General features: G+C 37.4%; 1 protein-coding gene across 6 annotated transcripts; it reads right to left on the bottom strand.

Moving 5' to 3' along the window:
* Nucleotides 1-1636: 1636 nt before the first annotated feature.
* Nucleotides 1637-116808, bottom strand: HERC2 (HECT and RLD domain containing E3 ubiquitin protein ligase 2). 6 transcript variants are annotated; one of them, XM_054813830.1, is made up of 93 exons: nt 116695-116808; nt 115734-115850; nt 105041-105155; nt 98374-98511; nt 87531-87750; nt 85804-85904; nt 84868-85024; nt 83946-84056; nt 83444-83615; nt 82669-82842; nt 81870-82058; nt 80299-80450; nt 79312-79469; nt 78752-78865; nt 77105-77356; nt 76001-76194; nt 74878-75078; nt 73978-74206; nt 73779-73903; nt 72307-72485; nt 71279-71463; nt 70758-70913; nt 70298-70483; nt 69011-69181; nt 68807-68910; nt 68542-68692; nt 67842-68056; nt 66813-66945; nt 66576-66703; nt 66268-66463; nt 65530-65666; nt 64855-65028; nt 64642-64778; nt 64407-64558; nt 63804-63995; nt 62778-62965; nt 62099-62291; nt 61314-61496; nt 60546-60730; nt 58723-58870; nt 58434-58630; nt 57958-58188; nt 57081-57216; nt 56225-56368; nt 54632-54774; nt 54147-54414; nt 53848-53990; nt 52324-52422; nt 52060-52228; nt 51841-51966; nt 50985-51093; nt 50702-50841; nt 48832-49022; nt 46912-47017; nt 46638-46729; nt 45874-46049; nt 45203-45314; nt 43334-43415; nt 43092-43235; nt 42429-42519; nt 40785-40962; nt 40218-40299; nt 39966-40137; nt 37867-38011; nt 36933-37158; nt 35869-36040; nt 35113-35299; nt 34210-34350; nt 33652-33843; nt 31603-31756; nt 30784-30891; nt 29516-29647; nt 28857-29015; nt 28647-28765; nt 28070-28195; nt 27021-27176; nt 26756-26871; nt 26446-26644; nt 25100-25314; nt 24173-24350; nt 22250-22411; nt 21026-21117; nt 20000-20139; nt 18756-18943; nt 17902-18099; nt 14883-14966; nt 8231-8372; nt 7219-7413; nt 7010-7122; nt 5918-6108; nt 4015-4120; nt 3251-3463; nt 1637-2640 (listed from the first exon to the last, which is right to left on the bottom strand). In XM_054813830.1, the coding sequence occupies exons 2-93, from the start codon at nt 115803-115805 to the stop codon at nt 2368-2370; spliced, it is 14520 nt and encodes a 4839-aa protein (XP_054669805.1). In that variant the 5' UTR covers nt 115806-115850; nt 116695-116808; the 3' UTR covers nt 1637-2367. The 6 variants fall into 6 exon arrangements, with proteins under 6 accessions (XP_054669805.1, XP_054669808.1, XP_054669806.1 ...); XM_054813833.1 differs by having other exon boundaries at nt 84883-85024; XM_054813831.1 differs by lacking the exon at nt 116695-116808 and adding an exon at nt 116354-116444.
* Between the last annotated feature and the right edge of the window lie 570 nt (nt 116809-117378).

Below are 117378 nucleotides of genomic sequence, written 5' to 3'. Positions count from 1 at the left end.
TCCTCATTTGCAAGGCTGAGTCCTTTTCCTTCTCAGACTAGGTATTTGGCTTTTAGATGCAATTAAGAGCAAATCCTGTTTTTTGATCACTTGAAACAATGGCTTTTCAAGAATGCCAACTGGCTACTCAGAAATGCTGTAAGTCAGGCCATAGATGACAAGCATTTCACACTGTAAAAGGGCGTCTTCTGTTAGGCTGGGAAAGCAAAGGAGAAGGCTTAAAAACCTTCTTTTATGCAGCTCACTAATCAGCAGCATAAACTGCTTCCTTACATAAAGGGTTTTGCTTTTCTTGGAAGAAAAACTCCGACATTCTTTTTCTTTCCTAAGCAAGTTACAAAACTTCTCCATGTTAAAATAGTTCATATGCTCCTGAAACTGGTTCTGAAATTCAAGAATGCCAATTGAACTCGGTCTCAGTGCTTGGGCTTGTGGCATTTGGGCATGACTCACCCATCACATCACCTGAAAAGCTGACTACAGAATCTATTTGATTGAGCTGGATGCCTACAAGGCTCCAGCGTAATCATGGCAAAGGGCAGCAGACGACCACATGAGCACTTCTGTACTAGATTCTCCACTCTGTACCTCGGGAGGAATTCAATTCAGCAGCGAAGATAAAAGAGGTTGATTAAGGTTTTGGGGGTTTGCATCTTTTTCTAAGACTCAGAAAAGACTCAGTGTTTTACATCAGCAGGCAGAGAAAATCTGGAGGCCAGGGCACAGGCCTGACTTCTGGAATCTCCAGCGAGACGGAGGATCAGACAGGAGCATTTCTTGCAAGAGATCTTCAGCACTGAATAGAGGCCTCTAAAGCCAACTAATTTCAAAACTCTGACATCTTAAAATAGTGGTGAAACTACCTATTTGTTGTTGAAATATCAAGTATGTCTCAGGAAACATTAATTCATGAACACAGTTAATATTTGAATTTACAGAAGTTGGAATAGAAGTCAAATGCACACTAGAAAAAAATCAACTCTGAACTGTAAAATGTTAAATATTCACATACGCCTATCCTAATCACTATTGAAGAGAGAGTATGAAATCACTTTCTACTGGATTTTAAAGCAAAATACTAGCATTTGGCACAACTAAATCTTATTTTCCTACTTTGAAAAACTAGTATGTACACTGTGTGGTAAACACTTAATACTTGCCCGAACACCACTTGACTTCAGTGAGTTATTCAACCAGGCTACCCTGGATGGACAGTGTTTCATAAAGCCTTGTAAAATGATCTCATTTTCTCAGAGACAATATGCCATATGAGTGTCATCATACTTTTCTACTCACACTCAGGTACCTGAAGACATCTGTCCCTTACACTTCCTCAAAAGCAATTTTTTTCCCAGGTGTCCAAGTGCAAATTTACCATTATTGCCAATAGCAGCATTAGGAACAGCTGCATAAACAAAGCATACCTAATCGCTACTATTAACCTGTTGTGTAGACTTGCTCTGAGTTTACTACAGCTCATGTTCTGTCCGTGGCAATGCACCTACTATATTGGCGGAGCAGCACCAGCAACATTTGGTCAACAGCTGTAAACCACAGAAGCATTTCTTAGGAGAGCTCTTGCAGCGTTCATCCCATGTAACCGCTGCGCTACCATTAAAAAGCACACACTACATCCTTCTGTGGCAGAACTTTTATTTGGAGGGAAATTATAACTTTTGCATTTACATGGCACAAAGTATATACAGTACACTTTCCATGATAAGAATCATGATGCTGTTCACAGAAAGTTATCAAATTTGAGATAAATAATGCATAAGCTAAAATATACAAAACCAGGGGTGGAAGTGAAACTATTGGCCATTTTTATTATCTATAGAAGAATTTCAAGGAATAATGTTAATTCAATGTTCAAAAATTTTTAACAAACTTCTAGTAAAGTTAATTGAAATATTTATAATACTATTCAGTTGTTGCACAGTATTTCCAATATACAATCAAGAAGATGCACAGAACACAACACTTAATATGAAAAAACCTATTGCACCCACAATTAAAAGGTTCTACTGCCTTTTGGATGCTGCACTACCATATTTATATAAACATTTACAACACTTCAGTAAACACAAAGGTTCTAAATGTAGTGCAGCATTATGGGGGGCCACTTTCAGCTCTTAAAATAAATGTTAAATGCCCATATACTGTGCCATTTATTCTAAGCTGATGGTTTAAGCTGTAACCCTTAATTCCTATGTGAGTAGCAAACACAATTTCCCCATGTTCAGAAGAAGATTCCCATCCCTCTGACTACATACTCTATATTCTGAGATCTAAACTGTCCTTGGCTTCACTGTCATTTTGGCATTTTGCCTCAGTGCTTGTAACAACTATCCCTTTTTTTTTTTCTTTTTAATGTCCTGTTAAGTAGTCCTGTGTAGAATCTGAAGCAAAAGAATCTGCATCTTCATTATCAGAATCATCGCTGCTGTCATCAGCCGCTGGCTCTCCTGTCAGCGCTATCCGGGCATAATCATCAGTGTCTATAGACTTGCAGAAGTGAATGGCGTACTTCAGTTTCTCCTCTAGTACCTGCTTACAGGAATACCTGGGCAGCTTCAGGAGAAAGAAGCAAGTGTACGACTCTGGAAGAAAGTGGTCTGGAGGATTGTATTTATCCAATACCTGTTGAAAACAAAAAGCATAGTAGTTTTGATTCACTGTCCAAACCACAAAAAATATCAAAATAATACTTGATTATCTTTTTAACAGCATGTTGGATTTGTGATCCTGATACTTAAGTTTCTTAAAAGAACAATGAAAAGACCAAATCCATTTTCCCTACACTAAGTAAATAAACAAACCCACACAGGTATGAGCTGCTTTGGTTACGACTATGTGGTTGGGAACAATCTAAAGACGATATATTACTTCGGTAAATACCAAAATATGATTTGAAGATTGTGGGGTGGTTTTTTTTTTTTTAATTTAGCTGAAATGATTACTGAGCTGAATGAAATGCTAAATAAATGCCAGCAAAAAGAGTTGATGATGACAGTGGAAAACTATCAGAGAAGCAAATGGCTGGGAAATGAAGTGAACATTCACTTGCCCGAGTCAAGACAGAAAAATATTTATACGCATTATAGGTCTCTGTTGCACTGTCGAGTCCACAATGTAATGTTGCACAAACAGTTTAATGAAATCAGCCTGTTCTCTTGTTATGTTATGCTACTACTTCTCCACTATCAGCTTTTTAAAATAACCCCCCTACACCCCATCCTGTACACCCTACCTGAATAACAAAGTCCCTCCCTCTGAAGTCTGCGATAGTCCTGGGCAGCCTTGTTCTGCCCCACACAAAGCGCAGGAAGAGAGATCGCTCTGTATTGGAGAAGGACTCCATCACTTCCCAGAACCACTGTATCAAGGAAGCAGTTGGTTCAATGCCTTTATAAGTTGCTACAGATTTCAGAAGGTGAAGTGGAATATCTGGGCTTCCACATACCTGAAAAATAAAATACAGTGATAGGCTACAAAAGTCTGATCAAATCAACTACAGGCAATTTGTTCCCTCCATTCCTTTAAAATATTTAATCGGCTTTTACGCTGACAAAATGAACATTCAAATATTTGAAGTGCTGTGCATATTCTCCTATAACAATAATACTAAATATACATCTTCCCATCAGGGAACAATAATGAACCTTCTTTCATATTCCTGAATCACATGAAGATTTAAACATTTTACTTGGGACTAGTATCTCCAATTTACCTACTAGGTCCCTGTTTTGAGATGGGTTTGGGGTGGGGGGGGGGGGGGTGTATTTGTTTCTTCCAGAAATAATTCATTACATTACTGCTCAGCTATATCAAAATAACCTTTTTAACACCAAGAGGGCAATATAACATTTTCTAGTCTTTCCTTAGTCAAAATGTTTGCAATCACAGAGCAATCATTGTAAATAGTATTTAATGCGGGTTTTGGATTAGTAAGATATAAGGGAAGAATCTCACTCCAAGTTAGTCTGACATAGATAGCAAAGCAGAAATTGATACCATAGTTTCCAGTTCATATCCTGTAAAGAGTGAAAGTAGAGGAACTGGAACAACACGGGCCATCCCCTCGCGAACTGCTGCAACTTGTTCGTCAAATTCATGAAGTCTGCAGAGACACATTTTCAGAGTTTCTGTGAATGCTGTTTCTAGCAATTATTTCTAGCAATTACTGTAATATCAAGGAAACCTTAACCATTCTCCTCAAGTCTGCAGCTATGTGCCATGGAACATTAATAAACATTTATCACACAAGATACTTGACTTATACCAGTTTCTACACCAATTCATACTGCACAGCACGCTCCCTATGGAAAGATACATCTCAATGTTTAGGATATTTTATTTCCAGTATCAATCCAATACCCCATTTGGAAACAACATGATCTTGGGAAAAGAACGACTGCGCTTTGAAACTCTGCCCTCAAACATTCCCAACCCTAGACAGACATTATGGTAAAAGAAAAATGGATCTGAACTAAAACATGATGTCTGAGGACAGCAGTTGTATTTCAAGACGGACACAGAGAAGTCTAACACTTTGCTGCTTCTGCTGCCACCCATGATTTGTGTTTTGCTTTTTTTTTTTCCTGCCAAATAACTTCTGAGATGTTTTACAGAGCTCTCCAGAGCAGACGTTCACATCATTAACAATTCCTGTCCTAAGGCTTATAATCACCAAAATAAACAAAGATATTGGGACAAACTTGGTCTTACGCATCCACTTTTTCACATGGATTCTATTCAGGTGCTAGTTTTTCTTTCAAGGGCTTCATATAATTAAAAGAATTGATACTTTATCTAAACATATAAATGTATCTCCCAAAGGACTTTCAACTGTAAAATGTTTTAGAATTGTTTGTGTCCTTTGAGGATAGCCAGAATCAGCAAGGGAACATAACCACTTCTTCAAAGGAATGTAACATTTCATACAGTTATATTATTTATCCATTCCAAAAGAAATTCCTCTCTACTGTCAAAAACAGGTTTAAGTATTGGTTCATAACCATATACAGGAAAAAAAGAAAGACAAAAAAAGACTGTAATTCAGTAGCTGATGGTAGACATTATAGCTATAAATTAATAAGCAAGTATATAGTGATGATACAGTTGGCTCAAGTAGTCTCTAAAACAGTTAACTATGGTAGAGAGAATAAAACAACCAGGAACCACTTTCTCGTCCAAATTATCCAAATTTCCATAGTTCAATAGGCACCAGGGCCACTGCTTCACATAACAAGATGCCCATGGTTGCTTCTTAGATGTACCTGTCTAGATTAGCTATCTAGGCATTTAAGTACCCAAAGGCCTGTCTTCTCAAATACTGAACAATTATTTCCCACTGATTTCACTGCAATGTTCAGCTTTTGGCACCTGTGGGTGAATTTACTTGTCTGCAAATAGCTGACAGAATTATTTTATGGTGTCCAGGGAATGAACATTTTGGTTTGTGTATTCCAACTTAGATAAGAATATAATAAGAATTCATCGGGGACTGCTTTTGACTGCAACTGTTGATATGAAAACCTGTGAGAGTAGCAGTACTAAATCTAAGCTCTCTTCACAAAGAACTTGATCATCAAGCCTAGTATTTCATTGTATAGGAAGAACTAGATGGATGGGGCATTTCTCCACCTGTAAAACTGGCTGTCAAAAGTGCTCTGTCAGGACAGCTATTAAAATCTAGAGCCATACCTGCTAGTTTATTTTGTGCCTTAAAAATTAAGTTTAATCTTTTCTCCTTGGAGAGATTAAAAGAAATCAGAAATTCAACACTGTAATCACATGAAAGTATTAAAATACTTACACATAAGAGGTTAAAGTAGTATATTGTCTAAAAGCTTTTACATTTTTTAAAAGAAAATGCTTATTCACATCAATAATTTTAATTACTTATTCAACAAACCTGTAGTTTATTGCCAGCCTCACATATTCAGCTCTATTATCCAGTGTAATATGGGTGTACTTGGAACTCAACTGAATATCTTGACCACTTGCATTAGGCACAGTGAATGGGAGGCTCATAGCTTCAAACTCTTCTGAAGTAGCTTCATTGTCTCGAATGTACATAAGCCCAGGAATAAAATCTTTATCAACCTTTTGAAAATAACAAGTCCGAGTTAAAGTCAGTTTACTAGCACTATACAACAGTATCTCTTGCACACCAAAAGCAGTGCACCATGTGTCCTCTACCAAAAGCATTATCAAATGTCTGACCATAATCCATCTGACTGAATTTCAAAGCCATAAAATGTCTTGTATTTTACAGAAAATTTCATTATGCTGGGATGTGGGAAGGTGCATGTGTTCCAGATTTCAGTTTTTTTGGGGAACGTTTGCCAAGAAACTGTATCATATAGGAAAATTGATTCAAAACTTAAAACCATAATCATTTCTACAAAGTCCAATGCTGGTCTTGGTACAAAAGGAATCCCCTTACTGACAAATAGATGACTCAATGCTTTTACAGTAACTGCACTTCTACATGACAGTATTTCATAAGGAACTCTTCTTTGTAACGAAGACCTAAATCTTACTCCACATTTACTGAGCTCAGTAAGCAGAAATTTAAAGTTTGTGATGTTCAGTATGTGGGCAGAAACTATTTTCAGTAGTAGTTTGAACTAATTTTCCTTTACTTCAAAACAGTGTAGGCGTGCGCACCCAATCAGTTACTGTATCTTAGAACAACAGTGAATAACAGCTACAGAAAGGTCTGCCGGAAAGTAGGATTTCAACCACAAACATTTGTCTAGTCAAACTCATGAGAACATTTGACAGCGCTGTAGAATTCAAATACCTTAACTACTTTTGAACTGACTTAAATTTACAGTTTTAACAGTGAGTACAAGTCATCCTTATATACTGGCTCAAAACGTAAAAGTCAAAACATGTGTATATAAAGAAACCAGGGAAGGCAATCACTGGAGATAAAAAATTATGCTAGAGTCTGCTTGTCTTCTGTAAGTTATATCCTATTCAGAAACTTCACACTTACCTCACTGAGATCAGCAATTGTTAGGTTCATTCCCGCAAGCTGTTTCCACACTGGCTCAGCCAGGTTGAGGCTCAGAGGGCTGCCAGTCCGGATAGCAATGCCCAAAAGTACACCTGAAAGTTTAAAGATAGTATTTTTAATTTTTTTTTTTTTTTTTAGATTCCCAATATTCTGATCATGTCATGCAAGTAGAATGTCTATGAAATTACCAAGAAAACGAAACATGTTCATATGCAAGAGTGACTTGGCAGCAGGATTTAACAGGAAACAATCTCTGTTCGCTCCCGATTCATCTCTTCCATTTGGTGTCACAATTAAGAGAGGGGTCAGCCCATTCTGAAGCTCCTCACACATTTCTGCTATTGACTCACTATAACCTCCACCACAATCATCCACAGATTCACCTTGGAGAAGAAAAAAGGCTCAAAATTAAACGTTCTCTCAAAAATAAATGAAATATTGAAACAAACTCCTTCCATAGAGATGATTAAGTAAACAAAAGTTTACTACAAGCTACACCGTCGTATCTGTTAATATAAAAACCCTTTATGTCTTGCTTTATATTTGAAAATGTCTAGTTAATAGTGCATCGTATTATTTAGAAGATTATACAACATATCACCATGTCAAAAATACTATTTTGCCAGTGTAATTAACATTTTTGTGTTGCACACTGATCAAAATAGAGGTAGAAAAAGAAAGTCAAGGCAATATGATTCCTAAGCGAAATTTTAAAGTAGATACATTTTATATACATATGTATTACGCAGTAGATATATTTTATACATTTTATATATAGCAGATAGAATGGCTTTTCAATCTAAACTATTTTTCATCAAAAAGCTCAAAGTGATACGTAAATTGTAAAAACCACCCTACCAGTAAAACCAGCCAGCCAGGATTATTTACCAGTTTCAACAGCTGAAAAACAGGTTTAGGTTTTGCAGAATGTTTGAAGGGTTACCCCCGGAATTTGAGGAGAATTACAGACACGTTTCCAATGGTCTTGCGGGTTTTTATAAAATAATTTAAAAAGGCTTTTTACTTCCTCTTTTTTAAGGACCTTCCTCTGCCTCCTCTTTTTTAAGGACCTTCCTCTGCCTACAAACATACACTGTTTTCCTATATCCTTTCCTTCCTTCAGGTCCTCCAAAAAGGTAAATCTGAGGAAAACTGTAAAGTTAAGTGCAACATAAGTGGGGGGGTGGAGAATCCTCTTACCAACAAACTTGACTTTCCAAACACGATGAGGAAGCAGAAGACTATCAGGGCTAAAGGAACTCATTTTAGCACACATCTGTCCAAACACTGACTTTGTACCATCGGGCCCAGCCAGTCCTCCTTTACTTCTAGAACGTTTTACCTATTGAGTAAGCACATTATAAAAGTCACTGTAAGAACATATTTCAGCTGACATCACTGTGCAGATCAGACCATAAGATTAATTGTCTATAAAATACTAATGTGTTAAGTGAAACATTTGCGTAAGTCTACAGTGTATCTTGTGTATATATATATATATATGACATATACAGAACAAGAACCAAATTTCAAATTACAGCATTTTTCAGTACCATCTAATAGCCATCCTTAGATATAGGTATCACAGACTCCTATTACATATCCCGATCCTCTCCAGGAGGATGAAAGCACTTAAAATCTCAGGCTATTAGGAGCCCCGAACTATTTCAGAATCACATGATGGCTGAGGTCAGAAGGCACCTCTGGAGGTCATCTGGTCCAACTTGCCTGCTCAAGCAGGGCCACCTAGAGCCAGCTGCCCAGGACCACATCCAGACAGTTTTCAAGTATCTACACTCCACAGCCTCCCTGGGCAGCCTGTGCCAGTGCTCAGTCACCCTCACAGATAGAAAGTGTTTCCTGGTGTTCAGAGCGAGTCTTCTGTGTTTCAGTTTGTGCCCACTGCCTCTGGTCCTGCCACTGGGCACCACTGAAAAGAGCCTGGCTCCTTCTTCTTTGCACTCTCCACTTCAGGTATGCAAAACTATGTATTAATGAGATGCCTCCTGAGCTTTCTCTTCTCCAGGCTAAACAGTCCAAGCTCTCTCAGCCCTTCCTCATAGGAGAGATGTTCCAGTGCCTTTATCATCTTCATGGCCCTTCACTGGACTCTATCCAGTATGTCCACGTCAACTGGACCTGGCCCTCCAGGTGGGGTCTCACAAGAGCAGAGTAGAGGGGCAGGATCACCTCCCTCGACCTGCTGGTCACACCTCTTTTGATGCAGCCCAGGACATGGTTGGCTTTCTGGGCTGCAAGCGCACACTGCTGGCTCATGTTGAGCTTCTCGTCAATCAATACCCCCAAGCCCTTCTCCTCAGGGCTGCTTTCAATCCATTCCTCGCCCAGCCTATAGTTGTGCTTGGGATTGCACTGACCCACGTGCAGGACCTTGCACTTGGCCTTATTGAACTTCATGCGGTTCGCACAGGCCCACCTCTCCAGCCTGTCAAGGTCCCTCTGGAGGGCATCCCTTCCCTCCAGCATGTCGACCACACCACACAGCTTGGTGTCGTCAGCAAACTTGCTGAGGGTGCACTCAATCCCACCGTCCATGTCGCCAACAAAGATGTTGAACAGTGCCCGTCCCAGTACCGACCCCTGAGGAACACCACTCATCACTGTTCTCCACTTGGACATTGAGCCGTTGACCACAACTCTTTGAGTGCGACCATCCAGCCAATTCCTTATCCACTGAGTGGTCCATCTGTCAAATCCATGTCTCTCCAATTTAGAGACAAGGATGTCGTGCGGGACAGTGTCAAATGCCTTGCACAAGTCCAGGTAGATGACATCAGTTGCCCTTCCCTTATCCACAGATGCTGTAATCCCATCATAGAAGGCCACCAAGTTTGTCAGGCACGATTTGCCCTTAGTGAAGCCGTAATTCATTAATGGTAATATTTAAATATGCTTCTATGATACTTACTAGGAGCCTCTACAAATGAGTAAGCACTACCAAAATACACACGCATATACACAGAGTAACGTGTTTCTTAGGCACCTACAGAAATATGTATTTTAAGATTTGATGAAGATCCATAAGAAATGGCATGCAAGGGAAATCCCACGTATTTTGCTGCAAGAGATGCACACAAAGTGTGTAAGAATACAAAAAGCATTTCACCAGTATAGAGGAGAAATAAATCAAAAGTAAACAGAAGGCTGGAGAAACCCAAGGTATCTTTTTCCCCCTTGGTGTTCTGCAATTTATGTTCTCAACCTGCCCTGACTGCAAAGGGACTCCTACATTGCATGTAGTTCACCAATACCCATGAGACTGTACATTCAGAAATAACCCAGACTCATCCCACTAATCTGTATTTGGTCCCACTCCAAGCTACAGTGCATCTCAAAATCCAGTTGTTCTGATGCTGCGTACTTCTGACGCTTTCGATAAAACATCCACCAGATTTGATTTGCCTTTTATTGAAAGGCTTACAGATTCAACCCCTCCTCATGTATAAGATGTTCTGTATCAACACAAGCTGGTTTCAATTCAATGGATTTCTAAGAAATTTGGATGCTCAAGAAGTTTTAAGTTGAGAAATCACTGAGTCTTCTCTGAAAGTATGAGCAGAAGTTCTACGAAAGCAGTATTTAATTCACTGTTTTTTCAAACGCCAAACCTAAAATATAAATTAATCAAGTGACAATAAAAAGGCAGGCAATCTTACCTGAACTGAATAGGATGGCATGCACATTTGCTATTATACATTTAATTTAGTATTTATTTACTAGCAACACAGAATTTTCTTTTAATCTTATCATTTAGATGCAGGAATGGTTACAATTTGACTTTTAACAAAGTGATGTAAGAACATCATGAAGGATTATTGGCATTTCTGCCAGCACCTTAATATATTGCTTGCTGACAAAGACAGATGCCCATATTAAAATTTATTAGGTTATTATCTCCTTTAGAGACATCATAAGTATCCTGTGAAATCTATTTTACTGAATAGGGTCAGATATAACATGCCTTATTAAACACAGGTTATGCAACATCTCGAGTTTTTACAATACAGTTCCAGCCTTCTTGCTGATGAGATGACTCTTCAGCATAAAACAAGTTAATATGCTAATTAGAGCCCAAGAAGGATTTTCATAAAACAGTCTGCCATCAGAAGATACCAGCTTGTGGAAAAACAACTTTTCCTGGACCAGAGAGAAATGCAGCAGCTCAAAAGCAGCATACAGTGAAGTGTGGAAGAATCAAGTTCAAGAACTTGCCTCAGTGAATAATCACTTATTGTGAGCAGAACCATTGCAACAAAGGGCGAGAGGCACTCAAGTCAATCTGCAATCTGGTTAAAGCATTTTGAAGTGATGAAGACAAAAATTTAAGTTCTTTCTCTGAACGTGAACAACGAAACTTTCATTTGTCTCAAGCAGCCTGAGAGTACCCACTGAAATACTGGCCATCATGTGGGACTCTCTCCGACCCACCAGAACTTGGGAAAAATATAGTACATAAAGCCATGCACTCAGAGACTAATATAAAAGTTTACAAAAAAGATGACAACTTATTAGTTGGAATACCTCTCAGAAAGAGAAACATGTACTGTTAACACAGAAGACAGATCTATGAAGAAAACACACACAATTCAACGATATGTCATGAAATCAATCTCCAGAAGAGGTAGAGAAGTATCAGTGTGATAATTAAAAGCACAGACACAGTCTCACCTGTACCTTGAGGTTTCAGTTATCTATGCTCAAACTGAAATCCTACAGAAAAAATACAGTATAAAAAGATGAGGAGTACAGAAAGACTATTCTACACAAGCAGGCAAAAAATGCTTAGTCTGATCAGTGTAGAAAAATGAAGTCTGTCATGAAATGAAAGTTCGTTAAAAGCGCATTTGATAAGGGAGAAGACAATAACCAGGAAGGAGGAATGTTATTTAAACTGAAGTATAACACTCGCAAAAGAACAAATAATTCATGCATTGATATGCCTACATTAAGATCAGATAATTTTTAATCATCATGCTAGTGAGATTTCTGTAACCTGCATTTAATAAGGAGCCCCAGTGAGGAGGAAGAAGCTACTCTTAAAGCAAGACTTTATATATCCATAAGTGTGACATTCCTCCCGCAACAGTAGAGAACATTGTCTACTTTCAGGAATGTCATATTGCAAAGGATCTCCTGGTTCATTTCTCCTTAATAAATGAATTTTTTTTCCCTTTTAAAAGGGGGAAATTTCTTTCAACTGCTGTGATAATCTCTTTTATCTAAAGGTAAGATATAATTTAACAGCATTATGAATGTGTCTGCCTATAGGTCATAACATACTGTCCATTTGTCACCACGTGAGCTACACTGGTACTCAAATACTAGGTAAATCTGATCTGCTCGTAAAAGGATTGTTGTCCCAAAAGTGTGATCGTTTACCCAGTGTGCATTACGCCAATATACACACAGAGCAGAGGTATTTTATCTATTTCATGTCTGCGCAGAGATGGGTGCTAGGCGGTAATTCCACAAAGCTAGCACACTACACACAGAATCTACCATATATTTATCTTGTTAGATGATTAGAAAAACCCGCCTAAATTTACACTAATTGGTTATTAATTACCACATCATCTACTATTGGTCAAGCATCTTTAAATGAGCAGACATGCTCCTTCAGGGTGTGGAGGGGTGTAACTTGCATAGCCCTTTAACTGGGTAGGTGGTGGCGAACCTGGCCCCCCCAGCCACCTTTCCCTTCCCCTGGTTACTGGCGATTCTTGCTGACTTCAGGCCCCTCCAGCAATCACCCAGCTCTCAGCGCCTTCTGGGGCAGGACGTTTCCTCTTTATCAGTTTTTCAGCTCTCCTTCAAGGATACTCTTTAGCAAAGCATGCTTTTTCTCAGTCTTTCAGCTCTTCTTCAAAGATATAGTCATCAGCAAAGCAAGTAGTGCATTTAACCCTAAATTAAACAGTGTCTAAGCACTAACCCAAACACATTTCTGTCCCTGTAAAGTGGAAAATTCTACTTTATGGGTATCAGGGTCAAGTAAGTAAACTTGAGCACTGTTTAGACAAGTTAGTTGCTATGTCCGGTTCTGGTACTTCCAAAGAAACCACTGAACAAGGTAAGCTGAGGAAATATTTTAAAAAATGTCAGTATCTGGAAAACAACTTTAAATTAAATACTCATCTGTTTAGTTTATATGAAGGAAGATGAAGTGAATTGATGGCACCATATAACATATAAACTATATGAAGAGTCTTCTGAAAGCAAAGGGATCTTAAAGGCTAGCTGCAGTTAAACTCAACTGCAAATACGATGAAAATTCTTAACATTGACAATTAGCTGTCTGAGTCTACGTAAACCAACTTTGAATCTTCAATATTATAAAGAATCTAACAGTTTAAGAATCCACATTTTCATTCTCTGCAAGAGCTAACTTGAGAAATTGTGACCTGTACTTGGTACTGTATAATCAGACCAGATTATGAACATGGTCTTTTTTAGCCTTCACTTGGCTTAATCTAGGACAGACTTGTAATTACAGCAACATTTCATTCCCCCCAGAAGCTATGAAGAAGGGAAGCACTGCAGCTACCAGTTCTTTTCTAGAGTTCAAGACAGATTAAAGAACTGGAATACCAGAAAAAGCCTACCTTAATTATAATTAACGGTACGAAGAGGACACTAGGAAATGAGCCCAAAACCTACTCGCTGGTTTCCTGCTTAAATGCTTGCACTGCTTTACAGAATCACAGATTCACAGATTGGTAGGGGTTGTAAGGGACCTCTGGAGATCATCTAGTCCAACACTCTGCTAGAGCAGGATCACCTACAGCAAGTTGCACAGGATCACATCCAGGTGGGTTTTGAGTATCTCCAGAGAAGGGGACTCCTCAACCTCTCTGGACAACCTTTTTCGGACTTTCTGAATTCACACACGCACAAAAAGTAATGAGAAAAATCTCTGCCAATCTCTTCAGCTTCCCAAATAATAAACTAAAATGACACATTTTAAATCACATAACACTACCACAAGAAATTTTAAGTGCCCACTGAAAATGGCAAAGAAGCAGAAACAGGATCCAGCCACAACAGGATGTACTTCTGTTCACTAAGAGAAAACTAATCAGCCAAAATTTTCACAATTTCTCCATTCTACACTTACAAAGAGTAGGTTTTCTTACTTTTTACAATATTAAAAAAAAGGAACTAAAGGAAAGACATGCATGAGGACTCTGTAAAACCAAGCTTCAGTCCATTTAAACGAAAACAATGTTTTACTATTCTACATTACAGAAATATCTATAGAAAAAAGACATAACTGGCCTAAGGCACAACATTACATTTTCTAACGTCAATGATAAGGAAAAAAGCCCTTTTGTATCAAAGAGTTCTGCAATCAATATGACCACATGTGATGACCAGCAAAGGACAAGAGTTTAGCAGCCTGATTTTTAATTATATCAAGGGCTTTTTTTTTTCCTTCATGTTCTCTGTTATGAAAGCAACAATTGAATTATTCATCTGACCATTTGAAAGGTAAGAAAGGCATCAGAATCACTACTCTCTTAAATTATCTAATGTAGTGAGGTTTGAAAAAGCAGTCCGTTGTCAAGCAGGACATACTTTGCTCATTACAGTCTAAATCATTCATTTAATATTCCAACAAGTGTCCCCTTCCTCCCAAAGAACTACAGTGTGGATGAAAACATACTGAGAAGAAAAATGAGCTGCATTCACTTCTTCTTTGTTTGATTCTCTGATAAAAATTCAACTCTTCAGAACTCAGATACCAAATAGCTGAAACAAAGGGACTTGACAAATGTATACCACCATGGGTTAAACATACAAATACTAAAATCAAAACTTCAGCTTAAGATACCTGTATTCTGTTGAGCTCTACAACTGGCCCATGCTGACGATCTCTCACCATAGTTGCTTGCACAACTTTTCTGAAAGCTGCCTCCTAAAATTGAAAATACAAAAAATTAAAACAGCGGCCAAACTGCAAATAAGAAAGCTGCACATATTTCACAGATAAACACACAATTAGATCAACTCAGGAAAAAAAAAAAAAAAAGACTGTTTAGCAGAATAGAGAAACTGATCCTGCAATACTTCAGCAATTTCAAGTACATCACAAAACACTAGAAAACGCATAACAACTCTGAGTCTTTCTTTAGAAGGAATGGAAACAAGCATCAAATACTTTTGAAATACTAGAAATAAACAAAAGCAACAGAAGAAAGCTATGAGATGTTAGTTAAGGATCATGTTATTTGTGCTAATACAATTCAAGACTGCAAGAGTCAGGATATGAAAAAGTAAAGAAGAAAGTCTCTCCTGTATCAGTTACAAGTCATGGCTTGAAAGGTTGCATTGCACCCACATTCAGTTATTACTAAGCAATCAACACGCCGCTGAGTGTAGGTATAAATTAGTTTATACCAGAATAATATATCTATATGGAGAACAATTAATGTCAGAGAAAAACAATCAAAAAAGCCAAAGATGAGATCATCTTGCTATGGAAGGCAAGAAATAAACAACAAATAAAAATTAAAAAATTAAACTTTTCAGGCAAGTTCAAGTATCTGATGTTGTCTCACTAAATACCTGGTTCAAATTTTACACTGTCAGCTTCAAGTAAACTTTAAAAAGATTTTAAAGTCTTTAGAATCTCTGAAGGTAAGCCTGACTTAAATGCCTAGATATGAATATGGCATCTTAACTTCTGGAGTCTGTTGAACGCTTGTAACATAAAATATGCCTGATATCACATTTTAGCTTATATATCCGAAGCATTTCTGTAACTGCTCTGCAGACTCTTAAAGTACATTATGTTGAACATGCCTCCTGCACACCCATTCCTATACTTAACATCATATACCTACAGACTCCCTATTACTAGCACTAACATATGAAAGTGTCATGAACAGAATAGCTAGGATTTCCCTTTTCTTTTTTCCAATTTAGCTTTTGATGGAAAATGTATGGTCTTCTCTTGGTCCGTGAAGCATGTATTCTGCTGGATTGCTCTACTACACAATTTTACTGGAATCTAGAGAAAGAGACCTTGAGACAATACATGCTAAGGAGGCTAGTTACAGGCCATATGTCTTATTTAAGGTCATAAAACAGTACTGCAGAGGGAAACTTAACTGCTTCTCTTTTCAAATATATCTCCCAGCAGATTTTGTCTGTTTATATAAGGTTATCATTATTTGTTAGACAAGTTACTATGACAGTGAGAAAATTCAGATCCAAAACTGATGATCATACTGAAGGCAACTCATGTTTTTAAAGGCTTTCCATATCTGAAGTTTTGAATAAGTGTTGTAGCCTTGAAGCATTATAATTATCTAGATTTTCTCACAACTGACTTTACTTACAACTATAAAAATCTACTTTCTTTACCAATTTGAGACTGAACTCCTAAGTGTTCTCTCTTCACTTTTAGCCCAGTCTAAAACAAGTTTGTACCTGCATAGAGCTTTGGATCAACTAGTATATCACCTGATCATCACAAGTGAAATACAAAAAGCAGACAATGACCATTTCATAGCAATCTTACATTTTTTTCCAGGATATCCTAGAAGAATTCAGCTATACTACAAAGTGAAGATTTACAGTATAAAGCTATTTTCAAGATCAACACACAAAAGCACTATGATGAAGAACTGAGGAAAGTATAACAACGATAACACATTCACAAAGAAAGAAGTTTGCATAATCAGAATGCAAATATTTGATATGCAACTTACAGAACTGTGTTGGGTTTGCATGGCAGGGTTTTGGTGGCGGGGGGGCTACAGGGGTGGCTTCTGTGAGAAGCTGCTAGAAGCTCCCCCTGTGTCTGACAGAGCCAATGCCAGCCGGCTCCAAGATGGACCTGCCGCTGGCCAAGGCCAAGCCAATCAGCGCCTCTGTGATAACATATTTAAGAAGTAGAAAAACACTTAGAGGGGGAGAGCTTTTGCAGTAGGAGAGAGGAGTGAGAAGATGTAAGAAACTCTGCAGACACCAAGGTCAGTGCAGATGGAGGGGGAGGAGGAGCTCCAGGCGCCGGAGCAGAGATCCCCCTGCAGCCCGTGGTGAAGGCCATGGTGAAGCAGGCTGTCCCCCTGCAGCCCATGGAGGAAGGATGAGGGGGTGTAGAGATTCCACCTGCAGCCCGTGGAGGACCCCACGCCGGAGCAGGTGGAGGCACCTGAAGGAGGCTGTGGCCCGTGGGAAGCCCACGCTGGAGCAAGTTCCAGGCCGGACCGGTGGACCCGTGAAGAGGGGAGCCCACGCCAGGGCAGGTTTGCTGGCAGGACTTGTGACCCTGTGGGGGACCCCACGCTGGAGCAGTTTGCTCCTGAAGGTCTGCACCCCGTGAGAGGGACTCCATGCTGGAGCAGGGGAATGATGAGAGGAGTCCTCCCCCTGAGGATGAAGAGGCGGCAGAAACACCGTGAGATGAACTGACCGTAACCCCCATTCCCCGTCCCCCTGTGCCGCTGAGGGGGGAGGAGGTTGAAGCCGGGAGTGAAGTTGAGCCCGGGAAGATGGGAGGGGTGGGGGGAGGTGTTTTAAGAGTTGATTTTATTTTCTCATTCCTCTACTCTGTTTTGCCTAGTAATAAATTAGATGAATTCCCTCTCTAAGTTTGGTCTGTTTTGCTCGTGACGATAATTAGTGAGTGATCTCTCCCTGTCCTTATCTCGACCTACAAGCATTTCGTTATGCCTTTTCTCCCCTGTTTAGTGAATAAGGGGAGTGAGAGAGTGGCTCTGGTGGGCACCTGGCCCCCAGCCAGGCTCAACCCACCACAAGAACAAATTGAGATATGCAGTGCTATTTTCTTCAGAAACAGTTTAAACAGTACATTTCACTTACATTTACAAATAAATAAATACCTTTCCCTGTGATATCAGTATTCCCCGTAATGTGTCAAATCCAACTGAGGGTCCTTGGCCAGTTTCATCAAGTCTTCCTTCAAGATCAAACATTGGAATGCAAGGACAGAAGAGTTCAGAAATGTGATGCAACAGCAGAAGCCTGTTTCTCAATGAAATGATGGGAATTTCCTGCAGATGATTGTACTCCATAGGAACCTATGATAAGGCAATGATATCCGAATGTAATTTACAATTACTATATATTTTATTAAACAGAACAACAATTTATAAGATTTGTAGGTAAATTTGTATTAGAAATTCACATATTTGCTTATTCGCACTGTCAAAACTTAATACACAAAGTTCAGTTAGTTTATAAAAATTACTAATAGTATCCATCTAAATTGAAACAAGTATTAGAAACATGACAGACTATTCTTGCTATTCCGTATTTTAAAATTCTCTTTATCCATAAAAGGACACATTTTACATCCTGTCATCACTACACCCAGGCATTATAGCTGAAAGACAGAATATTCAAAAAAAGAATCTTCAAGCAATGAAGAACACCCTTGGAAGGCATAAGATTTTCATAGCTGCAATACAGAATTAAAATTCCTGCCAATTTGCAAACTGAGTTACTGTTCTGCATTGGATTAACAACTGAACGAAGAGGCTTTCTTACCTCAGAAAACTGGAATCCTTCTCTGGAAATATGGAAGTAAAACAAAGTAACTGACTCAAACTCGAAGCCAAATCAAAGCACACTGAGCATATGCAGGTATTTAGAAAGGAAATACATCTACTGAAAGATCAGCAATAAGCATACTAAGTATGTTTAAAATCTGAATGCAATAAGCCAAAAACATTACCTGTGTAGGGAGCTTGCCAGCATTAGCAGGTTTACTGGTTGACCAAGCTAAAGTATGTGCTGAGCCACAGGCTACTCTGTTGATCTTTTTACCCTGAAGTGCGGCAACCAAGCGTGGTCTTTGGATGGCATTAGTTGTTCCATCTCCAAGCTGCCCTTCATCATTATCTCCCCATGTATACACTTCCCCTAAACCAATAAAAATAATTAATTGTTCTGAAGCTAAGATTTAAAAAAAAGACAAAAAGCTTCTAATTAGCATTTATACATCTTTTAACTGAATGAGGCCTTGGACTGTAATCAAGATTTATAGGACTGATGGCCATCCTGAAATCCACTCTCTAGTGCAGATAAATCTTGAATGACACGGTTAGGCCCATGGTCTATGTAGAGCAGCTAGTGTAAGATGAATCTATTTCCTCATAGTTTATATAATTTAAAAGTTCTGTTCCAGAACAGGAGGAAATGGTGGAGTGGAAGAATAACAACCACAACAACCAGAAACAGCCTGTATTTGATAGTTTCACAGCAAAAAGAGCTGATATTAAAAAAAAATTTAGAAAGGGCTTAACATTTTGTACAAGACAGAAGACCCTATAATAGGTTGTATTACTAGAGAGGACATTAAAGTGGGTGCTTACTTTTGCAAGATAATTGGAAAATACTTTTAAAATCAACCTTGTTTCTGAGCATTCATTTCCTGCAGCTATATCCTATTTCACTAGCACCTATAAAACACTCAGTTATTGTGCAGACTTGTTAATTAAATGTGAGAGTGAGTCTGCTGCAAAGAATATTCAGTATCTCAACCTGCTCTGTAAGAAGCAATATTGTTTGTGCAGTGCTTCATTTAGCAAGTTAAACACCTCAGCAGGCTCAGATGATCCTGGGGAAGAAAAAAAAAAAAAAAAAAAAAAGAGCCAAATCCATTCATTCTACTCCTTGACCTATCTGTAATTACTTTTAGATCTCTATATTTTTCTTTGACCATCAGCATTTATGAAACACAAACTCTATTTTTTTATTAATTAACAACCTTCGGGTGGTTCTATGTGATCATTTTAAACCAGACATGCTTGCTGCTCAAGAAATATGCAACATCTGCAAACACAAAACATGTCCGTGCACACAGAGGACCAGCATTTTTAGCAATGACAACCTACCAACAGCTGACTAAAAAATAAAGTTCCATTTTTTTTTTCAAACTCAGTACTGAGAAATAAGTAAATTATTTTATTTTTATACCATCTTCAGTGCAGCAAACACAGTGCAAAGACCCAGTAGCAATTGCAATGACTTTCTTTCCTTGCAGTCCCTGCACTTGTCGTGGTCTTCTAACATGGTCATCAGATCCATGGCCTAATCGATGGTAGTCTCCTTTACCCCTGCACAGACAAGGTAAAACATTTCAAAACCGTGTTTTAATTGTGGAAAAAATGGAACAACATACTGTGTCTGGTATGTAGCTTGTACATGTATTTATAAACAGTCCAATACCAAAATATTCAACATTAATCATCCCTAGCTCATATGACATGGATGCGATTCTGCTGATACAGTAAAAATTCTTAAACCTCCAATACGCTGTTCCTACTTATTCTGTGTAGGTCCTTATACCACTTTTGCAGGCGGTTGTTTGGTTTTTTCCTCTTAAAAGGATGAACTATTAGAAGCATTCATCTGCAAAACCCAGTACGTTTACTGACCTCAGAGACTGGAACTTTGTACAGTTTAAGGATATCTCTAATGCCATGCAAACAAAGGGGCAGAAGGATACTGGGAAGGTATTTTATTTACTCTTTTTAAACACTTAAGTCTAGTAGTTTAAACTACAAAATTTGGAATAGCGTAGGAAGAATAAAATTGACTAAAAATCAAATTGTCAGACTACAGCTACCACAAGCTAGACCCAAGTTTGATAATATATGAGAATGTTATTTATGCTATCATCTTCCACCCTGCATGACACTTCAGGCTTATACCTATACTGACCTCCTCGGAACTTCTGCACCTTGCAGTGGTTAATGCCTGGAATGACAACTACGTGCTTAGGTCTCCAAGACAAAATACTTTGATTTTTCCATTCAAATAGCACTATAAAATGTTCCCCAAAGTGGTAGATTTTATTACTAATCAAGACAGAGGAACTCAAAAAAGTTTTTGTTGTTGGCGGGGGAAGAAATCAAAACAGTGAAGGCAGTATAACATGAATACCTGTTGCAGACAACGTTTCATCTAACACTGTCAAAATAACTAATAAAAAATACTTACCATGTATATACTGCTCCAGATTTGGTAAGAGCCACAGAAAATTGTGATCCGCATTCTACTTTAACTACTCCAAGGCCTGTGAGGGAATCAATCTAGGAAAATAGTATCAAATGAAATCAAAGTTAATTAAGGAGGCTGCACTGTCTTAAGTAAAATATAATGTGCAAGTGTGTAAGTGTCTATCTGTGCATTTATAAATTAAAATGTGCATGTAGATCATTTAGCAGAATTCTACTCCTTTTACCTTTCTACCATTTACTACTTAAACATTACACCAACTTGGCAAACTGTTGAAGATAATCTCTAGTATGTTTTGTCAATGGTTACTCAACAACTGCTCTGCAGCAGAAGCAGTAAGGCTCTGTCTCCAAATACTCAACATTAATCATGCCTACTAGCTTGCCTGACATGGATGTGATTTTGCCAAAATAGTAAAAATATTTAAACCTCCAGTACACTCTTCCTGTTTACTTTGTATAGGTCCTTATGCCACGTTACCATCAATCCTATGGGGCTGATGATTGACAAAACATATACAAGCTATTTTCATGTTGTGTTACATCATGCAACAAAAAACTGTTATATGGGACAGGCTGGTAGACTTTGTTCATTTGGAAACAGAATGGGGACACCTGTATCCAGGTAATAAAGTGTGATTCTGGACTAAGAATCTAAAATCCACTGTGCATAGGTATATCCAGTGACACTCACATACATTTCTCAAACACAAACAACATTCACCTTCGTAACAAGTGCTGTAATTCAAATTAGATGGCTACATGGATTTCATTTGTAACATATGAAGAAATTCGAAGTCAACCATGCATTCACGTGAAAGGCTTAATATAAAGTAAGATTATTTTTTAATCAACTGATACCCCTTTCTGGGGTTATGACTTCAGTAGTATTATGGAAATTATTAACACAAGGAAATACGAAGATTTCTTGGCAAAAATCTAACATTTTGAGAGGAACCAAAATTAAAATGAGAAATATTGCTGGAACCAGCAGTGTTCTCCAAAGAATAAACCTTCAAGTGCAACTTTAACAGCACAAAATTTAAACACTCGTCATTGTAGCCTACAATGTTTGTTCTTAACAATGATCAGAAGAATCTGGATGTCCCAGGATGGGTGGAAGATTGCACATATTGACAAATCTGTCTTCAGCATTCTCCATCAAACTCAAAGTTTCTAAAACAATGAAAAAGTTATATTCAAATACCTTCATTGGTACTTTACAGCCATCACTGCCTCCTCTCCCAAGTTTTCCATAATCTCCATCACCCCAGGACCAGACTGTATCATCATCAGTCAGGCATAATGTCTGTGCATCTCCGCTGCCACAGGCTATGTCAATCACACGGTAGCCCTGGAGAGCTTCCACCTGTAAAGATATCACCCATTTTTGTTCACAATAAATGACTCAGTCATTTAGTTTCAGAAAAGATGGCAAATCCAACTTGGAGAGGTGCTTCACCAGAACTACAAGTTTGAAACACCATAGGAACAAGCAAATAAAGGCAAGTCAAAGGGCTCTGCTCTTTTCAAACAAGCAAAATGAAAATGAACTATGTCTTTTAAATATTGGATTATTCTTTTTAATCGCTGCATTAGTTAAATTTTTTTGACCTAAAAAGTCAGGGAAAACAATTCATACAAAATATGTAAGGTTATCAAAGATTATATTCCGTTTAAATAATTTCAGGCTCTCAGTGTGAATACTGGATACAGTAAAAGAAAATAATCTTATTTTCAAATACTCTTTTACTAGTTTACAATTTTCTAACATGGCATCATAAGCTGAATTTAATCAGCATCTTTCGAAGTGCTGCCATCTAGTGATGAAGTATGGGATTTGGACTCACAAAGTAAAAGGATGGTGACCCACATACACTGCATCCTCCCCATCCTCATCCCAACTTGAACTACATTACAGGTAGCACAATCCATCATTCAAAGCAGCATGGAACTTCACATACTTTGACTCATCTATAGATTATCTATTTTCATACTAACCATGAACATGGAGGGGGGAAGATATATAAACGTGTATAGGAAAGGTGGGTAGACCTTGGGTTTTTTGGGAGCAGGGGAATGAGAACATCGGGACACAGGTGATAAGGTCCCAAAGTGGACTAAGAACATATGATGCCTCATCCCACAAATTCAAGCACTGAAAAAAGGTAATGCTTGCGTGAATAGAAACATGCCCAGAGCTATGAATAAAAATGACAGACTAATATTCAGTTTGATTCAACTTATGTAATCTTATTCTGAAGTAATCTTATTCTTTGTTGTACTTTCAGCAAGAGAACACAGGTAGCAAAATGAACTCTCATTTCAAAGGCAGGGCAGTTTTCTTAATACCACTATTCTAACTTAAAGTTCTTACGGTCTAGTTCACAGAGGCACAACAGTCTGAATTACAACTCGCCAGGTAATCAGTATACTCATTCTTCCAACATTCAATACTGTCCAAGTTCTCAAATTTACCACTTAAGAATCAAATGCAAACAGCTATCATCTTGATCAATAATTACTTAACTAAAATTTCTCTAGCAAATTGCAATTAAGTACTTAATTACTTAGGTTAAATCCTTATTAACTTAGTATATACCTCAGTAACATGTCAGTATTTAATCACGAGAACTGAGAGTAAAGTATTATGTCAGGAAAAAAAGCAGTTTGCAAGTGACTAAGTGGCTATCACTGTAATCACTGGTATATTACAGCCAGTATATTACTGGAAGTAAACAATGAGGGGACCCAGTAAACAAGGAGCTCACTTGTTACTTTCAGTGCAAACTAGTCCTGTGAAGGGGTGGAATTTACTTACTGGGGGAGGTGGGGGGGTGGTATGTGGAATTTACTTACTGGAGAGCAGAGTGTTTGATTTGGGGTTTTCTTTAAGTCTTCTCTAAAACAAATTCTTTATAAGCCATTTAGCGACCTCTCACAAAGTTTTGCAGCTCCACTTTCACTTTATTCTTCCAGTCCATTCCTGTTTTCTAAAGCAACTGTTCATTTCTTACAAATACCTGCCATCATTTTGCCCTTTCAGTCTTTATATACAGAAATGCACAAAGTTATGAATCAGAAGGTAGGAACTGGACTAAGGTTGTATAGAACTTCAAGTGTTTCTTACCAGTTTAGGTTTTAGTTGGTCCTCACTATCTCCATGCCCAAGGCGTCCGTATCTCCCCTTTCCCCATGTAAAAAGGTCTCCTGCAGCTGTAATACATGCGCTGTGCGCTCCCCCAGCAGCAATGTCAACCACTTCTATACCTCTCAGAGATTCAATTACACGAGGACGATCACAAGGGCTGAAACGAAAATATTTGTCTTGACAAAACTTTTAGAATAGACCATTCACGTGCATCTATGTATAGCGAGAGGTTTTTAAATGAGTATGAAGACATCTAAAATAACTGAGTATTTGCTTTTGCTCCAGTTTCATATCCTAAAGATTTATGTTTAATTAGTCATTCAGAGGCCTATAAAAGCTGTAAGTGTTTTACCATACATTATACTACAGCATTACAGGTAAGCTGAAACTACAAAACCACTTCCATTAATATCTTGTCACAGCTAAGCATTCACCCTGGAAAATCAGTCCAAATTTAAGATATATTATCAAAATTTCTAGCATACAATTTACTGTTGCACCCCATGGACTTGAGCATTCCTCCTTCTTTTCTGGTCAGAATATTGTTATCTCTAACACAACAGAACTTCTCCTTTAATGTAGGCAGCAATGCATGTGGAGATCAGAAGCAGAATGGCAGTTTTGGTCCCTAAAGTGCCTTGAAGTTCCACATACCTACAATACAGATCCCAAAGGAAAGCCACTGGACTTCAGCATCCACAAATGTGTTATAACGCAGTATCTAACTACAGAAATCAGAGTAACTGTTTATCTGAAAAAGATTTTGTAGTTCTCCAATTTAAAAACGTGCATTCCCACATCACTACTTAACACCAACTTCTACATATAGGCAGTACTCATACAGCATTTCAAATACATAGCAACTATAAGTATCCATTCAAAATAACATTTCATAGCGTTACTTACCTACGGTTTCCATGACCAAGTTTACCATCTTCTGCTTCACCCCAAGAATAAACTTCGCCCTCAGAAGACAAGGCCAAACAGTGCTTTCCTCCTGAGTTCACCGCAACTTTTTTTATAAACACATGTTGAATGGATTCTAGTAAAGTTGGAGTAGAAACTGATTCTGTTCCTCCAATTCCAAGCCTACCACCTGCTCCATATCCAGTGGCATACAGCTTTAAAGAGAAGAACAAAATTTAATTTTGTTTGCCTCTTGAAGAGCATTCACTAGAGCTGTAGAGAAGAATTCTTAATGAATGTATACTAGAATACAGTTAAAGGAAAGCCTGAAAAAAGTTTCTTATATGCCTCTATACATTCTTCTGGAAAATAAGAAATATTTTGAAATATTTCACACAAAAAAATATGAAAAATATGGCTACATTTAAGTCAATATGAACTGTCACTGACAACGGATTTAATTTTAAATCCTAAGGCTGATTTTGTAAAAGTATGAAGAAACCATAGCTTTGTGTGATAACGTTACAAAAGCATCTATCATCTATAGGTCCCTTTCAAGCAGCACTATCATAATTTTCCTTCTTCTGTGAAACAGACATACCTAAACACAGTTGCTTCTTCCCCCATCCCATAAATACAGTTTTAAGTACTGCTTTTTGCTTTCATTTCGTCTATCTGAAAGTAATTTCTCTCAACAGAATCATGTCAAGCAATGTCATTAATCCATCCCTTATCCTTCTGTGAATGATTAACAAGGATGATACTGACTGCTGAGGACAGAATCACTGCAGTACCTCACTAGATGAATGTAACTGTTACACAAGGCTCTAGCTAAAATTAACACAAAGCTGCCATCTGTATCAAAATAAAGACTTTTTCAAACTTGTGAACTGATTTTTTTCCTCCTACACCTTACACTAAATCTCTGCATGGTACTCCTTTTCACTCAGGATTTAAGCATCTGCAAATTAGATCCCACAATATCTAACTTACAGGCATTTAGCCAACTGTGAACAATCTCAGATTCCAAGTACACCTCTCCCCTGTCAGAGAGACATAATCACCATCATGTTTTACTGTCTGTCCTGTTTTATGGGACTCTGGGCACATTACTTGTATTCAGCTTTGCTAAGATACATGTCTTGTTTCATGCACTTAATGCTATAGTACACCAAATTCCTAGATTGCACTGGCAGAGTTGGTATAGTTTGGTTTCTTTAAAAAAAAGAAAATCATCATCATAAATCATCTGTGCTACGCACATTATTTTTTTATTTAGCCAAACCCATTATGACTGACGATAAAGTTTTTCAAGGGACTCAAACAATCATTTGTTGTATCCTTACTTTCCCATCAGCAGTCACTGCAAACAGAGTCTGTTCACCACCAATTAACTGCACCGGTCTAAGGGTAGCAAGAGCTTCACATGGAGTTGGGACTTTGACTTTTGCCCCTTCGATCCCACCAAGCTGTCCTCTGTGATTATGACCCCAACCATAAATAGTTCCACTGCCTCCAGCTGAAAGTGTCCAATCATCGGGTCGTCTGCAGAAAATGCAGAAAACCACAAAATTTTAAAAGAGCTTTTAAAAAGTCACAAAAAAGTGCAGTTTATCATTGTACAACACAAGACCAATGACAGTTGAAAGAAATAACCTATTCATCCACTGGACAAGCTGCTCATCCTGTTCTCTCTTAAAGAGATCATGGCACTCATGAAGAACATCCATATTTTCATTATCTGCCATTAATTCTCGGATTTTCTTTGCCACCTGAAAAATATTTTGGATTAAAAAAACATTACTTAAACTATCAAGTTACTCCTATCACAGCTGGCATAAACCACTTCCAACTCCGTATATCTTTTTAAATTAAACACTTTCATATGTTCCATGAACCATTTAAAATATTCTTGCAGTACCTCATCAAGGAAAAGGCGAGGTAATGGTGTCCTTTTATCAAGAGCCACAGCAACCCTGGAGGCCGTACAGTATCTCCGGAACCAGGCCCATTTGTGTGTCTCTGCACAGCAAGGGAGAGTGTCCAACTCTAGATCACAAGCAAGAGCCACAAGTACCTGCAGACAATCAAAAACACTTTAGAAATGTATCAAAAATGTGTAATAAAAAGTAATATGCATCCTGATGTAGCTGAACAGGTCATAGACCAGTAAGGCCTGAACATAGTCTTAAAGACGTGTAAAGTGCAAGGGACATTAAAACCCATCTTCATTACCCTCACTAATGGGGTAGCATCAAGTGTACCTACATTCTCTCAAACGGTTATCTATCTAATTTCCTAATTCAGTCCAGAAATTTTCACAAGCCCTCTGTGAAAAACACTCCTAGATTAACTTTTCCACATCAAATACCGTGTGCTGAACTTTTTACCTTCCATTTCTAAATTAAGTTGCCTTCCTACAATTAAATCAATTTTCAATTGATTTTCAATGTGATTCAACTTCAAATAAATGTTACTGAAGTACTGATGTTACTTTTACATACTTCAAGAATTTCTTTTCCTTAAGGCTTGTAGTTTAACTTTTACTACATGGGAGGCTTTTTCAGCCTTTTATTCTTGTTTCTCTTCTCTAGACTTCCTCACCTTGTTTCCTTTTACTTCCAATAGCCTTCTTTTTAAGGCATTCTTATTTGTTCCAACTAGATGTAAATAAAACCTTCAGAGTATTTAAATAACTAAAAATATACACAACACTCCTATTAGGACAACTCAAAAATCACTTTTTAATAAGTGTAGTCTACTGTATTTTCAAGATGTTTTTCTGACCTACATACCTCTGCCTAGCTAGGTGCTCCTTACTCTTTATTTGTGTATTTGATTCTCCTTTTAGAAGCAGTATTCTGATTTTCTCAGAAAATGTTTCTGATATAGGACTAAGTGAGCTTACCACATTTCACAAAAAAATCCAGAACTATACTGATGAATTCTTTACTGATTGTACCCCATTACCTTAAAGAAAGGGCTGTGGAGCAATTGTTTGCCACCTCTCACAATGGGGTCTTCATAATCAAACTGTCGCTGCAAAGCTTCTGGAAGACCTTTAACCAAAGCAGCTAAAGCACTCCCTGTGAAACTCTAGAGAAACCACAGAACTAGAAAGTTAGTCTTACTGTATGTAGTACAAAAAGTACGTTATTTAGATGACCATGACCATAACTAGAAAGTTAGTCTTACTGTATGTAGTACAAAAAGTACGTTATTTAGATGACCATGACAAAACATTAATAACTTCCCGAACTACCGTTAGTTATGTGAACTATCATTTCCATCCATTTCCTATCACAAAAGTATTTCTATCACTTTTTGGCAATTCCAAAACCGCATGTATATAGTATTGGAATTAGCCATTTTTTTTCTTAAATGGAGTATCTTTACAGACTTGCAGACCCGTGCAAGAAGTCTGTTCATTTGCACATTTCCTCTGTTGCCATTAACAGCAAAAATGTTGTACGTCAGGGCTAGCATTTTAATGCTTCACATACATCTTAATGTGAAAAAAGTGAAGAGGCAAGCATCACTGCCTTACCAAAGCTCGTGTTTCTCCATCATTATCCCCCAAAATCCGGTTGATGTTAATAGACTGGCCAAACTCTGTTGTGAGCAGTTTCCGTAGTCTCTGCAAGGCCCACATTCTGTGGCCAGCAGCTAGCGAAATATAAGCACACAAAGAACATAATTACTTAAAACAATCATTTTAACTTCAAACAAATAGACTTAATTTTAAGACTAGACCTACCTAAGGCACTCAGTTGAGCACAAGCTGCAAGAGAAGCTGCCAATCGAGGAACTATACTCCTGTTGGAAGCAAAATTTAAGCGAAAATCCAACAAACACGTAACCAAATCCATTGAGGGACATGAAAGAATGCAACGATCTGAGAGAAGGTCTTTAGGGCCTGCAAGAAACAAAAAGCAAAAACAAACAACAAAAAAAAGCTGTGGAAGATTCGTCCTTGGACTGAAATAAGAACAGAACATAGGCAGAATTTAGCTGACCAAACACAGCAGTCTAGAGTGCTGGTCTGCATCTGAGTTGGTCCATTCCACCTCCCGTTGAAAGGACTGGAATAAAGAAGCACTTTCATGACATAATTCACCTAATTCCAAACCAAAAGAATTTCAGATGAACTGTGCCTTGAAAGTATTCTCTCCTCACTGATGAAGAGGCAACTAGAACGATTGCAAAATACTTTTATCTCTTCCCTATGTACACGTGCACCTCTCAGGACTTTGTTAAAAATGTTTCTTAAGTATAAATGAAAATATTTTCTTAGCACGAATGTAAATGAACTATTGAACTCTGGCATGTAAATATCGTGTACTAAATGCAACTGCAGAAAACAGACAAGTAAATCTACTCTCTGCCCTTCTGTAAACATCATACAAAATATCTTACCTGCAGCTGGCATGATAGGGTACACAGTGAATCGCCATCCCCATCCATTCACAGAGCCATCACTGATGAACTTCCACTTTAATTCATCTCCTGGAATTCGCAATTCACTAGACCAGTCTGACCACTCCCGACCTGTTACAGTAGGTAATAGGAACATATTCATCTACACTGTTGAGCCAATGCAAGCCACTCATCAATAGCAACTTCCCTCCATGGTTATATATTAGAAACATCACATAAATGCATTCAGGAAGAAAAAGTTATGTGAAGCACATGAACATAGCTATAAGAATGTTACACTAACAAAAAACTTAAAAGTCTTAAACAGTTCAATTACCACTGCTAGCAGATACCCTCACTACTTTTAATACAATTACGAGATCTTACTAAAATCTGCTGTCCTATTTTCAAATTACCTTTTCATATTACAAAAATACATAACAACTTATACATTAAATTAAGCTTTACAGCTTCTTCCAACCAGAAATCCAGTCAGAGATATCTCAGTAATGAAACACATGCACATCTGAAACACTTTGGGGAAAAATGGGTCAACAGTAAAAGCCCATGTCATGACTGCTCAGAAATGTTAAGCAGAGGCAGTAACTACCCAGACCTTTGCACACGATGTAATGTATGGGTAGGTTCAACGTAAAATTTGATGAGATTAAAAATATTCCTTTAAAATCTACTGCAAATTAATAGTGCTTAAAAATGAAATCAGAGGTAATAGGATAAAAGATGTGAAGATTTCATGTAGTGTCATGTACATAGGCCAGAGCAGAAAACAGAAAGAGAGAGCCTAGATATTCTTTTGGGCATTCGACAGCAGAAGAGCATTTGTCTTGACTGTATGAAAGCTCAAATTTCTCTAAGTATTACTTGAAAAAGAAAAAAGCTAACAAAAGAAGTATCTTTTTCCAATTGTGTTCCAATTTGTTAAAATAGACTTTGATTATACAGAAATTCACACATGTTGGCAGGGGTGCTAAGCACAGATTTTCCTTACACTCTAACTGCTCTTAGGAAGAGCACGACAACATGCTCTTCCGAGAGATTCTCTGTATTAAAAGATGCAAAATCACTGTTACATGTCTGTGTCTAGATCCTACATATTTCTTAGTTTAAAACAGATTATGAATTGACATAGTTCCTCTTTCTTTATTGGCATATCCTTCACAGTAAGTCAGTCACAAAGTGGTACATTTCATTCAGCATTGAACAGTAAATCACACAGGACATTTTTGAAAAGCACTAGTTCTCATAACCTGATCGGACGGAAACAATTCTGTTGACACCATCCATTATGGTGAGCGGATCATGACGCCGCTCTGTAGAACACTGGCGATCAAATTCTACCCTCAGTCCCTCAGCACCTAAACAGCAACAAAGAGTTTACACGTTTCTACAGAGCAATCGATACCACAAACAAATGCAGTATTTTAGAAATCCACAGAAAAAAAAATCACATACTGGTGTTTGGAAGCCACAGCGCTCACTAACAAAAACAACTTCCTTTCGTTTAATGACATTATTTGCCTGTAATTTCTTCTCTTTGAAAGGCTTACATCATAACAAGCTTATGTGAGTAGGGGCTAGCAGACAGGAGACTATCTTCAGAACATTCCAAACTGAAGTTGCAACAGACAAAAAATGTCTATTTACAGTTAAGTCAAATAGCTCTTTGTTGCCTGTACCTTTAGATAAGTACTAGATTACGTACTGAAGGAAGCACTAAATGAAAAGACAGCATTAAAACAAGAGTATTTCCCTAATGCTCAAGACTAGAAGATAGGTGTTCAATTACTGACCCTGAGAAAGACTCAGTCCTTCTCAGCTTCGTAACTGAACAGAAAACAGCAATGATATACAGCTGCAGTTACAGTGACCCCAAAAATGCATACTTCCCAGGATCAAGATGTTCATGCAGTATGTAAGTGTTTCAAGAAATACTTTATTATAGCAATAGGACACATAACATGGCTTTAAAAGTTCAATATACAGTTTTGCAAGCTAAGGAAAAATTTTATGCATGCAGGCTTGAAAATTAACTGAAATTTAGTAACATAACTTGAAGAATTCTATACCTGGTATTTTAACTGTGCCACTAGAAGATGTATCATCAGTATACGGATGGCTGCTTTCTACCACAACTGGTTGTGAAGAGAGGCGACCGCTTTGTGAATCAGTTGCCACATCTTCTAGTTCAGTGACACACAGCTCCAACAACATATCAGCAACCTAAGAAAAATATACACTTTATGAAAAGTAAGTTTGTTTAATCCAAGAAATCCAAGCCAACAACCATTCTTCCCAAATCTTAAATAAATAAATAAATCACTTGTTTTCTGAATTCTGATTCATAAGCCATCATATTCATTCAGAAAACACTCTTTTTTAGTGTTGTTAAAGCTAGAAAAACTCGTACAACTAAAAGCCAAACAATGTAAGTTTCCAGTAAGTAAGTGATAACACAAGTAATTGTTTTCCCCTACAGAAAAAAAACCCCTGTAAAATCTGAACTGTAAAGCATAGGCCAAGAGATTAATGAAAAGTGTAAATCTCCCACTGTACTCAGCGTTGGTGTGACCTCACCTTGAGTACTGCGTGCAGTTCTGGACCCCACCATTTAAGGAGGATGTTAAAGGTACTTGAATGCATCCCAAGGAGGACAACAGAGCTGGTGAAAGGGCTGGAAGGAATGTCCCCTGAGGAGCAGCTGAGGACTTTGGGCTTGTCTAGTTTGGAGAGAAGGAGGCTGAGGGTGACCTCACTGCTCCCTACAGCTTCCTGAGGAGGGGAAGTGCAGCGGGAGGTGCTGAGCTCTTCTCCCTGGGATCCAGGGACAGGACGTGTGGGAACGACTCAAAGCTGCACCAGGGGAGGTTCAGACTGGGCATTAGGAAGCATTTCTTCACCGAGAGGGTGGACAAACCCTGGCACAGGCTTCCTAGAGAGGTGGTCGATGCCCCAAGCCTGTCAGTGTTCAAGAGGCATTTGGACAATGCCCTTAATAACACACTGCAACTTTGGGTCAGCCCTGAGTGGTCAGGCAGTTGGACTAGATGATCATTGGAGGTCCCTTCCAACTGAAACAGTCTATTCTATTCTAAATATTTAACCAGCATGTAACGTTGCAAAACACTGTTTAGAAAATTCCAATAGTATTCATTTTTAAATAGCAGTTTCAAATAAATATTTTGACTATTGAGGTAAAAAATTATAAAATTCTCTCAATTCAATACACACTCCTTAGAAAGTCATTATTCATCCCTTTGGTTAGTGAAGCCAAGTTTAATAAAAGAATACAAAAATGAGCTTTGCATGTTCTGATGTTTCTTCGCTTCTGATGTTTCAAACCAGCCTTCAAGCAGTGCAAAGCCATAAATTAACTACATCATATGTGCATCTTAAAAGAATACATTGATACTCATTAGAAAAAAATATTTGAAGAGTAAAGCTACAAGAAACATGAAGCAACTTCAGTTCATTACTGTAAGCAGATATGCTATAAATAATTTATGACTTGCAACATTCTTTCATAAAGCTGTTGGTATCCAATATTACAGCATTTATTAATTCTGTTTGTCTGTTGTCCAAAAAAACCCCACACCAATCAGTACTTCAGAAATAATTAGTAACTTCAATGCATCAAATGTAAATCTTAAAAATTAAGAATTACTATATCATTAACAATACATTAACAGCATTTTTATCTAGCAATAATGACTGCATCAATTTGAGAAATAAACTTAGATGCAAAACAAAACCAACATGGATTTAACTAACATATCACAGATCTAGGAAACAGAGCTTGGTTTAACGTAGCTTCATTCCAATAAGCACAACCACTTGTCCAATACATAGATACAGTTCATTAATTTTCTATTTTAATGTCTGATTGCAGCATGGCAAAGCGAGGAAAAAGTCTATCACTGACATTTGTAGCATATGCATATATTCATGTACTATCGCCATTAAAATAATTAATGTTCACATGCATTTAAGTTTAACTCAAATTTTCATGTTTATTAAGTTTCTCAGGATGTTGAGCTGCACTTCAAGTACAAGAAAACATTCTAGTAAGCTACTAATAGAAAGGACATAATTAAAATGCAACAGAAACAAAACCTGACCTGTGGATAAGCTGTGCCCATACCAGACAGCACAGCCGAAAGAACATCTCTTCCCTTTTCACCCGCTCGGTTGGACACAGCAAGCTTTAGCAGGTCAACCATGACTCGCGTGTCATCTGGTACTAAGAGACTAGTAAACTCATCCAAGTACTGTGGTTCTGGGCCAGATACTTTACTTTGACTTTCTACGTCCTACAAAACAAATTGCAGAAATATTTAGACAGCAAAGATGAAAGAAGTGTTTCACTGAATCTGACCAAGCTGACTTGTCTAAAGAACTTTAAAAGTAGTTTAAAACACAATTAGTAAACTTGGGATTATATAACCCCCAAATTAACCTACTGTTAAACGCATTTCTGAAATGAAAAAAGCTTTCCTAAAACTAACCTCCTTCAACTTTGGACCATAAATAAATAAATAACCCCTCTATCTTGGATAGATTTTAAAAAATGCAGTGATGTATAGAATAACTTTAAAAGCACACACAAAAAAAAGTAAAACTGCTTGATAAAAGCATGGTAAAGACTTAAGTTTTAAGGAAGTTATTGACAATATTACTTCTTTGGTTTTTGTCATGGTTTCTGCAATGATACTGGCAGCTCCGGGATCATCTGTGACTGGAATGAAAGGACGGGAAGAGGCAGCAGCAGCTGAAGGAGTTACAGCAGACGGTGTCACAGCATCTTCTGAAGAAGCAACCTAGCCAAAACAAGTAATAACAAACAAAAGCTGCAACAAGATACTGTAAAACCTTTAAGTGTCTAATTATTTATTAGAAGGGCTTACATTCAAATACAGCAGCAATTTAAAAACAGCCATCAATTCAAACCCAACAGATTTGCTCCCTGTATTTTTAGCTTTTAAGCTCCCAGCACAGCAAACTAGCCAATACCCACCACAACAACAGCTGCTACAAAAACATACAATATAACATCAGTGCCTGCAGAAAAGTCTATAATGTAGAAGACAAGCCCTAAGAATACATGTCAAATAAATAGTTTGTTAAAGGAAAAGAACTCTTCAGTAGCAAGCCTTTTCTTTTTTCTGCTTCTGTTAGCAGCTGCGAATCAAGAGAGCAGAATTCCATTCAGGTCCTCCTGTCTACCTCAGTCGATAGAAGTTTACAATCACATTTCATTAAATAATTGTCAAATATTCCCTTAGTGTTATTTTTTTCTTTTTAAAGATCACTTCTGTAAAATGAATTTAATATCTGGTCAAATGGTTAATATTTTCATGTTAACTCTAAAATACTACTAGGAATCATCACAACTGCATTTAAATGACAGTGCATTCTCAAAGTTCACACTAACATTCTATTTTTTCCAAATCTGACATATGCAGAGTACCCACTCCTGCCATTAGAGAACTGTTTAATCTCTGCTATTATCAAATTAAATGGGACAATATTTTTCAGCTTAACTGTTAAATACTGTTGGAAAAATTAATTTGACACTTTACCTCCCCTCTCCTGTCCTGCCATGGGTTTGGGCTCAGCCTCTCCTCTATGTCTCCCACAAGCACGCATTCATCTCCATTTGCAGGGCTTCCTGCAGAAGTTACATCTGATGGGGGGGCTGGTGATGAAGAGGGACATTCTACTGGTGCAATCATACTTGCAGGCATCAATGCTCCAACAACTGCATCCCTGAAATCATTTAGGACAGATGAAACATAAACCTAATTATACTCCCCTGTTGAACTTAGAAAAAATGATATTAGCTTGTGTTAATAAAACAAGGGAATGTTTCCAAGCTCTGGAATTTAGAGAGTAGTTTATCGTTTCCACATTCTCCATTGGGCCTGATGCTTAAATACTGTGTTTTAAGGCAACAATTTTCCATGAGTTCCACTTCATAAATTTTAGCACAAATACTCTGTTCTCTACCAAAACCAAAGAGGGCACTTCTAAGTTTTATTGTTCTTTCCTCCCTGCCCCCCACTGCTCCCTCCACATCATCTATCATTATTTTCTTATATTCCTTTTACGTGATTTACTTGTGCATTCCTAAATAAACATTTTTTTCCCCAGGCACTGGGAGCTTCTGTAAAGAAAACATAACAGCATAAAGCTAACACCACCACCAGAAGAAAATTTAAATGAAGCTTAGGCCTATCCTGAGGAGTCCAAACTTGTGAAACAATTTATACCTGACTCAAGAGATGGTAAGCTATATCATCTTTTGCTCTGCAAGACAAGAATGCTTCCATGCCTACCTGGCATACATGATTTGTAATGCCATCAGTATATGGGATAACGCCTGCTGTTTGGCAACATTCCCATCAAGTGACAGGAGAATCTTAGCGAGAGAAGGGCGATTTGGCTTGGAACTGTTTGCCCCACTAATTTTGTTACTGGCAGCAGAAGAATCTGCATCTGAAGGAACACCTGGAGTGAGGAGGAAAAAAAAAAAAAAGAGAAGGCAAGCATTTCTTAATGGTGTACTACATAACTGGAACTGATTTATCTAATTTCTTGTTAAGTCAGAAAAATGGCTGTAAAATTAACTCTGCAGTAGATTCTTAAACAGCATTGCCTATGGTTACAACACTAAAGTCCATACAGAAGCTTTGCAGCAAGGGCTTTTGTGAAATAGTGTTCCACCTTGTTACTTACTCATGAAGATTAAGGTAATACAGATATAAATATTTTGTTGATCAGCCTCTAGACCAAGTTTTATTTACACAGAAATTTCTCAAATAGCAAGAATATTTATTAGGTACTCTTAAAAATACTAATCAAATATTCTATATATGTAGTTCTTGCTCTTTTTTAAACACATTGCCTTGTTCAGAAAAAGCTTAATTAGCAAATTGTTTGGTGCTTTTATATTCAACACAAAACATTGCTGTTTTGCCTCCCTAATTCTTAAGCCACCTACCTTAGAAACAAAAGGTAACAGTACCATCAAGAATTACAGAAAGAGGTAACATGGAAGAAGACCAATATTTCAGTGGCATCCATCTACCATTACCTTCATAAAGCTCTATCCCATATTAAAAACTACGTCTTTGGGCATTTGATAAAGCATGTTGCATTTTAATTTCCTGCAGAACAACAAAAGTTCAAACTAATGCTACTTCTGAACAAGTCCTTTACAATTTCCACTTTCAGGAAGAGTGTTTTGTTGGGGGATTTTGAGAGGTGTGTATGGTTTTTGTTGTTTTGTGGTGCTTTTTTAAAAAAACAGTTTTCTTTTTGCACTATCACCTATTAAACCACACACACAACTAATATTCCCAAGGCATAAAAAACCCAGTGTAAGGCAATAAATACCAACCAAGATAAGAAGCACCTAAAGGGTCCCTCGCTGTTTGGAAAAGTACTGGTTCATGAACAGATGGTGTAGCTACGTCCACTGTTGTCCACGCTACACTGTGGGAAGACCCACAAGCAACCCGGGTGATTTTCTGGCCTTCCAAGCCCTGGACAAGAGTGGGCTTTCTATTGACTGTAGTAGTTCCGTTGCCTTGTTGCCCATGGTCATTGTCACCCCAAGCGTAAACCTGCCAGTAAACATTTCCAAGTTACTTTGCTTTACTGGTTGCCTCATTTAATTATTTTCTTAAAAATTCCTACAAAGTAATATTAGTGTTTTGTACTATTAATCTAGAACACTTCAGAGAACCTATTACCATAACTTTTCCCCCCATTAAATAATGCAGGCATTATCATATATTAAAATAAAGGAGAAAAAAAAATCAAAGCAGCATTTTATCAGATGATTCATAAATTCTTACCAATTCATAACTCATCATTTGATTCATAAATTATTCAATGTTCACAGTGAACAGTAAGTTCGAAGAATTAGTGGCATAGTAATTACATTGGAGATCTGAATCAACACTATGATAATGATAATGCTGGATCACAGCAGAAAAATCTATCCAGAATACTATGACTGCTTCTGCATATGAAGAGTGAGAAGCAGTAAAATGATCATGCAGATAATACATAAACTAGGAAAATACTACAAAAGCTACTACAACAACATTTAAAATCCATAATAATAATAATAATAATACGAAAGCTAATATATTTTAAATTACAATCATGCTTATATTTATTCAAGAATTAAAAGCAAATAAATATAATTAGAAATATTTATTGCATTTAATCAGCATCGATGCTATTACACTCATCTTCCTCAACAGTTCAGTTTATTCCTTTCTGGATCAAGGAAAAAGGGGAAAGAAGGATGATGCACAACGTACCTGCCCAGTGTCTGTAACTGCTAGACAATGGAGTGCGCCTACAGCCACATGCACAATCTTTTTACCCCTCAGTCCTTCCACAACTTGTGGCTTTCGTACATGTACATCTGTGCCATGGCCTAGCCTGAAATAGTCGCCCTTACCCCTGCAACAGATAGCAAACGTAAAACTCAAGACCATTATATTGTTTACACATTCCTCTGTCAAGGCAGCTTCCTGAACCAAAATACTTCATTTATCACTGGGATTAAACACAAGCACCAACTAGCAAATTCTTCAAATCTGAATTACAAAGGCCTAAAAATGAGGGTAACTGCAGTTCTGTGACTCCCTAACTTTTCACCTCAGTATAGAACAGGTATCACTTATGACTATTTTTTCTACATAGTGCAACTATGACTACATTGAATTTCCTCTGTTGCAGACACCCTGCAATTATGAATACTACAAAATTGATGTGTTCTGACAGACTGGGACAGATTTATACTTCTGAGGATAAATCTAACAACAACAGACCCTTTGACAAGTATTCTCACATGAAAAAAATATAGGAACTAATATGTTTTCAGAGCTGAGTTTCTCCACACTGTTTCAATTCTCAATATAGGTCCTCAAGCCTCCATAATTTAAATTATTCCAAAACTGTTACACACAAACTGCACTAAAAATACACCATATGCAAAAGTAATGTAAACCCCTTAAAAGGCCTCTAAGAATGTCAGTAAAGAAGAAAAAACACGTGCGATTTCTTCCACTATGTTTTTAGTAACCATTCACTCAGTTCTGCTCACCACCACCACCACCATTTTTCTCAACAAAGTTTATGGTATGCTGGAGGCAGATGTTATATATATAACTTTAGGTAGGCAACAGTACTAACACAGAAGTTGGGAGCTTTCCTTCAAATCAGTACAAATTCAAGCAGATAAAAGTTTAGAAGCAACTCAGCCATCCTAAACTGCAGACATGCACAGCTGAAACAGACCCAAAAAAATCTCCTTGTAGTCCTGTAGTGTCATGAAATAGCTGTAGATTTTATGACTAGATGTAACAGTGTTAAGAGAAAGTGGGGAAAGGAAGGAATGAACAAGAATTTTGCAGAGTTCTTAGACTCCCAAATTCCCTTTCCTCTTACACCTTTCGTCACTACAAAAAAAGAATTTAAAAGAGGGAGGGAAATGAGAGAGACAGTGGCCACTCTGAGAAATGACATCTCTGCCAAAAGCTTTTCTATTACCAAAAATAGAAGTAACTTATAAAAATGGAAGTTTTGTGGATTTATCGTCATATCGTTCATCAATTGCTGACAAATAATAAAATAAAAATGACCATTTTAAGTCATCTCAGCTTTGATGTACATCAAACTGGTCAGTCTTATTTCACAAGGATGGGGTAAGATCTTGATCTGGTTAGAGGTCTGAAGTTGATCTGCCATACAGTAAGCTCTCAAATTTTACAGAAAGGTTTATAAATTCAAAAAAGCCAGGCTTGTATTCAAAACAAAGCAGAAGTGAGCAGACAAACAGATGAAAAATACAAACAGTTTCTGAATAACTCTCAGTGATCATCTCTCACCATTTCTTGCTTCGAGGCATCATTACTGACAGCTCGGTGGCCTTCTGAGCAGCAATGAGCTCTGCAGAGGCCTTGTGTTTCCAGGGAAGTTCTTTCCATCTCCTCTGAACTTTAGCTTACTTCCTCACTCTACTACATCCTTACTCTCTCAGTCTGCTTTAGCTGTACGCTACATACTCCAAACTATGATTCTCAGGTTCTCTTTTTCCCACTCCACTCCAGCGTCTTGAATTAACATTCCTTTACAGGCTCCATTGCTCCCAAGAGAGGGAATGACCTTCCCCTTCCTCCACTAGTTCAGTAAGACCCAGGCATCCTAACAGAGTACAATACGCAACTGAGCATGCTACAGGACACAGCGTTAGATTAACTGGAACAGATCACAGCTTGTCTTGAGGAGCTGCCAACTTAAAAGACAAAGCACACAGATAAGGCACAGATGGAGTTAAGACAGTCAAACAGCAATAAATACAACACGTACTTAGTAATTGCTTTGTTAATATTATCTGGCAAACGTAACATACCATGTCCATACAACTCCTGACTTGGTCAGTGCCAATGAGAACTGTGCACCACACTCAATCTGACAAACACCTTGGCCGTTCAGTCTTTCAATGTTCTGAGGAATGTTGCATCCTTCACTTCCTCCTCGGCCCAGTTTTCCAAAATCACCGTCACCCCAAGAAAACACCAAACCTAACAAACACCAAACTGCAGGTCAAACAATGATCACAGTATTCACGTGTTAGAAAGCTTCTGGAACAAGATATTCCTACCTTCATCTGTCAAAGCAAGAGTTTGAGCATCTCTGCTTCCACAAGCAACCTGAATGACTCTGTGGCCAAGGAGCACTTTAACCTACAAAAATAGAAAAGGTAAACAAGACGTTTCAGAGAAATTGTGTTTTAAAACCTTACAGACATTTTCAAGCTCTTATGACTTTGTTGATTGTGCCCAGCCTGAGCATCCCATTTAGCAAAGGGTTATCAAGCCTTGCTCACTCAGGATCCAACATCACTCAATGACAGTAGCAGCTTCCAGCTATGCATCAAAGTAGATGCAGGACATGAATGTTCAAAACAGCACTAGCCATTCTGCATCACTTCCCAAGAAAGAGACCAGATTTCTTTGGCCTTGCTGAAATAGCTTGCCTGTTATTAGAGGTATGTGTACCAAAACCTAATTTAAATCACTCCAAAATGATGTCTTTGTACTGTTTTAATGTGTTTTGGCTTTACTGTAGCTTTATTTTATCATTTATCAATTATCAATTGATATTTTATCATTTATCAACTAAGCAAACACATTTGCATTTCATCAGAAACAAGAAACATTTATTTTACCATCTTAGGCTTCAGCTGAGTGGTATTATCTCCATGTCCTAGCCTTCCATATTCTCCAAGACCCCACGTATACAGTTCACCACTGGAGGTAATGGCAGCACTATGGGAACTGCCACAAGCAATATCACGGATGCGTTTGGTTTTCAATGCTTCTATCAATCTGGGTTTATCACAGTTCCTAGAGAAAATGAGTACAAAATTAATTGTGTTAATTATGAAAGAGTTACACAATTTACTCCAACCTTCATAATAAAAAAAATTGTGTAATAACAGTAAACCAAAGATAAAATAAGATACAACATTATGATTCCAAGATGTACTCTTTAGTAGCACCATAAATCTAAAGTTTACACTATTTTACTGTACTTCAAAGTTTATTTAAAGAAATATTTTATGTATATGCTGCAAAACCTTGGTGTTTTGGCTTTGTCACCTAAGTGATGAATCAATTAAAAAGTGCCTAAAGTGAAAACTGATATCCTGTCATTGCCATAAGTTGAGCAATTTTTTAGGAGTAATTATTTCTCCACCCTGTGGAAACAAAGCCAGATAGTAAGATTAAGAGATGACACTCCCATCCCAACTTTGCTTTTATGAGAGAGAAATTAGAACAGGAATTTACTGTTCAGCTTCTATGACAGTACTGGAAACTTTTACTATTCCTACGGTTACAGTATTCTCTAAATTCAGGGAAGAGTTTCAAACTCAAGGTTTTCTAATATCAACCATGTAGCAGAGCCACTGTTAAGGTTTTATAAAATTATGCATGGCCTCTGGAAAATTTGCCCCCATGAAATGCCTCAGAGTTCCAAGTCTCACTTCTAATAAAACTACAGAAAACATAAGGCAGTTGAACAATAAGCAACAATACTGCTCTAATCTGGCCTTCCCTTCTCCTTGATCTGACACACATACCACTAAGAACATTTATTTGTTGTCATATATTAACCATCTGAGTTGGGCACTGTAATTTTTTAATGTATTCTGAGCAGGTCTTCAAAATGTATCAGAATGAAAAAGATTTCCCCATGGGCTATGTTTATCTTCTTTTTTTTTTTCTTTCAAAACATTGTTCTGTGGGGCATTAAAAAAAAAAATCCTGAGACAATTCAAATTTTCCTCAAAGCTGTCCTGTGGAGAATTACACTATGTACTACTGAAAAGTATAAGAAATTTATTTCTGGCTAAAAAGTTCATGAACAGAAGCCTAAAGAAAAGGACTACAAAATACTCTGCCAGGCTTACATTATGAACTGTTACAGCTCACAAATGTAAAACTGCCATGGTTTTAACACCTCAATGCACCTCTATAAACCTTACCTCATAAAAGTAACCAAAACCTCTATGTCCAAAAGTATGTCCACCAGTGACATTCAAAAACACTATTAAAGACTTCAGTCACTAAGTATGTTTCCCATTATTATATTAAATGAATGCCTTTTTAAATGACTGAAGACTGCTACAAATGCTGCACCATAAATTGATGTACACTGCTGTAAAAAAAAATATATTCTTTTCACAACACAATTTTTTATTCCCATCGTACTAAAAATCCTGTCACTGTCAATAGCGGTGGTCAGCCATGTTGAAACATGCAACACAAATGTTCTCTTACTGAAATCCAGACAAATTTGGTATCCTTACATTCGACTGAAGTGACCAAGTTTTCCATCATCTCCTTCACCCCATGAAAATACCTTTCCATCAACAGTTAATGCCATAGCATGCCGGCCACCTAAAAAAGTAAACATAAATTTAAATTTTCAAGCTTTCAAGCAGGCAGTAGGTCTAGCAAAAATCTAAGAAAATTGACGCTGCTGTACTTCCACAATGTAACTATACGAGCCTTTCAAGCTAATACACATTACTTATGTGAAGAATACTTCAGAGTTTTTATGTGATTTAATTTAAAACACAAAACTTTTGTGAGAGTAGGTTTCCTGGCATATTTAAAAAAAAAATTAAAAACCCAACTCAATTTACTTTTTCAATGCTGCAAGAAAAAACAAAATCAAAAATGAAAACACTTTGGATCAGAATGAAAAAATATTAAGAAGTTACCAAATTTAACTTCCAGCAAATAAGAAACTGTGTATGGTCTAATTTCATAGATTTTGATAACAGAACCATTAGACACAATCTGACATTTTATGCACCCCACTGTATCTAATGACTTTTATTTATTTAAAAAAAAATTTAAAATATCAGATATGCTGGGGCATCACAGCACCGAACAAAACTGCAAAGCAACTATTTTCAGGTTTAATATGTTATGTTTATGTATGTAAGAATAGCAATAGTCAGTACCTGAGTGAACAGCAACCTTCTTTACCACATAGTTACTGAGAGCTGTAATCTGGCGGGGAATAGGCACAGTTCCACTAGATATTCCTAAACCTAGCCTTCCATTTGTGGCTTCTCCACAGGCATATACTTTACCCTCTACAGTCACTAAAATGAAGAAAAAAGTTTGAAACATCATTAATGTTTCACAACTGGAAATCTGTTTCTGCCCTTAAATAATTACAGTTATTTTAAACTTACATTACCTGCAAAAAGGCTTTTGGATCCTCCAGCTACTTGTACAACGTTCAAGGCAGATAGAGTTTCAGAAAAAGAAGGGACCTTTATCTAGAGCAGAGAGGAAATAAAGATCATTACAATACACTTTAAAATTTTATACTTTAAAAAGAAGAGCTGTTCTGAAGTGATAAACCATTTAATCTAACAGGTACTTTTTTTTTTTTTTTTTAAAATATGGAAAAATCCCTGCACTATCAGACACTTCACACAAACCAGGTAATATACACCAGGCAAAAGACAGAAACGAAGAAAAAGCGTTTAATACTGAAACAATGATAAATACAAAGCCTGAGAAAAAATGAAACGTGATATAAACAAGGATTTTCCTTTTAGTAAAGTTTTCTTGAGAAAACCAAACTCAGTTTTGAAGAAAGGCACAACAACACTAGGTAAAAGTGTTGACCAATACACTTCAAATCGGCATACAGGAACACAAAACCACAACTGAGTTTTTCAGTAGCAAAATGCTTTAGCCATCTGGATTAGAGATCAACTCAAAGGGGGCAGGCGGGGTGAGAAGACAAAGAGACTAGGAAACCTATTTTCTCCATGACTACAAAGAAGTCTTTGATCAAGCTATATATATATGTATATAATCAAGCTTTATATATATATATATATAAAAATAGACATCAACAATCTCTTTTCAAGTGTTTTAAAATCAACATACATTCAAACCTGGCATAACCCCTTGTATAATAAAAGGACTTATCTATGTCTTTTTATGCAGCTAAAGAGATAGTTTCTAGTAGACTTCTTCATTACAGTATATGGGGAAAAAAGTTCGAAGGACATTTGAAAAGCCTCAGATTAGTTTTTAAATTAATATCCCAATTCATCAATTTATGAATTTAATAATACCTGTTACAACCTCAAAGATAAAGTGCGTAAATTCATGTTAGCATGTTTTTTCCACTCAAAAAAGTTTTGTCTTTACAGAATTAGATCAAGTTACAGAGGTATCTGATTATTATTTTTTTTTTATCCCTTCGCCTCTTCCATTTAACTGTCCAATAATTCTCCCCTTTTCTAGGTGGGAGGGAAGCACTTCAGTCAGAGCCATAATTCTGCCTTCAACATATCTGGAACAAGAATGAACTAAAATCTGCACTTCTGCACTGAAGCCTTGATGGCTTTATGCACCAATAAAATACAGGATACAGTAACAGTTAACTTTTTGTTTCTTGAAAGGCACTCTATGGATACAATAGTATATGTTTTATTTACAACATACATTAGAGAAATGTCCTCTTAACATACTTTTCAGATTAATGATATCTTAAATTGATTTAACATTCACCATGTACCTCCCATCTTACTTTGTATTAAAATTATGTATAAATGGCTGCACACAGGGCTGAAATTCCTATTGAATTACACTGAATTGTAATCAAGTTACACCAATTAAAAAGATTAGAATTCAACTTTTTTTCCAGATTGCTGCACCAGCTCCAGGTACAAGTAATGCATGTAAAAGTTCACCAGTATCTTCATTTCATGCACGCAAATTCAAAAGGAACAGAATACATACAGAGTGCTACACATTTTTAGAACAATTAGTTCACTATTGCCTAAAACAAATTATTAAGTGGCTGCTAAAAATCAAACTGGATTTCAGAATAACAACCAAAACACAAATTTTCTCCAGTTTTCCACCCAGCAGACATCTACATGTATTAAAAGTAAAAAGCCATTAATACCTAGTCTTCATAGCTTTTGGTAATAAACTTTAAAATTCTGATTAAATTTGAATTAATTTTGAGTTGTGTGAGACTTATACATTTTATTTTTAGCTGTGTCTGTTTTGTACTAAAGTATGAAAACAACAGACATACCTTGGAACCTTTTAGCCCTCCCAATTGGTCCTTGTCATTCAGTCCCCAAACAAAAACTTTGGTTCTTATTGTAGCTGCCGATTCAAGCCCTGCTGCCTTCTTCCTAACAAGACTGAACATATTGAGCAAAAAACCAAAGTCAGTTTAGCAAATTGCATGCTAAAGCATAGGCACCTTTTTACTGTATTTACCAATTTAACAGTTTGGAACAGTTTCGGTACTCAAACTATACCACCACACTTAAGAGGTGGCAGCTGTAACAAATTAAAAACCAAAACAACTTTAAAAAAAAATCCAGAGTATTTTGCTGAGCAGTGGTAAATGTACACATACCAAATATAAACACATTAAGGTTTTAGCTAGATTTTCAACTCAAGTACACTGCAGAAGCAGAAGAGCTGCAGAAAAGGCTACTGCCTTACAAATGTGATAATCTTAAAGAAGTTATTTAGCAACAAATTACCTACTTACAATTCTGACAAACTAAGATACTGATTTCTCTTTACTACCCTTCAACTTAAAGTTGCTCTTCTTACAATAATCTCCTGATTGGAATATACAGACACTTGATATGGAAAATGATTCCACTTAAGCTTACAATCTAAAGGCCTTCACTAAGGTTCTTTATCATTTCTCTCATTTATCATTTCTCTGCCCCTGCAGTTACCTACCTCCCGGTGTTAGCTTTATCATCATCCTCTTCCTCATTATCAGAAGCAAGGAAAGGGACTGCAGCCAAATCTTCATCCTCTGCACGTATACGTCCCAGTATGCTGAGGCCATGTATTTTGCAATCAATCCCAGAGCTTCTGCACTGCTTGATTGCAATCTCTATATACCTGTGGTACTAAGAAGAAAAAACACAAACAAAACAAAACAAAAAAACCCCTAAATTGCCATCTTTTGGGTCCTGTATCACTTTCTACAACATATGAACGAATTACAACTTTTGCTCGACTTTGTCACCTTAACAAAATGAATCTGTAACATCAAATGTTTGGCTTTTCAGCCCTACATAATTCGTACTTTAAGACAAACATATAGCTTCATTAATTTGAGAATGATTTCACTTCCAATCTTCTAAAAATTCATTATGCATTCCTCCTTGCTGTTACTGAAGACAATCAGAACTACTATCCAAAATAAGCTCCACATTTAAGTCTATAGGGATGTCTTCTTGGTTCGTAGGTATATTGATTCATATAAAAAAAACCCCTAAAATATCTTTACTGCTAAGGCTATTATAGAGTTACACTGTGATTATGGTAAAACTTATCAGGATAATTATCTTTACTAAAAAACTGCCAGAAATAGTGCTAATTTAGAGGAAAAATAAAATACCATGCTTTAATAATCTCAATAGTGTTTTTCATCCCTCTCTTGCAGCAAAAGATCTGTTGCATACAAGAGTAATTCTCACACAAACTTCACTTACTTCTGTACAATCACTGAGAAGAGGCACTGTGGTGTCTGTAGGATTTATATTGATTGTCTTTAGCTCTATAAGGTTATTTAACGAGTTCCCCCCTAGAAAACAAAACATGGAAAGAAAAAGATTTTAAGATACAGTGTTTGTTTCATAACCAGGCACTATGCATGTTAAATAGATTACTATGTTAACTGAAACCAGACAAATAACTACTGTTGAATGCACAAAAACCAAAATATATATATATATTTTTCAGACTTCTCAGAGTGCATACACATACCTGAAACTACAACTAAAGAGGGCATGTAACTGCTGTCTGCAGGGTCTACAATCATCTTTAGTCTGTGAACAAGAACATCTGGAAAAATCTCCAAGCGAATCCAGTGCTAGGGGAAACACACAGAATTTCATTTTCAGATAGCATTGTTAGGACCATCGTATGGTTAACAAGAATAAACATGCGCTGGTTTTGAAGACAGCACAAAAAAACATTTGTGAATGGTACACAACAGCTGCAATGCACAGGAACTGGACAAAGGAACTTCTTGCCTGTCTAACCTCCAAATACAAGAGAAACAAATTATGCAGCAAATTATTTATTTCACCCAAGAGTGACATCATTGAGAAGACTGAGAAAGCAGTCTTTCTTGACCTCCAGTCAAGAAATGGGACATAATGTAAATCTTTGACTGGCTACAGTCTATAGACAACCCAAAGGAAGGGTACTTGGGGATATTCTCAGCATGGCCATCAACAGAGCATCAAAACACACTGGACAGAAGTCCAGTCACAAATCCTGGTGCCTAGGCCAGCCACAGAGCAGTGCTGCAGGTCAATAAAACTGTTAAACCATAAAGTAAGGAACAATGCTTATATGTTTTTATAAATGATCTGGACACAGGAGTCAAATGTACATTAAGCAAGTTTGACGATGACACTAGACTAGGAGCAGCTTTAGACTCCTTCAAGGGTAGAGATGCCTTACAGAGAGATCTGGATACGCTAGAGAGCTGGGCAATCACCAACCATATGAAATTTAAGAGCAAGTGCCAGATTCTCCACCTGGAATGGGGTAAACCTGCTTATACATACAAACTTGGGGATGAGAGGCTGGAGAGCAGCCCCATGGAAAGCGATTGGGGTGTTTGGGTTGCTGGCAAGTTGAGTATGAGTCAGAGTGCCCTGGCAGCCAAAAGGACCAACCGTGTGCTGGGGCACATCAAGCACAGCATAGCCAGCCAGTCGAGGGAGGCGATTGTCCCAATGTACACTAGTGTGGCCCCACCTTGAGTACTGTGTGCAGTTTTGGGTGCCTCAAGATAAGAAGGACATCAAATGACTAGAGTGTGTCCAGAGGAGGGTAACCAAGATGGTGAAAGGCTTTGAGGGCAAGACTTATGAGGTCACTTGGTTTGTTGAGATTGCAGAAGGTTGAGGGGAGACCTCATTGCCATCTACAACTTCCTCAAGAGAGGCAGCAGAGGGAGAGGTGCTGATCTCCTCTCTGGTGACCAGGGATAGGACACAAGGAAATGGAATGAAGCTTGCATCAGGGGAAGTTCAGGTTGGACATTAGGAAAAGGTTATTCACGGAGAAGGTGGTCGGTCCCTGGAACAGGCTCCCCAGGGAAGTGGTCACGGCACCAAGCCTGGCGGAGTTCAAGGATCGTCTGGATGACGCTCTTAGTCATATGGTTTAGTTTTAGGTAGTCCTACAAGGAGCAGGGAGTTGGACTCGATGATCCTTATGGGTCCTTTCCAACTCAAGGTATTCTAAGATTCTATGCAAGTGAGGGAGTGTTTTGAGACTGTTTTAGCTAGTGAGAGCACAGGTGCTTTTTGTATTGCAACAAATTCACTTCAGTAAAATATAACCCATGCGATTGTTATGAGCAATTATTATCAGTTGTTATACTGAAAAGGCAATTGTAACTATATAATCAATTACAGAATAATTACCCTGTATTTCAAAAATCACACAAGCTCCTTATAATTCACATGAGATAATTACAAAGATGATGCACAGCTTTAAAAAACAGGCACATTTACTATGAAGAAATAGTTTTGTACTTCAGATATCTGTTTTTACTACTCTTCTATCTTACACGGAGGTAACAAACAAATGTATTTCACTAAGGTAAATACTTATCCTTTAAAGAAGAAAGTATGCCAGAATAAAACAGTTCTGGCTTAAAGTTACCTTTCCTTGTGAGCCAGAAGACTGCCAGCACTGCTCACTACCATCAATAAGACGCGAAGCCTGATTCACAGAGGATGAGACATTCAAATTCTTAACTATTCTTGACCAATCATCCAGTAACATTCCCCGCTGGCTACTATGCCGCCTCTTCAACTGCTTTCCAGAACGCCCACAAAACACTGGAGACTGACCTGCATGGTTAAGCAAAAAATTAAGCATGTACATCTCAAAGAAAATTGCTTTTATTAAACCCACAAGCAATGTGAAAGGAAATACAGGAAGTCAAAGATTTGAGGTATGTAGTCTAAAAGTAGGATTCAGAAACATGTCGCACAGGCATGGTAATACTACTCATGCTTAAAGGGTATAGCTCAAGATTTTTTTTTTTTTTTTCAAAGGAATTTCACCACTTTACCTGACTACAAGTTTTCGTGCCTGTCGTTTGCAATTGCCACACTTTCTATTCTTACACTTAAGACTGATTTGTACCAAGAAACAAAGCATAATTTAGTAAAAAATAAACATTAAAAAAATTAAGGAAAATTACTGTCTTTAGAAATGTAAGACACTTAAGAGTAATTCCTAAAACCTAATGATAAAACATTACAGGGGCATGAAATCTTTAAACTGACAGAATCCTTAAGAGAGTAACTTTCCTGACTGAATAGCCACTTGAAAGGGTCCTTCTTTTTGAAACAAAAATCAAAATTTACGATGATACATACTTCAAAACACAGGCCCACAGCACATGAACTTTGTACACCACTCTAGCACATCAAAAATATGCAACCAACCCTCAACAGAAAACCCTTACAGAAGAATAGGCATAGCTAACATAGAACACTCAAAATTTCCAAATCTTGTTCAAGAATGAGATGGTTTAGCGAGTTGATTTCATCCCTGCAAAAAACCACTTCTACATCCCTTCACTGGTCTTTGTAGCATCTAGAAAGGCTGACTAAAAGAACATTGTAACTCCTCTACCCTATCCAGGGCAACAGGAAGTATTATAGATTCACACTATACTAGCTGTACAACCATATTAACTGATTTCTTAATGGAAAGTTTTTTTGCCCTTTAGACCATCATACACATGCAACGCATGTTCATGACTTCTAGCAGGGAACCAGTTTTATTCATTTTCCAAACCAAATAGACTGGCTATGTGTAAACATGAAGAGGTTTAGTCCAGAAGCGAGCATCACCTTGCAGATACTAGGGATCAGACTGATTTTTAGACAGGTGGAGAGAAAAGAAATAAAAGCTAGCGTCAGGTAAGTTTTGCATAATAATGTAAAACCCAAAAGTTTTGGAGTTAAAATGGCTACACCTGGTTCTTGCCCTAGAAATAAAAAATTCTGATGAGTCTTTCAAAAAGGCTTCCCCTTCCTACCACACCTCTCTGGAGTCTCCACATCATGGAAGAAATGAGGCAACAGCCATCACACACTAATAGGCAAATTTTTTGAAGAGCAACTGAGGTGTAAGAAGGTATCTTAGGTATTTTAAGCTGCACCTGCTGTCATGAGGATTCCATTCACCTACACTTAGGCTGATAGCAAACAGCAGAAGGATTAAAGAATTACACGTTTTACTCTTCGTGTAGCTGAAAACTCAGTTCTGACACAGAGTTACTGTCAAATAGCTTTTTTTTTTTTTTTTTTTTAAACACTGCAAAGAAAGCTTAAGGGTTCACCATGCGCAACTGTAGTAGTGCTGTGATCTGCTAAAGATGTTTTGTTGTCTAGAGGGTCAGATCCAAACACTAATTTTTCATTATGTTAAGGAGCCAAAACTTAAAACTGTTTTTTTAAAAACAAATTCAATGCATTTTAATTAATCTAAGAAACACATAGATTCTGAAACTTACCTGGTTCATTTATTCTGCCAAAAGTATGTCGGGTGTTATGCTTCCTGGTTTTAAAACAAGTTTCACAAAAGTCAAAATCATCACAGTTTCTGCATTTGAATCTAGGCCCATTGATAGGAAACATCTGACAGCCATCACACCTGATTTCACAAAAGAACAAGTAAATATATTTCTACCAGTTTCATGGCAAGTTAATTGTAACACCAGTCAAGATAACGGAATCAAGACAGTAAGACAAAAGAATAACCTATCTATATTAAGAAAAATTTAGATCATCACTTACGTGACTCCAGGATGAATGCTGGGGACCAGTTCCATTTCTGACAATAAGCCAGTCCAGTGAGACTGCTGAGGAAAGTCTACAATGACATCTTTTCCATTGGCGCTAAAAGCTGTGACAAAAACACGCAGAAAATACAGTGTGTTGCAGATCTCTCTAAAATGAAGCAGAAAGTGTCTAGCGCCACATCAGAGCAGAAACATGTAATAAAAGTAGCTTGGAAAGTAATCTTTTATTTTAATGGAATGATGTTATTAACCTAATCAGCCTTGGAAAAGGGCAGAGGAAAAGGGATTTCTAAAGATTTTTTTAAAGATACATATTATTCTATTTAAATTCCTCGACTCAATTATTTTAAAAACAGTTCCCAAAAGAAGAGAGTACTTCTAAGCACAAATATAGTATGACCAAAATCTGTACCCCTTCAAAGAATCTATGCCCCACAGATAACTTCTATGACATCCCTTACAGCTTGAAACTACTGCACCCCACTGCCTCCTCACTTTCATATGAAGTCTTCAAGTTAGATTTACTTCTTAAAGAAAAACCATTTGTGGTTCATCCGAAGTATAAATGAGAACTACAACAGGAAACTGCACGGATTCTTAAAGACCTTTACTGCATGTGAATGTAGTGGCTCAAAAAGCAGGTGAACACACTAACAAAATGGGCTGCCACAGAGTAGGTGTCTATAAATTCATCACAGACATCAAATGCATTCTATACTCTCTTATCATGCAAACACAAACCAGTGTGATTTGTAAGCCTGTCTAGAAGATTCTCTCCATGAACACTGCAGAAAGTCTGAGTGGCTTCCAGTTTTATTCCCTCCCCATACCCCATTGTGAATATACATTACCTTTGACAACTCCCACACTTCGGTGAGTAACTGATCCCCATTTGTATTTGGGTGTGGTAACAGAGCTTTTCACACGCACTTTGTCACCTATCTTGATATGAGAGGCAGAACTCTGAGGTGGGAATCCTGGCAGTTGCAAGAATAAATGCATGGTGAGTGGGTTTTTTCTTAAGTGTATCATTCAGGTTTTTACTAAAAAGCAGTTAGCAGTGAACTTACCTAAAAGCTCAACATGGATATATCTGACCCAGTAAGTACCACCCTTTTGTTGCCAATCACACTGTACGTTCAGGTCATGCAATCCATCTCGATCCAATTTAATAACTTTGCCTACGTCTCCTTCACAAACCTCCTCGTAGGTTCTGCAGCACCTAACCATCATCCCCACCTAGGGAAAAAGGACAAGAGAATGCCGTAACTATGTAAACTGTTTCGTACCAGAAGGAAAATAGTTTCAATATAGCTTTTCATCATCACGCTTACCTGGATATTCTCCCTCACATACACAGCATAGTCATCATTACTTAAGAAATCAGCTCGTTTCTTATAGGTCTGGCTCTCTGTTACAACAGCACCACTTGACTGGAAAAAATCCAAAATAAACATGTAACACTTACAAAATTTGTTTTCAAGTCAGATAAATAAAATTGTTAGCAGAGACTGAAGATAGCCCAACAAAACCACACACATATAATATCCAAGCTACATGCCAGAACGGGTAAAATCTTCAACAGGTCAACTCACTATAGGGCTAACATTTATGATCTACTTTAGTTTAAAGTAAAGTTTAGCTTTCAAAATGACTTGTCAAGGAATGTAGCTGCAAATTTTCAAAATGCCTGAAACAAGCTGCAAGTTGCTATTATGAAATCTGTGTGCCAAAGAAAATTAGATCAAATAGGATTTGTGTGTAATCAACTTAGCCTTGCAGATACACGTTCACGTTCCACTACTTAGGGTACTTGTTTGGTGAGGGAAAAAACCCAACAAAAACACAGTGGTGAATAGTAATCTCCTACCTAAAGTACACTACTCTTTTTTCTTATATAATGCAATGTGATTTAAAGTATTCCCTTAAAAAAACAAGCTGACAAGAAACGTAAGATGTAGTTATCAGAAATTATTTCTTTCAAGATTTGACTAACTTAAAATTTTTTAAGAGAACTATTGCATTCCAGCTGTAATAAGAAATTTAAGAAAACTTTGTTCTGTTTTGAGCATTAGAAGTTTTTCATTTGAGGCACAGTATCTCAATGCAATACTGATAAAGATATCAGAACTTAATGTCAAGGTTATTTCCTTCAAAATACAATGCATTTCTTTCAATTACAAAATCCCGCATGTGCCAGAAAACTCAACGTAACGCCTTAAAAAATAAATAGAAATACAGAACTAATTTAATTTTATTGGCAAATCCTTACTGAAACAGTTCCTGAAAGTCAACAGAAGCCTAATGCAAATTTACATTTAAGCCACCACACTCAATAGGCATTGTAAAGGTCATTTTATCATCAATAAATGAAAATAGTTTTTATAAGGAAAAAGCTAATTTATTTCACTGACATCTTTTTGCCATTTATTCACTAATTCCTCAGTCATTTCTTTTAGCTAAAATACATCTGTTTTTCAGACCAAAGGAAGGGAGGTGGGGGAAAAATTAAAAATAAATAAAAATAAAAATTTGAGTCCTTTACAAATATTACACTGTAGCATTGACTATTTTAGATGAAACTGAGACCAGCTATCAGGCTTATAGCTATCACTACCGAAACATCTACCTGCACTCCACTCTTCTCCCGTGCTACTCATGCATAAATATTTATAGATTATTCTCGAGTTCTTTTATGACATGCCTCAGAAACATATGGCAAACACAGTCCTTGTTACAGTTTTGAAAGCTTGGGATAGCAGAATGTCCTTGTACTCTAACCAAATTCATAAAAGGAAAGAATTACAAAATTTGCAGCCAGCTAGCATGACTTAGGTTTTTTGTAAGTTGACACTCACTACAGGGCAAGCGGCTTCAGCTTCTTCCACCTCCTCTGTTATTTCCTCATCTGAATATTCATCAGAGATAGTATCGGCATCAGAGAGGTCCGTAATTTGAACATCAGGGTGATCCAACAACCAGCCAACCAAGGCTTCCACTCCTAATACAGAAAACAAACTCAGTCTGTCTCTACGGGATTCCATGACATTCTTAGCATAGTATCCAAAAAGAGAAGTAACTATTGCTCCCTTGTAAGTAGCATTTTAATCTGCTTGCAACTTTTTTCTAACATCACTAATTTAACTAAATGAAATACCTGGTAATCCAGAAGCACTTCCAGAGGTTCCAGACAGAGATTTTAGTGCAAATTCTATGTTTTTCCTAGGAAATCCCATTTCCATAAGTTGAACTACAATGGGGAGGGGTGGAATTGGAGATTGCTTGCGTTTCTTCATTTTTGTGGGTCTGATATGTTGCACTGTGATGGGTGTTGTAGCTTCACTAGAGCTACAGTCTTCAAACACTGGAGTTGAAGGATGTGTAGACTCTACAGCCAGATACTGGCATACTGCCAAAGCAGCAGCCTAAATGAGAACAAATAAATCAGTCCAAGTAAAACAAGTATATTTAGCATGTTTTTTGCGCGTGTGTGTGTGCCTGAAATTAAAGGTTATTTGCCAAAAAGGGTTCAGTGTCTTTTTTTTTTTGTCCTAAACCTACAGCTTAACAAGTTTCAATTGGAATGTGAATTAAAGGGACTTCTTTATTAGGTTACTTATTAGCAGAAAACACAGACTGTACCTCAAGCTCTTGTTTGTCAAATATTGCTTTCACAGGTGATGGTTGCGTAGCAGCTGTCAAAAGTTGCTGTAAAAGAATCATGGGAGGCTGAGGTCCTTCAGGAGACATATCTCCTATGTCAGGAGAGGCAACTGCTCCATCCTCTTGAAACAAAAAACATTATTTTAACCAAAACCAAGTAATGTAAGTCAATTGGGAGACTTATTCTGGGGTTATGGATTGATGAAACACCTTGTTATTTCTCCTCCACAGGAATCATGCATTTTAAGATTAAATCATGTGTGCCACAATCTCCACAGAAAACAAACAAATGAGAAATTTGTAGATAAACAATAGTTTTACTAAAAACCACCTAGAACGTGTCTAGCAGAAACTGCTCAGCAGACAATGAATTTGCACAAGTATCTTCCGAGTTCACCTTTTCACAATAAGATTCTTGTACAGAGGTCCTTCCAGGCTAAATCACCCTGTTAGTTGTCTATATGATCTCATTGATCCCCAAAACGATGGTGCATACTTTCTGGATTGAGTCATTTCCCCCTCTAATACACCTTTTGGGAAAAGTTCCCTATAGGTATTCATTGCCCCTTCAAAAGAGTACACCTTTTTTGAATCAACTGGCTTATGACTCTGCAACTTTTACAGTTGATTTTGTATTCTTGTTGGCACAAACATTCCCATGTCCTAGATCTTTACTGTGGCTATCTCAGGAAAGTGTTCTCACTCTTCATTTAACTCCAACAAAAGGAAGTTCTCATATTTGAAACAATAACAAAACAGTTAATAGTCCTCATGCACTTATGCTGTTCTGGTTAAGAAAGGAAAAAAGGAAAAAAGTTGGGGGGGGGGTTCCCCTTAAAAACTGATGGTAGAGGTAAAACCACATTCCATTCCTGAGAAAAAAAAGTCTAATGATTCTGCTGATTTAAAATTTGGCAACTGACAAAAATGCCCAGAAATATACAAATAAACTGAATATATTAATATATATTTAAAGACATTACCTGCTTCACAAATGCGCAAAGAACATGAACTATAAGGACTTCAATAGCTATCCTGAAAGCTGACAGAGCTATTTTACTTATTTTTATATGTAGAATGAATGTATATAGAGAATTAATTCAAATTATTAAAACTACAATTCCTTACACTACTTTGAAGATTATGCTTAAGACACTGTATCCTGGTACTTGTTTCACTGGAAACTGCAAAATATTTGAAGTAAGATGAATAGCCAATTGAGAACTCATACTTTAAGCTTTGAAACAAAAAAATAAACCACTGCAAAAAAACCACAAGTTTTTAAAAATTATTTAGAAAGCTTACTAACTATAGAAGACTTACAAATTTAGCTAACTCCAATATTTCAAGCTTCAAACACTTGATCCACTTAGTCTTCAAAACCTAAGTTAAAAAGTCAAAATGCTTTTAATGTATGTTTAAAACATTCCTGAATTTTAACTTTTAATTTGTAGTCTTTAGGGGGCAAATCTAATCTCTACCCTCCAACTGCCATTAGCAAAGGTTATAGTCACATACTCTATCTACCATCTAAAACAAACAGCAGCACACTCAGGTTGCATTTCAGAATACCTGCAGGATTTAACGCACACTCCTGCACAGCTGGCTGAGATAAGATCTGCCTTAGCGTATCCTGGTGAGAAAGCAGAGCTCGGCCTGCTTTCAGTATGTACAGCTTTAATTGCTGGCATCGCAATAGATCCAAATCCACTTGACCTATCAGAAATATTAAGCAGCCATTAGCACTAGGAATCTCTTGTATTAGAGAAGAAAGGCTATCAATTCATACAACCTCAGTCCAAAAATCAGTTTACATCTTAACTCAGTGTGTGAAAGCTTGTGAAATACTGATGATATGAGGTAGTTTGAGCAGCACCTGGATAAAGTCTGCACACATTCTATGATATTACAAACACCACTGCCTACTTTTCACACCCTAGACATACAGCTGACATATAGCACAGTAAGTGCAATTAAGATGTTATATGCATTCAATATTTTAAACAATTCAATACAAAAAGTCCAGCCCCAAACCTTATTTACTTTTTCTTGCCAAAGTAAAAACAGTATTCCACTTACAGTGCTCAGCTATTCATCTCCTAGCTAAACTTGTCTAAGTGCGTATTATTCAATGTCGACTAAAAAAGGTAAGGTTCCAGAAAACTCTTTTTCTTATGTATGTTTGCTGTTACCAGTACTTTTCCCAGAATATATTTAGCTATTAATCACAGAATGGTTTGGGTTGGAAAAGACCTTAAAGATACCTAGTTCCAACTCCCCTGCCGTGGACAGGGACACCCTCTACCCCTCCACTAGACCAGGTTGCCCAAAGCCCCATCCAACCTGGCCTTGAACACATCCAGGGAGGGGGCAGCCACAACATTTAAAAACAAAACAAAAAAACCCCAAATAAAATCCCCAACTGTACCTGAAAGACCCTGATTGGGAGACTTCATTCTTTGTTTTTCTATTTTACTTCCAGCCAGATTTACTAGTTGAGCCCAAACAGACAGCATAGGTTCAGTGAAAGGCAAGTTGTTCACATTGAAAGCCACAACTGGAAGCTAGACAGTGGGGGAAGAACCAGACAAAACAAAATTTAAAAAAAAAAAAAAACAAAACCCACACACACATAAAAAACCCACCACAAAACAAAAAGAACCCAATAGATAAGCATTTTCCAAAATTCTACAAAATTATTCAAAAGTTTCAATGGTTATTAACTGAAAAAGAGAAAAAGTAGCATTCGTCTTACTGCTCTTGACCAGGAACAACTGCAGAGGATTTCTATTCCCTACATAGCTCTTAAGTCTGTATTTGTACCACACAATTGCAGGTTTACTTGGTGAAAAAGCAAGACTGAGTCAGAGCAAAGAAGAACTGCAGTCCCTGAAGCAGACCAGGCACTTTGACTGTGCTTTCACTAAAGTCATATTAATCAACTTCAGATTAAGATTTAAATGAAAACACTCAAGAGTTTCTACATTAGTTAGCAAATCAAGTTAAATATAAATAAACAAGCTCCTCTCATGTAAGAGCTGTAACTCACATGGTTAGGACCTGGGATTGTACCTCAAGCCAAAGGACTTCAGCTCAAATCCCTTCTCCTTTCACCTCCTCAACATATGAGGATGGGAATTAAAGGGGCTATAGAGTTTCACATGAGAACCATCTTAGATTTGCACTTAGAGTGCTGTATGTGTTGAATGTCAATATGTTTATGCAATGAAGAACAAATATTTTCTTTGCACCATATCAGAGTCTTTAACCATACCTGTATTAAAGCCTCAATAAAACAAACTTACTGGTTTTAGCTGATTCAGAGGGCACACTCTGCATGTCCGCATGTCATAGAACTGTACAGTGATTTTCCCTTTTGGGGTGATGCGTGTCACCGTGCCTTCTCCAAATTCATCATGAACTACTTGTCCACCCAGTCTCAAGCGACTGTCTATGCCACCGATGACCGCTAATACTGCCATTAGGCCTCCCACCTCTGGATTCTCAGTGTCAGGAAAGTAGTCATCCAACAGAGCCTAACAAAGAATACAATAAAACTAACTGTGGGGAGAAAACATATACTTCTATCTGCTTTAAAATACAAAGTTAATCACACATACTTCAATTTAAGAATTACAACACATAAATATATATATAGATATAAAAAAATACAAAAATGGTTTCAAAGTTGAGCTTAATATTGTTTACAAACATTTAATATTTATAATTTTAAAATAAGTATTGCTATAAAAATGAGCTTATTTTAAAACGTGGAAACTACCCCTTCTGACTGTTTTCCTGCAAAGATGTGGGTGATGGAGGTTAGCTGAGAGTTGATGTACTTGTTTATGAGTCCATTCCACTGGCTGAGCGAATGGAGTGTCCTCAGCAGTGCCACTATCTCTTCTGCTAAAGTACTACTGTGAGTGGCAGTTAGAGATGCTTGGGGCCTGGCCTTTCTCCTCCTCAGAGTAGATTCTGGAACGACAAAGCAATTGCACAGCTGTTATCAATTTTACGCACACATTTTCTATACATAAAAACAAGACACTGAGGGAAAACTCCTCTACCTCTGAGTAGCGGGATATCTGAAGAACAAGTACTAAGCAGGCTGCCTAAAAATCCAAACAGTTTTTCTACAAGAAATTTCATGTCTCTCGACCTTTCATTTTTATCCCAGGATGGAAGTACTGCCTTCAACAAATGTACAGCGAGGATCTAAAAAGAGAACAAAATTAGTGTTTTCCATTCTAAGTCACCAAATATTAAAGAAGTTCTCAAACATACTAAGTACAGAAGAAAGACATTTTAAAAGTTAGCCTTCCTTTCTACAATGCCAATTTCTTTCCAGCTGTGGAAATTACAGAGCTACTGATCTTCTGTTCTGTTTGCTAAGGAATATTTCAAAAGAAGCTCTGCCAGTTCAAAGTCAGTAGCAATGTTATTGGCACATTATATTAGTGAATCCAACCTCTTCAACACTCAGGACATGAGACACACACACACACTGGAAAACAATGTAAAGGACTAAAACACATAAGAAAAACAGGAATACAGAATGGGAACGTTTGTTTAGATTCCAGACTTGGAACTTAGTCCTAAGATGTAGTTCAGAATGAAAGTTTCCAAGTGTTCTGCAATGAAGGTGTGATAATTCAAAATCATGAGATATAGAGCTGAATGATACAAGAAAGCAAAAAGCAACCAGAGTGACACCCAAAAGTAGTTACTGTGAAACCAGGGCCTCTGACACAGTACAGAAGGAACAGGCTGGCATCTCTAAATCTAGACACTCAGGGCAGGACTGACGAGGAACACAGGAAGGCACAGCACTGCAGTATCAAAGAGCAGGTGGAGTAGCATATTCTGATCACAGAATCACAGAATGGTTTGGGTTGGAAGGGATGAGTATTTTAGGTTTTGATCTTCCTCATCTTCTACCCAGAAGACCAATACAAGCACTCAGTAACAGTGAAGAGATCTGTCTTCTTGTAAATCTCTGTCAATAACACCTCCTTCTAAAACTTCAAGGTCTTGTCTTTTTTGTGTTATTTAGACTGGTACGTGAGGACTGCTCACTTCTCTCGAGTATTCCCTGAACAGCAGAGATGACTAATGCACTAAGTCCTGGATGATGTGACTTGTCTCATCATATTAAAAATACTGGCAAGAATTTGTTGGAAGATCAACACAAAAATGCACAGGCCTTTATGATACAAGGCTTAGGTTAAAAAATGCTGATGCCTTATCAAGGAAAAGATTAAGATCATCTTTGGATCCCTGAGCCTTAAGACTTGGAAAAGTTATTCCACGATGAGGAAGTACCTGAAAAAGGCACTACAAGATGCTACAAAAAAAAGAAAGAAAGAAAAAAAAAAAGAGGAAAGAGGACAATGGAAATACAATACCAAAATAAGATGCAAAGATGCAGCTTCTTAAGAGAGATTGTAATTAAAACAATAACAACAGTTTACTATGGAAGTAAGGACAGTAGATAATACACAGTTTGATAACTTTAAAATGAAATTGCACATTTTTCCTAACCATCTTTTTGTTATTTTTTTAATTCAGCTTCTAGGAAACATTATATGGGAGTTTCTGGAATACATTTTCGGAACACTGTTTTGGCCTCTCATCTGTATAAAGCTTTAAGGCTTTCAACAGAACAAGGGAGTCTGTAGTGCCCTGAAGGCTCAAAAACTTAGACATATATTTAAAACAATGAATCAAAAAAATAAGATGACATGTTATCTTTTTCCAATTAATTAAAAACTGATTTAAGGACATTTCTTAAAAACATCTGTTTTTTAAAATACTTTTAAAAAAAAAAAAAGACAACTAAAGTCTACTAAATTCATTGCCTATCAAAGTAATTTGGAAATACACACATTACCTGTCTCTGTAGTGAAGCAGCAGTGAAAGACTCATGCCCCTCAACAATTTTCATTAGCAAAGTTATCCACTGAGATGTACTAAGAGTGCTGCACATCTGAGGCATGAGTGCTATACTTCGAATGAATCCCAAGGTGCACCAACTCCTATGCTGTTCTTTATAAACTAATTTATTTGGCAAGGAAGCTAAAAACAAAAAGATATATACATATAACAGTTGACTTTTCCGCCAGCTACATAATTCTCTATACACTATGCAGGGCTTTTTTGGACAAATCATAACACTGAGCTACTCCACTGTATGTACATGAACTATTAACTTCAATTTTAGAGCCTGTAATTAATTTTATTAAAAATGCCTTTAAAACAATTCTCATCCTTATACCGTTTCCTCATTTCAAAGTAGATAACAGCATTATTTCTCAAATTACAAAGAAGCTATGGAGATGAATATGACATACCCAGTCATACTGTTCCCCCCAAAGAGAAAAAGAGTGTTAAGAAATTAATTGTGTAAGCCAACCATACACACCCTGATGCCCCACGTCTCATGCATTTCTCCTGCTTTTACTGCTTATGTTCCAAGAATGCTCAAGATCACTTATGTTACTTTTGCTAACAATTAAGATGTTAAAAGCTCTGAAAATGCACTTTCTAGCCTTTGGCCTTAAAGGATTAAAAACTAGTAACAAAGATTTACAAAGTTAGAAGACAACAAAGCACAAAACAGAAGCATATAGCTGAATCGGACTGTTTCTATATAACATACCTGATTTATCTATTGTTCCACTCTCCACAAGCATACGGAGTAGACCACACAAAGTGCGAGTGGCATCACTTTGCATGACTTCAGCATGGACGCCAGCAGAGAGACACAGTGTCTGCAAGAGGTTCACTGTACTTGTCAGCATCATGGAAGTAGGGTGGAGATTCCTTTCAACTTGTTCTCCTTCTGAAGGGAGACACAAAAGGTACAGGAATACATTAATATTGTGTTAATCTATTTCACAAAGAGTTCTGAAAAAAACCCACATGTGAGAAATTTGTTGTAAATATTTTCTCTAAGATTTAACATGAAGATTCCTTATTTCCAACTGCAAGAGCAAAATATAAATCAGATATTTTGTGCAGATATTTTCAAGTTATTCTCTAGCATACACAACTTAAAAGAAATTCCAAATGCAGTGCCAAGAATAGGGAAGTAGTGTGACTAGATGTATAATTAGGCCATATAAAAAACACACTTTAGAATGGCATTAACATATGTTAAAATGTGTACCTCCTGGTATCTGTAACTGAAACTATTTCAGTTGGATAATACTGTTTTCTTTGGCCCATGAATATGCAACAAATGTGATACCATTCTGTCTATCCTCCTTTCTCACAGTAAAGCTACCTTAAGAAAGATTCTGGTCAGAAATGTACATCTATTAATCTTCTTTGATGAAGCATTGTCTCCTGTGAAAGAAGCTTTTTCATATTATAAGACATCAATTTTGGAATTCAACTAAAACCCTGCCTCCACTTTTGCAAAAAAAAAAATTGCTTTTTTACCAGAATCGTCCTCAGTGTCTGAATCCTCTGTTGTGGGCTGCGTTGCCGGCGGTGGCTCAGCTAGTTTGAGATCATATTTTCCCTCCTTCCCCATTCTGTAAGAATTTGTACTTCCAGTGTCCCACTGCACTCTAATCCAGCCATCTTCTCCCAGTTCTCCAATCACACGACCCAAACCTGGAGGGGGTCCATCCTGACAGAAGACAGCAGCTCACATTACACAATCAACAACACTAATTTGTATCCAAAGTTCATCAAATAATAATGCTATTGCTCTTATTTGCTGCTAACCTTCAACAATGTTTCAAAATCCAGCATAAAGCTGGACAGCATTTCACAATCTTCAAAAGACATTACCCCAGTAAACCGCAGCAACACTCATGTTTAGATCTATTTCACTATATGTAAGTGCCACACATGCCTAGTTGGAGGTGCATAATAATGCAGCAAACAAGTGATGCAATTCCCTGTTAAATCGTGAATCAACACAGTCTCACTAAAAAAGAATTTTCATCTCCAAAAATGAAGTTAAGCAAACAATTAATATATTTTATGCTAATTCTCCAAGTCTTTAAAGTGTAAAATGACCTTTAAAGTTTGAACATAAAATTCACAGACAGTCCACTGCATAGAGACTTTAGATTTTAACACACTCAAACCTGTATGAAAGAGGTTGTACCTGATCACCCCATTTCCAGTCTACCCCTCTCACCACTCTGGTACCAATTTTCATCATGGCTGCCAGCTCTGGTCCAGAAACAGGGAGCTGAACAGGTGTAGTTTCCTTTCTTGACTCTTCTAGGACTGTAGCAGAAGCTCCACGAGAAGAGGCAATCATATCTTCTTCAATGTTGTCAGAACTAGGTCCTAAGAGGAAAAAACATGAAAAAAATTTAAAACCAGCTACAAGTTTTTATATGTGTTTTTGTCACACTTAAACTTTAAGGCACATAAAGTTTGCAATATAAAAGCAATAACAAATATGAAAGCTGACAACAGGTGATACAGTCAGATGAGCTTTTAGGAAATTAGGATATAATGGTTTTAAATGCACAGGACTTTAAATACTTAATTTTGAACAATAATAAGTGACAAATAAGAGACATGACAAGTCCAGTGGCTAAATGGTTCTACTAACAGAATTTTTTGGAAAAAACTTATGAGCACTCCAGTTAAGTGCAAGTTACGAGAACAAATATTTGCTATTATCTAAGAAAACAAAGAAAGAAAAAGCAGAAGAACTTGAACCATGGCAAAAAACCACCACAGAACTTTCTGTAACAGAACAAAGGAAGCTTTCAGCTTAAATATGTAGACTGGGAAGAGTTTTAATAGGTAGAACGAATGAAATTAAAGGAGTAGGAAGTAGGTAGTTTTCAATGTTTTCATTTTAGATTTTCCATTTTTAATTTATTTGTAATGTTTCCTCCAAAACCACACTATCACTCCTAAGTTCTAGCAAAAGATGACCAAAGCAAACGCTTAAGAGAAAAATAATGACAGAATAAAGGCTACAGTCAAACCAACTCCCTTCTCAATTGTGCTTACAGATGTGGATTTTGTATCACGGGTAAAGGTAAAAAGCATCCAGTCCCATCTTTTAGCAGTAAAGTCATTCTGTAGTTTGGGTACACCAACAGGTAAAAAAATACAGGAGATTTATGAAACATGTGCTTCTTTCCAAACCAGAAACAAGATCTTGTACCTATCAGCCGCAGTGTTGTTTGTGTCAATGCTAGCATGCCAGAGTTAAGAAGGAGGCTCAAGGTATTAGCACCGTGCTGCAGTGTCAGCATGTTGAGCATGACCAGCAGAAAACGTGCTTGTGGAATAGTCCCAAGACTTGGTCCTGCTGGATTCTCATTAGTAATGGTTTGTAGAGGAACAGGCTGCACACCTAATTCAAAAGTAATATAAATAACAAAGTCAGTTGACATTTGGGAGCTACGATAAAATACGTTATAGGTTTGTTTGATGGTTTAAAATATATTTTATTCCCTGCTTGGCTTTAAGAACTTACAAGCTGAAGTTCCAAGAAACCTTTTATAATTTAATTTTAATGGTAAAATGTCGCTAATGAATAACCAATGACCTGTTGCTGGGATACCAGCAACATTCTCTTAAATACTGAGAAGTGAGTGGAGGAGCGGAACGACGCGTGGACAGAAAAAGTATTTCTTAGGGAACTGATTTTAGGATCCCAGTTATTGGGAACTTTAAAAAAAAAAAAAACAAAAAAACAAAAAAACAAACAATATTCATTTAAAACAGTTTTCTCCCAAGCCAACAGCAACAAAATGAGATTCACCTAGTTCTTTAAATTTTGCATTAGCATCTAGCAAGATGTTCCGGACATTCTGAATAGCCCACGCATACAACTTTCCAAAAGTTACTTCTAACAGCATTCTGTTAAACGGTGGGATCAGATCGACATCCTTCAAGCAGTCGGTAAGAGGTTCCCTTCATAGAAAAACAACAGCAACAGTAAATATTTTTTTTTCTTACTGAAGAACTGTGAAAGCAAAAACAACAGAAAGTTTTACCCTATATTGGCTCCTTCTGGAATAAGCCTCTGCCATCCACAGAACATAGCATACTGCACAGATGGGAGCAAAAAATTTTTAGCTGCCAATTTCAGAATAGTATCTATTCCCTCCAGACGAACTTCTGCTCTTTCCAACTGCAAAAGAGAAAAAAAAAATTGTCATCCTCATTTTAATTGCTAATACATGCAAGCCTATTTTCATTCATTTTACCTGTTTTAATAAACATTTTCTCATCTTCTCTACGTCCACTGGCTCTTCTTTAAGTGCAAATTCAACAATGGTGTTAAGGAGGGCAGACTGTGGATATAAGCCTTGGACATTTTGCTTCAGCCATTTGTATTTGTGGACACCTGTAACTGTACTCAAAAGTGGCTGCCACTTATCCTGCAAAACAGGAAGGCAGCAGCTTAAAACCAATTTTAGATTACTGAAAATATAAGCTATTTCATGTAAAACCATGATCAAATAAAAATACTAGGAGGGTGAAAAAAAAGGAAATTTCTTCAAAGGAAAGAGCTTAGTAGTATTTGTAACTCATTATCTTTAGAATTGCTACATAAAATTTCAAATGCATTAATATTCAAAAAAGAGGAAGTAACCCATCACAACCTTTTATGTTGAAATTAAGCTTTGTCTGAACACTTCTAAGATTATCAATAATCTAAAACATAGAGAAGGTATCTTTACGTATTCTAAACATGCAGTACACAAGCTTATTTTTAAGAATTATTCCAGGTTTCACTAAAACAGTGCCGCATACTTAATTAGATATACCAAACACCATTATCAGAATATTAAATGTCGAGTTATAGCAATCATGCTTTAAATAATATTTTTTCCTCGTTATTTTTATTCACAAGGTTGATTCAAAATCTGATATCCTACCTTGGGTGATTTGATTGGTATGGGCCTTTTATCTATGGGTACAGGACTGTGAGGTACCACACAGGATTCTTCTAAATCACTCTCTTCATTTCCAATTTTGGATTCCTCCACATCAGCAGATTCAGATTTTTTCGGCACTAGAAATAAAATAATTATTCTTTCATGTAATGTGATAATATTTTACAGTGTCACATTTTTAGGTTTGCATGATAACCTAAGCATACAGAATGATTAAGATCTGCCTGTAATGAAATGGAAGTGTACTCTTGGGGAACTCTATGTCCAATTATCGTCCAATTAGCTCTGGTAATATCTGCAATATGCTTTTATCTTGAAAGACCAATTTCAAAAGCACTTCAATGTTTGTTCACCACATTAATTTATTTCCAGTTAAACAGTTCTTTGACTATAATGCTTTAATAAAACATGATTTTTAATGAGATGCTACTTCTAGTTAAACTTTACTGAAACCAATTGAGAGAGACTGATACTGGATCATTTTTAATATGCTGGAACACAAAGAAAGATGCCCTCACCTAAACTTGACTTCTTGTCTGTCTGTTTTTGCTATAAGAACAGATATGTAACCACCGATTTAGAAAAAATCATGAAAATGCAGCAGAAAGCAAATGGCTTTGATGCTTTAGCTAACAAGAGTCTCAAATATAGAGCAAAAAACCTTGGAATGAGATTGATTTTCATTGTTTCAAAGAAAATACAACATTAATGTTCCCTTACCTCTTTTTTTCCTTTTTTCTCTAATTATTTTCTGAGCTACCCTCCGCCATCGGGGCAAGGAACTCAGAAGTTTAAATTTAGACATTATAGACAGATCATTGCAAACTGCAGGACGTAGTTCATTGAATAAGAATCTCAAACGTTCAATGACAGGAGCACACACTTCCTTATAAGAACGTCCTTGTTCTTGATGGGTCTAGAAAAGGCATTGAAAGATTAGGTTACTGTTTAATATACAATAAAATGGAATTTTTAATAAAACACTTCAAATTAAAAATAATCTAAACTTCAGCAGGTAAGAGGCTTACCTTAATCAGTGAGCATTTTGCTTGGTAGACAACACGACACACATCCACTACAGATTTTGGTAAGGTTTTGTGCTTTACCTGGTCAACTCCAAGGGCACCAGGATGAACAAGAGACAGTGCTACGTGACCTTAACGGGAAAAGACAATCTCTGAATATGCATTTCCAAAATCATCCATAGCAGAGTTTAAACTGGTTCAAAATGCATTCAGGGACAGCTACACCACAAGCCTACCTACCCAAATCTTCATGCTTCAGAAGACAACATAATAACAAACGTCCTACTTCTTCCACAGGATGCTCAGGAGGGAATGTGATTGGTGTTGTTAAGTGACACTGTTTACAGTATCTCTCTATTTGACACAAGAAGTCCTACAAAAACACACAACAACCTCTATTTAACTTTCTTTTTAAATACAATGAAAGGACCCAAAACACTGCAGTCAGCATTTAAATAACACCCAATAACTTCCACAATCTGAACTAACATTCAGAAGCAAGATACACCACACAGTATGCACTATTTAATACACAGCGATTATAACCCAGTACCACAAAGAATGCCCTGTATCATTATTATTGTATGAAGAGCAACATGGCTCAAGGAACAAAGCTACCACTCCTTTTATCTTTTCCTGAGACAACCAAGTCACCTAAGACAGCTTTTAATTGTCTTCTGACTCATTATTATTGCTACCCTATCCTCCCAAGGACTTATTTGGGGCTTTTTGATAAAGCAGTTGAACTCAAAAGATTAGAAAATCTGAAGATACTACAGAAGACAGTGATCAATGTAAATATCAGGGTTTTTTTAGTAATATCCACAATTCGAACTAGGTGAAACCTGAACCCCAAGGCACAAAGAGAGTTTAAGACAAAGGCATACATGCACCTGACACACATAATACATTTGCACTTTGACAAAGAAAACTCTATCTTAGTTCAACTGGAGATGAGCAGGGTCTGTCAATACTACTAAACCTTGAGAAGGAAAGTAATGCATTATATTTTTTTTGTAAGAACACATCAAAATTTTTTAGTTCTCCCACTCAAAAATTCAAATGAAAGCTGTACTGTTATGCTATTAAGTGAAATATGCAAATTTTATCCATTAATAGTACTCAACCACTGCTTTCACAAAAAGGAATTCTGAAATAATGTTTTCAATTGTTTTAACTTTTGGAGAATTTTCACCAACAAAACCATTTCAGGCCACCACTGTCACCCTTCAGCAACAGTTTTGGTGAACAGAACTATTGAGAGCTTACTTTCACAGTGTGATCCTGAATATTATTATCTGCAATAGCTTGGAGAAAAGGTTGTGAATGGTCACTCAAAGTTAATCGATGCGTATATAGTTTTGATTTATTTGGGGTAGTGTTGCCAGGCGAACTGCAATGGTCTTCATCTTTTTCCTCATTGTAACTGTAATGAATCTGACTAGTTTGCAAGCCTCCAGAAAAGATAGATGACTTCAACCATTCTAAAAGAAAGAAAAGACAAATGTATATTCTGATGAAAGATTAAGCTATTGAGACTCAACAATTCACTCAAATAAAATGCATGCGCAGCTTCAAACAAGGTTTCAGCAAATGGAAGAGCTGCTAAACTTTTTCACAGAAAAAAATGGTTTCTGCAACTAAGAAACAATTAACATTACCTGTTCAGATATATCAGTGAGATAACTGTGCTATACAGAGTCTCTATTCTCTTCCAATATTCTATGTTGTATATTACACAATTCCTGATATTTAACTGTTCAAAATTATCTAATCCCCATTTAAATCTTGCTAAATTATTGGACCTTGATAAGCGTGGTAATTAATGTTAAGAATAAATAACTTCTTCAGAAGACAGCAAAAGTAAAGAGGTGCTAGATTTCCAGTTAATTTATTTGGCCTGTGGCTTTTTTGCATGCTTTGACAAGTATTTATCCCTTATTTAAGCTCAAAATGAAGTTCTGCTTACTGGCACATTCAACTTCCAGAGGAGAAAGTGGTGTGCTCATCGCCAGGTAGGAAGCGTGCAGTCCAAGGAGAAGACCCAAATTCCTTTCTGTGTCTATTAGAGGTGATGACAAAGTACTGAGATCTGGTGTTGTAATCACTTCCTGGTCAGGCTAATGAAAAGAAATAGGAGTTAAAAGCTAGAACTGAGCTCCAACAAGAATTTCGAAAGCAAAGCAATAGTCTACTTTAGAAAGTATGCCTCCATTTATATATAACATTTTTACCTCCATATACTGGCCAACACAGAAGGCATGCATTGACTCCCGCGTGTCCTCAAATTGCAAAGCAGCTTCCAAAGCAACAACTGGGTCCTCACCTGCAAACTGAGCTAATGAAAGAATGAGGTATTCAGTATACTATCTAAAAATCCATTTATGACACCTAATTTTGAAATAGAAGTAATTTGTGTCTTTAATTCAGAGCCTCACCAAGTATGCTACCACCAGTTAAAGACTGAGTTTGGAAGTCCTTTATATCGTACACTTTCCCATCAATCACTGTCCAAAATCCTCCATCTTTATTGTGGTTCTCTAGATCAGCTTTACGTATAAGTGTCACCTCCTCATTATTTCTGCAACTCTGGCCAGTAAAAAATGAACCTACAGGTATAAAACAGAATAGACAATTTATCAACAGAAAAACGGAGAGTAAAGTGGCTTTTTAACATTCTTTTAATAGTTGCCTAACCAAATTCTTCACATCTATACAAAGGTTGTTTGTATTTTGGTATGCTTTAAAGTCAAAATGGCTATTAATATGTTCCTGTCTACATATTATGCACTTAAATTGTCTGTATGCTGTATTCTTTTATTCATTCATCTCCAAGGTCACACTGTCAAAGACCTAGTATTGCCTAACTATATGGCTGTTTTGTTTGGAGGTGGAGCAGAACAATCACTGCTCTAGTTGGTTCTCCCTCAAAATTACTTCAGTTTTATTACATGTTTGCCTGCAAGGCATTGGCTGTATATTCAATTTCAGGGTAAATCTAGGCTTTTTTTAAATGAAAGAAGGTTACATACACATTAGAACTCTTCCAATCTACATATCAGTAATTTATTTCAAAATAAAAGTAATTTCATCCAGGCTAGAATCATCACAGTAATGTTCACACACATGTGTCTTCATCTCCATTTGCTCTATTAGACCAGTAACGGAATTTTCACATAGTTTTTTTCTCTCTCCAACACACCAGTCTACCAGTGTGAACTTTAGCTCTCTTGGGTTATGCCAACCACGTTTCATTTCTCCCTCCACCAGTAAAATGCTCATCGTCAGAAGTATGCATTTTTTCCTGTTTCTCTTTTCATCCCAGACACGGCTCATATTATAAAGTTCCCTGGGAAAAGAAAACTTCCTTATTTCAAAGCTTTCACATTACTCTCTCTTTATGTTATGGATAAAATTTAGTAACAAAATGCATAGAGGTACTACTCCTGTTTTCACTGCAACTTTTCACACTCAAACGTGCAAAATGATGTGAACCACTTGTTTAAAAAGTTGCATTTGTACTCTGTTTAATCCTACCTCTATATATAACTTCCTTAAGAATTTATTGACAGAAATAAATACTGCCATATGACTGCCATATTAATTGGGTAATAAAAATTTGTAAAGTGGAATTCCCTTCCTGAGAGCAGTTCATGAAGTCACCATTTTTATATAGCTATTTTATGAAAACATAAATAAATAGTCCAGATGCTACTGGTACATACCCATTATTCCTGGCCATGCTAAATCCTCATTGTCATCCCTGTCCTTGCCAGGGGCTAAATGGTTAAATCTGTCTAGGTGCTCTAGCAAGCCAGCCAACAGAGGGATAGCACCAGCTTCCTGCATTAATCCAGCATTTTTACTGAGGAGTAGCACTATAGAAACCACCAATTCTGGAAGAAGAATGCCTAAAACACAGAAAAAACAGAAGATACTCAGATTTAACTCAAGACCTACATTTATAGCATCACGGAAGTAAATCACAAAGCAATACATTCTGCCTTCTATTACTGCTTTAGTACAAAGCTCTTGCCTTCCCCATCAAATTTGCCCTCCTTCTTGCCCATCAACCAAGATTAAATTGACTCTTCTTTAGTCATTTAGAACTTTCAAGAACACCTACGATATAACTGTATAATTTCATGGAAGGGGAGGAAAGGAGGATAGCAAAGGAAAACCTACCTGTTAAATCTCCATCCACGACACGAGATACTTCTGCAAAATGCCTATGACTAGTCGAAGCAATGCTGGTTGCCACAGGAAGTATATCACCAATGTGTGTGCACAGAAGAGCAGTGTATTTCTTCAGCAAAGAGCCAACGCCTAAGAGGTCAGGACCTGTACAGAAAGGAGAAAGACCACAGAAAACCACAGTCATACTTAAGAAACAGATTTCAAAAACTGTCAATCTCTTCTGAAATGCAGCCACTCAGTATTAGCACTGAATTAAGAAACATCATCTTTTTAATAAAAACTTTTAAAAGTTTATGAAAAGTTTGTTATCTAGATCCTGTTGCCTTCCAAAGAGAAATTTTCCTTTACAGAAAACAATATAGACTACTTTCAAGTACTTTTCAGACAGACTCAGCAACTAGGCTGATAAATAAAACAAGAAGATAAATTAAAATAAGAAACTGCTATCCTGTAAAAAAAATTACAGAAATGTTTGAGGGGGTGGGGCTTATATTTTTACAATAACTTACTGTATGTATTAGGGACCTGCCCAACACAATCTCCTGGATAAAGTTTACTAACAAGCAGACGCTGAAAACGGAGCAACAGGTCCAGAGAAGCAGATCTCTCTTTGCTAGAATGTTCATGGTCCATGCAGGAAGAAATGCGACGAGCAACATCTTTTAGTTTGGCTATCGTCTGTGAAGCGATGTTCCTAATTGGTATAAAAGTATTGTAAAGTACTTAAAGAGAGCTGACAGTGAAGACAGTCCACAAGACATGGGTTAAGCTTTTGCTTGAATTTCACACAAATAAGAAACCTAAGTTTCTTTGTAGGATGTTCCCTTGTTCGCACCAGAGTACCCAAAAAGTAAATTTTTTTTGTGGATGCATTTTGTGTAATAGGATTTGTGAAATTAATTAAATTTTTATTTTTTGTCATGACTCATAGGCTGCAATTAAAGTCATGACACTACGTAGTTCAAAAAGAGTCTCAGTACTGATTAAATTACATGGTTACCATCACACTTAAGTGAAAAAGCACAATAAATTTCTTAGTAATCTCCTAATTACTTCCTGCTACAAATTAAATACTACTGTAGCTCACAAAGGAGCTTTGTTCTCAGCACCCTATTGGCCCTGCATTCACAATTCTTTCTCAGTGTCAAGAATTTAAAATTCAGGTTTCTCCCCCACATATAGCCCCAGCTACAGCCTCCTTGAGGCAAAATAGTCAGTTCTGAATAAATTTGTGCTGATTCTCATACTTTGTAAGGACAAGCTTTTGAACATTTGTCCTATATTTGTTACACAGACTTTCAGAGTACAGGAAGAAGAAACAAAATCCATAAAAGCACAGTAATAAGTCTTTTTAAATTCAGGTAATTAAGTATATAACTTTGCTCCTTAGTTCAGTATTTTTAATTCTGAGGAGCTAAAATGCTCACAGGACACTATTTATTTGTAACCAAAATTAGTCATCCTTTAGTTGACTAGGTCATAAAACATCTAAACACATCTTCTGTACAAAAATAAAAGACAAATTCAAAGCAATTACCTTAGTAACTGCTGAATTAACTGAACTAACGGTAAACTTTGTTTTCCTGCAGATTCATAGATTCCAGTATTAATAAGGTCTTTATCCAATGGAGTCCTGCTCCTATGAAGCGTTGATGCATTTGCTTCTTGTTCATCAATTTCTTTTTCCTTCTGTGCTTCTTTTTTTGCCTCAATATCCTAAAAAAGTAAATCAAGTTAAAGAAAACATGCAAACTGCTGCTGTGATTATGAAATGTTTTACTAACATGTATCGATGATAACAAGATCAAGTCACTTTACCTATGCCAGAAATTAAACAATTCCTACCAGACAAATGTGTATTGTATATTCTGTAACAACCACATAGGCATACTTCTTTTTAAACAATTGTAATATAAAAAGAAAGGGGGAGGGAGTGTAAAAGGTAAAAAAAGAGTAAAACTCCAAATTCAACTTCCACCAAACCGAGTTAACAATTGATTTCTGTTCTATGTATGTTTAAACACACCAGTAGGTGCTGCACAGTTCACAACTGAAGGCATGCTTATTCTGCTTATGAAAGGAACAAATCCAGTCCACTGTAGAATAACCTGGGTGAGATTTGCTACTGAACTATCATCACACAGAACTCCATGGAAACGAATTCACCTAGGTTTTAGACAATGTAAATTAACCTGTGCAGTGCTGTACGCTGCCACCTAGATCACTTTGAGCATATATCTGAAGTTGGCTCAGGCATCTCTGACCTATGCTCTAACACAAATGTACCCTCGGAGACAAGAGGTCCTGCATGTCTTTAAATACAACAGAAAATGCTAATGCTAGACCGTGCGTTGAAGTAAAACTTAATGCATGCATTTCCTCTGCATCATAAACCTCCCCATTTACCAACAGTGGAGAGAAATAAAGAAGAAAAAATACTAGGAAGAATTAAACAAATGAAGAGGCAACAGAAAAGCACAATTTTGTTTTCACAACCATAAATATGCAATTTATAGCATCTGTGCAGAAGATGTCCCATCTCTGAGAGGCTAATGGAGAAGATGGTATATGCAGAATGTTTCTTTCATCCTTTGTATAACTAGTCAGCACCTGTTAAACATTCAAACCAGTCTGAAATTTGGGATGCTGCAAAGAATCCATTCATTTTGAGTTTCCAAGTAATAAGGCTGAAATTTCTGCTGGAGAGATATAGGTGACATCAAGGAAGTGAAAAACTCAAGAATTCCACAGAAAGGTAGAAAGCGCTTTGTAAAATTATATTCCTATTACAAAGCCTTATGAAAAAGTTTGTTACCAGTATTAAAATCATCACTCTAGGCAACGAAAAGAAACACTCCATTAAAAAGGAGAATATGATTCATGCTTTCATACAAACATTGGCTCAAGTTACAGGTCAAAAGAGGATAACATCAATCCACAAACTTCAGAAAACACTTGATGTATCTTCTTATTCTGTTTATACAGAACTGCAAAGCTGCTGAAACATACCTGAATTTCTGCAGTAATAGCAGCATTTAGTGCAGACTCTAAGCCTCCATCAGCCATCAAGCTGCCCACCAAGAGGTCAATCATAAATCTACGGCCTGGACTTACATTCATTTCATTTCCTGAAACTAAACATGGAAGAAGTTATTAAAAAACTAGAAATGCAAGCACAAAACGAATAGGTTTAAATCTTAGGACCAACCTGCACTGGGCAAGAGCGCTGAGAGAGCCCTAGCCCGCTCTTCCGCTGTTGGTAGTAACACAGACCATCCACTCTGCAGCACTGCTTGAGCAGCTGATTGCACAGTATTGAGAACACCAGCATTGCTTGCTAATGTTACCACCGTCTGCTTCAGGCTATTGAGCAGTATACCGCCTAAACCTAAGCCAAGGCATTCTGGATCCACCTGATGACTAATGGCAGCATGAAGCTGAAAAGAAGAAACGTAAAAAGAAGGAAAAAAAAAAAAGGCAAATTTTAATTAAGAAGCGATGTGAACTGGGGACTGGGGGGAAGTCAATCCTGGACCAATTGAGCAAGTTCACTGACCAAGATACAAACTTCACCTGTAAATTTGTAAAACTAAAGGCAAATGCTGGCTTGCCCAAACACATACTGAGTTTAAACTAATACTCAAAGATTATAAACTATATTTAACTATATCCCCTACAACTCTGATATTTAATAACCTAAATAATAACCCAAACTGCTTCTACTTTGCTACAGTATGCTAGGAAAAGTAGCACATCTTCAGTGACTGTCAGATACCTTCTAAAGAGGACATTCACTCTTAAAAATGCTATTTAAAGTTCTTAGAAATGCTCAAAATCTCTGAGTGTATGGGCTTATTGAGTATACAAGGCTTAATCCATTTACATTTTATTTTTATAGTTCATTTTTAATGAGATCCAAAAGCTGCTGAGAAGAAAAAAACCCAACCACTAGCTGCCAAATTTCAAAGAGCAGAAAGTGATATTTTTAACTTATTTCACCTTTTAAATCAATAAAAATGTTTTAAAGCACACTAAGTCCACTATTTTCATCCAAGCAATTTACTGAAACAGTTCAATGACTGCTCAATGTGTATGAAATTGAAGGTACCTGAAGCCTTAGAAGGTTTAATGTTGCCACAGCCATACACTCCTTTTCTTGAGGAGGGGGCCAGTCAGAGGAGCCATCCATTCCCTCTGTCACTTGTCTCAGTAAAAGATCTAGCTGCTCAAATGTCATGGGGCAAACATCCACCACAAAAGGCACTCGCAAGCCTATTGACCATTCTGAACACGATGACCAAGCAAAACTCTATAAATGGAAACAATATACAAAGTTCAACAGTTACTTCCCAAATAGAAGATGAAACTGATTAGAGATAAAAGTGTAAAGATAACATCTGCCTTCAACCACTAACAGAAGATATAGAAATAATATCAGCATATCTGTTGAAGAGAACCCTCCACTTGCATCTTTGTAAACTGAAATAAAACCCTACCAATCCCAGAAAAGAACTGTCTTATCACATTTTCCAAAGTGTTGTTATGCCAGTCCATATACCTCACTATCTTTGTTGCAGGAAACATTCTGCTGGACATCTCTTCAATTGCTGTAACAGACTGTTGTGGTTTAGCCCCAGCCAGCAGCTGAGCACCACACAGCCGCTCACTCACTCCCCACTGGTGGGGTGGGGAGAAGAATCAGAAGAAAAAGGTAAAACTCGTGGGTTGGGATAAGGACAGTTTACCAAGGCAGCAAAGGAAGAGGGAAATAACAGTACTTAGAGTATACAGAGCAGGTGATACGCAATGCAATTTGCTCACCCAATAGCCAGACACTCAGCCTGTCCCTCCTCCCCAGCTAGCCCCCATCACACAGTAGGGAATACCCCTTTGATTAGTTTGGGTCAGCTGTCCGGGCTGTGTCCCCTCCCAGCTTCTTGTGAAAATTAACTCTATCCCAGCCAAAAACCAGGACATCGACAAAAACAACCAAAACAGGTAAACAGCTACTTCTCAGAATATCCAACAGAAGGAAAGCTAGTCATCCCTTTTTGGCAGAGGAATTGCACAACATTTGGGTTTTTTTTCCAAGCCTTCATTTATTCAGAATAAGAAATAATAATAAGAAAAGTCACGCAAGCACAGAAAGAGGGACTGAGATTAGCATACAGAACCAGTCTCAGCGAGAGACAAAGACAAATCACAATTAACAATTCAAAACCAAAACTTACTTGAGCAGGCCCACAAGCAATTCCAACAATATGCTTCGTGTCTAATCCTGGGAGAGCTGTGGGCTCTGGTTTGGTGATCCGCAAAGTATCAAAATGTTGACACTGATCATTGCTTCCCCAGCTATGCACTTCACTATCTTCAGTCAGTGCTAAACAATGGGTAGATCCAGCCGCCACATCTATCACTTTTTTCCCTGGTAGGAGAGTCAAATATTGAAAATAAAACTTAAAGATTACAATCATTAGCAGAGAAATATCAGAGGTAAGGAAAACTGCTAATTACAACCACACTTAACTATGAACACATTATGGATGTCAAGAGTCTCACCTTTGCCTTAGTAGTGGATTGGAAGAGTATAGCAAAAGAAAAACCAAGGAAATATTTAAAGATTCTTAAGAGACAGCTTAAGTACAAAAGTTTAAAATTTTAAAAAAATCTTTTATTTTGTATCCCTTCTACTGAGATACTTTCTCAGGCAAGGTTTATTAAAAGATCTCCCCATCTATGAACAGAGACTGCAAAGTTATATTGTAGTCATTAGTTCAGAAGTTACTTTCACTTAGATCACACACCATATATGAACAACGATTTAGGAAAGACAGAGCAATAAAAGAGGTTTCTTCCTCATCTTCCCCTACGAAACCTCAGGTTTCTCACAAATGCAAGAAATAATCTTCACTCTGCTACAAACTAGTCAAAAGTACTGGCACAAACACAATTTTAACAACATTACTTGTTGCCTGTGATTTTCATTTATTCCATTCACATGCCTTAATCTAAGCATATTATATATATTTACTTGCATGACAATACAAAAATAGCATTTCTGTGAACCTAGTAAAAGAAAAGCAGTAAGAATAAGGAGAACATAAGACAAGCAGCATTTAAAGTAGTCCTAACATAGTGGCTCTAAGTCTGCTAGAATTCTAAAGGTGTAAATGCAGAAGTGATGGAAAATATGCACTTAATTTTCAATTCAACCAGCATAAAATATGATGGAGTACGTAGTACCATCATTCTTAAAGTTCAGATCATTAGTGTCTGGTAAAAGGTCCCAACAACAGCAAAAAGAACTTTGGAATATTTCCCGTTCTGATAATTACCTTTCAAGCCATCCAGCAGTTTGGGATATCGAACATGCTCTTCCGTTCCATGCCCAAGTCTCTGATTGTCACCTTTTCCCCAGGTGTAGACCTGGCCGTCTTTGGTTAAAGCAATAGAAAACTGACTCCCGCAGCGTACTTTCACAATGTCCAGATCTTGAAGTTTTTCTATCAATTTGGGAGTCTTGCAACCGTCACTGCCTCCCCTTCCCAGTTTTCCATAATCTCCATCACCCCAAGACCACACTTGGCCTTTAAATCAAGAGAAATAAAGCAAAAAAATATTGCATTGTTTTTTCATGTAAGGTAATTAAGTTATCTGTTTTGACAAGTAAGCTCTTAAAAAAAACTACCTCTGTAATAAACACAATTTTCAAATTATAATTTAAGAATACCAGGTACTAATTAATTCCTGATAGTTCATGAAAATAAGAAGAAAAAGATTTGAAAAGTTTTCATGTTGATAAAACTAAACATAAAAAATGTAACACATACCATGTACTGAAAATTCATCAGTGTACATAAAGTCCTTCTTAAAAACCTATGAAGTATAGGATTTACTGCAAATGAAGCCTGTAGCATGACCTTTAGTTAAAAACTGCCTTCTTTTATTACAAGGTGTTATTTGTCAGAACATGAAAAATCTTTTTCCACGTCAAATGGCCAAATTGTCTGCAAACCCTGTTTTCTTATTTTTCAGTTCTTGTCATTCAACCATTTCACAAAATGAAATTAAAAGTGCCATTGTCTATCATGTTCTTTTGAAATACACTACTAAATCTAAGCCTTGATACAGAAACTTAGAAATAGTCATGTCATTCTGCATCAAATAAAATAATGGTTCAAGACTGGTAAATCCATGCACGTCCAAAAAAAAGTCTTGTTTTACATTCTGATGCATTTACGTCCTCTACTTGCATAAGCTAGTCTCTAAGGTACTCTGATATGCAATGGAAGCATGCAAGAAGGAGACCAAGAGGAAAAAAAAAAAAAATCTACGTTTCCATTTCCTGGATGAGCAAATCTGTCAGCTTTTAAATACTGCACATCACCATAACCAACTATAATTTAAAAGAACAACTTGCTCATAAGAGCTATATGCTTTCTATCTAAGGGATAACTTTGGGGCTTAACATCACACAGTGAAATTCAGTTTTTGAATCTGTCCCACCCTAGGCACCTCGCTCAGGGATGCTGGGAAGCAGGAGTCCAACACAGCCTCTCTCTGGCACTTCCCATAGGTTAACACAGACAACACTCCTACTCAAAATTCTGGCTGTTGTGACAACAGGAGTTATTTGCACTTACATAATAATGCATAAAAGTTAGATGTGTGTGTACATGTATGTGTTACTTTGTATATTATACATTTACATGGGTATTTTAAATATATATATAACACAAATTGAATATATATTTGCATATTCATAATAATTATATTGCATATTATGCATGGAAATATATCTGCACACATTATATGCAAAATGTATAAATGCACATACGTATTTCCCCAAAAGGAATTTCAGCTTCAAATTCTTACAGAATTCAAGCCGCTAGAAATAAGCGTAATACCTGCAGCATAAATATCTTCAGAATGAAAGGAAGAACAGGTAAGCTTAAAGCGTGAAGTTGTATTTTGCTACTAACCGTTTTCGGTAACTGCAAGAGTCTGAGCATCTCCACTGCCACAGGACACATCAATAACTTTGAGTCCTTTCAGCCCCGTGACCAGCATTGGGATGGTCTGATCTTCACTGGAACCTTCAAAACAAAGTAGTTCTGTGAGAAGCAAAGCCAAGAAGGCCTGGTGGGTTCTTTTGTTTGGGTTTTTTTTTGTTTGCTTTTGGGTCTTTTGTTGTGTGGGGGGTGAAGGGGTGGTGGTTTGGTTTTGTTTTCAGATTCGAGCATCATGACTAAACTCCCATATGGTCTCTTAGTTAATCTAATCTGGATTTAACCCATGAGATAGTCTACTTCACAAGGAAAGGGAACAGAGAACAGTGTAGATTTTTCTTCTCCATCCAATCACTGATTTTCACAGCACTCAAATTTAGTGGTTTTGAGACAATCTCTCCCATAATTTTTTCCATTCATGTGAAACCACATATGTTACTCAAATCAGCTTTAGGTAAGTTGGATAAAAGATCATTTGAGACAAGCACTAAACAATTCTTTGATGAACAGCTTTAAGATCTCAAGTAACATACCATGACCAAGCCTGCCATAGTTTCCTCGTCCCCATGTATATAGCTCTCCTTCAGCAGTAATGGCTGCACTATAGGTGCTTCCACATGCAATATGAACAACATGTTTCCCAGCTTGCTTTCCAGATAAAGCAGATATCATCTTTGGTTCCTCCAGAGGGCTATTTAAAGAGAAGGTGACATATTTCACAAAAAGTCATCTGATGAGTAGATAATAAAACGTGTGACATACTTGTCAGAAAACAATTGCTGCAATTCTACCTGCACACCTTATTACTAGTCTAAAGTATCAAGTTATAAATAGAGCTATAAGCCAAAAATTAAATTCAGATTGTTCAAAAACATACAAACCACTGAAGGAATGTCTGATAACTATGATTTCTATTTCCAATTAAATTAATGCAGTTTTTAAAAAAGATTTGTCTACTATAAAGGAAATTACCTTAAGTACTATATCTGAACAACTAATTTCCTGACACTGCTAACCATTGTGTAGTAACTCCCTTGCTTTATAGGGATTGCAGCACTGGGGGAAGACACTTAAATCCTCTAAAATATATTGATGTACACCCCCTACAGAATATCCCTGTAGAAAACTGCTCCTACACAAAAGCAGAACAGTAATGTTATGGTTTAACACAAGGGAAAAAAAGGAATGATATATGCAACATGACTGCATAGGAAATGAGACCCCACTCTAACACCTGAGTCAATGTTTCTAGAGAAAATGCACTGGGGATTCACAAAACCATGAATAAAAGGCCTAATAACAGTGCAACCACTACTACACCTTCTATCTACAAGTATTTCAGAAAGTATTAATACAGAACAGGGAATATTACAGAGAAAACATGCAGGGAGAATACAATTTCTGTTCAGTGACAGAGACAAATGTCAAATGCTGAATGTACTTGTATACGCAACTAAATAGTTTTTACTATGAATTCAGAACACTGGCAAATAAATGTTATCATTATTTTTATTACATACACTGTATCCCCATGGCCTAGTCTTCCACCATCTCCACAACCCCAAGAAAAAACTTCGCCATTTGCTGACAAAGCAAGATAGTGATGCCCATCTGAATGTGCTGCTATCTTCACAATATTTCTGGAAGCTAGACTCTGCACCAGCTGTGGTCCCTGTGAACCAAACAAAAACAATACGCTTAAAAAAACCTGCTTGTATTTTCCATCACTTGCCAATACACAGAGTAACTAGCTAGAGATCTCCTAAGGTTTTATCAAAACTGTACATTCAAATTAATGAAAGTATAAAGGAAAACAGTTCAACAAGGCCAAGTGCAAGGTCCTGCACATGGGTCAGCACAATCCCAAGCACAGCTACAGTCTGGGCGAGGAATGGATTGAGAGCAGCCCTGAGGAGAAGGACTTGGGGGTGTTGATTGATGAGAAGCTCAACATGAGCTGGCAATGCATGCTTGCAGCCCAGAAAGCCAACAATATCCTGGGCTGCATCAAAAGAGGTGTGACCAGCAGGTCGAGGGAGGTGATCCTGCCCCTCTACTGCACTCTTGTGAGACCCCACCTGGAGTACTGCGTCCAGCTCTGGGGGCCCCAGTACAGGAGAGACATGGAGCTGTTGGAGCGAGTCCAGAGGAGGGCCACAAAGCTGATCAGAGGGCTGGAGCACCTCACCTATGAGGACAGGCTGAGAGAGTTGGGGTTGTTCAGCCTGGAGAAGAGAAGGCTCCAGGGAGATCTAATTGCAGCCTTCCAGTACCTGAAGGGGCCTACAGGAAAGATGAAGAGGGGCTGTTTATGAGGGAGTGTAGTGACAGGACAAGGGGTAATGGAGGAGGGTCGATTTAGATTGGATGTTAGAAAGAAATTCTTTACTGTGAGAGTGGTGAGGCACTGGAACAGGTTGCCCAGAGAGGTTGTGGAGGCCCCATCCCTGGAAGTGTTTAAGATCAGGCTGGATGAGGCTTTGGGCAACGTCGTCTAGTGGAGGGTGTCACTGCCCATGGCAGGGGGTTGGAACTAGATGATCTTTGAGGTCCCTTCCAACCCAAACCATTCTATGATTCTATGATTCTAAAAAAAGTCAAATCTATTTGATAAAAAAAACCCAATGCTTTGAAGTTATTTTGTTCCCATTCTTATAAGGTCTTCAGTATATATGAAAATGGTGCTTATCTTACAGGCAATCTCAGTCACAAATGTCTCTGTTGCAATAAAGTTTTGTTTGAGAAACTACACAGTTTGGGCATAGTGTTACATCACTGAAGTAAAATCCATTTCACATCTCCCAATTTCTGCCATTGTTACCAAGGCCAGCGTACCAATGAAAGCAATTATCATTGTATTCACAACCTTTAGCCTGATGGAAATTACAGAAACCAGATGCATTTCATCAAACCAATATAAGAGACCAAACCCACTATTTCTGAAAGGTCAAAAGAACAACATGGAAGCTCACAAAAAACAGCATGTCTCCATCTACTCTTCCAAGATAAATAGTTGAAAGAGCAGACTTATGCTATGAAGTAATACAGAAGAGAACACAATTTTAAAAACATGTAAAAAACCCCCTCTCACCAGAGTATCACTGTTGTACGCTTGTGTATAAACTCGTCCATTCCTAGATAATATTAGAAAACGTTTCTCTGCACAGGCGACCTGCACAACGCCAAGATTGGCAAGTCCTTCACATTGAATTGGACCACTCACATTAGCATAGTATTTCCAACCTATTAAACCCCAAGCAATGACCTCTTGCAGAGATCCCTAGAAAATAAGAAAATTCTGTAAGTACTAATTTTGAAACATGCAATTTAATAAAATGCATATAGCAGATTATCTGTTAAACCTTTATATGCCAAATATACTCAAACCTGTGACAGTCATTACTGCCAGTAGCCAAAAAAGCTTACCTATTAGAAGACAGATAAAAATAAAGACTTGCATGCATCACATTCAGATATCTACAGATATTTATAAGTGTTCAGACATTTTTCAAGTTGGGAAGTTTAACATTTACTTTTTTCTTTCTTTCAGAGTCTTTCTTACGTCAGACTCCAAACATTTATGAAGTCTAGTCTTGAGCATTTACTCTGATGAACACAGGGAACAGCTCAAAATATGGCTGAATTAGCCACAGTGTTGTGATAAGAAAGAATGGTTCACAAACCATTGAATTATACTCCAAGGCTGACAAAGAGTGTTGATGTAATAAAAGACACCAAAATAAGACACATCCGGACAACTCCTGGTTTCCTTGTGAAAATCAAAAGGAAGTTTGAAGAATCTTAGGAGTTGTTTTCCTTCAAAATTGAATTATCAGTTACACTTTTAGGAAGAATATCTTACTACTAGATTTGATGTTGCAAATAGTTACCTTATGAGATGTAGGAGAGCTACACTGTGGAGGCATACATGGGGTGGCTAGACGATCTAAATGGGCCATGATCACTACAGCTGTTTGTCTCAGATCAATCGCTAGCTCATTGTCCTGTGGTAAAGTCAGATACCTTAGAAAACTTTCATTTGGACTCAGAGGGTAAGTCAGGAGCTAGAAAACAAAAAAGACCAGTTAGAAGAATATTCAAGGTACTTCTATGCCATTACACATACAGATACTCAGCATGTCTAAAATATATTGTGTATCTGCACAAGTTTAAGAGAAAACAAATTAATTCTGCACATCCTTTTTCTTACAGTACAGAAAAATTCCAAACACACACGTTAAGAAAATATAGTCAGATTGTGAATGTAATAGGTACAAGCATAATAAAACTGATTTACTATGTTTTATCAACCTCAATAATATTCACTTAGTTCAATTAACTTCAAATACAACTAAATAAAAACAATCCAAATATGCAGAAAAATTAAATGGCCACATACGTCTCTAAGTTAAATATCACAAAATCATTACCTCTGGAATGCAATGCTCACCTCCAACCATACTATGACATTCCTCCTCCTACCTCAAGAAACTCAAATGTATGCATGAAAACCAAACAACAGTGGTGTATATACATCTTACATGGAAAACACTACTGCCAAAGTAAATCTAAATTTTGTTTGGATAATTTTATAATTATTTTAGCCAGCCAAAGGAAATTTGATACCGACATAACGCCCCTTTCAAATAATCCAAGGGTAAGTACCTGAATCTCTTCTTCAGTATTGGGCACGTCTTTATTACATACTATACTCTGAAATCTTTGTAGCAAAGGTAGAAGGGGTGCACTTGTTCCCTGTGCAGATCGCTCATTATCTGTTTCCCTCGTTCCATTATCCCAAAGTTGAAGCAACAACATAACTGCAGACAACATTTGGCTGAAAGAGGAAGTTTACATCTTCAATTAATAAGCATTCCTAAAGATATTATTTTCGGTTATCCATACAATTCACTGTCTACATTTTGAAGTTTAGCAATATCAGATGTCATGGCTTTCCCTTTTAAGCAAGTTATCAAAATATCAAAAATGGATTTTGCAATCTAGCTAACATAAGAACTTGATCGCCACTGCATTAGAGAAAATGTTCACATGCTTTCAACCACAATTATTACATTAAACCCAAACCCATGAAAACTGGAGAGAGGTGCTGCTCAGGCCATTCCAACAGACAGCAATGGTTAATACTCAGAGCGCTCATGCTTCTCACCTTAGTGTACCCCTCTGCACTGCCAGTTCTAGCAATATGGCAAGTGCCAAGTGCTGGTCTTGCAACGGAATGTTTCCTGGCCCTTTGGTACTGGGAGCTCCATGCACATCTCTATTAAATAAAGTCAAACGATATACATTAACTAAGAATTAATTGAAAACAATACATATTTGCTTACCAAAAGCATCTACAAAACACCAAAACCAACTAAATTTACAGAAAAATATAAAATTAGTGATGAAAGCAGCTAGGAAGACAAGCTGACACATTCTACGCAAGATTAATTTTTAGAGTAACAGGTAGGCTTTAAAATTGCCCCAAGCTTCACTATCTGCTCTATAGCTCTATTAAATATGTTAAGAACATGAAAATTTCACAGGTGAAATTCAAATATTCTTTATGATATTCACCATAAGGAAGTAGTTCCAGTATTCAAAAGACAATTAATTTCTGGTAACAATTGTAAAAGGGTAACTTTAAGTCTTCTTAAATAACAGGAAAAAGCAGGGGAGTGGTCCAAGTCCAGTATGAGTGTATTTTCCTTCATATGCACAGAAGTCTGCATTATTTTACTATACTAGAAAGGCATAATTAAGTGTACACATATATTGTATTACCAAAGCACTCTTCATGTGGATACGGTTTACATTAGTGAAACACTGTTTTTCAGGTAAGTCTACATGCAGTGATTCAGAATACCCAAATTCAGCTTTTTCTTAAAAGATTAAAGGAATTAAATTAAATTTAAAGAGCATTATTTCAACAGTTCACGTATCTTTTGCTTGCTTGTATAGCAACATTCTGAAAGGAAAACAATCTTATTAATTTTCCATAAACTATTCTGTTTATACTACGAGCTGCTAAGAGATACAAGTTTGCCATTTAACAGTTACTTCTGCAATGCTCAGAAAAAGAAACTTACCCAGTCACAACAGACCTTAGGAATTTAGTAGCTCTTTCCACCACTTCCAGCCATACAGAAGATACAGTCCCTTCATCAAAAAGGGACGCCTCTGGCAGAGCTCGTAGTGCATCAAGTGATTCCTGTAACAATTCACTGCATAGGTCTGCATCTTCACCTAAGGAACACAGCAGTACTAGTTACACTCCCATCTTTACAAAAGTTATACAAATTTTTGTATACAAACCTCAAGCTTACAAGTTACTTAATAATACCTACAAAGTTCTTGATTTTCACATGAACATTTTGACTACAAGACTTCTGAAGAACTATCTGCTTCATGAAAAATACATTCAGAAAGGTGACAACTCTTAAACTACCTCGTCCCTCTATGCATCTGCTGAGCAAATCAAAACGAGGGCTGGCTGGATAGAGGGAGCCAAACAGCTGCCACCTGAACAAAGAGCACAGACTGAGACAAACAGGTACGTTAAGGTGGCACAGATGACAATACTGCTCTGTCAAAGTTCTGAGTGCCAACCTTTGCAATTTGACAATCACTGACAAGTATACAAACTAACCACAAGTTTCATACTGCTGCTCCAAGCTCCTTTTCCAAGCTACTACTGTTGTGTAGTAACACAATGCATTGATCCTGCCTGAAGTCTCACTTTTCTGAAATCTGGCATCAAAAATATGTTCTCTTCCTGAAATCCCAATTTGCCTTCATAAGCATAAAAGCATCGCAGCACAGCACAGCATGGGTAGTGGCTTGGATGGCGTGGATCAGCAACAGTATTGTTAGGCATAATACCACATAAACATAAAACACAATTATGCAAATCTAACACTTATAAATGTACAGATCTACGCAAATATTTAATACACACACACGCTTTAATGAATCATCTGTCTTCTAATCAAAAATACATGCAATATGCTACAGAGTAGACCTACCTGACCTCCAGGCTCTACGAAGGAATGCAAATGCAAATGAAAGTGCTGCTCGGGATCCAACTCGTGCAAGTCCTTCTACACCTTTGCCTACAGGTCTTGGGCTAAATAAAATTAGATATGCATTGTCTTGATATAATTTATATAATAAGTATTTAAATTTGTAATTATTTGTGTAATTTGTATATTTGACAATTTTATAATTTAGCTATATGCACACGTATATAATTATACAATTTTTGTTTGTAAAGAATTGTAATTGTCTCTTGAGAATGAAGGTGATAAACATCAAAATGTCAACAACCAAAATTCAACTTCAGCTGCTTTAAACAACCAATTCAACCCCCAACATCAAAAAGCTTCACAGAGAAATAATAAACTAGACTGGCATAATTGACTGCCATCAGAAAGGCACCTAGTTACTCAGAGTGAAATTATGATGGTGTATTCAAAATACACAGATGTAAGGTATTTCATGTAGTCATTATTTGCTCAGGAAGTTTATACTTCTAATTAATTTGGGCTGCAAAAACTATGCTTTTAGGCTTATTTTTAATGAATCTTCAATAACTCATAATGAATTCCATTGATTTTGTCATTTCTTATCTTTCCATTTAAGTGTCAATGTTATGAATCTCTCTTTGCAGCTTCTGTATTGGTGTGCGTAAGGTAGAGAGACAGCTTGAACTTTTGTTAATACCCACTGGACTCACATACATTTCTGTTAACTTTTCCTTTTATGCAAACAATCACATTAAGTAGGCTTTCCTTTGTACTTAACAACAGGAGATTCCCTACTGCTTTCTCTCAGAAAGACACCAACAATTCTGTTTTCTTTCTAATCTCACATCAAAAAGACGGACTTAGGACTTTTTCAAGAGAGAAAAAAAATTTAAACTGGCACTTCTAGCAGTCTAATAACTTGAATATACCAGTGCTCTTTTTAATGAGAACTGAAAAAAAATTCAGAGAAGAGACTATTCAGAGAAAGATATCATTAACTAGTCATGATATCTACTTATTGTCTCCTTTCATTTTTGAAGCTACAGACAATCTAACATAAAAATTTCCCTAGCTGAATTGCTTGCTCTGTCAGACAGCAACCTTGTTCAGCTACTGAATAGCTTCTTTATTGCCTCATCTGATAGATTTTTCTATTTTTAGGTCAATAATCTATCTAGACATGGAAAGTAATCAGTCAATTTCTTATTCAGCTAGTTCTCTGGGAACAGTTTCATGTAAAATGTACTATGACAGCATTTCTCACCCAAGCTAAGGAAAACTATGTTTAACTTTTATATATTTATATTTTTAAGTTTGTTAGGTGCCTTAACTGAGCAAATATTGACAAAAACTATATTAATGTTATTAGAACTATATAACCTCCACCAGCATCATTTCTGAAATAGGTTTCTCTATACTTTGTAGCCGAGTAGAACAAAAGGACTATCTCAATAAAAGTATACTTATAGCTCAAAGAATAATATTTACGGCAATGTATTACAATAAAAACCCACCTGTATGAACAGAGACAGTATAACCAAGCATCAGTCAAGGAAGAAAACTGCGTGGCAGATAACACCATGTAAAACCATCTTAAGAAATAAGAGTTTCTTTTTACTGCTAATGTTTCATGAGGAGGAAGAAATCAGATTAAGCTCTCACACATAGGTTGATAACCTTTCTCTGCCTTTCCTAATGTATTAACTTGTTCATGGATGTATCGTTACCTTTTCTTATCCACAGCAGGCAGAGGAATACTACTGCTTTTCCACTTAACTTTGACATTCTCCTGAAGAACTGTTCTGTTCAATGCAATGAAATATCGTTCCAGGATAACCAGCCTCTGCTTTAGCCTCATAGCTGAAAGAGCTGTTGTAGCAGTTTGTGTGGCCAGAGTTTGCTGTTCTTTCACTAGTACATGAAGGCACTCCTTCAATTCATTCACGTCTGAGAATCAGAGAAAGAGATCACTTTATGGGTGTTCATCTTTGTTATATACAGTATTCAGAAAAATCAAGACAAATTGAAAACTGTGAACTGAAGTCTGAACCTTAAAACACAGCAAAACTTTGCATTTCCATACATAATGTGCACATTTCTAAGCCACAGTATTACATAATCACAATTGTACTTAACAGGTGTTGAGACAAAGGTTGTCATTAAAAATGGTTTTGTGTGAATACATCTGAACCTTCATAGTTCATGTCTGAAATTAAGACATCATAGGAAATATTTACGTTTTTCAAAAAAAGAAGTTAGACAGCAAATTCTTATCATCATCAGACCTCAGAGTCAGACTTCTCTCAAGTGCAGGCAACAACCTCGCAACTCCCCTCAAGGATATGCTTTCATTTTGCACTGATACGCAGTATCTTAACTTTCTCAGAAATTATAAAACTACTCTCAGAAGCTCTGGAGTCACTGCCAAGTGCTGCTAATAAATAGCGTGAGAAATTTAAGATGTTTGCAAGTACTATTAGCAAATAAAAGATCTGACTTATGCATCAACACTACAGAATTAATTCTTCACTAATCAGAAAAAGCAGTCAACAGCCCAAAGTGCTAGTAATCTAATAACAGATGCTAACAAGTACAGTATCAACAGCAACAAAAAAAACCCATATAAAAAAAAAATTGGAAATTGTGTACTTTTACATTCTCTGTAGCTTTAATTCCTAGGCCAAAAAACAATGAAGTGCATTCTTAGAAGGGTTCTTCTCTGTCCCTTTATTAACATTCTGATCACCAGGCCACCCCACTTTGCTTTCCACTGAATCACTGTACTTGTCCCTAAGCCAACCACATTTGTTGCCTGGCTGCTACACAGAAGTACTTTTGTTTTAACTGACACTGGACTAAGCACTAAGAAAAAAACATATGTCTGCATATATGTTACAATGTTTGTGAGAAGATGGACACAACCTTAAAAAAAACAACAACAAAAAAAAAAACCAAAACCCCCACACAAAACCAACACATTTTTTTGAACACCTGCCTCCAAGCTACAGAAATTTAGACACACTTATGGCAGTCGCTAGAGTTGAGAATTTTATCTAATGAGGCATAACATTTTCTTGCAACTGTATAAAGTATTTCAAAGTTTTATGCCCACTCTGCAATGCATCTTTGTGTACCCAACAGAGAATTCAAGTGGCCTTCTCTGTCACCAGATCACATTGCACAATCACGTACGGTTTGTCATCAGCCATCACCCCAGCCTGTTTTCAACATTGCAACTCACATTTCACCATTTCATAACGTGTTAGATTCCTCCCCCTGAGGCAATTTACATCCTTCCACCTGACTATGAGGAACAGCTTATTTTTTCAATGAGTAAGAATAGATTAGAAAGAGTTCCTTGCAGCCTAGACCTTAAAAAAAAAAAAAAGACAAAAGCAATAGCAGCTATTATACACATCATACCTTGACTCAAACAAGAAATATGACAAAATCAACAAGAAATACAACAAAAAAGCCACACTGTCCTTAATATTAGCCCTACAAAATTCCCCAAAGAACTCCACAGCACAGTTGAAAATCAACAGGTTACATACATACAGCTACTTCAGATCACAATGTAAAGTAACACATAAATAAAACAGACGCCTGCCAAAGGCATGTTTGATTTGTTTGGTTTGGCTTTCACAATGCCCCTTAACATTATGGCCATATAGAAGTGTACTCTGAAGGTTTAATGGATGACTGTATCGGCATCCAGTCTGAAGCTCCAGTATACTTCTAGGTTGATCCAACTAAATTTTTATTTTGTTAAATACCACAATTTTGAGGGAGAAATGTCAGTTGTGAAGTGTTAGCATTACTCAGAACACCAAAGTGAAAACTTCTACAAAATATAAACTACATGTTCTGAGGCTGCTGCTGTTTTCCTCGGTGTGCCTTAACCTTCATTTTGTAAGCAAAAACAGAATAAAACCTCTTGCAGCACACGGCTTCCTAACAGAACATGGTTAATACTGACATGCCATTTTCATGATCCCTCTAAACAAACCATCAGAAGAGATAAAAATCAGGTGTTTTTTCCCTTTCCTTCTTTAACACTAAAACCCTAAATACCACCAGGATACAACAATAAAGTAAGAAATGACCATAGTCTCAGCTTCACAAAGAGGCTTTTCTTAACATTGTTCTTTTCTGGCAACTGACTTCATTTTGCTGATTCATTCCCCACATTGTGGTCTCATGTATCTATAAGAAAAGTAAAGAAATAGTCCATGAAGAAAAAACAAGGCACTTTAATTGATGTTTATGTTTGAGGAAAAGAGAGTCTATGGTGCTACGGAAATCAAGTGCCAGACTCAGCAGAGTCTATAAAGTAATACAGACCTACAGCATTTATCATTCCTTCCTGGCTGGCAAGTTAGCTAAACGTAGACATCCTCTAAAATTATTTCTGAGAGTTGAAGAATTAGATGAAAAAGCCCTTAATTTCAAAATAACATGCTTATTAAACATATGTCATGGGGACTGCTGGAAGGAAATGCTTAGGACAGGCAGCAACAACCCACAACCCTCCAGCAATTACTTTGCAAGGAAGTTTCCCTAAAAGCCTACAAGTGCATACCTTTCCAACCACTTGCAATCAACCATAGAACTGCTGTTATCAGCATTCCAGCCATTCTGATGCAACGGGTGATACAAACTACCGTATGAATTCTGAATGCATAAAAACCAGAATCCTACGGAAGCATATACAATGTATGCACATCATGCAATACCAGTTTTAAAGCTGTATTGTATACACACACAATATTGTGTCTGTACAGAGAAAAAAATAATAGTTTCAAGGCAGCACCTATGAAATTAGTGATTCAGCAATACATGCTGAGCATAACCTGTAAGATACTCAGCATCCTACTCAATGATCTGATAGGACAACTGGCTCATTTGACAAAAAAAATTAACATTACTGTAGTTTTTAAATACCTCAAAGGTTCAATTCTGTCTTAATACAAAAACAGTCCATAGTTCCATGGACTGTGCAATGTTTCACAAAACAAAACCTCACAATAGTGCTTTCTAAAGTAAGGGATTTTAAAAACAAGTTTTTTTGCTTTCCTGTCAATGAAGTCAAAATAAAACAAAGTCAAATTAAGACAATACAAAAGCTAGAAAAGGAATCAACTAAAATTCTGTCTTTACTTTTTATGAAGAAAAAAGGCCTGAAAGAATTCAATTTTCATGTGATTAGCTCTAAAAATCACAGTGTCTTTATATTCAGAAACCAGTAATATGAAGAACAGTTCAGTTACAATATACTATTTTCATATACTTAAACGCTGCATGCAAAACTATTTTTTTCTAATGGAAAATATGATTTAGACTCACCAAGATTCCAACCATATAAAAAAAAACCTTCATGAAGCCCAAACTTAAGTTTACCAAATTTAGTTGTAATAAAATTATTTTCTTCCTTCCTTCTCACCTCGCCTTCACAATCTTAAATAGCTACAATTTTAGGAAGGCTTTATACCAAAATTAAATAATTCCACTAAAATATTTTATATATACTTCTTTAGTATTTCAAGAACGCAAAAGGAAGTTCACACACAAAGTGTATTAAAGGCTGGAACAGGTTATAGTAGTCCTATAACTCAGACATCTCAAAATTGAACCAAGCATTGTCTTGTTTTACTAAAAGTAACACTATTTTTAAGTGAGATATATCTACACACTTCCTCACTTTAAATCTTCTCTTATTCCATAAGTAAATTTATCTTCACAAAAAATTCAGTTCATTTTTAGAAAGTTTTAAATATATCTGGGAATCCACCCGGTGAACTTGATTTCAATAAACCCTCAAGTCCGAGCAACACTTATTACCAATGAACGAAATAGACTAATGAGAGAATAGCTTATTTATAGTAACGATTCAAATTTCATCTGAGAAGGTTACAGGGAACTCTTTAAACAAAACTGTTCATATGCCACTACACCAGCCCTTGATGCTAACCATCCCTTGCAATGCTTTGCTTTGTCAGTTATTTATGAAGGGTGGAGACACACTATTTGCCTAATCCACACCTATAACGTAGGAGTTAAACTCATACCACACAAGTTTAAATTCTCAAGCTACCATTAGCAGAATACTTGTTAACTAACAACTACAGTCAGACATGTTTCTGGCTGCAGTGGACATAGATAAGGGTTTTACCATCTTCTGTTAAAATTTATCACATCCCTCTCTCCCCTGAGCAACTAACATAACTACATGTCTTCACTTCTTAATTCCTCCTGCCAGAAGTTCTCTGCATTAGAAGGAAAAATACCGGTAGTGTTTAACCCAGATCGTTTGGCAGAACAGAGTTAAGAAGTGACATGTTATTTAGGTATGCCAGCAAAACTGGGGGGGAATGCAAAACAAGCAACTGAAGACAGTAACATCTTCAACCATCTCAGGCACAGGCAGAACACTAACCAGACATGACTGAGGTGCTGGTTTAGCAGCTAAAAAAAAAAAAAAAATTAAAATAAATGGTTTCTTAACACTTACTTTATTAGCTCTTGTAAGGAAAATCACAGGCTTCTAACTGGTAAATTAAGAACCTTAAAAATGCCAATATCAAACTGAAAAGTTTCAAGCACTTTGGTTGAATCACAAGCTTTAGTAAAGGCAAATATAGATGTTACAGTGCGGAGAGAATTCAGACCTAAAAACTCAAAATACATATAACACAGAATTTGGCAAGAATCTACTGTTATAATGAGCTCACGTTCCTGTCAGCAGCAGAACTAATATGCTCCAATTTCCTAGAGATTTTTATATTTTGTCTTCTCTTTCCTCTTCCACTACATGCTATTTCCACAGGTCAAGCAGCAAATAGAGGATGCAGTTGGTTTGGCTTCACAGGCATCTAACGGCCCTGCAAGCTATTACCACAGAATGAGTGGAAAGACAAAAATGCAATCACATACACATAATTTCCTTCAGAAACAAAGCTACACATGCTCCCAAAATTATTTTATACCAACAAAGAATATAATTCCTAAAGGGCACTTAGCTTTTAGCTTCCTTCTCTCTGTTCCCCTATTCAAGATGACCATCAGCAGACCTCATCTTATTAGCATTCAGCAAGAGAAATAATGAATAGTTGCATCCACATTCAGAATGCATCTCATTATGTGACTGGGAGCTTAATTTTCAAAGTTTTCTATTGTGAGCAAAACTTGTTTAAACTGATGCTCAATTACTCATGCACAGAAGAAAATAGCAAGAACTGAGCCTCGTGTGTGTGCACATGCATGTGTAAAAATATACATACATACACACGCATATACCTCTTAAGAGCAAACAAACAGATACTTGGAGCTGGACAACAGCTTTCAAGATGGGGGGGAAGTTGTGTGGTGTGTGGGGGAGGTGAGTCAAAATCTGTTCCAAGCGGCAAGAAAGTAAAACTAGGGATGGAGTTCTGAGAAGAGAAATGTAAAACAGAAGAGGTCAAATTTCATCCTGTGACTGAACCATTTTTATCAGCATTTCTAAATCTAAACTTAAAAGTAATGATCAAGAAATTTTATTAAAGTAGATAGTGTCAGTATACAGAAGGTTAAAAGAGTTCTTTCAATGCCATGACTGCTTTTACTTACTTTTGTACACAGTACAAATTTAGATTTAATTGTGTAACTAATAGCCCTTACAGGATGATATTTCTGCATGTCTCCTCTCTCACAAAGCAAACACAGAAAGACTCTATTGCTGTTGGTAGTGATATGTATCTCAACAATATCTCACTGAATTCACATGGGTAATTTTAACCGGCCCCCTTAGGTATTGCCTCTAAAGCATTTCTTAGTGCAATTAGCTATACTAACGATACCAGAAAAATAAGATGCAGCACTGTCTGTAAACAAGCTCTCACTCATACATGAGGAAGCCCCAGAAGTGTTACGTCATGACACTGATTTATCAGCATAATAGCTCTATTCACTGCTAATATAAACCAAACCTGACTACACAAGAAAATCATATTCCCACTTCAACTGTACACTGCTTATTCATTTAAGTATATTTGCATTAAGATTATTTCCTCATTTAATCTTTTGTCCTAAAGAGGAAATAGAACAGTAGCATTCCTACTGAAACTTGCAAGTAGAAAGTAGCATTTTCTAGTCAGACAGCAATTAAGTAACTTTGTAAGTATGCAATATTTAGTATCTTAAACATACGAAATGAGATCACAGTGAATTTGAATCATAATCTATTTAACAGTTTTTAAAGTTAATTTTTTTTTCACACATAGTTGTTGCAGCAGGGTTTTTTTTCCAAGAAATAAATATTACCTGACCTCAAGTGGTATTAAATAAATACTCAACTATACCCACAGTCAAAGTGAGCTGGCTCTACAGTTTTAAGCTTTGAGAAAGGGAAAAAGCACTGGCTAAGTCTAAGACAAAAAAAAATCCAATGCCAAAAAACAACAACAAAAAACCACATAAAAAACCAAAACACAACAACAAGGAAAAGAAACAGCATTCATCTTAAGGGAAAGCCGCACTTTTGGATGGAAGTTGAAAATACTCAAGTCTCTGATTTTATATCTTCAAAGACATGGTGTATTGAAGACGTTTCTAAACACCCAATATTGATATATGATAGAGATACATATGGAATGCATCAAGGAATATGAATAAACAGCCAGTACACATTTAGGAGCAACGACAACAACAGCCAAGTCCCACAGAAACCTGTGTAAATTCCTCTGCTGTTCCATACATGCATAAATTGTGTGGAAATGGAGACAAATATTTAGGTCATTAAGTCTGTTGGTACTACATTAATAAAGATGACAGCCAACTGCAAAAATATGCAGGCAATTAAGGAAGTGAGCAATAAAACTGTAGATGTACACTGATGAGCAAGGGAAACAAAATCCCAGTTTTCACTGTTAAAGGGGCTCCAAACTACCTTCCACTCAGGAATGAGATCTTAGCACTACAGCAGGGTAGATCCAAGAAGTTGATCCATTGTACAACAGCAGCAGGAAAAACAGGGTATCAAGACAGAACGAAAACCAGAGATCATTATGCCACTTCATGAAACCCAAGAGGTACCCATAGCTGAAGTACTATATACAGTTCCCTACCCACCTTCCCTGACATAAAAATATAGGAGGAAAAAAAAAAAAAACGGAAGAAGTGTTTGGAATAGCTTCTGTACACAAAGAAGTTGCATGAAATAAGATCTTCAGTGAGGGAAAGGTACAACTGGGGGATGATTATGACAGAATTCTTAAAACACAAAAAACCCACCCCACCAGTGTTGGGGAAGACAAGTAAAGAACGATCACTCACTGATTCTTTCAGTATAAGAACAACAGGGCCTTACGTGAAACCAACAGATGCCAAAATCAAGTCAAGGACTAGGAGGAGGTAATATTCACATGATAAACTTTTGAATTACAAAGCTCCTTGCTACATATAGCTTTGGATGCTAAAAGTTCAGAATGCTCAAAAGGGACTAGACAAATTAATGGAAAAAATCATCATCAAAAATATTAAAGCCTATTAAGTTATACCATGCACACATATGCTCCAGCAAAAGGGGGGCGGGGGGGAGCCAAACACACATCCACATTCCCCCATACCACCACCTCTGACTCAAAGTCTGTAAGCTACAGATAATGTATCATAAACATGGGACTTAATTATTCATTTGGCTACTGCTATTTATATTGCTGCAGTCAGGACATCAAACTAGACTGTCCTCTGGTTTGACTCAATATAGACAACCTTAAGCATATCATGGCTAAGGAAAAGAAGCCCAAGAAAATTAAATACTGCTATATTTTCTGTATGTTTTGAACAACTGCTTCAAAGGGTTTCTTCTTTTTCTCCCCATATCCAGGGCTACACACCCAGACTTTTCTCTAGATCACGTAAGATGCTAAAAACCAAATACTTTCTGAAAATTGATGAAAGTAGTAAAACAAGATTTTTAGGAAGAATCAGAAGAACTGGTTAATGAACACACAACCTGGTAGGAATAGGATAGGGAGAAGATGTTTTAAAGAAGCACTCATGTCAAAAATGAGTCTTGAATAGTTCAACACTGACACCATTTAAGAGCTGAATATGAAATGGATGAACACTACAATTCAAGAAAGAAGGAAAAACACCTTAAAGTCTAATAATGACTTACCACAAATTAATTATTATCTTAGGCATTTTTACAGTACTTGGCATAATAAGACCATTCCAAAAAAAAGCTATGACCTCTTTGCCCTGTTCTGGCAGAACAGTGATCTCAGCATAAATTAGAACTAGGGAAAGCATTTTGCTTCTCTGAACTTGTGCCAGGATGACAGAACAAGAGGAGTACTGGGGGGGGGGCGGGGGAGGGGGGAGACAGCAACAAAAAGTACTGCCTCTCAATGCGTTTTATGAACATGAGGGTTTGTGTGCTCTCAAAGTCTCTCAGCCCTCATGGGGGAAGGATGTCACAAGGCCCACTGACCTGGATTAGCCTGCTGAAGTTCAATAGCATGATCCTCCACACTTCTTGGCAAAATAAGATTGTATTACAGCACTTCTAAAACATAGATACACACTGTCTAATGTCTAGATACTATTTTCATAATATAAGACTGTAAATCATTTGACTCAGTAGAAATAATAGTTCAGGGTATTGACCTGAAACACTGACTTCAAATGCCTCTTCAGTTCTTTTTGTAAAGTAACTCCAAGCTCCCATGTCCAAATTATACCTTACTTGTAAAGGAATAAAACATAAATGAAAACATAGTAAGTTTTTAATTCTTTCTTTATCAGCAACAATATGTTTAAGAAACAACTCTCCTTTTCAAAAGTTCCTTCATGCTTTTGACAGGTACATTTTATTTTTATGAAGGATGACAGAAGAAAAGCTTAAAACAGTTTTCCTCATTTTATGAAACACACAAATTATCAAAATTGAAATGATTCTCTGGATTTTTTCAAAATTAATTACCAAGCCACAAAATCTAGGATGGCTCAAAAGGCAGATGTTAGCTATATTTCTGACAAATACAAAAGTTACCTACAATCATGAGCAAAAGCCACCTATAACACTTCTATAAATAAACTGCAAGTGTGTTTGTAAGATTGTTTAAGGATTTGTATGTCACAGCCAGGTGATACAAATTTCAAGCACAAATAGTAACAGAGACCAAGGAACACAAATTTATTAGATAAAGTCTTCATAAGTTATTTCTAGAATAAGTATCTGTACATGCACCAATAAACCATAAGCACTAAAAGTAAATACAAGAGAGTAAGTTAGTTCTTTCTGAAAACTCCAAAAATATATACTTTTTTTTTTCCTAAACAACTGGGTTTTTTCAATTTTTTAAGAAATAATTGAAAGGTGAGCTTAAAGGCCAGAAATCTGGTAAAATACTTGGCATTTAGATTAGCATTTTGTAAAACAGTTTTTACTTTTCAGCAACAAACAGTAAATAAAAATATAAAACAAAAATAATGCAACCTTCAGCTTACATCTCTTCAACACATTCAATTCTCACTCCCCCTTCCACTGCAGTGGCAATTCTTTTCATTCCTCCTACACTGCAAAATTCTGTCCCACTACTAGAGTGACAGCAAGTCCATCTGTCCCCCTGTCCTTAAGAAAAGGGAGCAAGCTGGCTGGCACAGAGCAGAGGACAGCAGACTAGCAGCTGACCCCTGGCTCACCAGAAACAAATAGCTTCCCTACCAAATGGGGCTACACAGATGTGGATTCTGGTGCTGAAGAGACAATACTTTTCCCAGGGATCTTCATATGCTTCTGAGTGAGGGGAAAGAAAAAGGAGCACAACAGATGTCTCCAAAGTTTGTACATGCCAACATCTGTATCAGGCAATATCATGCACCAGAACTGTAAAACAAACCACTGAAGCGAAGCTTCTTCTGATCTGCTATTTTTAAACATGAACAATTTTAGGCAATGACTTGCTGCTCTGCAGTAATAAACAGGCATCGACTTCAATCGGCTTCAATATCAAAAATCAGTATTTTATAGAGCCATACACGAAGATGTGTACACACAAACCATTTTTCCACTGCCATCATAGGTGAGATTACTGTCAGCAAAGATCAGGACAGAGAGTTAATTGAACTAACCATTTCAACCTTCCTCCCATGATTCACTCAAACTTATCTACCAGACGATGAAATAAAAAAGAAAAATCACCCATTAAACCTTTATTGCCTGCAGAAAATTCAGGCTTCAGAAACTAAGCAATTTCTTTTTAGTCTCTGCAACTGAAAAGAAATAGTGTGAAGACATCGTAACATTTCACTGTATAACAGCATTTGTTCCAAGTCAGTTTATCATTCTTTCGAGCAACATGAAAGGTGCAAATTGGCTCTTCAAGTCATGACTCTAATTAAATCTGAAAGTAATTATAGTAAGTGTTTAACCTGAATCACAGTTAACCACTTATCCAACTTATTCCACTAACCTAACAGGTGCATCTGTCAGCCAGTACATTTGATTTTCCTGATGCTACAGAAGTAGTGTTCAATATAGAATATGTAATGCTTCAGTGAGAATGACCAAAACAGCTGTAATACCTGGTTGTTTGCCCCACACCCAACTCTCAACAATCGATTTGGCCCTGTAAGTGGGCAGCGGAGTCTCTTCTTCATCTTTCTTTTCTTTGTCGTTCTGCTCTTCTTTCTTTGATGCAGTTTGGCATTCAGTGCTATCATCTAAAGGATAAAAAGGGGAAAAAAAAAAAAAAAAAAGACCAGTTAAGCTACTTCCCCCTTGAATTCAGTTCTAGATTAGAAATGTAGGTGAAATGCCCAGCCCACAAGTTTACAGCAATATTGTCTATCATTAAGAGCACAGGGTGGGGGGAAGTAGTATTTTACCATGTCAACTGTCACAGGTGCTAGGTCTTATGTTACATTTCATAAGACAGTGACCTTAGAATCCAGAAATCCCTGGTGTAACCTCCTAGGAAGGATGAACATTTAATATCAATACCATCACGTAGGACTTGCAAAGGATTTGCAACACACAGTATCACAAAGGATGCACTTTAAGTCAGATTTTGCTCCCAACTATCAGCATTTCTGCAGTATTTACTTGTTTTCACATTTTGACAGAAACAAACAGATAGCAATTGCCTTAATTTCAAAATCAAGGAGAGCTAGATATTGGCATTTACACTGATTTTACGCAGCAGTGTTTCAACATCTGTAATATATCTGGCATCTCAGTAATTACAGCAAGTTATGAAAATAATACCACCACTTTCTGCCCAAGCAACAAAACAGTATTTGCAATCCTTTTGAGTTTACTTTCATTAAGACAGAATACAGACATTAGTCACTTATCTCTGTAATGAAAGGCTGCGTTAAAGTCCCAATTTTCTAAACGCAGTAGAACTAGACAGCTGGGAGTCTCTCCTTATTCATATTGGGGTATGGATTTCCATATCCATACCTCCAGTCAGTTCAATGCATCAGATTGCCTTGCAATTAAGGGCCACATTGGCAACTGCTTTCCTCACCCTGACCTTCTTTTCTAAAAATACCCCCCCAAATTTCTCATGTCCAGCATTTGCAACTTAGCCATGAAGAGTTTAGTACCAGCCATTTTCACCAGGCTCTTTAAATTGACTGCTCGTCCATTCCTATCTGCCAACCTCATTTAAAAGACTCCCCTCACAGATGTCCCAGCCACAACAAGCCAGACAAGGATTTTGTCTTTTTTCCTCTCTCATCCCCCAGACCCAAAATGTATACAGTTTTACCAGCATTTCAGAAGACAATAGGCAAGAGGTTTAGAGCTGCAGCCAGACACAGCACATACGATCGCAGCCTGTCTCAGACTCACCATGACCCCACTTGGAAATCACAGGCTCTCATTACCTCAGAACATACAAAATACACCTATCACCATGTACAGAAACATTCAACTATTCTTTCCATCTGGACTGAAAAAAAAGTGTGTGTCTAATCTGGTTGTAACTGGATCTGTGATAAAATTTGTTAGGCTGTAGACAATAGCACCTCCCAAAATAAACCTTTTTAAGGTGCTTTAATTATACAAGTTTTAAATTAAAGCCAACCTATAACACACCCTAGTGCTCAGGAGGTGGCAGATGAAGACTGAAGTAGAACAGGGAAAAAAAAAAAGAGGAGACATAACTGCATCATGCATGCTGCAGCCGAGATTGTGGGCTAAAGAAGGGATAGCCAAGGTCGCTTGAGAACAGAAAAGGAGTTTGGATATCCCACTTGTAAGTGGAAATCAGAGAGAGTATAACCACTTCTCTCAAACACCAAGCAACAGCCAATAGCCCAGTAGTCATCAGCATGATAACGCATGTCCAAAATGTGACTGAATCTAGCTGCTTCTGTTCTAAGGCACAAGCAAATAATGTTAAAGGCACAGGTTCTGTTACAGAGTTAAACCAGTGATGAAGGACCCTGTTTAGCCCCAGTAGTTCAGAATATTCCCACAGTAACACCATAATCTCACCGTTTCTCCACTCACCCACACATCTAGAGACACACTCCACAGGGTCTGGGATTTTAGTTAGCAGGTATAAGGGTGTTGCACCAAGACACTACATTTCGCAGGCAGCTCTAAGAGAACTTGTTACGCTTTTTAACAGATCCTTGGCAAAGGATGACAACAAAGGGCTATGAACTTAGTCATTTTGCCCAACTCCTCACTGCAAACAGACAAGCTTCCAATCCACACTGGAACTTGAGTTTTGTATTGTATAAAAACAACCTTGACATGCAAATCCACAAGCAGGATTTTTTTTTTCTTCTTTGTCTGTATGAACAGAAATGGGGAGTAATGAGAGAAGAAGTGGGAAAGAGGTGAGCTAAAAATCACACTAAAGGCCCATGTCAAATTGTTCCACAAAGACATTTCACTATACTTCCAAAAAACCACTTGCCCCATAAGGGACAAAATTGGTATCAGTCCAGATTGAAAGCAGCAACACAGACTTCACAATTGTAGAAGCGCAGTTAGGCTTAAAGAAAGGGATTTTTAAAAAGGGAACCCAAAAATTTTTCAGAAAGCTCAGCAGGGAGGAAGAAAACTTAAGTTAAACCAGCACAGGCCAAAATAACAAGTAATAACACAGTTTTCAAAACAACACGTGCAAAAACATACTGCAGTGTGACAACCTGTTTCAACTTCATTTTTCTCACACTGAAGTGTGAATATTGTGGTGGTGAAAAACAACCACATAACAGTTCCCTGAAAGAACTTTCTCTTAATTATGTTTTGGTTTACAACCTTAAGCCTCCAAGCTGAGGTAGGTATGCTTAGCCAGGCAAAACTGTGCAACTGAAGCAGCCATCCTCAATTAGAAGTTAGGTCCCAAACCGAAGCACAGTAGCTCACCATGCGTGCTCTATCTTGCACAGCAATAGCCTAACCTGGTATAAATGGAGGATTAAAAGAAAGCCGCTACAGGTAGAGCTTACATTTCATGCTTAATGAAGAAAATAACTGACACTGCATGGTCCCCTCCAGCACCTGTTACAGTATGATCTTGTACTGCTCAAATGCCAATGAACTGACAAAGTCAGGAATCCCTCAGCAGAAAGAAAAAGCCTGCAACAGTTTCCCAACGGATGTTGCCATTCAAAAAGTTACACAGTGTGCTTTAGGCCAGGGCTGTATTTTACAATCTAGGAAGTATTTCAGCTGCAATACAATAATTTGTTTTCTGTTAAAGAGCTTTTCCTTTCTATATATATTTATATATATATACACACACACGCATCTATAAGCTTCAATTGATATTTATTTATAGATATATTATATAGAGAGATATTTATTTATTCAATTGATAGTTATTTATATTACATGCCTAAGCATTTGCAAATCATGTTTAGACAGCCTTCCAAGTGTAGAAGTCCAGATGAGGAATCAAAAATTAAAAAAACAACCCACAAAAAGAGACCTGCGTAGTTGACTGATGTGTCTTACAATTTACAGTAATGGTTCTCTAAATTAAAAATTTAGGAAGAATAACATTATTTAATACTTTTTATTATTTTCAGTACATAGCTTCCAGTATACAAGATACTAATCTCATCCAAATATCCTGAGGGCAGCCTGATTATCTTTTAAGTACATGCCATGCTGCAAGTGCACCTGTATTTAGACATCACTACTGTCACAGCTGTGTCCTCAGATGATACTTGGAAACACGCAAACACATTCTGCTGAAGGCATTTATCAAACATGTTTTTGTGAAAGTGCCATGAAGAAAAAACAAAGAGGTTATTGCTAACCAAATGGTCTTGCTAACAGGGGAAGGAAAATACACTATTTGCATATTCTTAGAGAGAAAAGGAATGCTTTTCACTATCAATAACACGTTCTTCCAGTCTATTGCCACTGCTGATATCCCCTGAAAGAACGAAGTGCCTCTTCTGAGCAGCCCAGTCAGCATCAACAGACAGCTATAGGACTAGTGAAGAAAAGGAGTTAAAACGGATGGGCATAAATCAAAACTTCTCAAAACAGACTCAACAGAAAGGACTACTTACAGCAACATCTCTTATTTGTCTCCAAATTAGTCAATTTAGCAGCAGAATCTGAATATAGAGATTAAAATATATTGCTTTTAATATAAAAGCATTGGGGTTTATATAAATCTCACTACTTACATGTACTTTTCCCTCTCCTCTTGAATTACATTTGTAGATCACTTATGCAAAAAAAGTAACTACCAACTAAACAGACTGAAGTACTCTGGATTTTAAATTCATAAAACTCCACTTGAGCTGCAAGTTCAGAGGTGCAAACAGACTGCCGATTTTTCTGGTTCCATGATTCACCACTGCCTAATCAAATCTGATTGACATTGACCAACAATAGCCTTGATTAGCTTTTTCTTCTCAAAGCTCAAGTTGAATAAGCAAAATGGTTGTATTTTACCAATCCTGTAGGCCAGCACAATGGCATTTATGAAGACTAACTTCACTGAAAGAGAGCTCATACATTAATTCTAAGAGTCTGAAAAAGCCATATTTACATTTCTAAACTACTGTAGCTTTTCAAGAAATAGATATTTTAGAAGTACCTATGTAGAACACAGATGCTCCAGTTGTGCAAAGGAACAGATGCAATCTGTGCTATGTAATACCTACACTTAACCCCTCCCAAAGGAAAGGCAAGGTGTTTTTATTTTTATCTTTGTTACTCACTATCCAACTCTACCTTAACTGGCAGTAAATTAAATTAATTTTTCACAAGTCAATCTGTTTTGCCCATGACAGTAACTGGTAAGTGATCTCCCTTGTCTTTATTTCAATCCACAAGCTTCTACATTTTATTTTCTCCCCCTGTCCCATTGAGGAGGGGCAGTGAGCCAGCAGCCGGGTGGGCAGATGGCAGCAACCCACCACAATACAGTACTGGAAACGACAAGTGACAGTCTTGCTTTAACTAAACGAAACAAAAAAAATCACCACAGATACAAGAAAGCTTTCAAAAGTGTCATCACAGCTTGGACCAGTGACATTTTGAAGTAAAATAAATGCCTTATTTCTATAGTAAACTGCAGAATTTCTGTATTTTTAAGTAACCATATCCCTCAGCCTTTAACACTTTATACCTTTTTGAGCCTTCGAATTCATGTGTACATAACACATTAAAAAAATAACAGCATTAAAAAAAAAAATCAAAAAACTTCACATCATTATTCAGAATAGGTGTCCCAAGTGTGGATGAACATGTGAAGTCATGGATGATTGACTTGCTTAGCACTTCCAGTTTTTATACTTTATACTGCTCTCTACATTTTGGATCAGAACTGACAGCTTGCATTTTTCCTAGTTGATATTTCAATGCTTCCCCTGAAAACAAAAAACAAGACCTCCATCATCAGCTGTCAGTGAATGGGAAAGTGCTTCCCATAGTTCATTTAGGGCATAACCCTTCCCTTCATTGCATCAAGGTTACGACGTCTTTTAGTGATATACATGAAACCAGCCAATCCTAAGAAAAAAATACTACATCGCCTCCACTGATTTCAGGAGCAGCTGTTGTAGTAGCCTTTCTGATAAGATCAGCTGTATTTTTGTCCAGTGTCAACAATAATATTAAAAAGGCCCCACAGCAGAAGGACAAAAAAACCAGGAGCATAATTCTAGTCCTTACGACAGCAGGCAGCCACTCATAACCTACAAAGCTTATACTCTGGATAAAAGTAACATAGAATTCACTCTCCTCTCATAAACTATTTATTATAGCTTCTTTCCTCCAGAAATAACTTACTCTAGTCAAAGACTTTTCCCCTTCCCTTCATTTTTAAAAGAAGACAAATCATAAGTACAAAAAAAAATCTCTCCATAAGGAATTGAGCATTAGTGGTTTGAAATGTCACGTCTATCCAACAATACACTTCAGGAAGTAACAGAAGCTGAAATAATAGTTCACTGCTACCAAAGGCAGTATTTCCACCATTGTCCTAGACAGAGCCTCATTTATTTGGGGGTTACAAATTACTGGCAAGACTTATCTGACCATTTGGTGAGCCCGTTTGAGCCAAGTTAGGAAACATAAACCTTTTCCTTTTTGACCAGTTTAATTTTCTGTTCAGTAAGGAGTCAAAAGAGCACTACAATCAGAAGAAGGAAAAAAGGCAAGAACAGAATCACTCCTTTTCGGCATAGTCCATCACGAAACAAAATCCACCTCCACCAAAGTAATCTCTCTAAATAGATGCATGACTCTGCCATTTGCAGGATTCGCAGTGTTTGAACTGCTCTGAAGTACACTAGAAGACCAAAAAAAAAAGCACTACATTCTCAGATTGCAGACAGGTTTTTTAGCTGACCTTTTAGTTACTTCATGAAGATTGTAAACAAAATTAGAAATAGCAGTATTGGCTTTACCCTATTCCTCAGTCCACTTTCTTTAAACAAAGGCTTCAGCTGTAAACACAGCAAGCATACCAAACAAAAGGACACTGCCAAGCCTCTCTCATAATAACATGCTTAGTTATGAAGTTTACTTTCAAAAGGCTGGAACACATTTAAGCCTTCATTTGAAGGCTTAGATATTACCTTTCTGTATGCTTTTAAGAAATCAGTTTCAATTGTATTTAATTCAAAACATGAACACCTGCAAATTGTATAGACAGATGACAACAAACCAAAGTTCTGTGACAGTATGAAATTTGAATTCTATTTTCATCATTGTGATGAAAGAAAAAAAAGAAGAAATAAAAATTTTAAAAATCCATACCTTTTCTTGGAGGTAGTTCACCACTTTGTGTTAACTCTGTTCCAGGATATACAATTTCCCCATCTTTTACCATTTCATTCCACAAGCCACATAGTCCATCTCGTGTAAAAGCGAGCTGTTAAAAATAATACATTATATATAGTTATACACAACAATTTTCTCTCAAGCTAACTTGAGCTAACATGTAAAATACATCAGACTCTATATTTTGTCCCAGAAGAAAGAAAACACGTGTATCACTTCACTGGTATTTTCAGCGTGCGTGCGCATGTATGATAGGGATTTAAATGATCTTCAGGATCTCTGATTCTCTAGCTATGTTATTTTCAAACTAAAAGCACAAACCAGTAACTTTTAGATCAGCTCAAATACAGCAAGATGAACTTTCTTTCAGTGATAAATTCTCATCAAAAGCATGGATTTTGTCACCTCAGAACTACCCACACATTCAAGATGACATCATGCAATAATTTGGTGGGCATGGGGTGAGGTGTCCTTTTTGCCTTCAGGTACAGCTATCCAAACAAAGTCAAGCTGCATAAAGTCACAAAACAGGGAAGCACTAAGAAAGTCACTGGAGTCCCCTCTCCAAACCAGCAACTGAAGAGCTGCGCACTCAACCAGAACACATGACATCAAGGCACAGATTCATAAATGCATTTAAGCAGTTCAAACTGGTCCTGCTGTGCAAAGCATCTCTCACAGCCCTCCCTCTTCCTCCCAGCTGCTACAATGCCTCCTCTTGCACGCAGACTAATGCACGTGCACAATCATCTGCTGAACCAGATTATGGAACCGATCAAGACTAAAACCAGCTGTGCACAGGGAAAGAGCGAGGGGCTACCTCAGCCCAAGTCAGTTCCCACTCTGCTACGTGTGCAATAGCGCAAATAGTCACGACAGAACAAATGGCAGGACTGTGCTAGCTGGAAGTGCTCCTGAAAGCACTGTCTGTAACACAAGCCTCCTAATTATTTATCAGTTTGGTTCTCCCTTGAAGAATGCTAATGACCAGGATAACTTGTCTTCTGCTGATGTTGCTTTCTGCTTTAAAAAATGCTGCAAAACAGGTGTCAACATCCCAAGCGAATTCCATAATAACCAGGCTATAATTTGCACCCATATAGCATAAGGGAGGAGGGGAGTACATGAAATTGAAAACCAGAATACCTTTAGCATACCAAAGTGGTGGTGCAGTGGAGACATTAAAAAAAAAAAAAAAAAAAACAAACACCTGCTGAAGGCTTATTCAGAAGCATCTTTGTGTCATGTAACTAGTATTCAAATCCAAAGTGTTTTAACTAACACAAACATGTTACTTACACAACTGCTGTAAAATATTTACCATTATACTCAGAAGTCCGCTTATACTTTATTTTGATCTCTTTCCTAAAGATGTTCTAATGATTAAAGATTACTGGTATTAAGAGTCACAACCATCAGCATGGAAGTCATTTACTGATTATCTCAGTTAACATAGATAAATTGCACATTTTGACACCACTGTAACACACTAAATTACTACAGTATTTTCTTGACTTTATATTGCATTCTTCAGAAATTCACTCCAACACGTATTTATGATTTCAATCATTTTTCTTTCAGCACAAAATATGAGCTGACACATTGTACATATTTGTCACTTGCTATTTCCTGATCTCAGAGGGATAAGAGGGTAAAGAATCACACAGCGTGAGCCAGACATTATTCAGCTTATCTGTGATTTATCAATTGTGCAGCACTGGAATTACACTGTGACCATGCTTTACTGAAAGGTACAGTCCCTGTCCTTCAGGGACAGCCAGCTCATAGAGCTTTTGCAATGATTCTGTGTTTTGCTAAAAGCTTTACATTTTGCTTAATTTTTAGAAAAATTGAATACTCTGAATTAAAACTGCATTTCAACAATCAAAAAAAAAAACCCCAATCATTTACCATTGATTGAATTTCTTGCAATGTTCTCAATCTACAAACATTTCAAAAATAAATGGCGTTCACTTTCTCCTTCATCAGATGTGGTCACATACTTTAGTGGGGCACTTAATTTATTTTTCACAATGTTTTTCTTGAAAAAATAGCTGAACACAACTGTTACACTACTTTTGGCTCATATGTCATAGAAGATTTTTTTTTTTTGAACATTCACTTGTTGAATGCTAACCTACAAGCTAAATGCAAGCTTGAAAAATAATGAGCGAGGCAACCCTCCAGATGGGTTGCATAATAAATTATGGTTTCTACAAAGTTAAGATTTTTGTCTGTTAAACTGTCTTTTCATACATTTTACATTCTCAGATCGCCTTGTTATGGAAAATGATTCTCAGAGCCCTTAAGCTTACAATCTAAAGGCCTACAAGCTTTGAATTCAAGCTTCTTCATAAAGCAGCATTATTTCAGAAAACTTACTGCTTTTGTAAGCATCGATGTAAAGTAGAATCAAGAATTGTTTTCTCCATTTTAGGCTCTAATCCTTTCACATGGCACAAAGTTCACTCAAGTGTTTCAAGCAACGAAAAACTGAAAAAGTAAACAAAATTTCTTCTGCCTTGGGTTTGGTGTTCAAATTCTTATCAAAGTCATTTTCTTGGTATGTTGCATAAAGATAGAGCAACCACCAAGATTACAGGTCAGAGAGAGTTCCCCCTCCTTCTCCAAGTATCTCATGTGGAAGCTTACACCATAAGCAGCCCTCAGATAAACAACTTTGCTTTTATTCAGGTTGTAGTTAACATTTTGCCAGTGGTATATGTGTTGGGGGAGGAGGGAAAAGGAGACATGTTTGAAAGTAAAGGAACACTGAACTTTTTTTGTAGCAATAAGCAAATCAACCAACTAAAAGGACAATTAAGAAACAGAATTTACAACCAATTCATCTGTCATAACTGAGGGCAATTCAATTCCTACTGTAACAAGTTTACTATTAATCTACTCGATGGTCAGCAGACATATGAAACAATGAATTGCCACTATGATAGCCAAAAGTGAAAGAAAAGTCTCAGGTTGTAAGTGATAAATTATTCAAGCAATTTTATTTTCATGATCACAAAATCCTGTAACCTTAAATGTTTCATGTAACCAACAGAAATGGGGAGGAGTGGCTAGTACGCCAGAGGGTCTTGCTGTCATCCGGAAGGACCTTGACAGGCTAGAGAAATGGACTGACAGAAACCTCCTGAAGCTCAACAAAGAGAGGTGTGAAGTCCTGCATCTGGGGAGAAACAACCCCAGGCACCAACGTATGCTGAGGGTAACCTAGCTGGAAAGCAGCTCTGCAGATAAGAACTTGGGGGTCCCGCTGAGCCCCAAGCTGAACATGAGCCAGTAACATGCCCTTGCCACGAAGAAGATTAATGGGTGTCCTGGGCTGCATTAGATAGAAGCGTTGCCAGCAAGTCGAGGGAGGTGATCCTTCCCCTCTACTCAGCACTGGTGAGGCCAAACCTGGAGGGGCGAGTCCAGTTCTGGGCTCCTCAGTACAAGAGGGACATGGACATACAGGAGACAGTCCAGCAAAGGGCCATGAAGATGATTAAGGGACTGGAGCATCTCTCCTATGAGGAAAGGCTGAGAGAGCTGGGTCTGTTTAGCCTCAAGAAGAGAAGGCTCAGGAGGCATCTCATTAATGTATAGTTTTGCATCAATGTATATAAATATCTGAAGGGAGGGTGCAAAGAAGAGGGAGCCAGGCTCTTTTCAGTGGTGCCCAGTGGCAGGACCAGAAGCAAAGAGCACAACTGAAACACAGGAGGTTCCCTCTGAACACCAGGAAACACTTTTTCACTGTGAGGATGACTGAGCACTGGCATAGGCTGCCCAGGGAGGTTGTAGAGTCTCTGTCCTTTGAGACATTTAAAAGGCCATTCAGGCATGGTCCAGGGCAACTGGCTCTGAGTGGCCCTGCTTGAGCAGGGGGGCTGGACCAGATGACCTCCGGAGGTACCTTCCAACCTCAACCATTTGTGATTCCATGAAACTAGCAGCTGAACATAAATCAACATAAGTCAACTGTATGGTAGAAAAGTAAAATATCTGCTTTGGCTACACAATCCTGCTTTTCTTTCTTTCTACAGTGTTTTAAGACTACCTTAGCCAGCACAAGCACATATTACATTCTTCTTTTGCTCCTACTGATACTTCTTGTATTCAGTCATTTGCAAAGAGTCTATCAACACATGTAAGGGCTGAGACAGAACTAGAACTTTGGTCATAACAAATTTGGAAAACATCTCTCTCTGGTTTCCATTTTCCAAAAAACATGACTCTTCTTCCACTCGATTCTTTAAAGAAAGTTCACGAGGCAATCGATGGTGCGGTGCAAGAGAAGAAAATGCACATTTGGTGTCTTCACTGTTTCTGACATACTGGGGTTGCAAGTACAAGAGTACCTACCTGTGTTTTGTTAAGTCTAACATTCTCTCACTAGATTGCTTGATTTATGTGGATGTCTTTCCCTCTAATAATTTAGTAACTTTGTTTGTAAATGTTTAAAGGTATGAACTTGGCAAACTCAGTAAGTTAACAAATTAAGAATAATTAAGTTTTCACTGAACTTCTGCAACTGGCAATGGTTCCAGAGATGCAGAGTCTGTAAAAAGCCCACAAGGACCCAAGTCCCTGCTTGTCCCACTACCTACACACTGCCTTCCCAAGACTGAGACGACAGCAGCTCCAAGCTCCATCACCACTATCCACTGCCTTACAACCTTGGCCCATGTTCTTAATCCTCCTATTCATTCCACCAAACCAAATGCCATTGCCCATGCCCAAAATCCCCTTTGTTCTTCCCATGACATCTGATCTCCTCTTGGATAAGACCACAGCCACATATCCTCATCTCCTTTGCACCTCACCTTCACAAACCCCAAGCCACTTCCACCATTTGTCACACCTTCTCATCACCAGACTACCCCTTGATCTCTGCACTTGTAAGGCATCTATCTCACCAAATTCACACTCCCCACATAGACCTGTGTCTCAGCCCTGCTCAATTATCCCAAGCCAAAAAAACAAGGGCCTAAGCAGACTTCAATGTTAACTTCTACTGTACTGTAAACTGGGCAGGCCCCACTTTAATCTTTTCTAATCTTATCTCTGGAGTTTGCAATTTGTTCTATCTGGTATAATATTTAAGTAAATCAACGGGATATCTAGTTTGGTTGCTGGCATATGCTGCTGCCATCCTCCAACAGGACTGGCAGTGAAATTCCCCTCCATCCCCATCCACTCTAGAGAATAAGGCATTGGCATCAACATCTCCTTACATTTCAAGAAAATTAAATCTGGCAACCGTAACTGGATAAGCTTCTGAGAATTCTCAAAGCATCACTACAATTTTGCTTTTAATAAGTTATTTTAAGAGTAATCAGCAGCTGTGATTTTGTCCTAAAGTCAACTGTTTAAGTCAGACAACGCTTACTCCATGTGGTACATGTTCTTGATGTGGTTTCATGAACTTTCCTACAGAAAGCACTGTAAAAGTTAACTTGAGGTCAAGAAAAATGAAGCCAGCAAAACAAAGTGACACAAGAGGACAAGGATTGATTCAGGTAGGATTCTTGATTATATAACTGCACTGGAAATTCAAGAAAGTGACTTCATAATCACAAAATGTCGATATGGATTTAAAGTATAAGCTACTTAAATAATCTTCACCTCAGAATTGGCAGTGGGGAGGAGGGGGAGAGAATCTGTTCTTCCAGCTACTTCTGCATTAGCCATTGGCTGTATTTTAAGGACTAAACTAAGAAACCATTTTTCTTTAGGAATAGATTTAAAAAAAAAAACCCACACAACTTTTTCAGCCCAGTAATGCTGAAGAAAATCACAGAACAGTAAGTCCTTTCCCAAGTCTCTCTGTTGTTTTTGCTTTTTTGAATCCATTCAATTGGTGTTTCCTTTGTCATTGTCATCTTCTTCAGTATTTCACCCTAACTTCCTTCCCCGCTGAAGTATGCCCTGAAACCACAGCTGCTTATCACACCTATGCAAAGCACGGTAAAACATCACTAGATCTAAACATACTGCTCTAAAGCTTTGATAGCAAAGACAGAAAAGTTCAGCAGCCTCATTTTACTTGAACGGATTTGGAGTTAAACTAGAAATGTCCCCATAGTAAACTTTTGCAACAAATGGAAGACTGTTACTAACAGTTAATGGTCATATGCAAAGAAAAACCATGCAGTTCCCTCAAACTTAGAAAAGAAATTCTCTAACTTTCTCCACTTGCAGAACAGTAGTTCAGTTTGAGCCCACATGTTTGCATAAACATTAAATTTAATTTCTCTAACCCATCACTCCACATATGGTTCTCACCCCTCCCTCTGGAAACCACTTATTTTGGAGGGACAGCATTACCTTGTTTTTTTTAAATAATTTTAAAAATCCCTATTGCAAACTTCATTTCCTTTAAAAATGCAGTTCTCATTTGCAGTTTGCTATAAAATCTTCCACATGAGCCCTTCATTTTTTGATCAGAAAACCAAAACTAAGAAGAAAACTAACAGGAAATCAACAAAACAGAGAAAGCAACTTTCACTAACTCTTGCTTTTACTAGTAAAGACATCATTTATTTACATTATTTTCTTACAAGCAAAGACACTGATCTGGATGCTACAAGAGTGGGATTTTCATTAAAATCAAAATGCTGAACTTAACTTTGAAGGGAAGGTAAAAAGATTTCAGACCAGTGCAACTCTTACAGGTGGCTGTTTCATTTTCAAAAGCTCACACTCATCTCTGTGGCAAAATAAGATGACAGAAATAGCCTGCCCACCATGACCTCAGTGAAAACTGATGAAAATGCATCATATTCCTCTTGTGGACAGCTCTCACACCTTGACTGTAGCCTGAAGTTTTTTTCCACGCTACAAGAAAATGGAAGTTTTTCACCTCTAAATCCTCCTATTAAACACAGTAGTCCTCCGCAGGATCCAGAATAAACAGACTAATAAACACCATTCGAACATGCACATGCATCCCATTAGCTGACAGCAATTCTAGTTTTTCATTATTCAGCTTTCACTAAAGTTCTCTGCATAAGGTTCTAAATTAGTAGTACAGTACATCTATTTAATCGGAATTATTTTAAGCACAGTTTGAGTCAGCAAACTGGGTATCTAGGTTTAGGTAAACAATTTTAATCTTCCCTTCTGTTTATCTGGTTTTTATACTTTCCTTTTCTTATAAAAGAGTGTCTTCCTTCAAACTGGCCATTAAAACACAATCTCCCATTTCACACAGATTGTGCTATGAATGTGATGGTTTCTACTGGTCATAGACATGACTAGGTAGGTGTTTTTAAATGTATTAATTCAAATCTAAAAAGATAAACTGGAAATTTAAGTGATACGCTAATCTTTCCAGCAACTACGTTAAATATGACCCATGAAAAAGTGACCTGGACTAAAACGCACCTGTTTTATAACTTCATAGGTTTATTTTATTAGTGGTGATGTTATACACATTATTGATAGGTAATATGAGAATATATTACATATTTTACTATTGATGTTAGCTCATATTGTGCTGAGCTATCCTAATTTTTCAGCTGCTGTAACAGTTTGTGTTTTTTCAGACAATGTAGAATCTTAATTTTGCTCCACCAGGAAATTTAGATTTTTTAATAAAACATTTCTAATCTGTTCAAAATTATACTAGAGGCTGTAAATCATACAATAATAGGTAAATTCATTACAAAGTTAGTAAAAAGACATGGAATAGTTATGGAGTGCACTTGGGTCATTGTAAAGCATTTTGGCTTCCTTTAAAAATATTGATTAGTTTCAGATAAATTAATATAAGCAAAAAATACATTGTCAAGATATAGTTCTGTTAACATTTCATACCACTTCAGTTAATCCTGCAGGCTAGAGGCTCACTGCTATTACAAAAGGGCTTGTGTCTTTGATGTTCTCTTAAGAACACTAATAATACGCTACATCACACTAGCTTTGTCTCTTAACAGTAATATCCCAAAACTGAAAACGAACGTTTAAGTTTGGCCTGGATGCCAGCTGGGACAGTGAGACACAGGTGATTAAACACAATCCATGCTAAAATCCACGTGTCATTCTTTTCTTATTATATTCATACCACTATATTATAGACTTACTAATGCACATAGTATTATAATATCATGTATTACATTACAAATGCAACATCACCTTGAGCTACAGCAAAAAAGAATTCCATGATTTTCAGAGAGATTTCACTAGCTTAATCAACAATAAATGCCACAGCCATGAAGTCTAAAGAGCAAACTCACTGACAACAGGGTAAAAAAAGAAAAAAAAAAAAAAGTCTAACTGCAAAGTGAAGAGTTTCAGGGTCTAATTCCAAACAATAATTTGTAGGCAGCTTGATTAATTCATATAAATTATTGTGTCTTTCTTCAAATCTCTCCTAAGTATTATGCTCATCTTTTCAATTCCTGTTGACAATCTCTTGAACACCAATAAGGCCCTTCTACAGTTAGCCAGTAAAAGCATACACAGTAGGAAATCAGCATATTTGGTAGACACAGAACTTAAAGGATTAAGAGACAGGATTTATACCTATAAAGAAATTTCACACACAGCTAGGTCATGCTAGTCAACTAGTAGGTAAAACAGTCAATCATGCAATAGAAAAATTCCTGAGAGTCCAAAATCCCTTTATTTGACAGAAGACATCTGCCATTTAATACATTAAAAAGGAGTGATTCAAGACTCACATGCACACTTTTTAAAAATACTCAACACATATATCTAGAGTTCTGTGATGAGGACCTGTGTTAATACCAAAACAGTTAACCTAGTGAGAAAATTATATTATACCCAGGAGACCTGGCTAGTCTTCAGATTCCAGAGAAGTGATGTTTGCGACCAGCAGATCACAAATGATTACTGTTCTCTTATTTCATTAGTCTCATTATTTTGACTACAGCATAATTGGAAGAAAACAAAGGGAGTACCCTGGCAATTAGAGTCTAACTTGTTATTACACATAAAGAACTCTTATAAATAAGAGAGCTTATTCACAGAAATGTTACAAATTAAAATTTTTATTATTAAAAGGAACTATTACAATGCATTAACTACACAACGGTCTCATAAAAGACAAATATTTCATTTTATTAATACACACTCAGCTGAAAATAATCCTTAGAGTTTGGATGGCAACTGAAACCCTCCTGTCAAAAGTTTACATAAACAGAAAAAAGGGATCTAGAAAATAAGGCACTACAAATGAGAGGAAAAATCTGACAAATCACATGAATAGTCACATTTCTCACCCCACGTAATACAGAAGAAAAACAGGCAATGCATAGTCAGCAGCTGTTACCAACAAAGATTGCCACTTTTTCAGCTAAAATTTTCCTCTATTCTACAATCATTGAAGCAACATATTTGTTATCTAGAAGCCAGCTTCCAGGGAACACAAAAATATTTCTGTATTTCTTAATAGGCTTATCTTCAAATTGTTTTCTAATACATTTATTTACCACATTAGCCAAAACATCTAACTTTGGATCAAAACTTTTACTTTGGTAAGAATAAAAGATAAAAACATAACTAATCTAGCCAAATCAAGAGCAAGCCCTGTCATTTTATAGCCATTTACATACAAGACCTACAAATAATGTAACCTCTAAGGCTCTATCTGTCACTTCTGATTCCGATTTAGCTTGTTTGATGTAAAATATTGGAGAAAGGCTGCTTTTGAATCACGACTGCTTGGAAAAAACCCCTTGTCTAACCATAAGAACAGCTGAACAATTCAGCCGATAAGCATGTAATTTTGGGTAAAGTCACTCGGGATGCATTTTTTAAAATATTATTATCATCATCATCATACAATGGAGTAACACTAGCTAGCCCATCTCAACAAGAGTTTCAGAGTTTTGAGCAGGAACTTGGAAAGGTTATTCAAAGTAAGGCATCTATACACAACATCTGGGGGAAGGAAGAAGATGGATAAGACAAGAACTTACTCTAGTTACCCACTTCATCTGAAACAAACATAACTGATCCAAACCATTCCACTTCTCTATACTTTCCACTTAATTTTCAAACCTGAATTGGCAAAACATGATAGTATCCACATCCTTGTATCACTCAACTTTGATAAATAAATAGATCATCTTCTAAGACAAAAGAAAACTTTCACCAAACACCATCACACTTCAAAGACCAGTTCCATTTCAACCACGTATCTTTCACAAAAAATGAACTCCCTTCAAAAAGGACAAAATTTAAAGGAAGCACACACCCATTATACAAACAACTACAGTAAAAGCTAATTTGAATTCTTCAGAAATATCAATTAGATTTCCATGACCCTTCACTTCAGTTCTCTTGTGCATTAAAGCTGCTAGCGCATATGCAGGCAAGAAGTTTACTAACAGCCTAAATGAAGAATTTATAGTTCTGGCAGTAATGCTCGGCTATGTGCTTCGACGCTCTGCAAAGATAACATACACATGTAGTCCAGCTTGTTTCTAAGCAGAAGGGACTGGACTGACAATACAGATCTATTTGCAGCTCAAAATGAGTTAGTGTTTCTTCAAGATCAGTTTTAAATCAGCATACTCAAAAAACCCCATACATCTATCTCAAGAGCAATGCTGCAGTCTTCTGTTTGTCAGCTATTTAGACTAAACGCATCCTTGATCTGCACCTGAAAGGTCACGATGCAATACAACTAACTCCTTACCTGTAAGTCTGTCTTCAACCATTTGGAGTCAAACCTAGCTTGAGCAGCCAGACAAAAAGATTCAGAAGACATGGTTCCTTCTCCAGCCTCCTCTCCAGGCTGGCTGAGCAGCCCAACCTGCCACAGAATGAGAAAAATAACAATCTAGCACACGAAATAAACCACACAAGGTTATTTTTGCTCAAGCTTGGATGGCTTCTACTTGATCTTTTAAAATTTATCGTGAATAAGGACCTCCCTCGTTCACATCCCCCGAAATTGCACAAGGAGAGGAACACACATTAAGAACACTATTTGAACCAAAAAAAACCCCTTCCTTCCTTCCCTATAACATCCGTGGAAGGAAGCCTGCCTTCTGCTGCACTGAGCAACATCAGCGGCCTAACGCTGCCCCTCAGACCCATAAGTGGTGCATGAAATAAATAATTGATCGCAGATTACGCAAGCTGCAGGCCAACATAAAGCGATTATCAGGGTCACCCGCACCCCCTCCTCTCCGCTGCCCCTGGCGTCAGCCGAGGCCCGGCGGCTCCCCCTCGCCGCACGACCCCCCCCCCCCCCCCCATCCTCACGGCCCGCTGTCATCGCTGTTACGGTCACCTACGGCGGCTTTAACCCACCTCGACTAGCCCGGGGGAGCGGGCCGCGGGGCGGGGGCCGCCGGGCCCTGGGACGGCTGAGGGGGCCCGGCCGGGAGGGGCGGCTGAAGGCCCCGCCCGGACAGGGGTCGCTGCACACGGCGCGGGGGGCTGCGCCGCGCCGCCCCGCCCCTCCCCTCCTGCGGGGCTGCGGGGGGGAGGAGACGGGAGGGGGGTGAGGCCCTTGCCCCGCGCCGCCAGACGGAGGCCGAACGCGCTCGCGCCCACCCCCCCAACAGCGGCCGCTCCCGCCCTCGGTCTCCCCCCTCCCCGCCGAGCCAGACGGAGGCATCGGGGCGCGCGCCAGGCTCCATCGCTCTCACCGGCCGGCCGCGACGACGGCGGCGGCGGCTCCTCAGCCCTTGTCTTGTCTTATCTCGCCTCGCTCTACCGCCGCCCGCTCGGCCCCGGGTAATCCTCGCCCCTCCTTCCCTCGCCCGCCCGCCCCCCCACCCCCCTCCGCCAGCAGAGCCGCTCGGCGGTCCCTCCCTCCCTCGGTACTGGAGACAGGGGAAACTCGGCCAATTCGCGGCTATAGCCCCCATTACGCCAACAGAGCTCTGGGCCAATCAGGAGAGGAGGGGAAGGCGGGACATCCTTTCCCGGAGCGGGCCGCAGCGGAGAGGGGAGCTGCGCAGGGGGGCTGGGCCGGCCGACCTGAGGGGCGGGCTGCGGCGTCCGGCTGCCTCACACATGCCTCTGACATCAAGCCGGTAATAACAAAAGAACAAAGTCTCCTTTTAGGTAGGATGCAAAGATTTAAAATAAAAGAGGGTTTGAGTGTATTTTAAAGCCACTTTAGGGACCATCTGCAAACTATACTGTTAAGTTCATTTCCAAAAGAAGCAGCTTTTAAATATTTCGGAACAGAAAGGTTAATAATGGGTAGTTCAGAGGCAAAGAAAATGCCAGAAACGGCCTGAAAGAGTCGAGGTTGGAAACGGGAAAATGATGCTGCTACACACAGGGGAAGAAGGATGCTGGGGAAAAAAACAGGCACTTGCTAA

This window comes from Grus americana, chromosome 1 (assembly GCF_028858705.1).
Source record: "Grus americana isolate bGruAme1 chromosome 1, bGruAme1.mat, whole genome shotgun sequence".
Classification (NCBI taxonomy): Eukaryota; Metazoa; Chordata; class Aves; order Gruiformes; family Gruidae; genus Grus; species Grus americana.
The sequence above is the reverse complement of the archived record's forward strand: the minus strand, read 5'-3'. Positions and strand labels throughout refer to the sequence as shown.

Bases quoted from the DNA above. Each gene is read 5' to 3' on its own strand.
- HERC2 (XM_054813830.1), bottom strand. From the start codon at position 115,805: ATGTCTTCTGAATCTTTTTGTCTGGCTGCTCAAGCTAGGTTTGACTCC. The intron at 46,050-46,637 runs GTAAGTGAAGTT...TTTTCTTCTTAG, and splicing joins TTCTCAGTGATTGTACAGAA to TACCACAGGTATATAGAGAT. The intron at 42,520-43,091 runs GTACTGACTATT...TTACTTTTTTAG, and splicing joins GAAGGTTGCTGTTCACTCAG to GTGGCCGGCATGCTATGGCA.